General features: G+C 41.1%; 2 protein-coding genes across 2 annotated transcripts; one reads left to right on the plus strand and one right to left on the minus strand.

Annotated features, from left to right (window-relative positions):
• Positions 1-2285: 2285 nt before the first annotated feature.
• On the plus strand, positions 2286-71806 carry METTL24 (methyltransferase like 24). Its single transcript, XM_063124786.1, has 5 exons — positions 2286-2602; positions 32571-32669; positions 41253-41392; positions 44490-44718; positions 70573-71806. Exons 1-5 carry the CDS (start codon positions 2288-2290, stop codon positions 70885-70887), a joined length of 1098 nt encoding a protein of 365 aa, XP_062980856.1. The 5' UTR covers positions 2286-2287; the 3' UTR covers positions 70888-71806.
• Positions 71807-74233: 2427 nt separating this feature from the next.
• On the minus strand, positions 74234-117752 carry CDC40 (cell division cycle 40). Its single transcript, XM_063124785.1, has 15 exons — positions 117543-117752; positions 106395-106481; positions 103200-103329; positions 93471-93554; positions 92412-92551; positions 89970-90066; positions 88903-89042; positions 85954-86028; positions 85222-85267; positions 83740-83841; positions 82427-82542; positions 82055-82188; positions 77589-77665; positions 76325-76469; positions 74234-75749 (listed from the first exon to the last, which is right to left on the minus strand). The coding sequence occupies exons 1-15, from the start codon at positions 117738-117740 to the stop codon at positions 75572-75574; spliced, it is 1749 nt and encodes a 582-aa protein (XP_062980855.1). The 5' UTR covers positions 117741-117752; the 3' UTR covers positions 74234-75571.
• Between the last annotated feature and the right edge of the window lie 26427 nt (positions 117753-144179).

A 144179-nucleotide genomic window follows, 5' to 3' on the forward strand; every position in this document is an offset into this window, starting at 1 on the left:
AAAATAATTTTATTGAACTAATTTGGTGCTCCAGATGATGTGGATGACAATGTAGAGAAGTAGCCAGCTGGAGTCAAACATCTGTTCATTTGCATCTGTCTCACAAGGCATGCTTCACATAAAATAGTTTCATGTAGCTATAGGTTCCATCATACAATTGCATCATCATCATCATCACCCACTAAAAGTAGTACTTAAAGTATTTGTATGAAACTTTTTACTGTTCAAAATGCTTCACGTTTCTTACCCTGTAAGGTCAATTAGTAATATGATCACCATATTACACAGACAGAGTTCTGAGAACAGCCTGCTTAGGGCACAATCCTATGCATGTTTAAACAGAAAAAAAGTCCCACAACTCCAGTATTCCCCAGCCAGTGAAGTTGTAGGACTTTGTTTCTGTCTAAATATGCATAGTATTGCACCTTTGGTGAGCTCATGGCCAAGTGAGATTCAAACCAGGGATTTGTAGATTTGCAGCTTAAGCTGCCATTCTATCCCCACTTCTTTGGGAGTAGTCCTCATTGAACTTAGTGGGATTTACTTCTGTGTAGACATGGATAAGATTGTGTAGTTAATCCCTTAGCTACTACCATTATAACATTCTGATCTTCTGTTTAGCACTCCATCTCTGGAGAGGATTGTCCTTAAAGGGGCCTCTGCTGGCATTCCACAGCACAAAAGTGTCACTGCTATCCATGCCAGAGTCCCGGCACGCTAGCTTTCTTCTTCCTCGCTAATTCAGCACTTCCTCTAGTCCCCATACCAGTGCGGGAAGTGATTTGTGCAATCCTTTGGCGGGAGTTACACGCACATACCTTTGTGGAAACCAATGGGGGTCTATGCTGGTGCCTGCTTTTCATTAAGACAAAAGAACCCTGGTCTTGAGTATTCTGCTTGAACACTCCTCACAATCCTAAATTGGACAGGGACTTGAGAGTTAAAAACAAACAAACTCGAATGCAGTGTATGTGCTCCATTTCCGAATTAATTTTGTTTGTTCTGGTTCATTGGAATGGTTTTCAAAGGGCACTATTTTCATCCTTTACTAACTCATGCAGGGGAGAGAGTAATGTCATTTTCCCATAGAATTTACTTTTTCTCATAGGGTTTATTCTAAAAGTAATTATGTTTTCTTTGCCCTCTTCTTTGTGACCCTTCCTTTTTACCCTAGATTGGCTTTGTTCTCTTTTACTTCAGGATAAAGGAGCCTTTGTCTGAATGAATTTATTTAGCAACTCTAACTGTTCAAGCAAGTGTCGGCTGCCAAGCGAATATATGAGCCTGATATAGGAACATGGGAAACTTCCAATAGAAGTCAGACTATTGGCCCATCTAGCTCAGTATTTAAACCAGCCTTCCAGTGACCTTCAGATGTTTGGACTTTAACCCACCTCACTCCCAGCCAGCATGGCCAATCGTCAGGAATTCTGGGAGTTGTAGTCCAGAACATCGAGAGACCAAGTTGGGGAAGGCTAAGGCGACTGGAGTCCGCTGCCTGGAGAACCCACAGATGGAACCTGGGGCATTTTGCATGCAAAGCAGGTGCTCCACATGACAGGCAGGAATTCAACAGGCATATTTTACCCATCATCCCATCTTCATGAAGGGAAAAAAAGCTTCACCTTTCCAGCTGAGGAACGGGTGAGCCTCCAGATGTTGACTCCCAGTACTAGTGGCCAGGCTGGAAGACCACAGGTTCCCCAGCCCTGGCTTTAGCAAGCACCCCGCAACTAATAACAAAACAACGAACAACGAAACGGAGACGAACATCGAGTCAAAACTCCCCCAGCAGCGCGGAAGGAAAGTTTGGTCGCGGGGGGAGAAGCGTCTGTTCCCGTGAACTTTCGTTCCGTTCAGACGTTCGTCGGCGCTTCCAAGTCCGGTAGCAGGAGCGCTGGCGCGCCTCTCCAAAGCTGCGGAACTGGCAGGAGAGGCTCCGTTCCTCCTCGCCAGGAAACGGCTGTGCTTGAGCAGTTCTGCCTCCTGCGCAGCAGCTGCCCGAGTGCCCGCCCTGCCAAGGAGGGATCCGCACATCCCCGCGGCGCGTGCAGTCCTCCTCCAGGCGGCGGGAGCGGGAGCGGGAGAGGGGCGGGCCTCGCGGCTCCCAAACTTCCCCGACGTCTCTCCGGGACCTCCCAGAGCGCCTGCTCCGGCATGTGTCCTTCCGCGAGGCACGTGCACCGCCGCCAGCCAGGCGGGGACGAGACTCGCGGCCGCCGCAGCCGCAGCCTCCCACTGCTCGCCCGGCCCCCGCGCGGCCGCCCCCGCGTCCAGCGGCAGGAGGATGAGCGCGTGGCGCTGCGCGGCCCAGGACTGGCGGCGGGGCAAGGGCTTGGCTCTCCGCCTCTGCCTGCTGCTCTCGGCCACCCTCGTCCTGTGCCTCCGACTTGGGCTCAGGCGCTCTTGGGCGGGGGTCGATGCCAAGCCCGCGGTGACGGAGCGCGAGTCCGGACTCCCGCCGGCTGGCCGCAGGGTCCACGGGGCGAACGAGGCGTCCAGCGCCGGCAGGAGGCGGCAGGTCACCTACGTCAGGAGCGGCCGCCGGAGGAGCCCCGCAGAGCCCACCTGCTGCCTTCAGGGGGCGCCCCCGCGCAGGAAGGTAAGGCGCAGTGGGGCGGAGGAACAGGGTGTTCGCCCATATTGGTCTTAAGCCCGCTTCGTTTCAGTGGGTCTACCCTAATTTGGACTAACATTGGGTACAGCCCACAAACTGCTAGTTGGTGGCTTCCTTACTCAATTTGACACTGCCAAGGCTTCTTAATTTCGCTAATACGGATTTTTGGATTTTTCTTAGGGTCAACAGGTTTTTAATTTCACTTGAGACTCCGTTCAGGTTTGCACTGGGGCACGTGAGGCAGTGAGAGAGTATATATAAAGTTTTGGGGCCCTTGAGTTTGTTAATAAAACTAATTCTTAAACTGAGACTGTCCAGTTAACATCTTTGCTTAGCTTCCCTGTGGGGGATACTCTGAAAATAAGGGACATCAGTTCCATTCCACGGAGTTATGAAAGTTCTCACTTGTCCCAGATAAGATGATTTGAAATGGGAGACGTGCATCAGTCCAGTTTGTTTCTTAAATCCAGCCATGCACTGAGATTAGTAACAGGATTGCTAGAGCAAACTTTCTAAAGTGAGGGGCTCTGTCGTTCATATGGAGCATCCATAGGATCAAGACTTTCTGCAATAAGAGACACCCCTTAGATCAGCGCTAGACTGGTGCATTGTTTCAGGTTGTTACATCTACTGGTGAAATTGCCTACAAAAAATAAGGCTTGGGGAAGTGTACTTGTTTACTTATAACTTTGGAACTCAGACTTGCAGGGTTTGGGGCAAAACGATAATGAGAGGCAAATTGACCTACCGGGTGAGGGACAGAAAATGCCTTCCTCATTTGAGACAGTTCAGCAGAAGCAATGCAAGATCTGTGTGACTGTAATGAGGACAGAGTTCAGATTTGAACAAAGAAAGCTGGGCTCCCTGAGGCTGCATCAGTAAGGCTGCAGACCTAAGCAAACTAACTTGGAAGGAAATCTGCTTGAAAGCTGTGGGATTTACTTTTAAGTAAAGTTGGTTATGCTCAGGCTTCTAGGATATCACTTGGTAAACTGGATCTAAATGGCCACATACTTTAGGGAAATGTTGTTTTTAGAATCTGAGTTCTGTTCAGTCTTCTATGTGTCCTTCTAGACAGAGGGCTACTGTTGTAATGATCAAAAGGCACTATTCTGTCCTCTTTAATGATAGTGGTGGGAAAATATGGGAGGAATGCAAATCGATGATAACGATATCTAAACCTACCCCCATGAAACTCCATGAATGAACTAGAGTGATTGTACATTAAGAGTCTCATCTAGAAGCACCCTCCAAGTGTCCTTAACTAATCAGAAACGATAATTGGCGGCTGTCATTGAACTCTTTAAAATATGACAGACATTCTGAACCATGGTTCAGTGGAGAGAAGGTTGGGTGCTGCCCTCCATTGCTGATGGCACATTTTATAACCAATTTCCTTCATGTTAACCTGGTAAAATATATGAAGGGTGGGAACACACAGGAATGGTAACTGCATGTGTGAAGGCAAGGCAGGACATGCATTTTATGAACAGGGTTTACACAGCTTTTCTGCTTCTCCGTCTTCACTTGCATTGAAACACATATGAATGCTTGTGAATCAGGTTTTGCTACAACTTCTATGATCCTGCACCATTGGCTATGCTGATTAGGCCTGGTTGTGCTTTTTATATTGTATTTTGTATTTGTGTTTTAAATTCTTGTTGTTTTTATGCTCTTCATGGTTTTAATTTTTGTGAACCGCCCAGAGAGCTTCGACTATTGGGCAGTATAAAAATGCAATAAATAAATAAGTAAATAGGCCAAAACATCTGGATGGCCAAAAGTTGCCCAGCCCTGGTTTAAGAACATAGGATGCTGCCTTATAATATACCAGGTCAGACAATTGGTCCCTCTAGGTCAGTATTGTCTACACCAATCTTCTCCAACCTGCACCCTGCAGAGGTGCTGGACTACAAATCTCACCATTCTTAGCCAGCAAGGGGGAGGATGGGAATGGTAGTTCAACATATTTGGAAGGCACCAGGATGCAGAAGTGTGGTCTGCACTGACTGGCAGTGTCTATGCACAGTTCCAAGAAGCAGTCTTTACTTGGAGATGCCGGGGGCTGAATCCGGGACCTTTTGCAAACAAAATCCATTTGAAAGCTAAGAAAAATGTGAAGCTCTTATTGTTTCCTTGTATTTCTAGAAGGCTATTAGAATAGAAAGCAAGTTTCATAGACAAAGAAGGAAGACAGAACCTTTAACAGTGCATATCTATTCAGAAGTAAGCCCCATTACATTTAATGGAGGTTATTCCCATCGAACTCAATGGGGCCATTTTCCTGAGTAGCCCTGCATAAAACTGTGCTGTAAGTGCAAGCATTATCATCCCACTGTACCATTTAAAACAAGGGATGGTCGTCGTTGGGAAATCTAGTGCTTTGCTGGTTTGATGAAGTTCTGCAGTGTGTACGACATTGCTTTGCTTCTGTAAGCCAAGCGGCGGGCTATTTTCCAAACTACAGGAACTTGCAGAAGGTTCTGCAACTTGCACAAATTTCTGGCCAGTTTGCTCAAATTATGGCAGAATTTGTGCACTTTGAGGCTGAATTTGTGCAAATTATCCACATTTGGCCATAATTTGCATACATTAATCAGAAATATGCACAAATTGCAGATATCTTCCTTCCCCACAAAATGAGCAAAATTCCTGGGAAATCTGTGAACTGGCCTGATTCTTTACAGATTGAGTTGGTTGCCACAGCTGGAAGGGCCGAGAATAGGAAATCCTGGCGAACTCCACCCCCGCAAACAGGTTTCTATGACATCCCTAGTTAAACCAAATTACAAATAAATTTAAATGGTTGATATGGATCTCAATCACATATGTCTGAAATAATGCTCATTTATTTATTTATTTATTACATTTCTATACCACCCAATAGCCGGAGCTCTCTGGGCGGTTCACAAAAATTAAAAACATTCAAAGTATAAAACAACAGTATAAAACTATAATATAAAATACAATATAAAAGCTCAACCAGATAAAAACAGCAGCAATGCAAAATTACAAATTTAAAACACCAAGTTAAAATTTATTTATAGACTGTTAAAATGTTGGGAGAATAAAAAGGTCTTCACCTGGCGTCTAAAAGCATATAATGTAGGTGCCAAGCGAACCTCCTTAGGGAGCTCATTCCACAGCCGGGGTGCCACAGCAGAGAAGGCCCTCCTCCTGGTAGCCACCTGCCTCACTTCCTTTGGCAGGGGCTCATGGAGAAGGACCCCTGAGGATGACCTTAGGGTCCGGGCAGGTACATATGGGAGGAGGCGTTCCTTCAGATAACCTGGCCCCAAGCCGTTTAGGGCTTTAAATGTTAATACCAGCACTTTGAATCGGGCCTGGACCTGGACTGGCAGCCAATGAAGCTGGAAAAGGACTGGCGTAATGTGGTCTCGTCGGCCAGTCCCTGTTAGTAACCGTGCTGCCCTGTTTTGCACCAGTTGAAGTTTCCAGACCGTTTTCAAAGGCAGCCCCACGTATAACGCATTGCAGTAATCCAAACGAGAGGTTATGAGAGCATGGATAACTGTAGCTAGGCTATCTCTGTCCAGATAAGGGCGCAGCTGGTATATCAGCCTAAGCTGGTAAAAGGTGCTCTTTGCCACTGAGTTCACCTGTGCCTCAAGTGACAGTTCTGGATCCAAGAGCACCCCCAAACTACGGACCCGATCCTTTAGGGGGAGCGCAACCCCGTCCAGGACAGGGCAAACATCACCTCGCTGGACAGAAGAACCACCCGCTAACAGTACCTCCGTCTTGTCTGGATTGAGTTTCAGTTTATTAGCCCTCATCCAGTCCATTACCGTGCCCAGGCACTGGTTCAGAACAGCCACTGCCTCACCTGGGTTTGATGAAAAGGAAAGGTAGAGCTGGGTATCATCCACATATTGATGACACCTCAGTCCACATCTCCGGATAACCTCCCCCAGCAGCTTCATGTATATGTTAAACAGCATAGGGGATAAGATAGAGCCCTGTGGAACCCCATGGCTTAGGAGCCATGGCACAGAGCAATAATTCCCCAGCTCCACCTTCTGGAATCGGCCATCCAAGTAGGAGCGGAACCACTGCAACGCAGTACCTCCAACTCCCAGCTCAGACAACCTATCCAGAAGGATACCATGGTTGATGGTATCGAAGGCCACTGAGAGGTCTAGGAGAACCAACAGGGTCGCACTCCCCCTGTCTCTCTCCCGACAGAGGTCATCCCACAGGGCGACCAAGGCAGTTTCCGTTCCAAAACCAGGCCTGAAATCCGATTGAAATGGATCTAGATAATCCGTTTCATTCAAGAGTGCCTGGAGTTGTCCTGCAACCACCCGCTCAAGCACCTTGCCCAGGAAGGGGATATTAGCCACCGGCCTGTAGTTGTTAACATCTTCCGGGTCCAGGTTAGGCTTCTTCAGGAGTGGTCTAATTACCACCTCTTTTAAAGAGGCCGGCACCACTCCCTCTCTCAAGGAGGCATTTACAACCTCCTGGACCCAGCCGGCGATCCCCTCCTTATTTGATGTAATGAGCCATGAGGGTCAAGGGTCAAGCACAAAGGTGGTCGACCGGACTTGGCCAAGCACCTTGTCCACATCCTCGGGCCTCAATAACTGAAACTCATTTAATAAAACTGAACCAGACGGCGCTCTGAACACCTCTACTAGTGGAGCTGCATTAAGTGTGGTGTCCAATTCATGACGAATCTGAGCGACTTTATCTTCAAAGTGCCGTGCAAACTCGTCACAGCGTGCTACCGAGGGTTCAACTATCTCACGCCCTGGCCCAGAGTGTAACAGGCTGCGAACCACCCGGAAAAGCTCCGCTGGACGACACTGAGAAGATGCAATGCTGGTGGAAAAGAACTGTCTCTTTGCCACCCTCACCGCCACAGAGTAGGCTCGATAGTGAGCTCTAACCCGTGTTCGATCAGACCCAGCACGAGTTTTCCTCCACCTGCATTCTAGCCGTCTCCCCTCTTGCTTCATTGCCCTCAGCTCAGGTGTATACCAAGGAGCTGACCGGGCTCTGCTCAGAGGGAGAGGACGCTTGGGCGTGATCGTGTCAACCGCCCTAGTCATCTCTGCATTCCACAGAGCGACCTGGGCTTCGACAGGAGCACCAGCCATACCAGCAGGAAAATCCCCCAGAGTCCTCTGGAATCCATCAGAGTCCATTAGTCTCCAGGGGCGGACCATTTTAATAGGCCCCCCACCCTTGCAGAGGGGAAAGGCTGTCAAAAGTCTAAACCTCAATAGAAAGTGATCTGACCATGATAAGGGGGTAGATGTTAATTCCCCCACTTTCAGATCCCCATCCTCCTGCCCAGTTGAGAAAATCAAGTCGAGTGTGTGTCCCTTTGCATGTGTTGGGCTGATGACATGTTGAGACAGCCCCATGGTTGTCATGGCGGCCATGAAGTCCTGAGCCGCCCTGGATACAGGAGCCTCAGCATGGAAGTTGAGATCCCCCAGAACCATCATCCTGGGGGTCTTCAACACCTGATCCGAGACAACCTCCGTCAGCTCAGGCAGGGAGACTGTTGGGCAGCGGGGTGGACGGTACACCAGCACAATCCCTAATCTGTCTCGAGTACCCAACACACAGTACAGACACTCCAGACCAGCACTCGACTGAACAGGAAGCCTAGAGAGGGAGATTGTATTTCTATAGACCACGGCAACCGCCCCCTCCCCGGCCCTCAAGTCGATGCTGGTGCTGCACCGAGTACCCAGGAGGGCAAAGCTGGGTGAGAGTAACCCCTATGAAATAATGCTCATAGTATGAGCCTGAATAAACCACAAGGTTTAGTTAGTTCAGTTGTTTGGGGGAAACAAAATATAGGGAAAAGTTCAGTTTCCTTTTATCAACAAACACTGTAGCCATGTCTTTTGACCTACTTACCAGGGCTTTTGTGTTGATGAATTATGGGGAAAGAAAGAACCCCATAGGGACCATTCATAAAAGATGTTACATTTTTAGCTTTTTCTTTTAAAGCTCTGCTGCTCATTCATATGGGGGCCCTTAGTTATAGGCTACCTCTGTAACTGCAAGTAATTAATCACAGGGGTTCACTCACATTTTGAACTACGTTAAAGAACACATTTGAGAGTAGAAATCAGTCTTACGCTTCAAGCCACTATTATGCAATGTTACAACTGCATGTATATTTTTTCTGGTTTTAAGCGAAGTCCATGAGAAAACCAATTTTAAAAAAGGAAAGGTTGTTCTTTGCAACCCAACCATGTGATAGATCTGGTGAACACCAGAGCTACCAATATAACTTCCCTTAGGATCTGCCAAGAAGCCAGATGTTTCTGCACTTTCTAGTTTTAAGAAAACACATTCTTTAACTCGGTGTCTGCCATAGCCATCCAAAGAATAACCAGTGGAGAGAGGGATGATGCTATGGTTTGCAAAATGAAACTATGAAGCCATCTTTATATTTGTGATAGACTTTTCAAGTATGGCTCAAAATGTCCCAGTGGGAAAGGAGCGTATGATAAAGATTTCAAAGAAGCCCGCAGAACATCTTTCCGCCCCACGTATGTACACCTTTGTCCTTCGTGGCTGCTGGCAAATCTACGCATCCTGTTAACTGCAGCTAAGAGAAGAAAGAAGTCTGTTTTTCATATTTATTTATTCATTCTTTAGGTTTTTATCCTGTGCCTTGAGTTCATCTGTGCTCTCAGGGCAGTTCACAATAAAGGAATGAAAACAATACCATCGTTTATAAAAACCAACGAAAACATTAGAGTAAAACAGCAGGAAAAACATAATAAATAAAGCACGATGGATAAATATTTCCATGCTGGTTTTAAATGTTTTAAAAGCTTAGGAGAATAAAAGGGCCTTTACTGGAATTATATCAGCTGGGGCACCAGGAAGGTCTCCCTGGGGAGACATTCCGAAGGGCCATTGAGCAATATCTCTTTCCAGCTGCCACCTCGAAAGGAGGAGCATCTGGAGGAGACCTCGCATAGTGTGACCTCAGGGAATGGGTGGGCTGGAATGAGCAACATGCTCAGCCGTGTAGGTGTAGGGCAGCCTTCTCCAACGTGCTGTCCTCCAGATGTGTCAGACTGCAATTCCCATCATTCCCATGATCTGGAAGCCACCAGGTTGGGGAAGTCTGGTATGGAGCTTGAAAGGAAGGCGTCAGCACTTTTTGACTTACGCTCAGAAATGGATTGGGAGTTGATGGAGCTGTTTCAACACAACAGCCGAGCAGAGCCTTCCCCAGCTGGCTGCTCTCCAGATGCGTTGGACTACAATGGATGTGGATGATGGGATCTGTAGTCCAACACATCTGGAGAGTGGCGGGATGGGGAAGGCTGGCCAAGCAAACTTTGAGTTGACTTCATCCCCCTGAGCAGTAACTAAGTACTGACTATGGGAGAGGCCTCTGCACAGGGAGCAGTAATGCGTCTGATTCTGGGAACACTGATGTTAGTTAACATAGGTATTTTGGGATAGTTACAGGCCCATAACATTTAATGGGTTGGATATTCATTTCTTTTGTTAGGTGGGGTCTTTAATATCTCCCTTTTCAGCCCCCCCCCCATTCAGCATTTTAAAATTAGTTTTTCCCTTAGAGGATTTATATCCTGTCTTTCCCTTTAAACAAATTCACAAAATGAGCTTACAATTTGATATGATAAAAAAAAACAATAATTCATAATAAAATGCAAAATATATAATAATCTCAAAACACGCATGCATTAAAACAACTGAATCAGCATCATTGATCACTAAACATCTGAGCAAACGAAGCATCTCCTCGCCTCCTAAAACTTAACAAAATAAGCACCAAGAGGGTTTCTGCTGGGAGGTAGGGCCTTTTCTGTGGTAGTGCCCTTTCCCTGGCCACCACCTGCATATTCTCTAAATGCACTTAGAGCAGAAGATTCAACATGACACCTGTGGGTGCACTGGCATCTGCCAAGACCTGCTGACTGTGCCCACCAAGACACTCCACAGCTGATGGAGATCATTTAACTTTGGTGAAATGTTCCATAGAATTACCAGTCTGGTCTGCACCAATTTAAGTTTCTGAGTGAACTTCAAGAGGAGACCCACATACGCCTCACTGCCGTCTTTAAGTTGCCTCAAGACACTCTATTGTTTTAAAAATTGAAATCATGCACTCTAGGTGACTTTCATGCAGATTTATTTTTCTATATGAGAGGGAAATGTAGCATTTCAAACAACCATGCACTGAGTCCTTAAGGACACTTAACAATAACATTATTGCAACAATACAGTATATAGTAATAATGATATTTGCATCATCTTTCAAACTAGGAAATGCCACTCTGGAACAGATGGATCCAATAAATTATGTCTGACGCAGGGCCTGGATTGGATCCTTCAAAGGGAAAATATAACCATGACCATTTGTATTCATTCCTAGCGCTTGTTTACACGATCAGAGACACCAGACTTTTCAGATTCAGAGTGTTAATCCTGAATCAACATTCCATGTTTACTCAGGCAGGGAATCTCAAGTGCTGCACACACATGTACCTTCGTTCATTATCTTGGCTTTTAGTCCACTGTGCATTGACAGGGAATGCCGAATGCCATCCATCTCTGAAATAACAATTGTGTTACATTTACAGAATTTCAAATGTGGGTAGCCTCATTATGCTGTTTTGACCTTCTTAAATCCCTGATTAGCCTCTTGATTTGCAAACAAATCCCAGACGGTGGCTTGGGAGTGAACTCAACATAAACATACATGGATCACACTGCACAAATAGCAGATACAGTAAACAAAAGGGGGAAAGTTGTTTAAAGAGTTTGAGCATGGCCACATATTCCCTTGACCTTCCTGCTGTAGTTCTCCAAATTATGTACTTTTTGTTCATGAATATATGATAGCAGCATATCTTGCTGCTGAAATAAAGGCACATGAAAGGCATACTGGACTCAGTATGATCTGCCAAACATTATGCTGGGTCAGAATATGCAGGCTGCTGCACATGCAAGTGCCCTTGTTGCAGGGGTGAGCAATTTGTTGTCCTCTAGATATTATTGGACTGCAACTCCCATCAGTCCCAGCTCGTATAGCCAGTTGTGAGGGATCATGGGAGCTGCAGTCCAGCAACATCTGGAGGGCCACACGTTGCCCACCCCTGCCTTGCTGGATGCCTGTTTTCAGCAATTAGGTCTACACATGCCGTTCCTGACACCATCCTAGGAAATGAACAAGCAGTGCCTCACGCATGCTCAGCGCAGATCTGATGTGGATTCCCATCCACACTGCATATCTTAAATGCACTTTCCCACCACACCTTATGATGCAGAAGGGAAGACAGATCCCTTCTGCATACTTCCCTTATATGAGGCCACTGTGTGCAGTTCTTTCTCCCACATGCGACACCTTTTTGCATGCCACCGTCTCTGGGTTAGGGCGTTGATGGGCAGAGTGAAGGACTGCAGAAGAAGAGCCCTGCTGGATCAGACCAAAGGCACATGCTTCTGGGAAGCTCTCAAGCAGGCCATGAGTGCCTTCCCACTAGTGTTCCCCAGCATATCGCCTTCGGTACAAGAATCCCTGAGAAAAGGCAAGCATGAGCAAAGAGTTTCACAGTAAAGATATTTACCGTGCTTCAGTGCGGAAGGAGAAGACTTTGATGGTGGTTTATCTTTTTGCAAATGTGGGCTTTCTAAGAACTCGCTTGTTTCTCTTCTGCAGTGCTCAAAACCCATTTAGCCTGAGAGCTTTCACAGAATTACCATGCCAGGTACTGTGGCGTCAGGCCATAGGCACTTGCATAGATAACTATGGAAAACCTCAGGGAGGTGTTGTTCAAATATTGCCAGACTAAAAGAGCAGACTGAGAGAGATTGTCATGTTTGTAGTGAAAGGATGCCCTTTTATTGGTAGTTGTCTTCAACAGCAAATAATCAAGTCCCAGGTACAAAAGCAAGAGCATCTGCCCCCTAAAAAAAAAATAAGGGGGGGGGGAGAAAGAAAGGAAGAGAAAATACAGAAGTCCTAGAATTATTTTCAGAATAACTAGGCAAGGGGGGAAAAAGAACTGATCTTTTAATTAAATTTTAAAGCACTTTCATTTGCAGTTAATAGACCAGAAAGCTCTGATTATAACGCAGATCCTGACAGTGATGTCTCTTGCAAGCTTACGAGGTTAATGATCACACAGCATATCCTTGATCCTTGCATACTTACCTTAAGTTGAAAAAAAATTAGTCTTGCTTCATAAATGTTTGAGAAGCAGCTGGGGAATGCTCTCGTTCAGAAAGTCATTATAGCATGACATGCTTTAATTATAATCACCTCGCAAAATCTCATCAAAGTTGACGAGCTGCCGGTGGTGGGAGGATGAAAAGCTCCCACTCCCTCCCCCCAAAGAATGTCTCAGCTCCTTTCACCCCTTCCTGTTTCCCGTTCTCCATTACCTTTGCCTACTTCTTTGGTAGGGTGGCCACTATGAATCACCTCCCCACCCCAAAAGAGGAAATGCATCACTAAAAAAGAGGATGAAAGAGGAAACAATTTGCATAGGCTAATTTATATCTATAGATGCACATTTAAAAATAATTGTTTTAATTTTAATACAAATTGTAACCAGCTGACCGGCGTGCCTGCCTATTCAGTCTTCTGCCCAGATGCTAAGGTTTGATGGGCAATGGTTCTTGATGGTTCCTTGTTTTGAAACTGGAATTGAACAGGGCAGTCCTTTAAACCAGACAGTCCTCTGGCAGGCCTTCAAATAGGGGACAGCATGTGCTGTAAGAATGAAGTCCCTTGGTCAACTCTCAGGCAGGACTTCACTGAATAACTGTTAACAAACTTCTGAATAGTATTATAGTTGTTAAAGACATGCAGAGATACACCCATGTATTTTATAAAATATAATCTGTAATCTTCCCAGTGGTCTAAAACATAAAATAGATAATAAATATAACTAGAGCAATTTCTTAGTATGTAACAAGCTGGTTTGATTTATAATTTCTAGACAATATAGCCACATGCCTTTAGGGTCTTTGTAACATATTGATGCAGCTTGAAGTTATTTATGCTAGTCAGGTTTTGTTGGAGAGAATAAACTCAAGGTGACACGCTGGTCTTTTTAATGAGCCAGATAATTTATTAGAGCAATAGAATCCTGTATACAAATCTGCTGAAGGCCTTGAATAAAAACCAGTGAAATAAAAGCTATAATTCTGAATCTACACTTGTGGCAATAACTCGGCTGCATTTATAGAAGTGGTAGTTGAACAGTTACCAACTTTATTATCACACATTTTTAATGTACAATGAACATCCAGTGGCATTCATTTGGCTAACAGTATTTGGATCTTTTTTCCCTGTGCATAAGTATCACAGGGTGGTATACATTGGGTTATTACATATGCTACCTAGTCAGCCAGGTGAGGCTGAGAGATAGTGGTGTCCAAGGGAAGACCATCTGGGGAGCTTCATAGCTGAGTAGGGATTTGAACACAGCTTCACCCTGTCTGCATACTGGCTTTCTATGGCATCATCATCATCACATCATCAACATGCAGTAGTTGTATCCTGAGATAGAAAATAAAAATCAGTAACCCTAGCTTAATACCTATTTCCTAATGTTTTGCTTTTTATTAGAGTTTAGGGAAAACAAAGGTCTCAGTATGGATGTATCGAGAGTGTTTTGGGTGACTCTTACTATTTGGAATTGCCTAATTTTAATGCTGCAAAGTCCTCAAAAAGGATATTATAGAACTGAAAATGGTGCAGAAAAGGGCAACCAAAATGATCAGGGGCTAGAGCAACATCCATGCGAGGAAAGGTTACAGTATTTGGATTTTTTTGCTTTTAAAAAAAGGGGCGATAAGGGGATAAGGAAAAGGTTTTCTCTGCGTCTCATAATAGGGATGAAGCTCAATGGTGGGAAATGAAGGACAGACAAAAGGACGTACTTCTTCACACAGCACATATTTAAACTGAAGAATTTGCTGCTATGAGATGGGGAGATGGCCACCGTCATGCTTGGATGGCTTTAAGGGGGAGTAGATAAGGCTATCAATGGCTACTGATCAGGATTATATACATGTCCTACAACCAGAATGTGATTGGATGTAACTTCAAAAAATATTAACTATTCGTAGATGCAGGATTACCTGGAGAAATGATCAGTAAATTAACATTTCTAATAGTTACAATGAGTGTAAGAAGAACCCTATTGGATCAGAACAAAGGCCCATCTAGTCTGGGGTTCTGTTTCCCAACCAGATACCTATGCAGAAGCCCACAAACAGACCAACTTACTGAGTACACCTTCACCATTTAGAGTTGGCTTATACTAATCTATCAATCGGCAGGGCAATCCTTTCAGGCGAAAGACCCAAATCCAAAGCCATACTGGCCTCACGTTGGCAGGGGTAGGAATGCAGAGATTTTGTAGAATCTTTTCTGTCTGCATTTTGAGGATAGTCATATGCCTTTCATTCTATCATCCGATCGTTGACGGAATTGGATTTTCCCAATTTCCTGAATTTGAGCAAATTTGCAAATTACACTTGCAGAAACCTGCAGATCCCTCCAAAATGTGCAAATACCCCCCAAATGTGAATTTTCATGGTTTAGCCTATGGAAGAAATGCACATTTTTGGACAGTGTCTTTTATTTTATTTTATACATTTTTCTATAACCAAATTTGCATAACGTTCCTAATAATAGTAATGATGATGATGATGTCCGCAAGTCAATGGAATCCATGTGACTTGGAAAAAGGAGCCTGCTGTGGAATCTGCAGGGTGGATTCACAGAAAGCGAAACTCTTTCGATTCTGTTGTGTTTTTCTCCGCCATCCCTAGGCAGCGGGGAGGGCAGCCTTTTCCTGATTTTTCTTGTTTTCCTCTTTGCCTGGTTGGGTTTCCACTCGTCCCCCAGATATTCTGTCTCAATTAGGGATGTGGGAATAAGTGCGCCATACTTTCCCTTCTATTCTGGGGATGTGTTGAGTGAAGGCAGAGGCACTTTGGATCCAGCAGGCCTGATGAATTCCTGCCATGCCCCCTGATTCACCCCCCTTTTTTGCTGTTACTGCTGCTGGAGTGCCATTGGTGGAGCAGCAAGTGTGGCAGAGGTTTCCGTGGCTGCAATGGAGAGGTTTGCAAGGGCAGACCTCCTCCTCTGGCCATGGACGGACGTGCCTCTCCATGGGTGGAGAGGGAGATCCACCATATCCTAGGGCCCCTCCAAGGAACCATTGGATTTCAGCCTAAAGCTGTGTTGTGTTGCCTATTAAAATCCAATTACTGCCTGGAGCTCTACCCCCAGAATTATTTTCTTAAAATTCTTGCAAATGTCACTTCTTTGTTAGACTGAAAACCTTTCTGTTCCATACTTTTATAGAGCTTTTAAGAGGCTAGGAACACACTTTACATACTGTCAGCCATATAGAATCTGCATGACAAAACACTGAGATTAATGGGGCTTCTACATGCAGAGTTGCCAGATGTTCTGTGTCAGCTGGATCCACTCAAAAAGGTCTTTAATTTCAACAGCCCAGGGAAGTTTCCAAATGGCCAATTTCTAGAGTTCCAGCACCCTGGTGGGCCTCAAGATTTTAAAAACCGTTCTTATGCTTTCAAGCGCTTGAAAATGAGAGGAGTAGATTTGCAACATAGTATATAAATAATATGCCATTAGTAGTAGTGCTCTCCAGAGTCCTGAAAGGCTCCAAAGCAAAAGACTAAAATCTGGCAACTGAATGTAAGACATGCTTTTGGAGTTAGAGATCAAAATCTCCAAGCCCTTGATTTTACTGATTCATAATTAAAAGCATCTGGTTCATTTGGGTGAGTGACCCAAAAGCTGTTTTTCAGCTTATCGTCTGGGAAATGGTCTGTTTGAAGTCAAGCATCAACAATACAAAAGAAAAGAAAAAACAAACCAACCACCATGCTCTTTATGGGCAAATGTTTGTCTGGGTAAGACTGATATACAAGTTGGTTTGTTTGGCTTGTTAGCTCATCTGGCTTTGGTGGAATGCTCTGGTGGTTCGGACAACATAAGTGTTAAGAGATCAGAGAGATATAGGCTGAATGGTCAACAGTGATGGCCAATGATGGTTTTGACACCCTGGACCTGAAGCAGGAGTAGGATTGCCGAGTTCCAACCATCTTTCCTCTTTAAGAATTCGGCAGCAGCAAAAGAGGCTGCAGAGATAGTGATTCTGTTCAGATAACATGCTAAGCCACGGTGGTTAAGCATTTTGAGCTAAACATGGCTTAGCGTGCCTTGTGAACCATTCCTAACCATGGTGGCTTTATAACCGTGGTTTAAACATGCTCACTAACTATTTGCTGCAAAAGGGTTAGTGGCCTAATCATGGCTTAGCATGTTGTTTGAAGAGGCCCAGTTTCTTCCACCTTGCTTGACCCGCCATTTAATTAATTAATTAATTAATTTCTATATCACTTTCTGCCAAGGCACTCAAGGTGGTTTGCAATTTTTAAATAGTGAAACAAACATTACCATCCCAACTCCCCAAAGAAGCACCAGAATTTACGTATTTTTCTATGACAGGCCAATTAAAAGCTGACAGCATAAGCTTTATGGCCTGGGCATTTCCACTTCTGCCTTCCCTCCGGCACATAGGTCTTAGGAGATAAGGATTTCCCCCCTTGTTAGGGTGAGAGGCAGGCCTGGGGAGGGCACTCCTAAATTTAGTCTGCTTGCCCCTGAGACTTCCCTGCTTACTTTTGAGGCTTGTCTTGTATACTTCTGAGTAGTCATGCATAAGCTTGCCCTGCTTACCTGTGAGTAGATATTTTCCTTATGCTTGCTTCTAAGTATACAAGCAGAGACTTAGAATTTGGGATAATATTTGAAAGTGCTGCTGAGTGATTTAGGGTGCAATGCTAATGCATGTTTAGACAGAAAAAAGTTCTAAACCCCCAACATTTCCTAGCCAGCCATATCATCCTCTTCTGCTGAAAATGTTTTCCTATTTTTATACAGTCTCCTTCTGTTAGGATCACTGTACAATTCTGGTCACTGCTAAGTCTTAACAGCCACTGAAGAACATAAGTGTTGTGAGATGCACATTACTAACAGGTCATAAAGGGAGAAAAGGATAACTAAAGACACAATTCATGGCTGGCTGGGGAATGCTGAAAGTTGTAGCACTTTTTTTCTGTCTAAATATGGACAGGATTGTGCCTTTAGTCTTGGTTACTTGACAAGAACAACATTTTGGCCACATCCATTCTGTGCCCTACCCAAGGATGCAACACGGACTCTGAGACCTTTTCCAGATTGGAATTCAGCCCTTAGATTGAAAGAAGTGTCCCTGTCCTTGCCCTAGAAAGTAAATTTGCCTTTCAGCCCTGTTACTACTTACAGCTGGCTCCCAGTAGCCCTGTAAGATCTGGTTATGCTACTTGTTTTCAAGCCCCAAAGTCCCCTAATATCCATTGCTGGAGGCTGGAATGCAGCAAACAGAATGCCCTGCTCCGTTGACCAGGCAAATCTTTAAAGGTAAGATTCCTAGTATAAATGCTAGGAATGCTAAATATTAACTACATAATGCAATTGGATTACTGTTTATATAATGCTGTCAATATTCAGGCCTGATGAATCCACAGATTTCATATTGCTTGCCAACTGTGCACTCTGTAAATAATGAATGATTAAATCATAGTTGGGATTGCAAACTGTTTCCAAGGCCCATAATTCTTAGCACTTCTCACTTATTTATATGTGGATTTTTTAATCTTCCCTCTCTCAAAGGCTCATTGTAGATAATAACACTTAAAGCATTTCATAATGAAACACTGGAGTGTACAATATATTAAAATAAGAACAACAGCAACAAAAAGAACTGGTCCTTAAAAGACCGTCCTGTTTACTAATCCCCTACAACTAAATTATTTTCTGAATTAAAACAGCATTGCATTGCTTCCTGGGGATTTGAACTCTGATAATCTGTGCACATGCTATTATTATTTCTTTTTTTAATATTGTGCTTCAGAATTAATTGCTTTTATTAAAAAGTTACTCTCATATGAAAAAAATGAACTAACTGAGGAGCAAGAAACTTTTGTCCAGATTTAGAGAAGACATCTGCATAGAGAAACTGGCATCCACATGTGTTTCTCTTGCTGGATCAAGAGCCGTGCGAATAAATCTGATGCACATCTCATTGTGCATTCAAATACACATTGAAATGCCGATGTCATTTCACACATTGTGGAGCCCCATCCATAACCTTGAGCCGATCTACACCAAGCAGGATATAACACTTTTTAAAAAGTATGAAAACGGTATATGTAATGTGTCCTGGGCCTGAACAGTTGTCATAACTATTATAAACTGTTATAAGCAGTAGTGTAGATCCTGCCCTGGTAAACTAGTCATTTCCATGCACAATTAGAACTAGATTGAGGAATTTTTAAGTGAACAACCTTATGAATTAAAGTAAGATGTCCTGTACGAACAAATACTGCTAACGATGGAGTTCCAAAACAGAGGTGGGCAACACCTGGCTTGGGCTGCATGTGCCTCTCTCTGGCATGGCCCCCGCTGCCCCCTGAGACACCCTGAATAATCAATCTCTCTCTCTCTCTACACACACACACAGAGAGAATGGCACTCTGTAATGGCTATTGAATGCTAAAAGAGTCAAATTTAGCTTGCAAACAAGCTAAATTTAACACTTTCAGCATTCTAGACAAAAGAAGTTCCCTGCTGGATCAGACCAAGGGTCCATCTAGTCCAGTACTCTGATCGCACAGTGGCTAACCAGCCATTGACCAGGGATGAACAAGCAGGACATGGTGCAACAGCACCCTCCCGCCCATGTTCCGCAGCAACTGGTGCACACAGGCTTATTGCCTCGAATACTGCAAAGTGGTTTGCTGACAAATTTCCGCTGCAAACCAGTCATTTTAAAAAACAAAATGTACATATTTTTTTCTTCCCCATGTGTCCCGCGGGGGAGAATCTGGTGTGTGTGTGTGTGTGTGTGTGAAAATTGCCCCTGGACCTCCAGCAGTTGCCAAACTTTAGTTGTTCTAAAGTTAAACATTATGGTTTCCAAGGCAAAGCAATCTAGGTTAGCCCCCCTCTCTTTTTTTTTGTTAACAATTTCATCGCATTAGAGCTCCTTTAGTTTCAATATTTGGTCTAGAAATACTTGGATTCTCCCCTGAGCTACCCTTTGCATAGAAGCTAGTTTGCAATGCTGCAGGAAATGAGGGTTCAGTTGAAAGAATGTGCATCATAGCTAATTTTTGGTCCAAAGCCTTTGTGGCTCAGATTTGCATTTTGTGATAACATGCTATCGTGGCCCCGTTGTGCCTCTGTGGGATGGATTCCATATGTGGCCAGAGTGCTAAACTGCATGAAATCGAATACTAGTGGAGAGTGAGAGCATTGTTTTAAGAACTGGTACAAAGAAGGCATTGTACGTGTACACAGTGCTGATGCTGTCAAGGAATGCTTTTAAAATGCTGAGAGAAATGTCTTTGAAGTCTAAAAATAGAGCAAAAAGGCTGGAGAAGCCTTCCTCCTTTTTGCTTTCCACTTAACTGGATGGGAGTTTGACTTTTGGGCAATTACCTGCTGCTTCTGAGGAAGCAATCTCGGCTTCTCACACACACCCTGTGACATTCAGCCAGCCAACTCTCAGCCTCTTAGAAACTTTCTTTATAGCTATAAGGATGTCTTGTCTTTTTTTTTTTTTAACACGACATTACAAAAAGGTTTACACTACAGCCCTGAACATGTTTACTTAAAGCAGGCGGGTCTCATAGATTTCAGTGACACTTTATGCTAAACTTAGGCAAATTTTGAACATCCCGCTAAACACAGTTTAGTGTGACACAGGTAATTGCAGAGATACTAAGGCTCGCACACTCCCCCTTCCCCTGTCCTCTTTTGGAACGGTTGTGATAATCCTTCTATGTCATATCATCCAAGCTGTCAAACTGTAGTTAATGTTAACTATGGTTTCTTTGAAAGAAGCCAACTTGAAACCATGGTTGTGAAAACTTCTGAATTTGTGCATCATAGGAAGAGGGGAAGGCAGGAGCAAATGGGCCTGTAGCTTGTTCATAGTTTAATGTGATGTCTGAACTGGGTTTAATTTAAATGCATAAACTTAGCACATTCATAGCAAAATGCTGAGCTTAAAATGGATATAAAATGAAAGCAAAACATTCCAGAAGAGAGAAAAATACCAAGATTCTTAGTAAATTAAAGGTTGGTGATGAGAGCTGAGAAGTTTTTTGTTTCCATGGCTCACAAATATTTTTCTTTTTATTGGTGCTCTTTAACATGTGATGACTATGCTAATCTTGGCTGAAGCGCCAAAAAGTGATGAGAAAATTAACTGGCAGAGAATTAGCTCTGATTTGCTTTCTTATAAAATGGCCATGCAAGAATAGAGATTGTGCCTGTCATTCTTCTGTGCCCATCTGCCTTGAAAGCAGAGGACATGTTGGCGCACTCAGAGAAATGAGAATGTTTTGGATTATAGTTGCTAACTGATACTAAGTGGCGTTGCCAAAAAAGAAAATGACTCAAAGTGGGTAGGGGGATGGGTGGGTGGGGGTGGAATGGGGAAGGAATTATTCACATCTAGTAACATAGGATCATGGAATATGGCCCAAGTAAGTTACTTTAAAAACAGAGACACAGAAAGAAACCAAAGAAAACATCATTTAAAATTATTGTCCAGAAACTGTTTATGGCACAGAATATTCATTAAAACTAATATGGAAAAAGTCTTAAAATCAAGCAATCTTTTCCCCACAGAAGGTGCTGAAAGGTTTAGATCTGGGTGGTGGAATATTGCTATTCTGAATCCCCCCAACCCAATATTCTTTTATTCATGTACAAGTCCTAGGCTGTTTGATCTGGCTTAAGGCAAATGAGTGCAGAGGTTATTGAAGAGCTTAATAGAATTTGATTTGCCAACATATGAGTCTGGGCCCAGTGGGGTCAGACCCAAATGAACAGATTCAAGCAAATGAGTGGTCATGGTCCAGAGCAAGCAGACACAAATCCAGGACATGGGGTACAGGACGTGTGGCCACTTAGGTCCCAGAGCAAGCCGTAGAAGTCGGCTGCCATTTTGTGCATCGGGATATTATCGTCTTGTTGGCCATGCATGGGGTAAGGGAATCAAGCTAGAGTTTGTGCAGCTCCCACATGTGATTGCAGTTTGTGGGCTTTTTGCTATGCAGAATGAATTACAGTTGACGTGGCCCTATAAGACCCATTGATTTCAGGAGCATTTGCTTCCAAGTGAGTTTGCAGTCTTCTGAGTTCTGTTGTGCCTGTTTCAGTGCATTGAGACTGAACACAAAGTTTAAAGGACACTTTAAGTACCTTTTCCTTCACTCCAGGACCATGGCGACTTCCAAGGCTCAGAGGCTGAACAGTGTGTGCCTGTTTGCATGTCAAATTAAGCCGCTGTGGGTTAATTAATCTCCAGGATTTAGCAGTGTGTGTTGAATATTTTGAATATTCAAGCTGCCGCCATTTTGAATATTCAAGCCGCAACCACACTTGTCATGTCATCTGAACCTGACAAGGGTGGGTTGTTGGTTTGGTTAACAAACTACCCAGAACCCATGGGCTGTTTTAGGGTTATGGATCCTTTGTTAACTATGCTAACAACCCACCCTTGCTGAGTTAACATGACATGACAACTTACAGCCGGGACCTGAACAGGAAATTTGCGCCTTTGGGTGCTATGGCTCATTGTGGTTTAAATAAGCCACAATGAGTTGCGGTGCTCATGTAAACCCAGTCTGTATTTATGACATCAGAGTGAGCAATATGTTTCTGTGCCATACAGGATAGAACAAAACACCCCTGCTTTCAACCAGGAGTACCACAGGTAGGGTAGAGCCCACCAAGATCCTTGTAATCTTCCATCAGAGTGATATAATAGCTACTTGTAAACTTAGCCTTTGAATGCATTATTATTACTATTACTATAGTGCTATCATTTCAGAAGGACCCATGAGACCATATTAATTGCAGATTATTTAAAGGACACATATGCTGAAAGTGAAAATGGTTTCCAGGGGAACATCAACACAGATTACTGTCTAATTAGTCCAAAGACAGATTTTTTTATATAAAAATCTGACCTTCATATGATTCTATATCATTAAACAGATTCTCAAAACCATGCAATTGTCCCTTGGAAGAGAATGTCCTTTGGCAAATAGTTGTGTTATGGGTAAGGTTTTATTTTATTCAGCTGTCATTAAAGAGCTGTGAGAACACAAATGAAAATAATAAAGAGGGACATCTCATGACTGAAAATGCCTTGCTATATTAAGTAGGGCAGAGCGAAAGCTGTCACTCTTGCTCCATGGTGGTGTTTTTGTGAGTTTGTTTGTTTTGAGTGGTGAAAAGCATCTCTGTGTTTTGTGATGGGGCAGGGGAGGCGTGCCCCTGGTGCTGTTTCTCTTGCTGCCATTTTTCTTCTTTTTTGGTCTCACAGGCTTCAACCTTGTTTGTCCACTTTGCCTTTTAATTAGTGCAGTGCACTGCCTCAGGCTAAAGCCCTGAATCTGAGTCGAGCTGATTCAGCCTGCTTCAGCCCGAATCCAAGCTGGTACTGGTTGGTCCAAGGTACCCTGAGGCCAAAGCAGCTCAGTACCAAAGCCCTTTGGGGGCCTCAGGCCAATTCAGGGTGGTTGTGGTGCACTCCCCCTGCATGCTTGCCCTCACAAGAAAGCTGGTGCGAGGCCAGCCGTGAGTCCATTGAACTCACCGGATGTTCCTCCTTCCCCCTCACCACCCTCCTCTCTTCCTGGTCACCTTCCTCCACTGCAACAGCTGGAACTTATCTTGTCATACGTCCTCCTCCCTGAGAGTCAAGACGTGCTTTAAAGTTAAGGTCATGAGGGCTCTATATTTTCAATAGATCTATGGCTGCAGACTATGGTGATATAATAGACTTGAGGCTGTGGTTATAATAACAGAACACAATTAGGGTGCTTAGCACTTAACCACAGGAAGTCACATTTAAAGTGGAAAATAAATGATTTTTTTAATATATTTCTATTGTGGGTGAATCACACTGTGGGTGAATTACACAGAAGGATGCTGAAAAATATTGTAAACACAGATGTTCAATGAAATAATTTTGGGGTGATGGGGGACTCACCAGGGGTGAATTGGTGGGGACACCACCTTAAAATGTAAAATTTGCACTGGCTCTAAGGAGTTCTGCAAAGCATTATGCTGTCTTAGATGGAGACAACTGCAGTATTAAATGTCCTCTGTTTTTGGATATATGCAGGGCCAGCCCTACTATTAGGCAGACTGAAGCGCTCACCTCAGGCAGCAAATGCTGAGGGGTAGGGAATGGTGATGAGATGTTGGAGGACAGAGCTATGCATGGTACCTGACCTGCCTTGTGTCCCCGAACCTAGCTAGCTGCCTTCAGGCACAATGAAGGATGCTATCATATTGCCAGTGCTGAAGTAAGATTCAGCTGCCAATTGAGTCCAGTTGGCTTCTGTACATGGCATTGTGGGTGGGGCAGGGGGCGGTCATCTAGTGCTTTGCCTTAAGCAGCAAAATATCTTGTGCTGGTCTTCAATATACGTTAGCTGCCTTGAGAGCAATCCTGAAAAAGTTAAGCAGTCCCTGAAAACCCATGGCCCTTCAAAGTGATTTAAGTATACCTAATTGTCTTTTAATGACACTCATTTGCAAAAATGTAGGGGACTTGCAACAGATGTGCATAGGATTTTCTGTGTCTTCTGTTTAAAAAGGCTTTCTTTGACTCTGTCACTATGAATTTTTTAGCACAGCCCACTGACATTCTTGTGTGCAAGGGTTCATTTGTAAAAAGACAACTTGAGTGTTATGTATCCAACAGTGACTTTTATTGTGCCCTTTCCAAGACTGTAGTTAGCATAGACGAGACATTTATATGAGTACTGTATAAAACGAGAACATGTGAAATATAATGGGACAGGCATTACAAGCTTTTATGGGTGTCTTTTCTTCTTCTTCTGTAGCTTCTCAAGTGGTGTTACATTTTTATTCATCTGGCCTATATCTGAGGAAAGGAATGGAGAAGCTGTTTGTGCGTTAGAAAATCCTAATTGGCTCATTTCCTTAACTTTCAGAGGAATTTTGGATAAGGCCAATTTTTTAATTTGTTTTTTGTTTGAGTTCATACTCTACTACGGTTGTGTCACTGTCAAGTTCAAGGATCCACACATTTTGGCTCGGTTTACTCTCCATCCATCATTATTGGCAACTTCTGATCTCTTCTCTTGCCCTGAGTCCTCTGCAGAGGCTTTGGAAGAAGGGATGGATCTCTCTTATTTGCCAGTGCTTTACACTGCTTATGTCTGTTCTGGTGCCCAGTGTTTCATGAGAACCCCCTTGCTCCCCCTTTCATCCCCCTCTAAGGTTTTGTAGATGAAAGATAGGGACCTGCTTGTTTCCCAGTTGTCATACCAAGGGTCACTGCCCTCTCTTACCTTCCTCGCTATTACACACTGCTGATGGCCAAACATGTTGGCTGAAAAAAGTACTTGAAATATACAAAATATATTCCTCAATCCAAAACTTAATGACAAGAATCATGGAGACATGGGGAACGACAATACACTTAACAATAGACAAGAATCATATACAGATAGAAAAATTAAATATCAAACGTGGCATATTCAGCGCTCTACGGTTCTGCCTGCATCTCAATCCACTATGCAACACCCTTAACAACAACGACATCGACATAAAACACCAAAAACAAGCAAAGCACAGAATCAATCACCTCCTGTACATGGATGGCATCAAAATCTATGTCTCAACTCTGACACAGATAAAAGGCCTCCTGTGAATCACTGAAGAACTGATGACAGACATGAAAATGGTATTCGGGATAGGAAAATGCAAGACGCTACACATAGAAAGAGGAAAATGGAAAGAAGAAGAAACAGCAGAAACACTAAATAACGAAATACTTGATAACATGGAAGAAAATGAAACATACAAATACTTAGGATTCCAACAAAACACGAAAATCAATCACTCCACAGTAAAAACTCAACTAAGAATGCAATGCAAAACTTGCCTATCACAAATCCTAAAATCCAAACTCAACTCTAAAATCATGTTCAAAGTCAACAACACCTATGCAATACCCATCCTCACATACACTGGTCACACACTGAACTCGAAGAAATAAACAGACTCAATCACACCGAACTCTCAAAACACCACATGCTCTATCCCAACTCATGCATTGAAAGAATAACAATCAGCAGGAAAGGAGGAGGAAGAGGTCTGCTGGACATTAACACAATCCATGCTAAACAGATAAAATCACTCAGAGAATTCTTCCACACTAAAAACACCCCCATCCATAAATCCATAGTAAAAGCAGATAAAAACTACACCCCACTCAACCTAGCACTACAAAATGAGGACCAAACACAACCACTCTCACTCACAGAGAAAAATGGGCACAAAAAGCACTCCATAGGAAGCACTACACCGTAATACAGAACCCACAAATAAACAAAAAACAATCGTACAAATGGCTCAGGAAGGGTGAGCTATTTTCAGAAACAGAAGGATTCCTAATAGCTCTACAGGATCAAGTTACAGCAACCAAGAACTACTAAAAATACATTATAAAAGATAACAATGTAACAACAGGAAATGCCATCAATTCCAAGAAACAATAAATGATCTAACAGGAGGGTGGAAAATTATGGCAAGAATGGAGACACAATACAGCTGCAAAAATAATTCACCAACAACTGGCCAGCAAATTCAACCTTATCAAACAACCTACACCATACTATACATACTCACCTGAAACAATCTTGGAAAATGCAGATCCTAAAATATACTGGGACAGAACAATTCATACTGACAAAACAATACCTTGCAACTGACCAGACATAATTGTTAGATCAATGTTCTTTTCACCCAAGGACGAGATCCAAACAGCCCTTAAGCACGACTCCACCATTCCAGCGACAGAGGGTTCAAAAGCGCTTTATTGATTAGTAATCAAGGCCTGGTCTCTTCAAAGGGAGCAATCAGACAAAAGACATAGGGAATATGGTACAGTATTAAAGCTTTCAAGGGGCATTGACAAAAAAGAAAAAAACGCATACCTCATGGACATAGCAATACTGAATGACAAAAATGTTGTTGAAAAGGAAGAGGAAAAGAGAGAAAAATATACACCACTGGCCATGGAAGTCAAAGAACTATGGGAACAGGAAAAGGTCACTATTATTCCATTAGTCACATCAGTCACCGGCATCACATCAAAAAACTATACAGAAAACCTTCAGAAACTGGGCCTACCAAAATACATCCACACCAACATCCAGAAAGCAGTCATACTTAAAACATGCTCAATTGTTAGGAAATTCCTGAATCTGTAAAAGACAGCATGACTTGGCAATGCCTGTCATGTCGGTCTAGAAAAACCTTCCATGAGCGAGAAAGAGATTTATAATAATAATAACAACAACAATACAAGATGTTTCTATGACAGCCAAAATTCTTACAAACTCATAGGGAGAGAATTCATTAAAAGAACCAAACTGAGAGAAAAGGCTGAGATTTATACTGTTGAAAACATGATACAGCCCCTAGTAGCAATAATAACAGAAAATTATAGCAGGTGGTCCCCTCTGCAATCTACACCTAATTTCTTTAGAAAATTGTGGTGGATTTTTTGAGCTGCAGCAAACATTGCAACCATGATTGTAATCGCTTACAATCACAGATCGCAGATACTATTAGCAGTGGGTCAAACCGCTTTTGCTCTCAGGAGATCTCCCAGAAAATGATTCCTAATATTGTTATACAAGGAGCAGCATAACAAGTAAGGAACTACATCTTCCACCTCCCCTGCACCACAAATACATGTCCGCTGAGCATAGGGAACCCCTTTATACATCCCCTCCAGGTAAGCTGAAGGCATTGTTTGGAAACGGAGGGCAGTAAAAGCCTTTCTGAGAGCAAGGAAAGTCAGGTCTTGAAAATACTGTGGTAAGGATTGTTCTCTCTTAATATGGCTAAACCACGGGGAACAGGCCTGCAGCTGGCTAGCAAGTACGTTTTTGTAGAAATCTGCCTCAAAAATTCTATTTCTGATAAAAAAACAAATTATCCTTGTGGTCCAGCAGAATCTGAGCATCCTCTAAACAAGAATGTGAGAGTGCCAACCAATCGCAAGACCACCCACCTTTTGCAAGCTGTTCTGTGAAACACTGTTCCGCCAAATTGCTTTCCTCAAAATGCATCATTCTTTTCCCCTAAAGGAAAATTGTCTTGTGAATTCTTACTTTAATGGAAGGTAAGTCAACTTCCAATCTTAGTAAAGGGGAGGGTACCCCAGGCGGGGTTTTTATTGTTGTGGTTATCATGGCCTTTGTGCTATAGACAAATAAAATGATGTTAATAATAATAATAATAATAATAATAATAATAATAATAATAATAATAATAATAATGTCTTCATGGAGTGTTTCTGCTTTAGTGCTGCTTGACTTTGTGTCTGCTTCCTCTCTTCCCCTGCTCAGTCTGTATAATTATAAATAAACAAATATTACAAAACACCATTGGTCTCTTCCCTCAAGAAGAAACTGTATTAAATCTGTCATGAAACTAATTTCTGCCCACAAAGGCGGAGAATAAGAAAAAAACACTCCCCCACACACACCTATTAAAAAAATTAACATAGTGATTCTGCTTGTTGTAGATTTCCCCCCCCCTCCAAGTAATTTGGAAATAAATAAATAAATGTAGCTGAGGAGATATGCTGTACGTCTCTTTCTTTTGTGCACCACGTGAGTTGCCGCATAGAAATTTCTGAATTAACTGGCCACGTCTGTGGATGTGTCTTTGCTTTTTGCCTGGGAAAGTGTTGTCAGTTCTCATTCTAATCTCATCTCAGCCCTTCTGATCTGTCAGATTTCCAGCCTTCAAGTCCTCACAAATGCAGCCTGGCTGCAGGAAAGCTTTGAATGATTTTGAAAGACTCCAGGCTCCCAATGGGTCCTCCCAATTCAACAATATTGCTTAGAAATGAGATAGCTGTGATAGATCTTGCAAGCGGGAACTTTGGCTTTGGTTTTGAAGGGCATACAAGTTCATTCATTGACCAGTAATGGAAAATGACGAGCGTCCAAAGGGACAATTTCAGTGATGGAAAAACCTAGGTCTGCTTTCTGGCTGTGACTAAAGAAGTTTCTAAAATGCTCTTTTCATCATTTCTCTACAATTTAAAAGGGAAGGGGGGGGGGATCCACCCTCAATGAACAAAAAGGTTCATACAGATTTTCCGGCTCCCGGCAAGAATGTTTATTTAAGCTGCAAAAATATGACTCACGTTGTCTGTTCATGGCGGTGGATCTGTTCTGATTCCCACTGCCCTTTTGTCCCTGAACTTTGCCCTTTTCTCCTTATTACATCCTTCCCCCATGTGTCTACCTTCCATCTCGTCTTCTTCTTGGGAAACGTTGCTGCAATATCCACTAACATGTTTCCATGTTGGCACACCAGCGTAATTGCTCAATGGCAGATGTAAGAATATGGCCTCCATGAACTCAGTTGTATTTCATTTGGAGCTTGGTGCCCAGTTACTTTTGTTTCTTTTCATGCTGTAAAAGCCTCAATGAAACAAGGCATTTCTGTCACAGGTTCTGAGATTTGCATGAAACAAATATGGATGAGTATTGTGTTGTATTGTATTATATTGTATACTTTTAAATATTTGTGCTGTATTTTATATGTTTAACTCTTGGTATGGCATTTTAGCCATGAACAATTAGGAATTTCAGGCATTATGGCTGAATAGGGAATTTCAACTTATGTAAGGGACACAAGGTTGTGCCAGGCCCTGGCGTCCATGTCCACGTACATGGCACTTCTACGCTCACTACTCTGAACATTCCCACGTTGAGTTGGAATATCTTAAGGAAGCTTCTGTGCACCTTCAGCTAAACATGTGTAGAAATCCTCCCTGCTCAACTGGTGGATGTGCCCCTATTCATGTTGGGATTCCCTAAATGCCTGAACAGGGCTTTTGTTGTTCATATAATGGCCGCCTTGACCAAAAACAGCTGAGGGAGAAGAAGTGGCCAACCACAGCTGGTCTCTCATCTGAACCAATGGAGTGGGCCTTGCTATCTCATTTGTCTTTTTGCTGCAGCCAGGGACAGGGTTTTATAGTGGGGGGCGGGGAAGAGAGCTTTAGGGGAACATTATATTTTATGTATTTTTGAGGGGGAAAGCTGGCTATGTATACTTCTAACATAATGGCAGACAAAGATTGCACCAAGGGAAGGGATTGCTGGGGGCAGGGGGGCAGGATGCAATTCCCTTTGCTAATGCAAGCACATTTTCTCAAGTTCGTTCCTGTCCTATTTTATGTGTGAAATGTTGTTTGCTAAGCTGACAGGATCTCCAAGGTTTTCAGCTGACAGGCTTCACATAGATTACAGAAAGCATGAACTGAAACTAGCTTTCCCTGGAGATGAAAATGAGAGCGCACAATGCTGTGGGCGGCAAAACATTGGCACTTTCAGGACACCGAAGGACGGCATTGGGTGAGGGTGGAGATGGGTACAGAGTATGTGATTGTATTATATGGTTAGATTCCCTAAACCAGAGCCTTAATTCAGGGATTTCTGTTCAACAATAGGGGCATTCATTGGAGGCTGGTGGCTCCGATGTCAGTGGGGCAATGCATAGCTCCCTTAGGTTTCTCACTGGATTCACCGCCTCAGTGATATCGGAGCCATCCTCAAATACCCTTGGTTTACCACTTGCTTCACACTTTCAGCAGGATATTGCTTCAGACCGGAGGTGTAGGTCGAAGCACAAGGTCTTGTTGATCAGAGGGATGATGGTATCTTCTTCCACTCCCCGCTCAGACTTCCCCGTTCCTTCTTATTTGTGCTGCAATCTTCACAGTGGCCCGGTTTGCATGTCACGATAAGCCATGCTGAGAATAAACCACTTGGGGTTGGTTGTTCCCTTGCTAACCCACATTAGTACTGACAGATGATTGGGTGTTCTGTAGTTTACTGTGATTTCCCCCTTAGTCCTCCGGCTCGTTCCCTGCACATATCCCAGTGGCCTTTGCAGCACAACCCCTTTTATATACTCATTTCCTGGGGGCCCTCCTCACTCCAATCACAATTTTGCACAATTCTTCCATTCACACCACCCCAACCACCACCCCAGCCAGTGCTTCAAGAGTACACAAATGGGTAAATATTTTTTCCAGTGTTTCTGAATTGCCCAAATGGATTCTCTTCTTTTAAATTATTATTTATTGTTATCACAAAGCTGTCAAGGGAAGCACTGAAGTGGAGCAGGTAAATTACAAGGAAATTGACAAGGCAGCTGTACTGCTGCAGACTGCACATAGCAGACAGGCTATTCTGTGCACACTTGTGAAGGCCTGGGAGAAATAAAAGAAAATACGAACCCATTCACGCAATTCAGAAGCAAAGAAAAAAAGTGTGAGGGGAGGGTTGAGAACAAAGTATTTGCTCTGAAAAGGAATCATGATCAGGGTGGGGAGCCAATAACTGCCCTTCCTCAATTCAATTCTCTCGCTATTTATGTCTTGAACTGACACTTGTCAGTTTCCTCCCCCTTCAGTGCTTCCCTTAACATTGAACTACAAAAGTAGTGGCTGAACAGGAAGGAATGATTGTGGTGGGCGGGTGCACTTTCTGCAGGCATAGCAGCCTACTCTGCTAATGAGGACAAATTTACTCATTAGCAGAGCAGAGTTTATTTTGTAGATTTTACTTTTTCATCCTTGGGAAGATTTGTGCAAATTTAACTTAAAAAAAAACAGCTTTGGAGAGATTTGCCAAAATTCACTAAAGCACATTAACTATTATGCATAACTACTGACTAAAAAGATGTACATATTCAGGCTATAATCCAAATAACTGTATATAAAATATAACAGGTAAACTAGACCTAGGAAAGCAAAGCAGATATAATCCTGATTTGAAGGACAGTGTGGATCAAAACAGCTGACAAAATATGAAGTAAATATATTACTCCCAAAATCATAACTGGGAACTTTGGAAAAATAATAACTTTTAAAGAAATTCTGTTCTGTAGAAAGGATTTGTTTAAGCAATACCAATAAGAAATCAGAGAAATATGAGAGGCAAAATACAGGAACTTCAGAACAGATGACATGATAACCCTTAATGTGTTAAATAAACCCTACTGCAGACCGTGGGTTATTTCGGTCAAATAACCCATTGTGGGTTAAAATATTCCCAACAAACGACATGGTGACCCATCATGGGTTATTGTGTCATCCAAACCCATCTGTGTTTGTCTATCACTGCAAAGTGCCTGGAGGCACATCCAGGCAGTTTTAATTTTGCAGACCAAGAGCACAGGTTGACCGCATTCAGACAGCATGCTAAACCAAGCTACTTAACCACAAAATGGTTAATGGAATGCATGAGAGTTTGGGGAAGAGAGTTATACATGTGAAATTAGTAGAAGTTTTAAAATTTCCACATATATTAGAATATTGCTAAAGAAGTTTGGGCATTATTCAATTTAACCCCCCCTTTTGTCAATTAAGTTATAGCTTTTGGGTTAAAATCAGGTAATCAATGAATAGATGAATGGATTAAAAAAAGAAAAAAGAAAACATAATTATTTATCTCTCTTTATTTTCTATTCACATGCCAATTTATCTATCTCCAGCCCTCCAATGCAAGGATACTTTATATGGATGTAATTCTTATTTTTAATTCTTATTTAATAAAGAAGTAAATAGCCAAAGATCTTAGGAGTGTGACACTTGGTTTTTGGTAGTTGCTTTATCTCTATTTTCAGAAAATTTTGAAATTCATTGTATCGTGTTTTCAGAATGTCTTTTTTTTAAATATAGCTTTATTCTTACCTGGCTGATTTCTTTTCTTTCTTTTCCAGACTATACGCTGGCACATAGACTTGCAACCCTGGGCAAGTCCTACACCATCCCTGAGTGATGAAGCCTTCAGGCTCTTAAAGTATATCAGCACTGCCCAGGTTGGTTTTCATCTTGAAACTGATTTAGGAAATCACAGCCATAGGCCTTATGGTTTAGTTGTCAGTAAAATTATGTTTCATAATCATACTGCAAGTGGCATAACGAGTAAGGTATCCCATTCCTTAATAGATACTAGATACTGCTTCAGATTAAAAATAATAGTCAGAACAAAAGCTCTTTAAAAGATGCTGTTCCTTTAAGCAGTTAATCACAAATTCTATAAGTACCAAAAAGACTGGGGAGCTTCATCAGGAGCTGCATTGTGTGTGCCTTATGCACATAAACCCTGCTGTATGTTTTACTTCTGAGTTTTTGTTTCTTTATTATATTTCTATTCCACCCCTCCTTTATGGAGCTCCAGGTGGTGCAGCTTCACAGCAGCCCCGTGAGGTAGGTTAGACTGAGAAAATTATGATTGGTTGAAGGTCACCCAGTAATCTCCATGGCTGAGTGGGCATTTGAACCTGGGTTTTCTCAGTCCAAATCCAGCCATGTATCCATTGCATTACATTGACTCTCAGGGAGAGAGCTCTATGCCTGAACAAAGTCCTCCAATTCAAATTCTGATGAACTACTGGTCTGTGCAGGCAAGAAACATTATGCTGTGCCCATCAGATGTCCTTGGGGGTGTGGAGGTGGGCAGGGGGAGCATGCCTAGATCCACCACCTACCACCCCCAAAAAACAATAAAAGTTGAGGACAATAGATATTTCTCATGCGGTTTCTTCAGTGCTTATAGTGGTTTAATCATCACCCCAAAATGCTTGCACCTCAACTACTGCAGGGAAGGTTGATTTGGCAGTTGGTCAGAAATTGGTGGGCACTGATATGTGGAATATAAACTTGGCTACAGCTTTATCTATTAATCACCTTCATTAAATGCCCAATTGGGAATAGTGCAGGGTTGGCTCAAGGCATTTTGCTACCTGAGGTGGAGAACAAGATGGCACCCTCTCCCATTCCATGTACAAAAGCCAACTGGATGACAGTTGAATCTTATTTGAATACTAGGATGGGACAGCATCCTCCACTGCACCTGAAGGCAGGAGGCAAGCGTAGGGGTTGCAGGGCAGGCTGTGTGGCACACAGCTGTCTCCTCCTACACCTTTCTGCTTTCTTCCAACATCTTTCACTTGAGACAACAGCCTCATTCTGCCTAATGGTAGGGCTGGTCCTGGAATAGTGTGCATGGGGGAGGGGAATGGGGACGCCTCCCTCTCTATTTGACTTTACTGAAAAGTTTGGTCTAGCTGTCCAATCATGATTGTCCCTCAGGTGCCATGGCTCAAGCTGAGATGAATTATTATTATTATTATTATTATTATTATTATTATTATTATTATTTTTGCATCTGTTTTTTTTCAATACTGGGACTCAAGGTGGCATTACAAATTAAAACATGTATAGTTAAAGCAGATAGAAATATACAAAAATTAAAAATATAATTAAACATACTACAATGTTAAAATATTTAAAATATAAATATTTTTTTAAAAAAATCTAGTATATACATAACACATAAACAGTGGTCCAGCGTATTCCCCAAAGGCCTGCTGAAACAAAAAAGTTTTAGCCTGCCTCTGGAAGCACACCAGAGAGGGAGCCAGTCTAACTTCCCTGGGAAGGGAGTTCCAGAGCACCGGAGCAGCCACTGAGAAGGCCTTCTCCCACGTTCCCACCAGGCATGCCTGTAATGGTGGTGGGAGTGAGAGAAGGGCCTCCCCTTAGGATCTCAGGGCATGGGCAGGCTTTTAAGAGAGAATACGGACTTTCAAATAACCTGGACAATGGTGAAACCTTATGCCTAGCCATATGGTTAGAAGAAGAGCAGGTCCCATCCCAGCAGGTATTCAAAATATTCAACATTAGTCCCAGATCCCTGCAGAAAAGAGCACATCAGCGGTGACTTTTATAGGAGTACGTCACTGAAAAAGTATAGTGAAGGATATCTGTATTTCGGCGAGGTCCGTTTTTCAGGCCTGCTTTCTATATTTTGATTTTATTAACTGATTTGCTCCTGCAAATCAGTGCTGTGATCGGAATTCCAATATGTGATGCTTGGTGAGCATGTCTTACTAATGAGTAAAAAAATATGTATCCCAAGTCTTAGCTTACTTGTGCATGAACCTTGCATTACAATTTGTCAGCGCAATACTGTGCATGTTTACTCAGAAGTAAATCTCAGTTCAATTGATCTAACTCACAAATATGTGTTCACAGCATTTCACCAATGTGACTTATGGAATCACAGATGGGAAAGAACTACACATTAGTATCTGCATCTAATAGTAGATTAAAGCTGTTTCACTAAGTTTTTCTTAGCATTATTATTATTTTGCTTCTAGAAATACCAATAAAGGCTTGCATGTGGATGTTTGCATAGCTGAAGTTCATTCCCTTAAGAAAAAAATTCCTTATTAAATGCTCTCAAGCATGAACACAAGAACTTTGTCTTAGGCATGTGCCAATCATCCTCAGCAAAAGGGATTTGAGCATGTATATATATAATGGATACTTCCAAACTGGTGTAAACGTTATGGTGAAAAGTGCCTTAAGCCTGCAACAACCAATAAATAATCTATGCCAGATTGCACCCTGACTCGTTTCCATTATGACATTTTTATGTGGTTTGGCTGGGCGTTGTTTTTAGATAGAGTGACCATATGAAAAGGAAAACAGGGCTCCTGTATCTTTAACAGTTGTATTGAAAAGGGAATTTCAGCAGGTGTCATTTGAATATATGAGGAACCTGGTGAAATTCCCTCTTCATCACAACAGTTAAAGCTGCAGGAGCTATACTAGAGCAACCAGATTTAAAAGAGGGCAGGGCACCTGCAGCTTTAACTGTTGTGATGAAGAGGAAATTTCACTTGGTTCCCCACATATACAAATGACACCTGCTGAAATTCAACTCTACTCTGAGCTACAGGATTTTTAGAGTAGCTAAGACCTGGCATACCTGAAGTGGTAGTGATGGTGGTATCGTATTGTTCCATGTTGTGTTTCTGCTGAGGTGGGTTGTGTGTGTGTGTGTTGAGGTGGAAAATATGTTGTATATGTCCTTATGCTTCCTGCCTCTTAAGGCTGTGTAGGAGAATCTCCAAGTTGGAAAGAGTGTGTGACCCATAACGTATCACTCTGGGGATTATGCCCCATAAATATTATATTTTCAAAGCATATATGCCTGAATTGAAAAAGATAATTGTGTGCCTCTGTTCATAAACTGAAAGGTGCAGCCTTCTTCCAAAACTGAGGCTATTCATGTGGGGCAGTGGGGAGGGGGAACAGCACAAAAAGTGGCACCCAGTTTAAAAACAACACACACACACTTACTTGAAAATCAAATAGCCTTAGGGTGACCATATGAAAAGGAGGACAGGGCTCCTGTATCTTTAACAGTTGCATAGAAAAGGAAATTTCAGCAGGTGTCATTTGTATATATGGAGAACCTGGTGAAATTTCCTCTTTACCACAGCAGTTAAAGCTGCAGGTGCCCTGCCCTCTTTTAAAATGGTCACTCTAGTATAGCTCCTGCACTTTAACCATTGTGAAGAACAGGGAATTTCACCAGGTTCTCCATATATACAAATATACCTCCATATATACCTGCTGAAATTCCCTTTTCTATGCAACTGTTAAAGATACAGGAGCCCTGTCCTCCTTTTCATATGGTCACCCTACAAATAGCTGCATTTGGGGGGGGGGGACAGCAATGAAATTACATCTGTGAGGTCTTGATGATGTGCAAATACTTCATAGGTTTCAGTTACAAAGACTTAAAGTGAAGTATCCTTACAGCGCAGAGAACCTGCCCTTTCCTTCAAGAATGTAATAACGTGTGGCAGATTCTTCCAGGCTTCACTAGTTGGGTCAAAACCTACAAGGGCATCAATTTGTAGAGGGTTTAAAGTTGCTGACATAGCAATCAGGAGTTTATGCTTTGGGAATGACTGCTCCCACTACCCCGGGCAGGCATAAATTTAATTGAGGAGGAGTATGAGGAGCCCTCATTTCCCTCCTGCCAGATGCTGTTGAACTCTTGAGTAACAATAATAGCATGGAGTGAACGCTAAAGGGTGCATAATTCTGTTTAGTAATTTGGGCATCTGGTCCTTTCTCGATTTTTTTTCTGGCCTGTGCCTAATGTACCATGCGCTTATTACTTTGTGAGCCCCTGGGACCTGAATTTTGATGCAAAGAGCAGAAAATCTGCAGCTTGTTCATCATCTGTATTTGTCATCTTCTATATTTTTTGAATTAATTCTGTTATGAAATGGGATAGGATGACTCCACGGGACCCCTTCCAACTCTGTGATTCTTGAACTTTAAGAGCTTTGTAAGTAGAACTGTCAGTCTGGGATGCTCTGAGGTAATCCCTTTTAAGACCTGATGAAGAGACTGTGGATAGCTGGTAACTTTTCAGGTGATGTGTCTCAAAGGGAGCTAAGAGAGCCCAAAAAGGCACAGGTGAGTGGTGCCTCATCCTTATTCCCCCCCCACTAAACACACAGAGGGGTGAGTCAGGACTGTGAATAACCAGAGGACAAAGCTGGTAATTCTGGGCAAAATTGAATGAGTTACAGAGAAAGCAGAGTTGCTCTCTGTCAGCATCTTATGGTGCTGGTGATTCCCCTAGAAATCAATGAGGAAGCAGTGTCTTTTCAAGTGAATTTAAACTGTGAGCCTCTATTTATGTTCAGCCTGTGTAAGTAGACCATATATCACAACCTCTATAAGTCTCAATTGACCTCATTCCAAGCAAGCGGGACCCTGAGTACATGCTTGCACCTCTAGAGTTCTCACTGCTTGGGCAATTGGGGATGGGAGGGTGTATCACCCCATTTTTGTTTGCAGTGTGCCATAGTGCCCCATGATGTTGGGGACTTAAGGCCTTGGCTATTTTAAGACGTCTTTCTTACGTTAAAGAGTTTATAGCCTGTGGCCCTAATATGCCTGGGGCTGTACACTGACATTGGCCATTAAGGACGTTCTTAATCTCCATGGGTTGACCACCATCTTTAAAGGTCAGAAATCCTGGCAGGAGGATCATCATGTTTTGTGACTAGTAGGAGGGATATAAATCATGTTTTTTTCTAGATAATCATAACACTTACTCAACGTATGGGAGACATTAGGAGGAAGAGGGAAGTGAGTGTAGGCATCATGCCTAAAAACCTTACTCAGTCAATCACTGGGAATCCAGCTATGTAGAGCTAGTAAAATGAACAGTTAAATTCTGACCTTTTCAACTGCTTGTAATGATGAGGCATCCAGTAGCCAGCAATCAGTGGCAGTGGTGGTGGGATCCTTGCTCTTACCAGAAACCACCCGAAAGCAGGACTGACAGTAGGGCCACCTCAATCGGTATTGTGTAAGCATCGTGGCTGCTGACTTGCTAGCTGCCCTTGCCGATATTGGCTGGCCATGCTATGGGGAAGCAGCTAATCACACCTGCATGGCTCTGTCTCAAGGTGCCCCCTACCCCCAACACCTTGAGCATCATCAGACAAGCATTTTATTGCATGCTTGTTACTGGGCACTCACAGATTTTTGCGGGTCCTATTCATGACAGTGTCTGTGTTCCACGCACCTCCCGCCCCTTCTAGCCTTCTTCATGCGACAAAAAAGACCGTGGTAAATTCGAATTATTTTTGAGATGGAACTTGCTGCCATCTCCTGCTGTGTCGGGAGAAGCAGTGTGATCAAAACAGCTCACTGAATGGCCCACATGCATTTTGTTTACTTCTTGTTTCAAAAGAGGAAGTAATGAGGGACAAAAGCGTGGGTGGAGAAGCAACAGTAAGGAAACACGATTCTCCCCCCCCCCGCCCCCATGTGATGATGGTCCTTCTCTCACAATAGTTTCTGATAAGGATTCGGATTCCCCAGGCCCTTCATCACCCTGGCGAGGGAGCCAGCAGTTCCTGTTTGCAGACTACTTCACCAGCTGCCACTGCTAGCAATGGGCAGTATCCAGTGTTAGTCCTCCGTGGAGTAGAGCCATTGAAATGAATGGAAGTTAGTTGCAGCATTGCTAGCAGGATCTGTTACAGGGTCTGTAAAAATCTGGGAGAAGAACAAGCAAAACCAACTCCTGTTTTCATAACAGTGTGAGTAACAATAGCCTGCATCCCTTGCAATGGGATTTCTCCCAATATAATGCATTCATAAAGCTTAATCTTCATTAATAATGTTTGTTCAGTTTTCTCATTAGAAAGGATTAGGTAGCGCCTGCCTTAGCTAAGGCTGATTTCTGATTTTCATTTTAGCTTCTTTACCCATTTCACATGGGTAGCATTTTTGTAGATTTCCTGGTCTTGGAAGGTCCGGTGGGAATTTCCTGCAATAAGGACTGTGTGTTCTGTGTGGCTTAGATGATGCCTTGCAAGCACGAGAATGCCCTTTTCTTTTCTTAGCAAGATTACAGCTTCCTTATCTGTGGAAGTAAAAGTCGAGGTGGTCAATAGCCTTTCAGAGAGTTGAGAGTGGTTTGAGAAAGGCCTCGCTTTCCCATTGTTGCTTCTGATCAGTGGTCAAATTAGATTTGTAGGTCTTTCATACAATGCACAAGTCTGCTAAACCTGTTTGGTAAACAGGTTTTGCAGGTTTTTTTTTTTTACTTTATTAAAAAGAGGTGAAAGTGGGGAAGTATGTCTCCAATATAAGCAGCAGTCACTTATTCAAGCTACTTTCTATTCTCGGCATAATCTCTGGTTGCCTCTGGCTTAAGCCTGAATAAGTGAAGTCCGTGTGCTGTGAAATTTCAGAAGCCAGCCATGTGGGCTGCCCTGAGCAGAACTTTCAAGTGTCAGGGTGTGGGACGTGTATTCTGTGTATAAGATTCCTCGTTCTTTTAAGAATGTAAATGATAGAAAAGTGGGATATAAATATATTGAAATATATCAAATAAATGAAAAAGGAGATGGGGAAATGATGGGATCATAATGCAGAAATTATTCGGACTTCAGAATTTGTCTTTGCGTGCTGCAGAACCTAGAGTACTCTGGTGCTGACCTTGGGCTGTCTGGACTATGAGCAAACTAGAGAGATGACAGTGAATATCAGGATCTTCACCTGTTTGAGTTTGGATTCCAGATTCCCTTCTGGATTTTCCCCCCTTGTGGAATTTTTGGGCAAGATTGCTTTTGTCTATCTCAACAATTGTTCAGGTTACAGTTTGGCTCCTTCAGTGAAGAATAATCCTGTTGTGAGTTCTAGACAGGATTATTACATTGCAGGTTTACTCAATTTAAAATGTGTTCAGCAAAGAGCTTAAACATATGCTTAATTTTCTCTCCCTTCCCCCCAGTGGGATTTATTTAAGCACATCCATTGAAAATGAATGAATGGATTTCACCATACATATGAGTACTTAAATGAGCTTGAATTTAAATTCCACCGGAGGGGAGGGGTTGATGGGGAGGGGGAGGAGAGAGCGAGATAAATATTACCTGACTATTACTTTGCATGCCTGTGGAACTGCATGTATTTAATTTTTAATTTTTTAATATTATTTGTAAAAAATATATGCATATCTCACCATTCAGAAGATTGTTTTTAGAGTGTCTTTACCACACAAAAACAAATATAACAAATAAGAGTACAACCCTGTCAAAGCTAAGAAAGGGAAAATAACACATAAAAGCAGCAGAGAGCAAATTCCATTAGGGACTAAAATCATTAAAAGGCCTGAGAGAATAAAGATAATTTCACCTGACACCCAAAAGGTAACTATGTAGGTGCCAGGCAAATCTCCCTGGCAAGGGTATTCCATAGTGGAGGTGTCACCACTGAGAAGGCTCTCCCTTTCACTGGTATAGTCATCTCACCTTAAATGGCGGGCGCACCCATAGCAGGGCAGGGCCTCCAAAGAAGATCTGAACCGATGAGCTGGTTGATGCCAGTCCTTCTGGGACTGCAGTCCAAGCACTAGCACTTTGAATTGTGCTTGTAAGTGGGCGGGGGGCCAGTACCACTGTCTAAGACTCGGTGTGATCCCAGCACTACAGTAACATAACCTGGATATTATATTATATCACAGCATGGATTATTGTTGCCAGGCTATCTCCGTCCAGGAGAGGTTGCAGCTGGCTTACGAGCCTCAACTCAACTGCATATCATGTGGGCCTCCACTGACAAGACTGGATCTATAATAGATATGAACCTCAAACCTGTAGTCCAAGTAATTGGGAGACAAATTATTATTATTCTTTAAATATTGCCAAAGGCAGAATCCAATCCAAGGCTCAAAAGAAAGAAAAAAAGGACTTTTGCAGTCTAGGGAGCTGGGAAAAATTCATTCAGTGCATAATGGTGACTGTAGTTCAATTATTTGTCTTTAATGTTTGCACTGCTCTTCGGTCTGATTTCTTTCAATCCAGCACATCCTTTCTTTTGCAAAGCAAACAAACACAACATAAACCCAGCAACCTTTCTTTCCCCTCGCCCCCATTTGTCGGCCATGTAACAGCTAAACCATTTCCTTTGTTTCCTCATCCTCCCTTCTCCTTGCTCAAACAAAACGTGAGATGCATTTGAAAGAGTACAACACAGAGTAAAATAAACATTCATTATTTTAACAGATTTCATGCAATCGTATGAACATGAAGGACCTCCCAAGAAACCTTGACAGCCTAAAGAGGCCATGGTCAGTCTGCTTGGATGATAGATTTAATTTAGTTCATCAAATCAAAAGCAAGCAGTGCCGTCTGTATTCACTGGGGTAAGTGTCTCCTCTGAAGCAGCAGAAAATGTTTTCAAATGCAACAATCTGGAATGGTCTGTTCTTAACACAAATCCATTAACAATGTTTTATGCTATCTTCGTCCAGGAGAATTTTTTTTTAAAGAATGTCATTCATTGGAATAGCCTACATTTTGCAAAATAAGCACTCTTGTAGATGTGTATTCAGTGCTATTTGCACTCCCTCCCCACTCCAAATTGGTGAACATTGTACAACAACAAGCTTCCAGGTTTTGACTATGCACCTCCAATTTTTGAGCATGGTGGGTCTTTCAAAATCTTCCATCTGAAAGTCTTCTGGCCAGTGTTCAAATATAGGATGTAAATTGTGAAGCTGACACATTTGCATACATATGCTTAAAACAATCCCCCAAACAGTGATTTTCTTTTGGGTGCTGCCCTGCTGTGATTAAGGGAGTCCCTGCAGTCTCATATAACTGGATGCGCTTGTACCGAGGTTCACATGCGACTTTCTCTGCACATGGTAGGCAGGCACTTGCCTGAGGATGTTCTAGTGAAAGTGTGAAATGGCCCTAAGTGAATGTTCTGCCAGCTGGCAAAACTGAGCTAGCTGTGGAAAGACTTTGTTTATATATCTGTAATCTGGGAGGAACCCACTGAAGAGCCAGTAAATTGAAAGAAGTGTAGGAAAAGAGAGTGCGGTGACCATGTAACATTTAGCTGGGATTTCTCTGGCATATGTGGCACATACTTGACTAAACATGTGGTTTTACAGTGCCTTTGGGAGGTGTGTGTGTGGGGGGGCGTGCATCACATTGAAACTGGACGAATATATTTTTGCCAGAATTTTTTTCAGGAAAGCAGAGCTATATTTTAAGGCACATTTGCTCTTTCCACAGGAATCAGGGCATTGCAGGGGAACGTATGCCAAATTTCTGGGTTATTCTATTATGGCATTACTGAAAAACAAAAACAGGCCATTACCCTGACTTACAGTTCAGTCTTGTTCTGGCCCATTGGTGTCATTCAGTGAAGTGAGTAGCGGTAGGATCAGATCAGGCAAAAGGAAGTCTGAAAGGGATTCACTACTCCAAGATGCAGTGATGGCCATTAATCTGGATGGCTCAACCAATTTTTGAAGGACAGACTACCAATGGCTTTAAGCCTTGATACCTAAATGCAGCGTGCCCCCCACCCCACTCAAAGGCAGTATAACATTGGGTATCAGATGCTGGGGACAGTCATCCAGGGAGAGTTGGTGCCTTCATGCCCTGCAGGCCAGCCACTGTTGGAAACAGAATACTGAAGGAGATAGACCTTGTACATCTAGCAGGGTAGTTCTTACGGCTGTATCAATGATGACCTTTTAAAAAAACTACTTTTGTTGGACAGTAAAACAGCTTCCTTTTGAGGTTTGATTTGACATGTCATCTAAAATAATAATTAAATTGACAAAGACACATTTAAATTTCATTCTGTCACCTCGCTTCTAAGTAAGCTTGTATGTTTTTGTGGTTTTAAATTGTAAGTGTTTTTATCCTATGTAATCCACCCAGAATTACATGGGGTGGTATACAAATTTTAATCATCATTATCATCATCATCATCTTCAGAAGAGGCCTACTGATTCAGTATCTTCCACGAACAATCCCTTCTGCTAGCACTGAAGGTTTATTTTATAAAAAAAGAGCACAAAGAAAATAAGTAACAATTTCCAGCTAAGGTTCAGAAAAAGTAAGTCTGTATGTGGCATGTGTGTGTGTGTTTGTAATTCTTGAGGCATTACATAGCAATCAGTTCTAATTCCTTGTGACTCCAATCCAATTACAATCTTTCAGTAACATTGGCACTTCATTCTGCTCTTTGGTGTATGATTGCACAGAGAAGCAACCCTGTTTGGAGTAAGACAAGATCTCCTTGAAATATACTTCTTATTTAATGTATTTTTATTTATATAAAATGAAATGAAGACCAGCTGGGTTCTTCCCAGAGAACGGCTGCAGAAGGTACAAATATTTTGGAGTAAAAAAAGGCCCTGCAATATATCTGTATTGCATTAAACTTTGAAAGGAATGTAGTTCTGCATTTATGAGGACTAAAATGAAAAGCAAAAAACATTGTATAGGATCATGACAGGGCAGAACTCAAAATCTCCGGAGGCCGTGCCATCCATAAGGATGCATATGACACTCTGTGATTTACAGAGGATGGTGTTATTGGCCTGCTGGGAGATTGCAAAATGCATCAATGAATCTAAATGATCATTTGAAAAATTGGTTTAGGATTTAAGAAAACAAATCAAAATGTGTGCTGTGTACTTATAAAAGAGCTTGTTGCTCCAACTGCGACAGAGACAGGATGACAAAATGGTTTCAGCAGGCTTCAGAATTCTGAAATTTGAAAATCTGGATTCCCACTGTGCACGCAATAGTGATGCTTTACGAATTGTATAGTGGATAATAAATATAGGGCAGTTTGTACGTTCCTTTTCTCTCTACACCCAGAAAACTCCTGGAAAACAGAACTCTCAACTTTTTTCTAGATCACCCGCAACTTAGTCCCACCCCAAATCAAAACAGCATAGTTATCAGTATTTGAACTAACAATTCAAGTTATGTTTACTGGCCCATCACTTGAGGAACTTTGTGACAGCGCCATAGTCAGTGTGGTTGACTTGTTAGATGGGCACCTGGTGAAGTAGTCGCACCGCTGTTCTACCATGTGCCTTTCTAGACAGGAGTAACCCACACTCTCAGCATGCTAATGCTTCTCCCCAAGACGGCGCTCACCAGTATTTGAGATCAGAATCAGGATTTGTTCCTATATCAAGTGTGTTCCTTATTGTTGTTCTTTTTGTTGTTGCTGCTGTCTTCGTAGAAATCAGTGGAAACCATTTACGTTTTGGGAGAGAAAATAAAAACAATGTCATAACACATTATCTAATGATCGTAAAGCAAATGCTGCCCATTATATCGATGGGCGCTTTGTTGTTTTAGATTTTTTACCTCAAACCCTTTGGAGATAGGTTGACTGATTGTTGATGATGGTGATGATGATAATTTCTTCAGGTTTGTTTGTTTGAAAGTAACAAGACTTGTCCCATTTGCTTTGAAAAGATTGGGCAGTGATGACAACCAGTTTGAGATCAGCATGGCTGACAGTGGATGTGAGGTGCATCGCTTTGACCCTAGTATCAAATTGGCGCACGTTCAGGAAGGGCAGCACCTCTGGTACCATCGCCTGTCCATAGACTGGCGGGATCCCAACCCAATGATTGCTGCTCATAAGCTTCACACCAACACCAAGAAGCTTGGTACCATATTGAATGACTTTGGGCATCACAAGGTAAGAATTCACCTGCTCTTCATATAGCTTTGTGGGGCGCTGGTGGTGGTGGGAGCAGCCATTATCTTCATAATCCTTGGTCCCCAAAGGTGATTTTCTAGCCGCAGAGTGCAGTTAAACACCATTTATCTAAGTAACCCCGAGAATACCCATAATATCAGGATACTTGGTAAAGCTTGTCTACACTTACGTGCTATGTGTCACGTATAAGTCTTCAGCAAGGCCAAAGGCCTTGTTGAATGTAGATAGATTTATTAGGAATAGTTTTGAAATGTCTGTGCAAGTGGGTCTGTATCAGAAGTTCCCATGGGAGTAGATTCTCACCAAAGGCTTCTTCAGAACCAGCCTCCTTGAAGTTAAAGCATTCTGGGAAAAGGCTTTCCCTTTTTCTTGAAAGGACAAGCTGTGGTGTTTCCCAAAACCTCCTGCCTTATTGCAAGACAATAAAGAAGTCTGCCACATAATCCACAAAGCTTTATTCAGGTAATAAACATCTCTTCCCATCTGAAGAGAGTCTAACCTCTAGGAACTTTCCTCTAGGCAAAACTATGCAAACTAGGCGAGACAAGGAGTGAGCAAGCTACTCCCGTGGGAATTTCTGACAGATACCTGCTTGCACAGACATTCCAAAACGATTCCTAATAAATCTACTTACGTTCAACAAGGCCTCTGGCCTTGTTGAAGACTTATACCTGACACTATGTATTTGGATAGGTGTGAAATGGATAACCAAGGTTCAACTGTTTGAAAGTAACAAGACTTGTCCCATTTGCTTTGAAAAGATTGAAGAGTGAACCTCCCAGAGAGCTTCGGCTATTGGGCGGTATAAAAATGTAATAAACAAATAAACAAACAAACTGGGGCTTCTTAAGGTTCTTGGGAGAGACACAAAAAGGCAACTAATACTGATTTAAAACTAATTTCTAAATACCCCCTTGGTTTTTAAATCACTAGCAACTTCATTAAGGGTGCAATCCTATGTTTAGACAAGTCCTTACGTTCTTCAGTGGCTGTTAAGACTTGGCAGTGACCAGAATTGTACAGCGATCCTTAGTGAAGGAGAATGTATAAAGTGAAGAAAACATTTTCCACAGAAGAGGATAATAAGGGGCTTGTTTATGTTCATAGGGCTACTGTTTTTCTCTCGTTCAGTGACACCAGTAGCAAAAACATCCTGCTTGAAATGGGTAGTAAAGGTTTTTTTCTGGGCTTGCCCTAACCTCCTTTTAGGGAATTGCAAATGCAGTAGAAGGTTTCCACTAACTTTTTGCCAATGCATACTTCAAAAAGTTCATGACATTCCAAGCTAGCGTACTTTCAAGTTACTGCTGCCCTTGAGAGTGCACAGGGATGAATTTAATTGCTAATATATCTTGATGCCTGCAGGTATCACTACATGGTTTTTTAAATTCCTTTTAAAGACATGGACAGACTTGGCTAAGAAGACTCCCTCCAGGGCTTACGAAGCAAAGCTGTAAAATATAAGATGTCATTTTAAAGCAGAATGTGCTATTTTCTGGGGTATTAACACTTAGTTCAACCATCTTGACTGTTTTGAAATGACTGAAAGTAGAAAATGCAGCCCCCTTTCCCCCTTTACACAGCTGAATCCATTATGAATCTGTCATGGAATCAAAAATATATGTCTACAGAGAGAAATGGCAGCTAGCTTTCGGTAACACTTGCGTTTAGTGGGCAGGTGTATTTCAGATGGCTGATAATTGAGCTTTTTAATGACTTTCCAGTGATACATGTTTATATTTCGGAGTGTATGTATGTCACTTGAGCTTTTCCAGAAAGTTGGGATATCAGGTTTTTTAGAAGATGCATAAATAAATGTCATTCCATATATCAGGGATGCAGAACTGTTGGTCCTCCAGGAGTCTCATTTTCGCCCCCCCAGGTTTCCCAAGAAGGCTCCACCTCTTTCCCATAGCTCCACCCCTTATCCCCAACCACCAGTCATTTGCTGGGTTCCTGGCTCTTGTGCAGTTTTCCCTCCATTCTAGAAGCTTGAAATGCCTCTCCCATGGCTTAGTTACTGGCAATAAGAGCATTAAGCTAGAATATGCTGGTATTTTGGCCCTGCCCGCTTTTGCCTTGAGCCCTAAATGCGGTCCCTGAAAGCTTTTACAAACTGGTTCTGTATTGCTGTCATATACATTTCTGAACGTTGCTTCATTTCTAAGGGAATTTCTAGACACTGATGCTATGGTAGAGTGACCAGATACAAAAGAGGGCAGGGCTCCTGCAGTTTTAACTGTTGTGATGAAGAGGGAATTTCACCAGGTGCTGCATGCATAAAAAAGACACCTGCTTAAATTCCCTGTTCTATGCAACTGTTAAAGATACAGGATCCCTGCCCTCCTTTTCATATGGTCACCCTATTCATTGGAAAGGATTATCGGCATGTACATCTGTAAGTGCAGAGAGCATGGCAGTAAGCAGAGCTAGCTCACATGGCCACACAACTCCCGTTTGTGTATTCACTCAGGGGCTGCATTCACACAACACCCTGATCCACACTCTGTGGTTGATTGTGGGCTGTTGTTGAACTGTGTTGATTGAATGCAGTGCATTTTCGGCAGTGTGGCTTGTTAACTACCCTGAACAACCCAACGACAAATCATGGGTTCTCAAGGTGGCTTGTTCGAGAAAAATAAGCCACATGCATCATGGCAGAAAACACACTACATTCAAACAACCCATGGTACAACAACGAACCACAGTTCAACAACAACCCAAATTTAACAAGTGTAATTTAGCATGTAGTGTGAACCCAGATCATGCATGTTCCCATGTAAACCTGCAGACCTTACTACCAGCTCCTGGTTATTTCTAGAAACTCAATTTTCTCTCTGGACTGCTTCTATTTCAGTTCTGACAATTTGAGATTATTTGTCTCCCGAGTGTTCTCCTTCTGGAAAATTAATTTTGACTCCAAATCTGTGTGGCTGATTGGAGAAAAAAGAGAGAGAACGAGCACTTCAGTTGCCCAGTGCTGTGGAAGTGAACATTTCTGTTGGGTGTATGTATTACATTTGTGCATTCAGGCAGCTCTCTCCAGTTGTAGCTCACGCTGCCTTCTTCTCCAGCGATGTGCCTGTGACTGGCATTTCTAATGATCCAGCAGCATCTAAGAAATTGTCAGTCATAATAGCAATTTGCAACACAGTAAATCCCTTTGCGTCCCTGGGCCGAGGCATTGGAGAAGTAGCATGAGATCACAAGATCGTGAAGGCACATCTAACTGGAACCCCTCTATAATGAATTATTATCCTTTTAAGAAAGCTTTTTTCCCCTCTCATGGCTGTAATACGTTTTGTAGCCTATTGAGTATCCCTGTGGTACTAGCTTTGGCGTGTGTGTAAATTTCTTTGGCATAAGAGTTGTTGCTGGGGTACAGCCAATTTACACATTAAGTTAAGTCTCCCCCCGCCCCACAAAAAAAACCTTTTAGAAAACAAAATGTTGCCATCCATAACTCTTTCCCTTCCAGCCGTTTTTCTGTTTAAAATCATTCAAAGCTCCTTTTATTTTGATAGGCATCCATATCATTTCCCCAATGGTTGAAAAACCATCTTGGGGGATATTTAATAGGAAATTGGTGAGGGGGAAATGTCGAAAAGCCTCTACTTCCCACATGAAACTTCCACTTCAGACTGCAACTCCTGTGCCTCAGTTTTCTTTTTTCTTTTTTAAAGTGTTGGGGAGCAGGAAGCAAAAACTACATGCAACTCAGTGGTGTATGAAACTTGGCTGTTATAATACAATCCTATGCATGTCTTCTCAGAAGTAAGCTCCATTGAGTTCAATGAGACTTACTCCTGGGAAAGCATGTTTAGTATTGGAGTATTATTAACTGAGAATAAAAGGATGTATGGATGCTAAAAAAGAAATTGTATTTCTGAGCCAAGGCAATAGAAAATGAACACCAAGAAAAGCTGAATTTTGCAGTCAGTATTAGTTATTCTGCTTCTGCTAATCATGGACTAGGCCCTGAGAACTTGCTCTCTGACTGCTAGAAATCCCATATGTATACACATGTGCTCTCTCTCTCTCTCACACACGCACGCACACACACACACACACACACACACACACACACACACGCTTCCGAGGCTCCACCAGATCTTGCCCACACTTTCTGTGCCCATCTTCTAAGCCATTAAGACTAGGCTCTGGAGAGCTCCTGCCAGTCAGAGCAGACAATATTGGCATAATCGAAAGCAGGTGCTTATATTCTCATGGGTTCTGTACATTCATGTTTTAATGAAAGCTGAGAGCCTCTTGTCACAACCACAACGCTGTATGATAGCTGTTGTTCTTGGTGACAGCAAGACATTGCTACTAAGAGCAGAGATGGTTGTGCCAAGGACAAGAGTGTGCCTGCAACTGTCTATGCACAGATCTCTAGCACACCCATACAAAGAGGCTACTCTTCTAGGTCATTTATTAAATATTTATTTAGAATATTTATATACCGCTGCCTATCCCAAGATTTCAGGGTAATGAGATTCTCATTATGCTGGATCCTAACAGCAATTTTGCAGAGCGACTGCAGGATGATGACATACATAGAGTAGTTTTGAGTGAGAAATACAAAATAAACCTGGTTTCTGTTTTATAGGATTAGCTTCCGAAAGTAGAAATGTTTTCAATTCATGCAGAACTCTTCATCAGGCAGAATTCATTAAAGCTTTTGAGTTCATGGATAAAGAAAGATGGATGATTATGGACTTTGAGATTTGCATAAAATGTGTATATGCTGATTTATGTATCACTTTAGAAATAATGGCTTGAATTTAAATAGAAACAGAATACCTATCACAACAGTGGAGAAGACTGTGACCAAGTGTTGATGGGCAATTTCATGGTCTCTCCCTTCTTAGGCTCTTTCTCTTTAAACTGGAATTGAGCAGGACATTCCTTCAAATAGAGGACACCTTCAAGTAGAAAACCTCACTCTCTAAAGGGGGACATATGGTCAGCCTGTGTTTGTTTGTTTAAATAATAATGATGATGATGATGATGTATATTTATTTATTTCTTACCCGCCTTTCCCTTTGGATCTATTTGTTGTTTCAACCATCATGGTCATATCAACTTGCAAATGCATACATCAAAAATACATGAATCCATATAACCATACAAAAACTCTGTAATTGGTCAGCCTATGATGACAGGGACATCCAGAAGAGAGCATATAGGTAGGCTGTTAAAGGAATAGGGTACCTATGGGTTCCTTTAGGTATCTATCATAGCTCCAGGAAGCCATGATAAGTAGAAAAATGCTAAAGACAGATTTATTTAAATAAGCCTTTCCTGAGTAAAAGACTGGCCACTGTTTTATTGGTATAATTTGATTTTCAATTTTTTTCCTTTGTGTGTGTGTTCACTGTGTGTTCAGGAATCTTTTATAGAGGTAGAGTGGTTTACAGTTTTGCTAAATAAATAAATAACTGTAAAACATGCACATTTATCTTCCGACAGTTAGAAAGCTTGCTCAGGCCTATTCCAGGCTTCTGAAATTGCCTACATATTTTCAGTATTATTTTGTTGTCATCACCATAATGACAAGATTTTTTTAAAAAAACAAACAAAACAAAACAGCAGCAATGTGACGGTTTTTCAAAGGTTTGCTGTTTTTTTTTTAAAAGGAATATAATTCTTTGGTTCCCAGTTAAAAGAAATTAAAGTAGCTTTTGAATTACAGAGGGTTATTGTAAGGCTAATTGGTGCTGTCTTCTTCATGAAAGGTGCTTTGTATGACAAATTTGCTAACGTGTCAGCTCTGTTTTAGAAAGCATGCTAGGTTTTAAAGCTTAGTAAGCAAAAAGCTGAATTTTAACCCCGTTTTTAAATATCTGACCCAATAGCTGAATAACATAGCCCTATAATATTTACAGCTCAGTGCCATCCTGGACAAGTAACTTTACTATTCACCTTCTTATTTTCAAGGAGTTAATGCAAAGCTTAAAGCATGTTATTCATTTGGTTTGGAGAAAAGTGGCAATGGTGTTATTTTTATGTCTTACCGTATTATGCAAATAAAAGGTGACAGCTAGAAAATGAATTCTCCCTTTTTAAAGATGCTTGGATCTTCTTTTTCAAATAGCGATTCTCCCCCTATTTCTCGATAGTTACGTTTATTGTACTTCTCTTATTGTACTGTGTCTATTGCAACTTCAGTAGAGATTAAATTACTGTTACTGCTCTTTGCTCTGCATTCCAAACTGTGAGGAAAAGGTACATAAAGCTAGCCCTATTATGAAGCAGAGTGAGGCGGCTGTCTCACAGTTGGGAGATTTGGCTTGGCAGCAGTACATGTGAAAAGGGCTTTGGTGTCTTTATAAGCCAGCAGTGTGATGCAGCAGCCGAGAAAGCCAATGCAATATTATGCAGCTGCATAGTATCCGGATCACAGACAGTAATAGCTTTGCGCAGATGTTTGCCTGCTCGCGTGTAGGACTAAAATGTATAGGGTGTGTGTGTTCAATGCAAGCCTCACTTCCAGGATTCCAGTGTGCTTGGTACCCAGTTAGATTTTCGCATGTTGAAGGTGAAGGTCTGAAGAGGACTCTGTAAGTGCATTCAGCTGAATATGCTTACAGAATTCCCATAAGCCAAAACCCTGATAAGGCAGGCTTTGCAACAGCAGGAATTCTGTAGTGTTCAGCTGAATGCACCTCAAGAGTTCTCGTCAGATCTTTGCACTCTGCACAAGAACATCTAACTAGATAAAAGGTGTTTGGGGGATGCTGGAAGCAGGGATACGTGCAGGCCCATAAGCCTCTCCACACTTTAGCCCTCTATGCTAGCAGGCAAACACCTGCACAGGACTGTTGGGATTTATCCTGACCCTCGAGGCCCTTTAGCCTCTGAACCAAATTGTGCTGCAAGGTCCAGTATAGCTGTGGGAAGTTAGCATCAAAGGGAGTCTTCGCTGCCCAATTTCTCAACTAATTACTGTAGAAAGGAGGGGTGAACTTCAGAAGAGTAGGCTGCCTTATCGGAACAGCTGTGGGCTCTGACTTTGAGCTGGGTTCTGATTATTACCTGAGAAAACTTCTATGGGAACTGAGGGAAGGAAGGCAGTTTTGTGGGGGTGTCTGTTAAATCTGTTAAAATTTGTTCTGTTAAATCCTTCTGTGCGATATAATGCTGGTCTTCTTATAGACCGTGGATTGTTTGCCATGAGCTGAGTACCTTCATCTGTATTTGCCCAGAATGCCTTCTGGTCTAGACTATTGGTGACTTTGAAGACTGTTGTTTTGCCTTACATTAGGGATTTCCAATGAAGACAGTGTGGTTGGACCTGACCTCTGCAGTGTGCATTTATTTCTAGCCTTGTCTGATTTTAGGTCTGTCTCCTGGACCAGCTTCTGCCAGGGGCCCTTTTCAGTAGAGGCCCTGAGGGGAAACTTCTCTGCTGCTTAGGACACCTTTAGCCAGGTCTTCTTGACTGCAATGCTTGGAGCCCCAACTTGCCTATTCTTGATATCCTGAACCTGAGTCAGTTCAATGGCCCTTGTGTGCAGAGATCCTGCATCTAGGAATGTCCCTATTTGGCCAGAAGGCTTACTGGCCTGGTTATTTCATTAATCTCCCACTTAGTTCAGCTTGGACCCCTGCCATGTAGTGACTATGTTAGTAAGAGTGGGGACTCTTCCTAGCTGCCTCAGTTTTTGACCCTTAACTCGAGTCATCTTCTGACCATGGAGATCCTACTTTTGGGAATGTCTCTATTTTGCTTGGGGCTCTGCGATTTCTCTTGAAACATGAACTATAGCCTGTTGTTGAATCTTGTATCATGAACCTGGATGTCTGAGTGCTTAAAACCCCTAATGTTGTTCTAAGAGTTAAGTCTCTGACTATGATGATGTATCTGCTTCTGGACTGTTCCTTAATCTAAGCCATGTGGCATTAGCTATCAAGTTAACTGATTTATAACTTCTAATCTTAAGTGTCATGACTTCTGTGTTACCTGATTCACCTTCAAATAAAACAAAGACAATGAATCTGTGTCTCTGTCATCCAGCCCTACAAGCTAGGCCCCCTGATGAGGACTAGTGTTCCACTGTATTCTGCATTAGGCAGGCCACATTTGGAGTACTGTGTCCATTTCCGGGTGTCCTGTTTTAAAAGTGCATTGACAAGTGGAGCACATCCAAAGAAGAGCATCCAGGATGGTGAGGAGTCTAGAAACCAAGGCCTATGAGGAACAGTAGAAAGAGCTGGGTATGCTTAGCCTGGAGAAGAAAAGATTAAGGAGAGACATGATAGTGATGTTCAAATACCTGAATACACAGAAGATAGAGCAGACTTGTTATCTGTTGTTCTCAAGGGAAGGACTAGAACCATTGGGTGGAAATTGCAGAGAAGCAGATTTTGGCTTAACATTAGGAGAAATTTCCTAACAGGCATAGTTGTTCAGCAGTGGAGAGTCTGCTTTGAAAGGTGGTGGGTTCTCCTTTGCTGGAGGTATTTAAGCAGAGGTTGGGTGGCCATCTGTCAGGGGTGCTGTAGCTGCATCCTGTAGGACAGAACTTGCATTGAGAAAGGTGTTGGACTAGATGATTTCCAAGGTCCCTTTCAACTCTATGATTTGGGGTAACATGAAAGGTTAGCAAATCCTTAGGAGTGTGTGTGTGTGTGTGTGTGTGTAGGAGGGGGAGAGTTGTTTGTAGGTTTTTCTTCCTCAGGTACCAAAATATCTTGGCTAGTCTTGGGTACTGTGGGCCTTTATTTGGGGGTGGGGGACAGCTATTTGCTGCTCCACTTTAGGCAGCAAAATGTTTTGGACCAGCCCTGGATCTTTGCACTCTTTGCACTGGCCGCTGCTTTGAAAAGTGTATTCCAATCACCTATTCCTGCCCTGGAAAAAAAGAGCCAGGTCAATCACCCTCTGTCCCGAAGTATCTCCAGTGGTCTCTTTTGCCCATCTCAGGGGAAATAGCTTTCCTTTACTAATGGATCATATAGCAGTAATTTAGCATTATATTTGGTCAAGACAATCCAGGACATGTGCCTAAAGGAGAAGAAAGTCTGTTCTTAAGTTTCAAAGCAATGAACTGAGAACTATTTTACCTATTTAATATTTGAAAACATTGTCTGCTCTGTAAAATTGATAGAAATGCTGTGAAAAATTACATAAAGTTTTTGCTTCCAGCTTTACTAATAATCCTCCTTTTTCCCTCTTAGGCATGACTGGAAATGAAATATTCAAGGCTTAATGCTTTTTTCTTTTCTTTTGTTTTCTTTTGGTCCATGAAGGGGTCCATGTGAAAAATGTTCCACTGGAAGGCAAAGCATCTGGATTGTGAATTCAGATGTCAAGTTTTTTGTTTGCAATCCTCAGTGGTTGAAAATCGTCATGGTGGAATTGGCCGTGATTGCTGTGCCTCTGGCAGGATCAACAGCTAGGATAGTAGGGGGTGGCAGGCAGGCTTCCTCAGTCTCAAATAAATTAAAGTCCTGAGTGACAAAGCAAAAAGGAAACTCCCTGACTCCATTTCTAAGCCTTCTAACACAAGCCTACCCAACATGATATTATAGGACAACTTAATTATTTTAAAATCATTTTTGTACACTGATAGCGGAAGAGCAAGCTTGAAAACTCACCTTGATTCAGCAATTTCTTATGGATCTGGGCTTTCTAATGTAGATTGGTTCTTCTTCCCCATAAAGGCTCCTCCATCAGTTTTAGTGGGAAAGTCTGTTATGTTAACCTAAAGAAGTGAACTTGTGGGTGAACACTCCATTTCTGAAAAAGAATTGGAAGCGCACAAGAGATCCATGTGTGCATTTGAGTTCATGCAGGTCTTTGGATCAGAGTATCTGTCAGTTTCCCTAGCACAATGGAAGCATTCTAGATTAGTGCTGGTTTAAATATCATAACAGGAACGAGCAACAACAAGCCTCAGGCTTATGAACTCCCCCCTCCCACTTGTCCTCCACAAAATGGAGGTCAGAAGCTTCGATTTTTTTCTTAACTGTAGCTTTGTCATGCCATTGAAACCCAACAAACTGTGGATAACTTTATAGTTTGGTTGAAACAAGCAAACGTCAAACCCTGGGTTATGAACCTGCCTTGTTTCAACAAACTATAGTTAGAATTAACCATGGTTTAGGGTTCAGATGTAATTCTAAACTGCCAAAACTTCCAATCTCCTTGCAACCACTCTGGAGGAGAAGGGGGGGAGTAAATGAGCCTGAGGTTTACTGCTACTCATTCCCGTCATGATAAATTATGGTTTCTTGTGATGTCCAAACTAACCCTTACTTTTCAGTGGTCTAGGTTATGTCAATGTGACTGTGCTTTCATCAGTCTTTTGAAACTAACAGCCAATGTTAAATCCTCCTATTACTCCTATCAATAGAAAGGCTTGTGGGATTTTAAATAGAAATTCAACACATGGATCCTCTCTCATTTCACACTATTGCCCCACTCGTGCTCTTCGCTCCTCTAATGCCATGTTTCTCACCTGCCCAAGGGTCTCTACTTCCCTTGCTCGGCTTCATCCATTTTCTTCCACTGCCCCTTACGCCTGGAACGCTCTTCCAGAACATTTGCGAACTACAAGTTCAATTGCAGCTTTTAAAGCTCAGCTAAAAACGTTTCTTTTTTCTAAAGCTTTTAAAACTTGATTTTGATCTGACTTTTATACTGTTAGTTTTACTCTACCCTGTGCCTGTTTGGTGCATTCTCTTCCCCTTCTTATTGTTTTATTATGATTCTATTAGAATGTAAGCCTATGCAGCAGGGTTTTGCTATTTTATTGTTTTACTCTTTACAGCACCATGTACACTGATGGTGCTATATAAATAAATAAATAATAATACTACAATAACACACAACATTTCCTTTTGAATTAATATTTCCAAACATCATTATCAGAGATTAACATGATAGGAATATTGAATTATCAAAAATAAAGTAGGATCATTTTCCTGTGATATAATTCTATTAAGGAATATTAACTTTTACTTCCAAACAGAAAAGAACTTCCAACACTTTATCTCCCTATTCATGTTAAAATAATTCTATTATGAAAGTATGGTACAGTAAAATCTAGAGGCCAGATTTTCTTATTGCCATATAGCAAAAATATACTTTTTTAAAAAAAAAATCCAACTGTATTGGATTATCCCAGCAACCTGGTGCAGCTTTGTAACACTTATTGATAAGCCTGACATATGCAGAGATGTATAAGATGTCCAAACAGGAATGGAAGATGGAAAATGGCAGGATCAGAAAGGAGAAAGGGTTGTTAATGTAGGGTCTTGGGAAAACAGCTATCTGTAAAATGTAAAGCCCTTTAAAAATTGCCACGTTAAAAGTGATAAATCCCAAACTATTAGAGCATATGATTCAACAAGCAACATCTGTTTTCAGCTCTATAATTGAATTATGGGCTTATGCAAGATTCATGGCCCATGATACAAGTTCAGTTCCTTTGGGATCATGCTTGTACAAGCAGGGCGAAGTTGAACCTTGGTGTAAGCCCAGGAATGGCACGATGGTTACTGTGGCTTAATTTTGTGCATTAACTGTAACCATGTGTGAGCGTTCTTTCTGATGTATCAACCCACTAGCAAATGTTATTTCTACAGCAAACTGTTTTGATTAATTGGTGGCCAAGTTGATGCAGGTGTTTCTAGTTAATGTTTTAAAATGAATGTATATTGAGGCTTCTTGATCTTCATCATTTAAACTTACATCATGGAGCAGGTGGGGAAGGAATTTTTATGGCCTTTTGGCTATCATATTATAAAGTAACAGAGAAATGTTTGGTCTTTTCACAAGTGATAATTTTTTTTAATCTAAAATGTGTTACTTGTGAATGCTGCTAGTGTGAGTTAGAAAAAGGACTGTTTTTAGGATCTGATGTACATTATCACCAGTATTGCTCTCTCTTCTCCCCTCCCCCTGCCATTGCAGAGCTGGAAAATTGGAAAACATCACTTGTGAAAACCACTATGTATTTAAACTTGGCTTTTTAGGACCCTGCTTTTATCTGTGAATATCTTCTAAAAGGGCTGTGGGGGGCAATGACAGTGAAGACTTGCAGAAAGTTAGAGGCCATGAATCTCCAGAGATCCTGGGTGTGAATTTCTGTTGGGTGATGTTCATTTAAAGGAAGAGATTAAATTGTGTGGAAGAGGAATGCTTGAAAGTGGAAACTGGCTCAAATAACTGATGCTCCTCTGTACCCTGTTCTGGAAATGAATTATCTCACCCCTAAATTCCTAAGATATTGTTGTGACTCTTGCTTGCATTCTCCCTTTCTCTTCCTCCCTTCTGTGTGACTTAGTTCTTGATAGATTACAGCTGACAGTCATTAGGTTGTTCATTTTGCAAAGGCACTGTTGGATGTAAAATATTCCTCCTCCATATTTCCATTAAACTTTTCCTAAGTGCTTGAAGTATTTCACATGTTATCACGGTTCACCTTAAGAACGTAAGAAGAACCCAGCTGGATCAGACCAAGGGTCTGTCTATCCAGCATTCTGTTCACTCAGTGGCCAACCTGATGCCTTTGAGAAACCTACAAGTAGGACATGAGTGCAATAGTGCCTCCTGCTCCTGCTCCCAGCAACTGGTATACAGAGACATGCTGCCTCTGATGTTGGAGGTAGCATGCAGCATGATCACCTTTCCGGGCTTTGGGCGGGGGGGGATGACCTGCGGCCCCATGAGCCAATTTGGCCAAAGGGCTGGAGGTTACCCATCTCTGCTTTAGAATAGCCTTCCTCAATCTGGGTCCCAGATTCCCATAATTCCCAACCAACTTACTGGGAATGGTGGGACTTGCAGTCCAACAGCCTTCCCCAATCCTTGGATGGCACCAGGCTAGAGAAGGCTGCCTTAGAACCTGGTTTCTTTAACTTTGAGGTAGGACCTCCTGGGTCAGGGCTCAAAACACTTGTATGGAGATAATAAATATTGGGGCTGCTGTTCTTGGAAGATAAGCCGTGAGTGGGGTGCTCCCCCTCCCAAAAACCCTCAAGAGGGAACTGTGTGAGTGGTAGCAAGAGGAAAGAATTGCTCTCTTCCTGGAGCCATCTGGTGAGTCCAGTTGCTAGGCCAGAGGCGAGGCGGAGGGTAGCATAAGGGAAACTGAATGCAAGAGCAACATCATGTTCATGCACTAAGGAGATGGTTGGTGCTATGCCCTGCTGCTCATAACACAAGTGTAGAAGTGGGGCTTGAGTTGAAACGGTTTGAGAAAGCTTTAGAATAGCTATGATGGATCAGCCATTAGTATTACCTCCATATCAGAGATGGGAGGCCTGAGGCTGAGAGATGTATTTATTTCTTTTAAAAAATTATATCCCTCAATTTCCATTGCAAATTGAAATACTCCCCAAAACACAGATCAAACAATTAAAAACACACACCCCAAAAATTTTACTGTTTTACTCTGTACAGCACCATGTACATTGATGGTGCTATATAAATAAATAAATAAATAATAATAATAAAACAATAAAATACACCAACAAGAACAGCAGATAAAATCAGTTAAGATGAAAGAATATCAAAATTAATAATTTCAGCAACTGATCAGGTCAAAGTCCAACTGGAATATGCACCAAAAACAAACAAACAAAAATCAGCCAAGAAGTATCCATCCAGATAGATTTCTTGGGGCAGGAAATTTCACAGTTTGGGTGCCACAGCAGAGAAGGTCCTTTCACAAGTCCCCATTAACTGCATCTCGGAGGCAGCATGTGCAGAAGAGATTCTTCTACAGACTAACTGGGTTGGCAAGATCCTACGGGGGAAAATGATCCCTGAAGTACGCTGACCCCAAGTCATTTTACAGCTTTAAAGGTAATACGCAGAACTTTGAATTGATGTTGGAAATGGACTGACAGCCAGTAAATATGGTATAAAAGAGAAGTCACATGTCTAAACAAACAAACCTCCAGTTTGTGCCAGCTGAAGAGAACTTGCTGTCTGAAGCAAAGGACAAAATGGCACCCCCACCTATTCCACCTATAGAAACTGACTGGCAGTTGAATCTTACCTTAACACTAGCAACAGGAGAACATTTACCATCACATATGAAGGCAGCACGCCACCTTAGGGTGTGCACGACTGACTGTCCTCAAGGCAGGGGAATGGCTGGGGGGCTTAGGAGGAATGCCACTGCTACCTCAGCATCTGCCGCCTGAGATGATTGCCTCATTTTGCCTAATAGTAGGGCCAGTTCTTTTAGGTTTGCCTTCCCCTGAAATGGATGCAGCTGGTGCACCAGCTTAAGATGGTACTGGGCAAAAGTATTCCAACAGTCTTCATTGGAGACTCCAGGGCTGAGGCTGGATCAGGAACATTCCCAAACAGCTCCTAAACAAGGAACGTGGAGTTTCAAAGGGAACACAACTCCATCCAAAAATAGGCCGAGTCTATATTAGTAGCCCTACTGACCAACAGCACGCAAGTCTTGTTGGGATAAAGTTTGGTAGCCCACATCCAGACATGGATTCAGAATCTCCACGGCTTCCTTAGAAATGAGATGGAAAGAAGAGCAAGATTGTTGGGTATCATTTCATTGAACTCTGATCCCCAGATTATCTTCCCCATTGTTTTCATGTACATTTTAAGCAGCATGAGAGAAGGAGGGACAATGTGAGGCAGAGGGCGGCATGGAATCAAGCAGACATAGCTCAGCACTGTCTTTTGGAACCTATGCCTGCCCCCCCCCCCAGGAACAGAACCACCATAAAACAATGCCCACCATACCCCATCCTGGCCTGACAGTGAGGAAGGATATGTTGATGGTATTGGGAGTGGCTGTGAGGTCCAGCAGGGCCAACAGAGCTAAAATCTCTTTTTTCAGCTCCTGGTGTGGAGCATTGACTAGACAGCCAAGGTCATCTCAGTCCCCAAACCAGGGTAGAAATCAGATGCAAATGGGTCTAGATAAGCCTTCCCCAACTTGGTGCCCTCTAGATTTTTTGGACTACAGTTCCCAGGTTTCCTGGCTATTGGCTATACTGGCTGGGTTTAATGGGATTTTCAGTCCAGAAAATCTGGAACGTACCAGGTTAGGGAAGACTGTTCTAGATCCACAGTATCATCCAGTAATACCTGCAGCTGGGTTGTCAGTGACAGAGATACTGTCTTGTCTGGAGGAGACAGCTTGCTGACTTCGACGTGTTTTGGGCTTCAATTCTTATAACCCCCAACCAGCACAGCCAGTAGTCAAGGATTTGAGGAGCTATGTTCAAAATAGCTAGAAGGCATGTGGTTGCCTATTTTCTGAACTTGCTGGTGGCCAGTTGAAGATCTTCCAGTTTGAGTACTCTGTGGCTCATGCTTTTCACCACCACGATCCACCAGCTGTTGCAGCCAAGGTGGCCACTCTTCTTTCAGTTTCATAGGAGTGCTGAATTTATTTGGGAAACTGGGCAAGAAGAGCGAAAGCAAGCAGCTGGGGGCTGGCTGGCTGGCTCAGTTGCCAGGAGATGCTCGAAGAGGCAGCAGGTTTAGGAGCATGGATTGATGTTGTTATGATGATCCCTGTCTGTGTCATTTTGCTTCTGGAATGCCTGCTGAGTCTATCCAGTTGTAAATAAGTAGTGCAAATAGAGCAACAGCACAAGTTTCTAGTCCTCTTTCCTCTTGACGGAAACTGACCTTGTCAAAGCTGTCTTGAAGTTTTCTTTGCTCAGTGAAGGGGGTACAGGGAGAGAATGAAACCATTTAATGCCAGTTATAATACGGTTTACTGTACATTTTGCTTCTTTTAAAATCTATTTTAAAGTGTTTATTCTGTTTTATTTTATTTTATCCTGTACACTGCTCCAAAATTTTCAATGGGGAGCAGTATATAAATATTGTAAATAAATAAATAATACTGGATACTGAACTGCAATACAATACCAGCTGATTGCAACCTTTTACATACTTTTTAGTGTGCTAAGAAATAAATAAACACCCCATGCACATTAGCTCCAGGCAAACCATTTCAAATATCCTATAATGTTAACTTAGCTTTAGGTTAAAAAGAGAGAGCGAGAGAGAGAGAGAATGAGAACCTACTTGAGTTTTGTTACACAGTGCGAATGTACCATATTACTTAAAACCAGAACAGCATAAACAAGCTGCAAATATTTGTTCTTCTGCAACAAGGAGGAACAAGGGCTCACTGTAAATCATTGATGCTTTTATGTAAACATCCGGTATACTGAGGAATCCAGCTGTGTCTGCCATATAATTTCAAAAGAGCAGATATTTTTTCTTCTCCATTACAGACGTTAGCAGAACATTCATTAGATTAAATTAAGTCCTGTCACACAGTGTTGGCTCTAAGTGGACAGATAGACATATTAGGGTGATTTTTGTGCTGTGTAAAATCAACTGCCCTCTGCAACACAGGTTCATTTTGGTACTATTTTAATTTTATTTGTTTATTTATTTCAAGGGTATTGCACTTTGCAATCAATTCTGATATTCAAGTTGGTGAATAGCATTCTCATTAGAGGCTGAAGTAAATCAGGATCCAACCCTTTGTCAATCACACTAAGAAGACCCCATTTCTGGGCTTGTTTTAACTTGTAGCCTTAAACTAAATGGCTTGGGACCAACGTACCTGAAAGACTGCCTTCACTTTCTCTAACCTTAAGATCTTCTTCCAGGGTCTGCTGTGAGTGCCTCTGCCGAATGAAGTGAAGCAGGTGACCACTAGGGAGAGGGCCTTTTTGGTGGAGGCACCCTGTCTATGGAAGAGCCTTCCTAGAAAATATCACCTGGAACTATCTTTACGGTCTTTTCACCACTAGATGAAGACTCTTTTAATCACTCAGGCCTTTTAAATAACTTGTCTTTTAGCATGGGCCTCTTAGATTAAAATGTTACCCCAAAAAAAACACACACAGAGAGACAGGAGACCTTGCTGAATGGGGTGAGCTGTGGGGAGAAATAGGAGTATCATAAAAAACTGGGTAAATGGACCTTTTACAAGCAGAGTCCTGCTTCTCATGGAAGGCAGATTCTGCATCCAAACTCTGATATTTCAGAGGGCTACTTGCAGCATTCCTGACTGTTGGCCAGGCTGTCTGGGGCTGATGGGAGTTGAAGTCTAAAACATCCGTACACCCCACATTGGGGAGGGCTGCACTAGTTTGATATCTTTCTGTTTATGCTACTACATTGCTAAAGTGTGTGTGTGTGAGAGAGAGAGAGAGAGAAAGATTTTTTTTATTGGATTCATAGGAGTTTCAAATGCTCAGCCATTAGAGAGACTGGAAATGATCCAGAAAATGTAAAGCACTTTAAGGCTGTAATTTTATACCTTCTTACCTGAAAGTAAGCCCCATTAAACACAATAGGACTTCATTCCAACTGCAGAGTCCATGCATAGGTCTTAAGTGAGAGAATAAGCACATGCTCAGCTCTCTCCTATTGGAAATCAATGCCTTCCTTTGGGCTGGATTGTGCGTATTTTTAGCAGAAATATTTTCTCCAGCTTTATGGACTGCTTTGATAAAACCCCATGGGACAGGTAAATGCATTGGGCAAGCTTTATTAATGAGTGATTGCAGAGGCAGTTACAGGTTTTAGCTTTTAAAGAGAGGGGGGAAACACTTCAATTTTTATAGCATGTGAACTTTAGTTCATGTGGCAGAGTATGAATAGGCTGTCTTTCGTGCAATAATAGTCATAGTAAGACTGAAATATAAATAAGAAAAGCGTAATAATTACTACAAAGGCTTTTGGAGTCCACAGGGTTTCTAGAATTTATCTTTCTTCAACTCGTGCCCCTCCAGATGTTGATGGTCTAGAGCTCCTATCATCCCTGACTATGGCCATGTCCGGATTTAGGAAGGCTGATCTTTAGTACCCCCCCATGCCTGCACCCCGCATCAACACCACCAGAAAGCTTTTGGAATGATGTAGATTTTAGAACAGGGAAGTTTCCAAGGTGTCAGGTAGAGTGTGAGGACATACACACAGTATGATTCGATTTTGTGAAAGACTACATCTGTACAGAAGCTTCTTAAGTGGGGCAAATGGCTATGGTGATGGGGAAAGATGGGAGTTGTAGTCCAACACACCTGGAGGGCACCAGGTTGGGGAAGGCTGTCTCTTTGGATCCAAATGCTGGAGGTACGACCTCTTGTAAGTGCAGAGGTGGAGGAAACCTGAGGTGTGTGGTGAATTGCTGTTCCTTCCTGGGTGGCTGCGTAAGTGGTGGAATAACCCTGACAAATAGCTCCTCTCAGATACTCGCTCTCGACTGATTGTTCTCTGTAGGGAACTTTAAATGGCTCTCAGGTCAACAACGCCAGATATATCAAAAAGATTCCATTAACCTTGCAGTTGCATCTTCTCCCTTTACTATGGGGCCAGTTGTCACATTGTGTTTCATTCTGTACTTCTATAAATGCACTCAGGGTATAATTTATTTTTATAATGGGAAAAAATTGGATATGGATTATCACTGGTGCTTCAGAAGACTCTGTGTGGCGAGTCGGTTCCGGCTCTGGCTCCTTCCTTTTAGCTTTTGTAGCAAGGAGTAGCACCAGTGTCCACCACTATGGGTGGAACAGTGGGGAGATGCTGTCACTTTCCCTTCCAGTTGTTATCCAGCTCACAATTTAATGCAAGTTTCCTTCGCATTTCTCTCTCTCTCTCTTTTGTCTCCCAAACCCAGCATCAGTGTGCGAAAGAATGACAACATAGCACCAGGCAGACAGGTTATGCATGTAGCAGAATTCTGGCAAATGGCAGAGAATCATTAAAACAACATTCTTTTCTTTCCCTGGAGGGGTAATTGGCAGCAGTAACATACATTATATTTCAGATAGTTACAGTGTCCTGCTGTTAAGCATTCTACCTTCTCAGAGCTTAAGGCATAGAACCAGCACATTCTTATTTGGCAGGGGTGGGAAAACATTTCGCTATGAAGACACATTGATCCATCGGAAATATACATTGGGGGCCAGAGACAATGATGGGCAGAGCCAGAACCAAGGGCCGGCAGAACTTTTCTTGCTTTTCTTTTCTTTCTCCTTCTCTTTCTGCCACCATTTTTTGGGGGGGGCAGTTTACAGTTGCAGCTGTGGATTTCTTCTCTTTCGTTTCTTGTATCTCCATCCCTGCTTCCCCACACTGAATGCCAGGGATTCGGGGCAAAGTGGATGTGTCGTGGTGTGAGTGGGTATAAGGGGAGGAGTAGGAGGCAGCAGTGCCAGGTCACTGAGTTTGGGGTGGAGAGGGGGACAGAGGAGAAAAGACGCGGATCTAATTGGCCACAACCACCACTCCTGTTAGAAATTGCAGGGCTTAAATCAGCGTGTACCACCTGGATCCTTTTTTCTTTTCTTTTCTTTTTTGCAAGTGGGTGGTCTGAACATTTAGAGAAGCGACATGCAACTGCAATTGGATACTGAACGTTCCAAGTAACTGCTTGGTGCCTGGGTTCAAGTTGCTCTGTTGGGCATTCTGGGTGCAGTTATGGGCTAGAGAGCCAGAATGGGCTGGGTTTCGCCTTGGGTTGGATGAAATTTAGTTGCATCCTGAATCTGGCCTACGGGCCATAAGATCCCCATCCCATTCCTATGACCTGCTCGTTTTTTCCAGGTTGTATGATAGACCCTGACATGAACTGCAGATGTGCCTTGCCTAAAATATGCACATGCTAATTTATATGTGTAGATGCAAATCTAGAAATCAAGATGCTGTTGATGGCATTTTCAAGCCCGCCTTTCCCCACTCTCCCTTGTTAAGGTTCTTTTCTTTCAACTGGAATTGGACTGCACAGTCATTCAAATAGAAGATCCTTTCAGATAGAGGACTGTCCTTTGTAGAGTAGGACACATAGCCACCCTACATGCCAGTCATTTGTTTGGGCTTTAGCTGCAGCAGCATGAGCCACTTTCTGTGCTGCTGTAGCTAATGTCAATCTATTGGGTGGCCCCCTCATCCTTATTTTAAGCGTGTTGAGCATGTGAACAGTACACAGAGTGGCACATTTTGAGTTGGTTACTCACTGCCATCTCTTAGTAACGTTGTCTTTCTTATGAAAACTTTCTGGTATGTAATGAACAGAAGCATGGTTGATTGTTTTTCATTTCTTCTTCCTACTAATGCTGTGAATGTCACACATAATGTGTGAATTGCCTACTGTTCATCCACATGACTGCAGAGCCATTAACTCTTTTTGGCTTTCACTTGAGAGTGCAGGAGGAAACACCAAAGGCAGGATACAACAGCCTAAGAGTGGAAAGGGAGGAAAGCCAAGTGGTATTTCCCCCCCTGGAAAGACATTTTCATAAATGCGTTATTAATCTGTTTATAGTCCTCTAGCAGTGCAGTCTCATGCATGATGTGGGGAATGTGGATAGGGAGACATTTTTCTCTTGCTGCCATGATACTAGAACCCAGGGTCATCCCATGAATCTGTTTGGTGGGGGATTCAGGACAAATAAAAGAAAGTACTTCTTCACACAGCGCATAGTTACACTCTGGAATACACTACCCCAAGATGTGGTGATGGCCACCAACTTGGATGGCTTTAAAAGGGGATTGAATAAATTCCTGGAGGAGGAGGCTATCAATGGCTATGTGCAGTAAGCCTATATGCACCAGTTGCTGTGGAACATGGGTGGGAGGATACTGTTGCACTGTGTCCTGCTTGTTGATCCTTGGCCAACAGCTGGTTGGCCACTGTGTGAACAGAGTGCTGGACTAGATGGATCCTTGGTCTGATCCAGCAGGGCTCTTCTTATGTTCTCTCAATGGTCAGTCCCACTTTTGTCAGTGGGTTTTACTCCTTTATAAGTGCAGTTATGAGCCTCGTGTGGCGCAGAGCGGTAAAGCAGCAGTTTCTGCAGCTGAAACTCTCCCCACGGCCTGAGTTCAATCCCAGTGGAAGCTGGTTTCAGGCAGCCGGCTCGGGTCAACTCAGCCTTCCATCCTCCCGAGGTCGGTAAAATGAGTACCCAGCTAGCTGGGGGAAAAGTAATCACGGCTGGGGAAGGCAACGGCAAACCACCCCGCTATAAGGCCTGCCAAGAAAACGTCAGCGAAAGCTGGTGTCCCTCCAAGAGTCAGTAATGACTCAGTGCTTGCATGAGAGGTTTCTTTCCTTTATGAGCCTGGTAAAGCAGCAGTTTCTGCAGCTGAAACTCTCCCCACGGCCTGAGTTCAATCCCAGCGGAAGCTGGTTTCAGGCAGCCGGCTCGGGTCAACTCAGCCTTCCATCCTCCCGAGGTCGGTAAAATGAGTACCCAGCTAGCTGGGGGGAAAGTAATCACGGCCGGGGAAGGCAATGGCAAACCACCCCGCTATAAGGCCTGCCAAGAAAATGTCAGTGAAAGCTGGTATCCCTCCAAGAGTCAGTAATGACTCAGTGCTTGCACGAGAGGTTCCTTTCCTTTTTTCCAAGTGCAGTTAGAATTGTAGTGTTCTGCTATTCATGGGGAACATTGTGTTCTGCAAGAAAATGATATACCTCTCATTTCTGAGATTTCACTGGGCAGCTTCAAGCGTAATCAGCTTCAAAATCATAAGATAAACATTTTTTAAAAAACACACGAGTCAGAACAGATATCCCAAACAAGCTGAATTTTGCAACTGATTCTCCCCCACCCCCACTTGCTTTACATTGCAGTATATACATAGTTCTGGTTAGTGTGACATGAGAAATGATACTTTAAATCCACTCAATAATGGTTAGAAATGTGGGTATTTAATTCAGACAGCAGGGTGGGTCTGTGTTCTTCAGTTCCTTTGAAAAGTTTTTAAGATGTGCAACATATCAAATGGGATTCCTTCCCTCAGGTCACATACATTAGAAAATAGTTAAGGAGCACACAAGAATATTAGCATTTGAAAGTGCAGAGTGTGGGTTGGGTCACTGCACTAACACAGTAACAATTTAAGTGGAGTCTCTGATGCTCATAACATTTCACCAAGCATAATGCAAGATTACTGTAAATGAGTTTCCATATCCTCCTCTCTCTCTGTAGACCTGTATCATTCTGCCTAGCAGCTGTTAGCATCAGATGCAGCTGTTTCTCCAGCAAATGAAAACTGTGATGCAATTTCTCTTGGAATTCTAATTGTAGGGCTGGTTCATCCCAGACCCTGGCTGTACGTCCTTTATGTGGTGGATCATGAAAGTGAGTCTTAGGCCTTGCTCGCTGTATCTCCTCTCCTTCCCTCTGCTAATTGTGTGAATGAAGGCTTACAAACATTTATACACAGGCCCTGCCTCCTGTGATCCACCCAGCCCTTTTCACATGAGTAGATGGATCATGTGAATGAGGCCTACCTGTGTATGAAAATATATGTACGTTAGCACAGTACTCAAAATGTCCTACTTATTACTGAGAGAGGGGAGGACATATGGCTTGCTCCTGTATCATGCTGCATGTTGGATGTACAGGGCCTTATGTGATTTGGAGAGTAGCTCTGATGATGATGATGTTGATGATGATGATGATGATACTGATACTGTACAGATGCCATATAGTGGCCATTTTAAATTCTGTCAAAATGTGGCTATTGCGATGGAGCACACCACATGCCTTTGCTCACAGCATGGATTGACCATTTTTCTTTCTGCATCCAGTCATTTCTACCCTGCCATTCTAATGCATGCACATCACTTACGGCAATCAGGATCACAATGTCATAAAACCCAGGTCTTAAACAAAATACAGTGGAGGTAGAAAGAATGGATAATAGACAGAACTGATAAAAAATAACAGGCAGCATCCAAGTTCACACTAGCGCAAACATAAATTACGCTGTGCGAGTGGAAGCGACCTCTAGCACAATGCTATTAGTCTTAGCTGTGGCAGTTAATGCTATGGGTGTTGTGCTAGAGTACGGGTGGAAACTTTGGGAGGTCAAGGGGCAGTTTTTGCCTCTACAAGATTGTCTTCCCGTCCTCCCATCTCTCAAAAAGGAATTTACAGAGCACTGAAAAAGTCAAATTTTGGGGGTGTTTTTTTAAAAAAAACAAAATGTTTTTTGGAGGGCTGGGGGCAGTGGGGTGGCTGCATGTAACCTGCAGCCTCGTTGCCAGCCCTGCGCTAGAATGTATTTCCAGATATGAGTTGGGCCACTGAGAACGCCCTAAATCTTGTCCTAGCCCTCCATGCTTTCACCATAGGTGGGGCACATAGGTGGGACTCCAGAGGGTCTTCAGGCACAAGCAGGCTGGTATGGGAGGAGGTGGACCTAAGACATTTAAGGAGTGCCCTGGAGAAAACAGATCCACTGAGTGGGTTGCTGTGCAGAAATAGTTCACTGCTTGGGGACGTTGGGTCTGTGGCGCAATTTCAAGCATCCTCCCCAAGGAGGTGGCCGTGCCGGCACTGGCCTCATTGTTGTAGGGAGACTTAATAGATGCTGAGGAATTATTGTTGAAGCAAAATCACGCACATAGATTAAGCACAGCAACATTGAGAGGGCAGTCTGAGTGATCACAATACGGAGGCTTGTGATGAGTGCGTGCTTTTCTTTGTCGTCCAAAATGGGCCTTCCCCCTCCCTTTTCGGAAGACATAAAAAGACAGCTGTGGATTTGGGTGAAGGCAGCAAACGTCTGACAAGAATACACGCAAGCGTTCCCAATCCCCCTTCATGCACAATAAGGAAATTCCTATAAAAACATGTCTGGGAAAGCAGCAGCATTAATAGTTCCCATCACACACAACCCCGGAATTTTTTTTGTGTGTGAGATGAATCTGCAGTAGTTGTCCTGCAGTAATTAACCTACTCAGCAAACATCTGTGCAACATACACTCTCCTAAATTATGTTTGTATTTCTTCCTTAGAAGAGATTGCATGTCATTCAGTTCTTCGACAGACAGTCCCCAGGGACTGTTTCAGCACCGTTTTAAATGGTAATCTATAATCATATTAGCCCTTTTAAGTATCCTTGCATGATCTCAGGATTTATTTATTTATTTATTACATTTTTATACTGCCCAATAGCCGAAGCTCTCTGGGCGGTTCACAAAAATTAAAACCATGAAGAGCATAATAAAACAACCAACATAAGCAAAATGTGCCATACTGGAATATTTAATAGCAGTTCAGTAGGCTGGAGGATTATCACCACTACCATGGTGAGGTATTCCTTAGTCATTACTTGCTTGTCACTTCTCTGCTGACTGTGTTTCTGCAAGGTCATGTTCCAGCCAAAGTTAAAGGCACTTGATTTCACTTAAGAGATGGCTCACTGCATGCTTGGCTCCGCTGTTGAAACAAGCAAGACTAAAAATTGCTTCATTCCGCTACTTATTCCTGTGCTGTTTATTGTACTAGGCCTGAAATATATTGAGGGTAAAGGAAATGTGGCTTGTGGGGGGGAGCAGTAGCCAGAGGAATAACTCCAGCCACCATGCTTGAAATCCTTTTCATTGCAAATGTGGATGTGATCTGAAATTTGCTTTTCGGGTCCCACTTTATTAAGCCTTATTTTTTGGTTTGTGACAATGGCATTTGCTTTCATCAGGTGGGACAATGAAAAGGCAGAGGTTCATCATGAAGAACAATATTCCCTTTCTTAAAACTATCCATGGGCGTTAAGCACCAGGTTGCTTACAACCTCTGGAATTGTCACTGGTGTATGTGAATTTGGGAACTAATTTAGTGCCCATGAAAATGACAGATAGCACTTTGCTCAGTCAAGCCATAGAGAGAAGAACCACTGAAACATACGGGAAATCTCTCTTGACAAGGTGTTGGCCAGTGCATCAGCCGTCTTTCTCACATCTATTCTTATGGCAGCTCCACTATTATGATCACTGTGGGAAATACCACTTATTGGACTGGTATTCCCTACTGTAAACACACAAGTGTGGACATCTTCCAAGAGTTTTATCAGATCTGAGTTGTGCAATTGGCCATCACTGAATTTAGAAGCAGTGAGTTCCGCAGATCAAATATGCACTGTATGGTGGTGGCTGTGAACCTTAAAACAAATCTGCATGCTGTTCATTGTTTTATAGTGTTTGCATTATATGAAAGGGGACTCTGTGCATTCCAGTGGCTGTTGAATATTTGTGGGATATAGGTTCAAGTTCTGACATGCAAATGGGCTTTCAGAATTGCCAAGGCAAGTTAGCCTCTTGATGTTCTCCATGTTTAAAATGAGAATACAATGGTTTGCATTACAGTATTGTTATGATGGTGAATAAGTGAGAATAGATCTAAGCAGAACTTTGCAACATATATGTGTGTGTGTGTGTGTGTGTGTGTGTGTATATATATATATATATATATATATATATATATATATATATATGTTGCAATGTGAAATTATCATATTCAGGGTCCCTTCCAGCCAGCCATGCCCTCTTCTAGGCTATTCCATTCCACGCCCCCTTCCACTGGTTTTGTCCTGCTGCTCACTCCAACTAATGTTAAAGTAATATTCTGTGGTACCTGACCATGCTCAGTCCTCATTGAGTTGTTTTTGGGTCCCCCAACCCCATTTTTCTTTGAAATTATTTTGTAATTTTGTAAATTTTGGGATTCCCCTATGCCTGCTGATACTTCCCTGTTGTGCATGGATGAGGCCATTTTGGCTACACAAGGAATATGAGTTTGGAGTAGGAGTTTGCTATGGGTATATAGAATAATATATGCAGGTCTCATTTTCCAATCTAGTCATTCGATTGCTCATTATTTTATATATCTCCTCTGCAATCTCTTCACCCTGAAGAGCCATAAATCCTCTTAGTCTCTCATCACATGGAAATTGCCTTTCTATTTTTCCGATGATCCATAATAACTTAAGTGCACAGTTCTGACACATGAGAGTTAATTTACATTGTAGCCAGCTGAACTTTCACACGGTCCTGTCATTATTTGTCGCAGATAGATGTCCTTAAAGCAGACATGGAAAGTGCAGAGTGGAAAATTTTGGAAAACCTGATCCTGGAGGACACTGTGGAACAAATAGGACAACTGGTCTTTGAAATCCACGTTCATTGGCCTGGGTTTGAGGTCAGTGGCAACGACAGTACTGTGGTTCGGTACTGGTACAGCCTTCTCAAAGAATTAGAACTGAAGGACTTCAGGCTTTTTCATACTTACAAAGACTTATCGAAACCACAGATGTTTCTAAAAAGGGAAGCCTTCAATGCAAGCAGCTGTTATAGACTGAGCTGGGTGAATACAAGATGGAAATAGAGGGCATCTGTGAGCCTACAGAATAGAACTGTGAATCATCCCCTTCAGCGGTATCATTGAATGTGACTTTGGAGACGCTGACAGAAATTAGCAAATGTGCAAATACAGAAGCCGTAATATCTAACATCCATAAAAGGAAGATTTCAACACACACACACAGCATTATCCCCCAAAATGCAAAGGCACATCTTCCATCTCCTAGAACAAGGGAAAAGCCTGAATTTAAAATATATTGTTTGCTTCATTTATGCAGAGTTGTGGATCATGCCCTTTGTCCTGTTGTTTTGATTAAAATCACAAAATGTATGAATAGAAGTGGTTGCTTCATGGCTGAACAGAAAAGATTTTAGCACAAACTAGTTTAAAATACAGAGTGTTTCTTCTGGAGCCATGGGTGGGGCTGAGACTTACTGGATTTTCTCCTACAAAGGATACCAACATTTACTCTTTTCAGTATGTCCCTCCCACCCCTTTAACTTTCCGTATTATTTTCTTTCCATCTTTGCTTCCTGGCTTATGGATGATTATTTCCTTACACTATTCCGCCTTTGCCTTTATGTCTTTTTTGCTTCTCATTGCAGGTGACAGCCCTTTCTCAACATGTGTCTTTCTTTTCTGTTGCACCATCCTCCTCGTGCCGCTTCTGCTTACCGTTGATGAGTGTCGCCCCTTGTATTGTGTGTAAAGTGGCTGATGCAGACATGTCTGCATCAGTTCACCCTGCTCCTTCCACAATTCTCTTTAGCAAATACAGTGAACGCTAACATCGCCCCCTTTTTTGCCTTCCAGTAGCAAAGTGGGTTGCTCTCCTCCCAGTCTCTCTTTTCTGCAATTCACCATTCAGAAGGTAAGGCTACTGCAGCAATTCTGCTTGCTTTTCACAACTCTTACAGCTTTCTATGTGAGGTAAGGAAAGAAATGTAGACTTTTAATTGTTATAGAGAAATGTTTCAGTATTGAAAAAAATATTCCATATTCAAAAATAGTCTTGGGTAATTCTAAAATTCAACATGGCGCATTTAACATGAAAATTATTCAATGTTTTTCTGGTCTTGAATAATTTTCAGTTTCAATATTTGTTAATTTAATCTTCTTAGTTATGAGCCAAACTCTGGAAATCCAAGCATCTAGGTCTAAATCCCCCAATGTATTTTAAATACCAAGAAGATTGATCTAAGAGTCATACAAAACAAATCAAAGCTAACCATATTATCTACTGTATTCAAGGTACATGAACATCTTATCTGATGTACATCATTATGGGAAATATAGGAATGGACATGCTAATGGAATGAATACTGGGCACTCTATTAGCTCTTTTGAATTTTATCAGGAACCCAAGAGAACAAAATTATGCCCAGGGTAGAATTAAATTTTAGAGTACTTAGGGCTGCTCCTGAAAAATTCTGCCCTGTAGCTATTTCCCATCTCTTCGTCCATATTAGCTAGTCAGGGATGGCCAACTTGGGGCCCTCCGGCTGTTACTGGATTGCAAATCCCATCATCCCTGGCCATTGACTATGCTTTTGGGAGTTGCAGTCCAACATCAACCGGAAGGCCACAAGCTGTCTACCCCAATCTAAACCAACTTATTCTGTCTCCTCATGTCATTACAGTGTGCATTGTCTCACATTAATATCACATTTGTTGTGATATTATCACAAAACACATGTTAAAATGACTTGGTAAAGAACTAGGTACAATAGTTGGTACTATTATTACTAGAAGGGACCAAATGTTGTCTACTACTTTCCACACTTGACCCCCCCCCCATTAAATGCATAAAGTAGCAGCAAGTATATGTCATTTTTGACATATGCAAAACAATACTTACAACCAACCAGGTTACCTGGTACATGCAAGTACATTAGACAGAAATCCAAGCCTTTATCTCTCTGTTTTAAATCAGGAGCAGCTTTGGAAGAGATAAAACAGAGGAAGAGGGTACTTAACACTTTTGCTTCACATTACTTCGCTACTCCAAATAACACCTCTGCCCAAACACACTGGCCACATTTGGGTGACACAATAGTCAACCCTGTGCTAATAGTCAACTCTCCACGGATGACTATTAGCATGTCATCTTGGTTACCGCCCCCTTCCCACCACTTAAATTGTCATCTGTGGAGTTGACTATAAGCACAGGGTTGACTATTGCCCACCCTGCAATAGCTTTAAAAAGTTGTTTCATTATAGTTAGCAACAGACTCATTTTAAAGCTTGTTGATAGAAAGTACCAATTCACCTTGGTGAATTCTTTTAAAAAGCATGAGTAGCTTGGATCCTAATATTTTTCTTCATGAATGGAACAAGCTTCTGTTCATGGAGAGTTGCACTTATGGAAGAATACTTTCTTGTGAGTACAAATCACGTTCCATGAACTGAAGTGTGTTCCGTTCACAGAGCAAAAAGTTAGCATTTAAGCCCACGTGTTCTGTAATGCAAATGTAGGAGAGGGGTTTGCGTGTATTTTACTAACTGCTACTCCTGGTCATTTTTATAAATGAGCTGGATTGGGATAAATAATGTTTTCCTCTTGTTTCAGCCTTTTAAAAGATATTGCTCCCAAGCTGTACTTGGGAGTGGGAGGGAAAGTCTAGTTATGGCAAATGTATAAGAAGATGAGAGTGGTTTAAAATGTTTTAGGTTAAGATTTTGAACTCTAAAGCAAATCAGCACTGCTTCGCAGCTGTTTTCCCCTCAACGTGTGAAAAGGTATCTGAACATTGCACATGCTGTGTTTAAGAACAGCTATACCTAATGTTTTCTACAAATATGTATGTATGCAGCAGACAAGGCATTTGGGGGTTTACATAGCGCCTGCCCACCATTTTCTGCACATGTGGGGTATGTGTAAAGTTCAGAATGTGGCCACAGCACTACAGGGGAAGGGGTTCACCCTTTCGCCCATGTTGTTCTTATTTAAATCCCCTCCCTAAAAAAGCACATAGGTAGTTGTATGCCTGGGGAAGGATTTAGAACTGGGCATGTGGTGAAGACAGACAGGTTAAACTTCTCCTCCTTCCACCCTGCACTATAAATTTACTACAAAGTTCCCTATGGCTGCTTCTAGATGTAAGGAAACCATGAGCGATTATGTGTATTGTTGCTCTTAGAAGAAGCATAAATAATACTGGGTGGTTGGATGCATGAGTTTCTTTTCTTCTATCGAAACACGTACAAGAAAGCAGTAACTTCTTTATGCATATATTCAGCATGGGAGAGCAGTTGGATGGCTCTTCATATACAAAGTATTTTCTCAATGTAATTATTCATGTCTGGGAAAATAAAGTGTGAAGCAACTCCAGCTTGCTAGAAACACTCCAGATATGTCCACTTCCAAGAGTTCTTCCATTATATTTTAATACTATAAATTCAAGAAAAGAATTTCACACTTCGGCATTGTGGAGAACTAGGTTGTTACAACTTCTATACCAAATAAATATTTTAAAAAGCAGACTTTGGACAATGCTAGAGAAGTTGCGCCAAGTTGAAACCTGTCTTTTCATAAAAACATTTATTAAAAATAAGTTCTGTAAAAAAGGATTGAGACATATGTACAGCAGTTTAGCACAAAAAACACAATCCCATAAAATAAAAATAGATATTAAAGTGCCCATTTACAAGACTTGAGTGGTGAAGTGATAATGCGCCTGCAGTTTGCTTCCAATTATACCTTCTTTGAGGTATATTTAGAAAGGCAGAAATTCAAACTTATTGCTGCCCCTGCACAAGCCCAATTGGCTGAATGTGGTTTCTACTGAAACAGTATTTGGTGAATTACTTGTTAGATGTTTTATAAACATACACTATGTTCTTTGGATTCATTTTTTATAATAAGCAAATCTAGAATAAGAATGGGAACCAGAGTTGTGATCTGAAAGGTAAAAAAAAAAAGCAGACATGATAAAAAGGCAGATAAAAATGAACCTGTACTCCCAATACTATTGGGTTGTTTTCTTCCTCCATTTCCAAGAGAGGGAATAATGGGCGAGGGGCTGTCCGGGCACAGCAACAGATGGACCCCCTCTATCGATCACTTCCTCAGAGTCCTCTCCATACCTTCAAGAACGGGTGATGATGGATTTTCCCCACACAGAAAATTGAACTTGGGCTACGAACTGCAGTTGTGCACAGCGTTTTTGCGTAGGTATGTATTTCAATATGGCTAACAATTTCTATTAAATAAAAGACAATTCCGAGTAGCAATGGCTATTATATAAATATACACACATAATCCCAACAATATCCTATGTACTTGGAAATTGGAGAATGCTTCCAAATAGTTTTTATAACAGGTGCATCACCACATTATACCAAAATGAAAACACTTTTTTTCCTTCCCAATTATGCACTTGCAGAGTGAAGCTTGTGATGTCTCTGCTTCACTTTCATAAACACAAAGCTTTATGAATCTCTCCAGTTCAATCCATTTAATTTTTAAAGTAATTAACAGGCTTATGAAAGAACTCTTAACTTTCGGTCACCTCATGAGTCGTTTTCAGCTCCTCATAACTTGAGGTTAGAAACCTGCAGACCAAGTCTTTTGAATTTCCAATATGGTATTGTGCACTGTAATACTGAAAACAGCCATAGTAATGTTCATCTTTGATGCAGAATATGTGTGCTGAAATCTTGGATATTCATCAACTCATCGGAGATTTAGAATCCAGTAGTAGAACCTTCAGTCCCACAGTTTAATGAGACCATCCCATCCACATGTGATCACCTTGGATGTTTCATGTGGGTGCCACACTGCACCTATACATACTTTGTCATGGGCTTTTAATCTACTATAGAGCTTTGTTGTTTTCCAGTCCCAGATATTCAGTTTTCCATCTGCATCACCGGATATCACATAGCTGTTTAAAAAATAAATTTAAAGTTGTTTCCATACACTGAAGTGATTGTTTGAAAAGTTAAAACATTTCAATACAGAATACTGAAAATATAGCCTACTTCCCATTTTACACAGTCTACTGCACAAGTTACATAATGAATCACAAACACCTTGATGCATACAGTAGTGGGCTATCTGTAGGCATTAGCTGCCCAACTGGTTGTGATCATATTTGGCAGTACCAATCAGCTACTCAATAGGGTTAATACAAGATCTCCCCTGCTATATGATTCCATGAGGAGGAAGGGGAATACCGATACGTAGGAGATGATCTGTTCTGTCAAAAAATAGCAGTACCCAAACTTCTGTTTAGCACTGCATGCATGATTCCAATTTAGGATTGGGAACCACCTATGTAGCCACTGGACACAGATGCTTGCTACAGTGTTTATAACTCCCTCACTAATCAGTGTATGTGTGTGTGTGTATAATTATTTAATATAGTTTTCTATCATGCTAGAGTCTAAAATCAAGATATCTGAACAAGCTTGAAAATTTCACGGGAGTGAAAATCTATGATTAGCTGATGAAACATACCTCATGTCAGGTGAAAAATCTACTTGACAAGCATAACCTGCTACCATATGACCCTTGAAGATTTTCTTTTTATTTAGTCTGAATCTGTTTTGAGCTCCAAAGATCAATATTTGATTGTCCATTGATTGACAAGCCAGCCATTTTCCTGTTAAGGTAAAAATATTAAAGTACACGTCAGTCTCCTTAAAATAAATTCCTGCACTTAAATTTGCACAACTCTGACTCTTGTTCTTGAGAATTTCCACACCATGCTGAAGAACTGGATACAGAACCTAAATATTTTAGAAATTATTTGCACACAGTGAAAGGTTTGAACTCAACTGATCTGATCCAACATTACTTATACATTAGTTTCTCCTGTACTACTGGTTTAACATTTACCATAAAACAGAGGACGCAGCTTAAAAGATTGAAAGCAATTCTATTACAGCAAAGTTGGTTAAGACTGAGAATGTAGAAAAAATTGTCAAGGCTGGCATGGAGCAAATAGCCAGTAATCGAGAGGGTAGGTAACGGAAAAGCTAGTTTGGAGGAGACTAAGGTTGATCATGAGTGGAATTACTTGTATTATGCAAAAGAAATGAGGGAAGCTAGCATAGACGCTAGCTATGGATGCCTCTGATGAGCCTGGCCTGGCAAAGGAGACATAGAGGAAGGTGCCCCAGGGAGTCTACTCACTGGACAATGCAAGTGTCTTGAGAAGTTCTATTCAAAATACACTTCTTCGCTTTTGTCAATTATACATTGGGCCCGTTCAGAATATACCTTAAACCATGGCTTTAAACACAGTGGTTAAAGCCAGAAACCTAGGCTGTGTTTAGAAGACACCTTAAACCATGGCTTTAACCACTGCGAATAAGGCTTTTTGCTTTATTCACCATGGTTAAAGCCGTGGTTTAAGGTGTCTTCTGAACGGGTTCATTGTTATACATTATAACAGTTACACACCTCCAAGTATTAATTTCCTACTAAAGATGCTGTTTTAACTATGAAAAGGGGAAAAAAAACAGATGGTGGTTTATAAACCCAAGAAAGCTCCAATTATGCATACTATAAAGAAAACACAATCTGAGGAAGGGGAGGTCCTATATAAATTATTTAGTACTGCAATAGGATAGCAATGAAGTACATGAATCTGGTAATGCATTAGTACTCAGTCCAGCTATTCTGCTATATTTAAATTCAATATAGAGCCCCAAACACTAAAATCTAAAGCATTAAAGCTTTCAATTATATGACTAGGAAGATAAAAGTATTAAATTACCATTTGGAGACAAAGTCACTGCAGGCATTGAGTGCATACTTGGCTCTGCTATGTACTTGAAATCGACAGGAATGTCCCTACAAAAAAAGAAAAGTATAGGGATGAGGAATATTGCAAACACCAGTGTTTTGGTTTTAAAAAATAGCCCATAACATTTTATACAATCCTCATGGGGAAAGAAATAGGGTAACGGGTGATGTGTGCCATAAGATTATACCCTACCTGTGCAATATAAGGAGGGGAGGACATCTTTTTCCTTTCTCATTCTCCAGAACACCCCCACCCCCCAATGTATAACAATACAAAGGACTTAGTTTTGGGACTGGAAGCCAATTCTGAACCTCAGCCGTTTAGCATGATATAGTACAAGGGGAAGTTTTCCGGAGGGTCAAAGGAAAAAGTGTTCCTTTTCTTCTCCCCTCAAAAAAGCCTTACCCCTTGCATGCCCCAAATATTGTTACAAGGCGCCTAAAAAGGCTTGGGGATGCACTGCAACATATTGTTGTAGTCCCCCACTTGTATATTTTGAATGATGAATTAGACAGTCTTGAAAATCGCTGCCTATTACTGCCATACTACTATTCAGTTAGCCCTCAAACTTGAACAGTCATATGAAATAAACACAGCAATATTTGATATTGGGCAGTATCCAATGCTGCCCATGTGCCAACGGGACCCACTGCTAGCAGAATAGGGAGCCAGCAGTTCTTAAAGCAACTGGAAACTAGTGGAAACACTCGTTTCCAGAATGGGGTAGGTCAGCAGAGCTTGCAGAAGGGAGCTCTGCTGACCACTTCTGATCAAGAAATTAGCAATTCCACTCCTTTCTGGGTTGCTTTAGACAGTGCTAACACCCTGTTAAACTGCTGAACAAGCAAGCAGAAGTGCAGTGGCAGTACTGGATACTGCCCAATCACTTTAAATATTATTTGAAGTAATTGAAGAAAGTGCTTTGTTTCAGGTATAAAGGCAGAATCAACTCAAACCAAAGCTATTAAAATGTCTCACTCTCCTGCTGTTTTGATCAGATCGAGCCTTTATTAAGACGCTTCCACTGCCTTCCATTTTCTACACTGAGCAGAGGCTTCAACCTAGCATGCAAAGCTATCCGCAGCTCTTGCTCCAATCAATCATTTGGGCTCTTGCAGAACTCTTTCCTTGGACTGTTGCTTGTGTATAATCACCACTCTTAAGGGTATTCTATAAATGGCAAATAATTTGCATAGTAATATGTACTAATATTTTCAGATAGGAAAAGGTAGCATTCAACATGGTCACCTTGATGTTTCTTGACATTCCAGTAGCTGGAATTCATTCCATACAACCCAAATTCAGCCCCCTTTCCAACAAAAATTCTCAACCCAGGATTATGTCTTCAGTGCACAACCCTTCCACACTTTGGGGGGAGAAATTAAGGACTGGCACAGCCTAGATATCTGTACACATCATGTCCCTGAACAACAACCATCCTTGCCAGAAAGAGATTTAGTGGTCAGTGAGACACTCCGCTCAAGTTAATAAGTTAATATGAGAAAGCCTGGTTCACTCATGACTTTCTTGCCACGACAATGGGTAAGGTGTAGTGAACACACACACACACACACACACACACACACACACACACACACACACACACAGAGCCCAGACCTGTCCTGGATTGAAATTTCTTCCAGGCAAGGGCTTCAGTCTTAGGATGCAATAGAAGATACTGTCTTAAAATACCAGTCAGAAGGAGGATGCTTTTGTATTAATTATATGATAAACCGTAAAGCTAGAAATCTAAAGCTTCATTCAGAGATCATTCCCCTTACTTATGTGTGTTGTGAGATATGGAGCAGTCATCGAGCTCCTGGGCTTCTTTTCCTGCTTCCTTTGCTCTTTGTAGATGTTAATGTCTGAACCAGGAAGAGTCCACAAATTTTCCTTATCCTGGGTACTGGTTAAATATCAAAAGATTAAGGGAGATCCTGCACTCAAACAGACATGAGGTCTCCTGGAACAACTGTTACCTTCTATCCATGGGAAGGAGGAACATCCAAATCGACCCTAAACCAGCTTCTAGTGTACAAATGTCGGAACAACTATATTAATAAAACCCTTTTTGGCCCATGGGACCACATCCATGGTCTGCTGGGGGGCAGTGGCTACACTAGCAGGTGGGGAACCTTTTCTACCCCGAAGTACACAGGACTGAATCACTCTGCAGGACTTTCAAATATCATTCCAATCACCAAGCCTCTTAGCATGAGCAGCATGTCTACACATAAGTAAGCAAGGCAAACCTTTGCAGAACAAGTCTCAAATAACCAATGATTTATCAGCTTCCTCCTCAGGCCCTGATACTTCTTCTTCGCAAAGAAAAGCTCTCACCTCTGATCAGCAGCTGACTGGAGATAAGAGCTTTTCTTTGCTGGGACAGGGGGCAAAGCTCTGGGAAGAAGCTGGTGAGTTGATCAGCTGGGAGGTGGGGAAAAGGGGCAGGCTGCTACTGGCTTATGTACTCTAATATAAACCCTAATGTACTCTAATATAATATTACTGTCAAGCAATTGTTTTATTCATGTTTATAAAGTGCAACATCTACCAATTCTTTATATCATGGTTGGCTTTATGATAACTAGAGGCCTGAATATATGAAGATCTGCTTCCAGTGTAAGAGATGTAAAAGATTTCTGCACATTTGGATTGCTCTGTACAAAGAATAAAATATTTCCTACTAGAATTTTGTCTCATCTCTTGTTTCTCCTCTAATTGTTTAACTAGATGTTCTTTGGAAACTCTTGAGAATTGCTACTGCTGGCACAGATCTCACCAGCTTCTGTGGATGCCAATGAAGACTTAACAATGCAGAAAACACTCATTACGCAGCTACATTAACCTTCATAATATTTTCATACATCACATTAGATGGAGTGTAAATGTTCTCATGAAGGTTAAGTGGTGTTTAATTTTGTTCATATAACCATGTGATCATAAAAGTTCAAGGTAATCAAATTCTACCTCCAGCACTTTTGGTCTAATGTAAGACCAGAATGCTTTTTAAACATTCACTGCCACTTTTAAGAAACCAAACCAAACAATATGCAAACCCATTTGCTTATTACGGTAAATTCAGTTTTTGATTTTCATTTTCTTACTTCAAATCCAGCACATCATTGGGACCATTCAGAAGACACCTTAAACCATGGCTTTAACCATAGTGAATAAGGCTTTTTGCTTTATTCACCATGGTTAAAGCCATGGTTTAAGGTGTCTTCTGAACACAGCCTGACTTTCTGGCTTAACCACCATGGTTAAAGCCATGGTTTAAGGTGTCTTCTGAATGGGGCCATTAATAGAATCCTACCCCTTTCAAAAAAAGCAGGCATGGCTTTATTCTACAGGCTGGCCCCGTTCAGACAACACGCTAAACCATGCTGCTTAACCACAAAATGGTTAATGGAATTCTGTTAACCATTTTGTGGTTAAGCAGCATGGTTTAGCGTGTTGTCTGAACAGGGCTACTATGTCATAAGAAAATAAGGCCCCCAAAGATATGCACCTGCAGGATACGAGGTGCTCAACTGAACTCTTGTGCCCTGTACCAAACATTCTGCTATTTTGAAGGATAAAGCATCTGACATTTATAATCACTAGTCAAAATGTTTAATTCAAACTTGCCCACCACTGCAACTTCCATACTACACTACATCTTAATACATCTATGCATTCCTCTTGTTACAGCAAGAGCTCACATGTTAAAGACTGGCCTTTAAGTATCATAAATGGTACAGAAGAACCAGTAGGTGGTGCTCTTTCCTCAAAGTCAATAGCCAACTAACACCCAACCAGCAATTTTACTGCAATGGGTCTGAAATTTTACCAGTTTTTACCAATTTTACCTAAAGTTTGTCTTTGTTGTGATTATTCCAGTCTCCGATCTGGATGTGAAAGCCCCTTGGCACTCCTTATTGACTGATTCACCATTTGGAAATCAGGGAACCAATATGATAATGGAAAATTGACTCCCCCCACCCCCTTTGCCATATATCTCCATTGCTTTCTTCTGCAATGTTCCCTTTTATTTTGAATAAACTGTGGTCCTGCTAGATTTCATCTTAGGACCTCTACAGACACACCAGCCAACCAAGTTTGACTAAGTAAGCCATGAGACTATACACTTCCTCAATTAATCCCTTCCTCTTCTACCCAGGGTGGTTTTCACCAACTCTGGTTAAGGGAAAGCGGGAGGCTGATCCTGAAGCCTGCTCCCTAAACCTTTGAGGCACACCTGCACCAGCTCTAAGCTGCAAAACAAGTTCAAGAAATTACATATTGGGGGTGCCAAACTCATAGGAGAGCAGTTTAAATAAACTAGCTAGCATCATGACTATTTTGATAGGGAAAGAATAGAAAGAACAATACATTCCACTACTTCAATTTAAACCAATCACTGTCAAACACAATCAAACTTTCACTTCACTTACCATTCCCAGACTCTTAAACTCTTGTCATCGGATGTACTCACAAATCTTCGATTCTCATCTACAAACACAATGGTGTTGACAGCCCCCAAATGTCTATCATATTCCTGAACAATTTCTCCACTTCGAATATCCCACTGCAAGATAAGGGAAGTTTGAATAATTCCTTTAAAAACATGAAGAAAATAAAATACAGCATTTTGCAAATTTTCTGGAATAGCAAAGCAAGTATTCTAGCATGCATTTCTAAACTTAAAAAAACAAGGCTAAAGGAAATAACATCATTATTCCAACTGTAAGGAAGGTATGTAGTTAAATGGAAAATTAAGTTTCATCGAGTTTTTTTATCTTAAAAAAATGAAATGTCTAGTGTACCTGTACAATTTTTTTATCTGACATTCCTGCTACAAAAAGATTCTGCTTATCTTCATCGGGATTGAATTTGACACAGTAAGGAACTTTTCTGTTGGTGAATCTTGAAATACACTGCCCTAGAGAGAAAAAGGCAAAAAATTGAAGCGAAGAAAATCACACGTTGGGTTTCCCCCCCCCCAGTTTTACAAACCTGTTTTTCTATGCTAGATGGTTATTGGGGTGAAACCTAAAGGTTCTGTGGAATCACACTACAGGACAAATTTATGTTAAATAAATAAGCCTCAATTTAAAAGGCACTTCAGGCATTGTAAATGTGTACAGATCTAAAATGTTAATTTATACAATATTTGGGAAGGAATGCAAGAATGTTTCCTACGAATAAATAATTGTATGTGGCAACACTAATACTTATTGGTATATAGCCATAATAATCAGAGACCAACTCATCAGTTTTAAGAGTTTGGTGTGTCATATAACATGATGTCATAGAGAAAAAAGACAACACCTCCAAAATGTTTAGAATATATATTATTAAAACAATTGGGACAGAGGGAATAGATAAAAAGCATAGCCATTGTGGGCAGGAGTTGAAACATCTCTGCCAGATATAAATATAGTTACTGAAATGGTTAAAAGTATTAGTCTACATTTCTGTAGCATGTGCAGTTGTCCTATTCCAGTTACCACCTCCAGGCTGTTCAAGGTCATTTCATGGAATATACAGCAACAGACACAGCTTTACCAACCAGTGGGATAAAATGGGACTTCCACTTGTTCTTTCCCCTCCTCTGCAGCCCCTAAGTCTGCTCTGGAGAGTCCCTAAACATCCAGAGCAGATTTGGTGGAGGGGGGGATCAAGAAGGAGAGGAAATCTGTTCTGCCAGCAGTTCCCAGTTTGTATCCACCGCTGGATACAAACCAGTGTATTCTCCAGGGGAAGCTACAATAGCAATATAGGAAATGGCCTTATACTGACACAGACCATTAATCTATCCCGCTTAGTATTGTCCATTCTGACTGGCAGTGGATTCTCCGTGGTTTAGACTTCACCTGGAGACTTACTGAATGCAAAGCCTGTGGTCTACCATGGAGCTGTGGCCACTTCCCATTTTCAATGAATATGCCTGCGGCTGATGACTTTCACTCTTGAACCCAACATGTTTCTGAACCAATTTAATATATCCAAAAAGTAAAGTTGTGTTAACTATAAGATGATAATGTATCAGGAATCATACTACTGTACCAACTTCAACAGTTATATTTTTCATTTACAAACGCCAATACCAGGTTAGATAAGATATGTACATATCTACCTGTTTCAGTGTCCCAGAGTTTAAGATACCGGTCATAGGCAGCACTGAGAAACTGGCTCCCAGCGTTGTTAAAGCATATATCTCGAACAGCTTTACTGTGCCCTACAAGATGAAAATATATTATTAGTAGGAAAGGGAACCAGAATTTTATCTTTTAGGTACTCCGTGGCTACAATATAGCCCCCAGCACACTTTATCTAAAAGGGGAAATGGGGGAAGGGGAATTCAGTCTCCATGCCACCCTCCCCTGCCCGGATAAGTGATATATTCTGTCAAAGTGAAGTATATTAGCTAGCTGTACAGTGCTATGAATGCAGTTCCCAACCCTGAAATATTGAAAAGTGCACACACATCGCCCTTTCACATATGCACTTCTCAGTTCAGCAGCATGGAGGCATGGATCCCTATGAGCACTGCCCTCATTAGATCAGAGAGACCAAAGAGACTCATGAACCAGAGTTCTAAAAATACAACTGCAAAGAAATGCAATGAAAGTTCTATTTTGAACAGCAGTTTATCCGTTCTGCCGTTTCTTCATGTCCCAGAAACCTGAGGTGAAAGGCCACTTCCACATTTGCTTGAAGTGGATTCATTTAGCCTACATTTAAAGAATGGCTTCCACTTCCTTTTGAAGCATTACTGTTTGGAGAATGTATCAAAGACAGCAAAGTAGTTCACATATCTAAAAATCTCTCCCCAACTTCTTTAATTATAGGTCTTTATTGTAGGGGAGAAAAATTGACTTTTTTAAAATATAAAAATCTCTTTTACAAAGAGATTTTTCAATAAAAGAAATTCAGCTCAAGTTAAGATGAGACCTAGTTATTTAGTATTTAGGATGCTGGCAATTGTGTCTTGCGACACATTTTCTTTAGCTCAGGAAACATTTAACAGAAAAAAAGAAAGAAATAAGAAGTAGTGGGGGTAGGGTTATGAAACACCCTCCTAGACCGAAGTCATGACACTGCCTATGGAAGGCACGTTTACATACTATTGTTTTTCCTAACATATAAGTGTGTTTATGTTCAATAATGGAATAAACTTTTTATTCACTCAGTATTTTAACACTTAATTTTAACTTAAATTTAAATTTTACTGTTTTAACTCTGTATTTTAATCTTATATCAACTTTGCTGTGTGGTTTTATCCTGGTTGCGCTTTTTATACTGTATTTCGTAATTGTGTTTTTAACCTGTTGGGTGTTTTATTGTGGTTTTAATTTTTGTGAACCGCCCAGAGAGCTTCGGCTATTGGGTGGTAAAAAAATGTAATAAATAATATTGCACCAAATCTGAATGAATTTCACTGGTAAGGGGTTTTGCACTTCCATGCTGATAAGTCGATGTATCCATGATGTTTAATGATGAACCATTTCAGAAATGTATTAATATTTGGTCTATCGCTAAATAAAGCACCTAACTGGCATCCAAAGCAATGAACATATTTTATAAATTAAATATTAGAATTTTAAAGAAATATTACCAATGAAAGTTCGCAAGCATCTTCGTTCACCATATACCTCCCAGAGCTGGGGTGGGAAGGGGTGGAGAAAATAAATGTTACAATATGGTTTCATTGAAAGTAAAATTGCATCAAGTTGTCTGTGCAAATAATGCATAGTTAATGTAGTATTTTGCCACATAGTTTCTAGATTAATCTCAATAGCATTACAAGCTAACAAAGCACCAAATCCTCATACCAAAATGTTTGAAGCCCACATACAGAAGTATAGAAACTCAAGTAGCATTTTTGCTTTGTTAAAAAGAAAACCTTAAAACACTTGCTGAATGAAAAATTATGTTCATCTAGAGTGATTCTGAAAGAAGACATAATTTACATACTGTAAAAAAAAACCTTTAGAGTACACAATGACCCAGTCTGCACATTGCCAACGACCCACGGTTAATACAGCAGATGCTTGCTTAATGCTGGAAATGCAGCGGGAGTCAGTGTGTCTGCCCATCTGCTTCCGCTGCAATAAACAACCCAGCGATGTCCAAACTAGGTAAAAGCCAGGAATCAGAAAACGGTGAACCCCCTTTCCAGTTCTTACAACAAGCTGATAGCTTTCATTGACATTCTTATCTTTGGGACTGCCATTGCTGTACCAAATATAAAAACACCACCAAATATGTGACTAGGTAAGGACTTAGCACATTTTGCTGTGAATCTAACGTGCAAACTGCAACAGTGTATTTTTTTGAAGCAACTCACCTTAATTTTACAGTCCATGGAGGAAGACAACAGCAGGTGGCCAGAAAGAGGAAACAGCCTGACAGCGCTGACGCCCTTCAAATAAAAACGTAACTATGAAACGTAACTGAATTACTAGAATATTTTTTCACTTTCCAGCATGCTTATATCAAGGTCTGCAGAAGAATTTCATTGCTAATATGTGGCTGCCAATGCCATTAATAACTTAGCCTCTCAGGCACAGCAACAATTCCATTTCCTGAATCAACTGGCAGCTACTCTGACATTATTGTACCACAAGCTGCACTGGTGCCTGCCAAATCTCTTGCATGGAAACACATACAGTGGGTCTGGAGTGACTGCATCATCATTCTTTTGACAAAGCTGAACTTCCTTCTCTAGCAAATATTGATTTTTATTCTGATCTCTGAAGAACCACTCTGCTTTTTAAGAGCGTCTTCTTATCACCAGGGTATAACTCGAGCATACTTTGCCTCATACAATATCTAGAAGACTGTGGGGATACTACTAAGCAGATAGTCCAAATTTAATTGATCCAAAGGTAATTTCAAGGCTCTGCAACTTGCCTTTGGGTTAGTTTTGTCTTCTAATGGATTTTGAGGTAAATATTTTATATGAACACACATCTCTAAACGACAACTATGACCCTGTTCAGATGATACGCTAAGCTACAGAGCTAAACATGGCTTATCGTGTTGTGTGAACCATACTTAATCATGGTGGCTACATAACCATGGTTTAAACATGCTCACTAACCATTTGCTGCAAAATGGTTAGCAGCCTAATCATGGTTTAGCATGTTGTCTGAACAGGCCCTATAATAACATCTGCTAACTGGGGTAGGCAACCTGGTGCCCTCCAGATCTTTTGGGCCACAACTCCCACAAACCTCAGATAGCATGGCTGGATGGCACCATGTTGCCTATACGAAGGTTTGAGGAATATTGCTCCTTGAAAAAGCTCTATGCTATGACACTTTCTTGGTGCTGGTGGGAGAGGGCCACTGCACAGTGGCAGAGCACATGCTTTCTACAAAAAATGCCCCACATCCAATTCCTGGCATCCCTAGGTAGGGCTGGGAAAGCCCTCCCCATCTGAAGCCCAGGAGAGCCACTGCCAGTCAGTGTAGACAGACCAATAGTTCAACTTGGTATAAGGCAGCTTCATATATTCCTATGAATTTTTGGAAGTCTCTTGAGAAAGTTTCAGAGATCTGCAGCAACTTGCAGTGCGAGAACACCCCTTGTAATTCAATAAACTATACAGAAAAATACTAAAGCAGAAAAATATATAAATGACCTGTACATGAATAACGAAACACTTGACTCGAAGCCAGTGAAGTTCATTAACAGGGACCTATGACAGTGAATTTTCATAGCTAGGAGACTAGATAGCTGAGAATTTCATATCAGGGAACTGAAATGGTTGTGTCAGGAGTAGAAGTCTGGTCAAAAAAAAGAAAAGGACCACAGAACCCAAATTCCCAAGAGGACCATTTTACATTTTAATTTAATGAGGGTCATGCTTAATGGGGAAAAGAATGATGACTTATATAGGTTGTGAAATAAAATATTCAGAGTTCTGAATATAGAAAAAGGTTTTTACACATCATTAGCAGAGTAACATGAATATGTGGCTAATGATATCAGAACTCTAAACCATAGGAGAAAGCTGGGATAATGCAGAGTCCATTTATGCCTCTACTGTAGAGAACCTTTTCCAGTGGCAAAAGAAAGAGTTTTGCTAGTACAACAAACTGATAAGCCAACACACAGGCTTGGTTCTAATGTCATGTGAGCAGAGGTCCACTAATGCAACAAGACTTTTGCTTATGCAACAGGACTTCCCTGTCCTCTCCTCCTCCCTGCAACACTCCCATGCACCCCAGATCTGCTCCCGAGGGGCCCTCAGCCCCTCCTAAGCAGATGTGGAAGGTACCTAAGGGTGGGGGAATTCCGTTCCGCCAGCAGTTTTCCTTCTGCTGGCAGTATACCACAATTAGATCCATCCCATAGTTTTGAATTGAAAGATTTTAGAAACTTAGCTATATACATATATGTACATTATTTGGGGGCTTCTCCACTCCTTGAAAAACAGGCCACTAGCGAGCCCAGACTGAGTGCAAAAACAAAAGGATTCTCAAGCACCTGTTGAGCTGCAATGTCTGTCCAAGCATAAATTAAGGCAAGGTAGGGCATTTTAGGCCCAAGGGCCAAATCAGGACCTCCAAGGAGTAACAATAGAGCTTTCTGGGGTTCACCTGACGGCTCCATCTTTCCGCCCATCCTAAAAGGTTGAAATGCCTCTCCTAAGGCTTAGTTACTAACACGTAAGCTACAATATGCTGGGTGTTGTTTTTTTGTATTTTTGGTTCCACTCCCTTTGCCATCAGCCTATCCCCCTCTGCCTTTAGACCCGCCCACCACTGGAATGCAGTCCTCAAGAGCTTCTTCAAAATTTAATTTGGCCCTCAGTCTTAAAGAGTTTCCCCTGCCCCTGGATTACGGGAATATACCTTGAAATTTGCTTTGAATTCTTCCAGGCCCTTACAAAGACATAGGGAAAATAGAATTGTGTACAGGAAAGTCTTCAAATACTGTAGAAATCTTTGAGATCATGGAAAATCTGAACAGATTACCACAGGGTTCCATACATGAGTTGCCCTCCTCTTTGACCAAGGCCAATGGCTTTAAGAGCTGCTTACATGGAATAGTATTTAGACCTACTGTAGGGATGGGCTAGAAATGTGAGGTAAAACAGTCTCAACATACCTGAATTAATGGAAGCAGACATATGCAATGCTACTTGTGCAAGGACAGTTTCTGAAACTTTTGGAAAAATTTGGGAGAGGCTGGGTCCATATTTATAATAAAACAAAGGATTAATTAACAGCAAAGTACACAACATGTGAAGCAGGGAAGGGAACCTGAACTTGTAACTGTTCCTTACCTTTGTATGACCAGACCATGCATGGATCTGTTTCTTAGGAAGATAACATTTCTCAGGAGGTACTGCTGAACGGAGGTTAACTCCAACATCCTGAGGAACATGAAGGTAGGATCTCCCTTGATAGTCATACATCTCTTTGACTGAGGAAGAAGACATACAAAAATAGAAAATGCAGATTTTAAATCTCTGTCAAATATGTAATGGAGGCATTCAGTGTTAAGACAATTGAGATTAAAATGAAGAATATACCAAGTACAACAGGTTGAAAACCTGGGAGTGTATCTGGAAGGAAGTCACCCAAAGTTTCAAGTACATTAAATGGATCCACTACATTCAACTTCAGATTTCAGTTGATTGGCAGCACTGCATTTTGAGTGTAGGGAAGAGGGTTTTGTGAAAAAAGAGTCAGAAGAACAAGAGCCCCATTACATGTATGAACCAGAGGACAAACACTGAAGTAGTAGCAGGAAGAGGGGAGGGAGAGATGAAGTAACCAAACTTATGATGATGGGATACGAAACTGCAAAGCCTTTTTTCCATGATCTCTATGAACTGGTTTCACAGCAGTATTGAAACTTTAAAATGACTACCACTGCAAGTCATTATAGGCAACAATGCAGGCTATAAGCCTTTAACTTTTAAAATGAAGTGAATTTAATCAATACGTAGATCTATACATTGACAGAAGTAAAAATACAAATAATAAAGGAGCCTGCCAAATTAAATCCCAGGAATTGACATTTGTGATGAATATACAGGCAAATGACATTTGCACAGTGTTCCTAATCTGCCTACAATCTAAATTTAACTGCAACTTGAAATTCTTTCCTGGGTTTCCAGAGGCAACAAAGCTGGTCTGTTTCTAAGTATCTTTCTTACTAAACTCTCTGCCATCCCATGTTTCTGGCACTGTGTTTTCTTTTAGAGATTCTGTTTCTTCCTACATGGGATGCTGTAAGAATTATTGGCACAGCAAATAAATCACAACATTCTACACTATCTTTGATGATCTAATGTTTGAAATCAGATGCAGGAAATGCAAATGGATTTCTAAAGACAGCACTTACCATGCAAAATAGTCTTTTCTTCTCCAGGTTTATCATCTTCATGCTTGCCTTTCTTTTGCCTCTTTGCTGTTATTTCATCCAGTTCCCTTTGCTCTTCCTAAGTAATCAAATAGTATGAATTATTATTATTGCGACAAAAAATCTAGAGGAGTTCATTTTTACTGAATCCGCACACATATGACAAGCAGTCATATTTTTTCTCTTAAAAAAAAGGGTTCCTCACAAAATGAATTTTAAATAAAACTCGTGAAAACTATATTGTCAAATATAGATTTCCACAAAATTAATTCCACACATCATATCACTAACAGCCATCACAATTCTCCAAGTACCAGTCCTTATATAGCCCAAACACCATCATCCACACACAAACGGGTGGCATCAAAAGGCTTGGGGGAATCACAAGGTTTGTAGACGTACGAAAATCTTTAGGAAAAAACGCACCAGTGGGACCTCCCAAAGAGAACTGAACATCCGGACTGATTGGGTGCATGTATAGGGGAGTGGTGGGTAGAACTGAACAATATAGAGGAAGGGGAGTTGTAACAGAGTATCCTGGAACAGAGCATGGCTGATCAGGAGCACTGCACACCACAATGTTTTTGCAGGTTCCACTTATTCACAGGAATGGCTAAATTAGTTCACATATAAAGAAAGAACTAATTTCTTTATAACTTCTTTGATTGTAGTGCCAATCCACAGAACAAACTAACTTCAAAAAGTGTTCTACTTCCATCCTTCAGGATCAGGTCTCAATAGGCTATGCATGAAGATCTGCACATGTATACCCACCCAAGAGAGAGTCAACGCATTTAGCACTGACAGAGACCATGGGCCGATTTTGTTTGGGGCTCACTTTCCCAACAGGGTGATTAGTGATACCTAACTGGCCTTTGAATGTGACAATTCAATACAGCACTACAAACATCTTGCTGCACAATGTGGGAGAATTACTCACTACACCACAATTTGCTTTTGCTTGGCTGAGATAGGGGCACAGGAATTAAAACTAGCAGTATCTGTCAAAAGAATTGCAAGATTTCCTCCCTGAATGTGGTTTCAATTAAAGCATAGAAGCTCCTACTACCTACGGTGCTGATTCTAGGGTAGTGGCGAAGAGTGTGAACTGGGTCTTCAATCTCACCTGAGCTACAATGTCATTACCTGGGCCTTGGGCAAACCGCCGCTTGAACTAAGGGATAATATTGAACTATCCTATAGAGTTGTTGCAAGATTATGAGGTTGTGTATAGAGTGTGCTTTGAGCACTCAAAAGTGCTCCATAAATGTTAAGGCCAGTATCCAAAGTGCAATATGTGGAATAAAGGGCATAATGGAGCTTTATGACAGAGCGCTGAATTCTACTCTATGGTTTTTCCATTAATCTGTTTTATATTTATTTTATTTTATTTATATTTATTTATTACATTTATATACCGCCCCACAGCCGAAGCTCTCTGGGCGGTTTACAACAATTAAAAATAGTAAACATTAAAAGTATACAAAAATTAAAAAAACATAAAAACTGTATAAAAACAACAGTATCCATTTAAAAAACAACAATTCTGGGGTCCATTAAAAACAAACTTAATGTTGTTAAATGCTGTTAAAATGCCTGGGAGAAGAAAAAAGTCTTGACCTGGCGCCGAAAAGATAACAACGTTGGCGCCAGGCGAGCCTAATTGGGAAGATCATTCCACAGTCGGGGGGCCACCACTGAAAAGACCCTCTCCCTTGTTGCCATCCTCCGAGCTTCCCTCGGAGTAGGCACTCGGAGGAGGACCTTAGACGTTGAGCGCAGTGTACAGGTAGGTTCATGTCGGGAGAGGCGTTCCATCAGGTATTGCGGTCCCAAGCCATATAGGTTTTAAAAGGATTAGATTATTTTTGGCTAAAGCCCAACTAAAAACTAGATTTAATGGATTGGATTCTGAACTTTCACAAACAGAAGAACTCTTTCTGTCTGCAGAAGGGAGTTCAATCCAACAGAGGCTTCCCCGCTGGAGGAACGGGGGAAGGTGATACCCACTGATTTCCCCTCTCCTCTGCAACCCTCTGTGCCACTTGGCACAGTGGTCCAGATTTTATAAATGTCATTTTAGGGATTTAACATTTTAAAAATGTTTTATGAGTTAAGCTTTATAAGATGGTTTTATGGTTCAAGTGTACTATATTGTGTCATGACATTTGGTTTAGACAAATAAACCAGTTGTGTTTCTGAAAATGGAGCTTTTCAAGACCCCTCCTACTGCAAGCCCTTGTGCCTCACCCCCAAACATGCCTGAAGACCGGAGAATGCTCCAGAGCTGCATTCAATGCAACAGAAAGAACTGCAGCTGGAAGGAAAAACTAGCAACCCTGTTACAGCATGAGTGAGGAGGTGCCTAAGTCTTATGGATTATTAGTATAATTACACTTGGAATGAAAAACAAGAGATGCTCACTTCTGAAGGTTTTGCAACATCCTTTTCATCAACATATTTTGCCCATGGTCCCAAGAAGCCATCAATATTGGATGCATCATTTTCTTTGAATTTTTTCCTTTTTTCCATTTTCTTTTGTCCTGTTTCAAACACAGTGAGACCTGTGGGCAGGAGCAGAAGATTATGTCTCAATTTACAGGCAGTATTTCACTTTAAGAATGACAATGTATCCTTCTGCCTGCTGAACTGCTTCAGCCTGCCAGTGCTGTCAGAAAATAGCAACACAGAAAATATTCTGCTGAGTTAGGGAACCAAAATTGAAAAGTTTGCGTGTACTTTTCATATTGGACAGACATCTTCAAATGCCCTACTGAATAACGAACAAGCACCTCATGCAAGTGAATGGTAACTGTGAACTCACCAGGCAACAGACCACTTAGGTCTCTGTGCACAATGCTATAATATGCATTATACTCCTGTTCGGCCATGAAAACTCCACAGTTTTTGCAGAAGGAAAAGGAAAGGAACCTCTCGTGCAAGCAATTGAGTCATTGCTGACTCCTAGAGGGACGCCTGCTTTCGCTGATGTTTTCTTGGTAGACTTTGTAGCGGGGTGGTTACCTTTTCCCCAGCTAACTGGGTACTCATTTTACCGACCTCGGAAGGATGAGTCGACCTGAGCTGGCTGCCTGAGAACCAGCTTCCGCTGGGATCGAACTCAGGCCATGGAGAGAGTTTCAGCTGCAGTAACTGCAGCTTACCACTCTGCGCCACATGAGGCTATTTCACAGAACTTATGCTTATATTATCGCATGTACTGCTATACAATACTACCACTATGCACTACTATTACTGCATTCCTGTAGCAGTCTCTCTCTATACCCAAGCATTAGTTGCTTAAAAGCACCTAATTCTTTAAACATATGAAGATCCTTTTACATCCACTAGAAAGATACATTTCATTTATTAAAAATAATAATAATGCAATACTTATCTAAGTGCACAAATGCAAAATTCACTACTCATTAAGAATGAACAAAGAACAGATTATAATTTTTTAAATATTTTCTTTTTCTTTACCTTGGTTCTTTTCAGCTTCTTCAACAGATCCAATATATTTAGTAGGAACCTCATAATTATCAATTGATGGATCCAATGCATATCCTGCAGAAGGACAAAATCACATTTTAAAGATTATTCCCTTACATAATATTGTATTGACATATCCTCAATTTAAGCCACCAAGTCTCAGGCGACCTTTGTGCCTCTGACACATCCATCATTTCTATGTTTTTTAAAAGATCATCTTGGTGTTCATATGACAAGGATAGACTTTTAGATGATCAGTGCTTTGTTCATCACATGTACTGTGATCTCAAGGATATTTCCATGGTGACTGGATGATTGAATGGAAATTGTAAGCACATGAACCTACAATCCAATCCCTTAACAATAGTTAAGGGCTTAGCTAGTGGTACAACTGAACAGGCTACAACAGATGACGTATAAGTTTTAAAAAATCAGCATTTATGTAAAAATCAAAAACAAAAACCAAAAACAAAGAAAAAACACTTGAGTAATGATGAAATAATTACTTTGCAAAAAATAAATAAATCAGGAGGAGATTTGAATATTTCTTAGATCTGGAAAAAAAATGTAGGGCCTTCTGTTAAATCACTTGTTGTGAAGTCCAGAGTTTAGTTTCATCCCTTAATCCCACAGTCTTCTTCCTATTATTATTATTATTATTATTATTATTATTATTATTATTATTATATTTATTTGTATCCCGCCTTTTGCCCAATGCTGGGCCTCAAGGTGGCCTTACAAAGTTTAAAACGTACATTGTGTGTGTGTGTGGGGGGGGGGGGAAACAAAACCATAAACGTTTAAAATACACAACAAAATTATAAGACATTAAAACATAGATGGAAGGCCAGATTATTCTCTAAAGGCCTGCTGGAACAAAAAAGTTTTAGCCTGCTTCCGAAAGCCCATCAAGGGGGGAGCCAGCCTAGCTTCCTCGGGAAGAGAGTTCCAGAGCACTGGAGCAGCCACCGAGAAGGCCCTCTCCCATGTTCCCACCAAGCGTGCCTGTGAAGATGGCGGGACTGAAAGAAGGGCTTCTCCAGAAGATCTCAAAGCACGGGCAGGCTCATAAGGGAGAATATGTTTCATCTCTAAATGCCTATATATATATATATTTATCACGGCCTTGGTATTTTCAGGCCTTCGTGAGGTTAGAATCTATTAATATGCACATATTATACATGATTAGCCAGTTGTTGTCCATTTATGAAAATGTAGTATTCATCTACATTTCTATGTTATGTATACACATATAGATACAATTTTCATTGTGCCTCTCAAGTCAGGACTTTTTCCAAGTGATCAAAAATCTGGTTCTTACCACCAGACATGCAACAGTAGTGCTGAAATGTAAATTATTAAAGATTTTTTTAACAAGATTAACAATAGTAATAAACAGTGTCACCAGAAATGAATTCTGAGATAGGCCAAATGTACTGCAATCTCTTGAATATATACTGTTAACAGATATGCTGTAAGATAGTCTTTCAGTTATCTCTATATAAAACCTTCTTTGGATTTTTTTTTCATTCTCAAATAACAGAAGGATCAAATATTTGATATAAAGAGAATTTTCATGGAACAAACACTAATTACTAACACTAAATAGAAACGCCTATATCCTAGTGTATAAATACAAACAGTATTATCTAATATACTGTGAAGCTATCTTAATCCACATAACAAAGGCAAACCTACAATTGCTTTGATAATATTAATAATATTTTCATTTTGATGGGGCAAGCTATAAGTTATGAAAACCAAAACAATCAATTACTGGGTGCCAGTATATTAATGTCACCTACTAGACACAGACCATCTCCACTTGGATTATCAGCTAGAGGATGCTATCTGACTTTGCTTTCAGCAAGCGTGACTTGTTTTAACAGCATTCCCAGTTTGTTTGTTGTAAAGCTGAAACTAGCAGACTGTTCTTGAATCTGCTATAGCTGATGTAAGATAATGTTTCCTTGTTCATAAATTCGTTTCACAGCCTGAATTTATAGTACTCTGACTCAAAGCAAGAGAGATGAACAACCTTATTGACTAAGTCAAAAGGCACGGTACAAATATAATAACTCAATAAAGACAGTAAAGTCACCAATTTAACATACCTACAGTGCATAATAGTGTAACTGACCCTTCCCTGTAGATCTTTGCCAAAATCTAGCTGGGCAGGTGGGCTTTTATTTTGCAACAATCAGCTTTTCAATGTCATGGGATTATGTGAAGGTTCATTCGAAGAGGATTCTGCAGAAGTAAGCTGAGCATTATGGAACTTAGATTTACTCTATGTAAGGTCTTTGCATGGTGTAACTGAGCCAATTTTCCAGTGGATTCAACTTCAGAGTTCCTCTTTAAGTAAGGCAGAAATGCTAATTTGGATGTATGTCAGAATCAATACAGCAGCTTATTTGTCCTCCCACTGTATTGATGTTGTCTCTGGGACTCTATTTGTTTAGCTGTTGCTCGCTCAAACCAAGTGATCATGAATGGAGCCACTGGGTGAGATTTAATCTTCAGCAGGAGCTGTGTTTTCTATAGCCAAACTGCATTTTGTTCAGCATCTTTTCCTTATGAAAAGGACTTTGAACAATTCTTACTTTATACTGAGAATGTGAAAGAGATTCCTATCTTTCTTTTTGACAGAGACTTCCAAATGCAGCTGTAAGGGAAAAACCTGTTTCATAACAGACCTCTTTTTATGTGATTAATTCCAACTTAATTCCCACCCCCCCAACAATTGCAAATGAACAGCTCCAACATAAATAAGAAATGCTGCAGTTCATCTACCACATCCATTGAATTGTGGACTTAAATAAAATTAAAGATGAATCCTGAATTTAGTATTTTAAGTTATGTCCACATTTGGGAACTTCAGTGCCCTTTCCATGCTATAACAGAACTTCCTCAGCTGTAGCAAGGACACAAATATTAAATTGCCTTTGAGAGGTATACAAGCAAAGGGCAAGTCCTCTAAAACTTTAATTCAAACACACAAAAGACTAAACAAGCGGGTTACTTTCCTTTGACATAAAATACAGTAAAAGTGATGTGATCAACACATACATGTGGCTGCTAATAAACAAAATTCTTTTCAGTGACATCTGGTCTATAAATGTTACCATTGCAATTTGAAATCATTGCAGCAGCACTAGACAGCATGACACTGATAGTGGCAGCTGAATGGTTCCCTTCCAAATGAAACTACAGAGGTCTATTCAAACAAACGTCAAGCCCACTGTAGAACAACCCACTGCCTGCATGAAACTGGCTCCAGTCATTCAGGTAGCTGAGAAATGTTCTATAATTGGGCAAACTATGGAAAGAGAATAATGCTCTCCCCCTGGCTTCCAAGTATTGCTCTTTTTCCACAATGTCTCTGACATTAAGACATTCCTCTACCTCCTATCAGCAGAGATCTTACCAACTGAATGACTTCCTAAACAGAAAGGACTTTAGCAGCTTTGACACAGCAAGTATAACAAGAGGGCATTACCATCCTTCAACAGGTTAGAATAAGTGCTAACTGTGTGAATGATCTCAAAGCATGCTGTGATGCGCTTTCTGGATTGAGAAATAGCGTACATGCTCAAAAATAATGAACCACAAGAATGAGGAAAAGATGGAGGTTTTGCTCTCTTTTGCTTCTCCAACTATATTTGATGATATTTTATGTTAGCATCAGGGCTAAAACCAGCTATTACACTATAATAGTGCTCTACAAAGCTGGGTCTGGAAGACAGCCTAGGATCTAGATGAACTACATTTTTTAGTTCCTGCTGTCTGTTGCTGCCAACATCCTAGTTTATTTTATTAGTCTGATGTAACTGAACAATGATGCCTTTGTCTTATGCTAGCAACATTTTATGCACGGTGCATTCCTGTGCAGAGAAGCTTGCATTCTTGGAGACAGGCAAGATGCCCTCTCTAAAAACAAGTGTTTGGAAAATTTTGTTATTGTGGGTGTGCAGGGAGAAATCCCTTGCTTTGTCCCACTCTGCATTCTTGTCAAGAATTGGGAAAAAGTAACCATAAACCCTACCAAAATTAAGTTTTTTCCCCAGGACAATATGCAAGGTAGGTTATTTCTTCCAAAGAAATATATGGATGTTGATGCATATGTTTCAGCATGTTTTAGAACAGTATATGCAGATTGAAGATATAAACGTTCTGCACAAATTGCAATTCCATTCCCTCTATGATTATTTACAACCGTTTCAGCCATCACGTTGGAATAGATGCTAGAAATAAGCAAATTCCACGAGCTTTGTTTTATTTCTGAAGTTTATATCCCTTCAAAAAGAATTGCCTTCAGAACTTGTCAGGAACATAGGAAGCTTGCCTTATAACAAGTCAAACCATCAGTCCATCTAGTTCAGTCCCTCCCCCTCCCAATCCCCCATCCTTTTGTGTCATTTTTTTTTTAGATTGTAAGCCTATGGGCAGAGACTGTCTTAAGAAATGATTTTTGTAAGCTGCCTTGAGAGCCTTTTTGGCTAAAGGGCGGGATAAAAATGCTAAAATAAAAAATAAATTAAAAAATACTCTAATTGGCAACACGTCCCCAGGGTTTCAGTCAGGAGTATTTCCCTGCCCTTCCTGGAAGTGCTGGGGCTTAAATCTTCTGCATGCAAAACATGAGCTCTACCCTTCTGCCAAAGAATAAAGGATAATGTCTCAATTCAGAGAACACGTTAGTCAATGCAGTGTGAAAACTCCACTCGATGGTTGAGTTTTTAGGAGGTCGTCCCCTCACAACATGTTCTAACTCCACCACTGTGTGACTGTGGGCTACTGTGGAGTTAAGTAAAATCCATTTTGATGTTTGATTGACAGTTCCTCTGCCTTCTTTCCTCCCCGGGTCCTTCTGATGGTATCCCATCAGCTATTGCTGCAAAATCCTAGTGGCTCCCCTTGGGCAGCATTTGCTCCTTTTGCCGCTCTTGCCAGGGAACTCTGTAGCCAGTTGGAAAAGTCAATGCATTGGAAAACTCCACGGAGTCCTCCACATAACACGCAACACAATGGTTGTGCAGGAACTCTCCTGTGCACAGCATGGATATTCAGTGTGGAGCATTTTCCCAAAAAAACTCCACTTCACAGTGGATTTTTCCCGCCAGACAACACATTGCTCAACTGTGGAGTTCTAAAATCACCGTTGAGAAATGTGTTGTCTGAACTGAGCCAATATCTTCATTTTCTATGTTGCTGTTTTCTTGGCTAATAATAATAATAATAATAATAATAATAATAATAATAATAATAATAATAATATATTTATTACCTGCCTCTCCCTTTGGATTGAGGCAGGGAACAACATTAGAACAGGAATCAATACATCTTTAAAAATCTTTAAAAATTCTTGATTTAACATTGATCTGGATAGGCCTGCCGGAAAAGGCTAGTTTTTAAAGCTGCCTTAAAATCACACAGAGAGTTAATTTTACGAATCTCCTCCGGCAGGCCATTCCACAATCTGGGGGCGACAGAAGAAAATGTCCTCTGGGAAACTGATGTCAGTCTAGTTTTAGCTGACTGAAGAAAGTTCACCCCAGAGGATCTGAGTGTGCAGGGCGGACTGTATGGGAGAAGGCGATTCCGCAGGTAACCTGGACCCAAACCATTTAGGGTTTTAAAGGTAATGACCAACATTTTGTACTTCGCCTGGAAACTAATTGGCAGCCAGTGGAGTGATTTTAATGTTGGGGTAATATGCTCACCCCTAGATGTACTGGTGACTAACCTGGCTGCCATATTTTGAACTTGTTGAAGTTTCCGAACTAGGTACAATGGCAGCCCTATGTAAAGCGCATTGCAGAAGTCAAGCCTTGAGGTTATCAGCACATGCACTACTGTCTTTAAGTCTTCTGACTCTAAGAAGGGGTGCAGCTGGCATATCAGCTGAAGCTGATAGTAGGCACTCCTGGCCGTCGCATCTATCTGGGCTGTCATTTGGAGCAACGGATCCAGGAGCAACCCCAAACTGAGAACACAGTCTTTCAGGGGGAGTGTAGCCCCATCCAGAACTGGCTGACACACCTCCAAACCAAGGTCAGAGCCCTTGACAGCAAGCACCTCTGTTTTGTCTGGATTCAGCTTCAGTTTGTTTTTCCTCATCCAGCCCATTACCGCCTCCAAGCATTCATTCAGAGGAGACACACTATCCTTAGCTGATGCTGTTATTGAAGGCATAGAGAAATATAGTTAAGTGCCATCAGCATACTAACAGCACCCTGCCCCATGCCTCCGGATGATCTCTCCCAGCGGTTTCATGTAGATGTTAAACAGCATTGGGGATAGGACGGCACCTTGTGGTACGCCATACAACAGCTCCTTTTTTGAGGAGCAACTATCCCCCAGCATCACCATCTGGAATCTACCTGAGAGGTAGGACCGGAAACAATGAAGCACAGTGCCCCCAATTCCCAAACCCCTCAGGCGTTCCAGAAGGATACCATGGTCGATGATATCGAAAGCCGCTGAAAGGTCCAAAAGTACCAGCAGGGACACACTCCCCCTGTTAATACTCATGCGGAGATCATCCACTAAGGCGACCATAGCAGTCTCAACTCCATATCCTGCCCTAAAGCCGGTTTGAAATGGGTCTAGAAAATCTGTATCATCCAAGACTGCTTGGAGTTGGAAGGCAACTGCCCTCTCAATCACCTTGCCCAAAAATGGAAGATTTGATACCGGTCTGTAATTATTAAGGTCCAGGGAGGGCTTTTTTAGAAGCGGCCGTACCACTTGAGCACCTCTTACAGACATTTGGCCCCTCTACTTGCTGTAATCAATTAACTGCCTACCATATACAATTGCTTAAGCAGCAAAATAAGGCTCACGAAATGGATACAAAATCATTTCAGATATCAATCTTTTCCCAAAATGTTAAGATGTACTTCCTAGAAAAGGTGTTCCTATGTTTGTTAGTTCCCTTGATGTGAAAATCCTATTCACTGACCTTCTTACACAGGACACCTACAGAATAAACTCAGGAGCTATTAAAACATGAAATACTATGATTGCGACTTTCATCAAACTACTCTTATATGCAAGCTTCATGTTTTAAGAAAGTGTTTATGGATGTCAGGAATGAAATTATAATACAAAGGTGAGAAAATATAACTAAAAGTATAGCACTCTTCAGGCTATATCTATCCACTTGAATTAACAACAGTTCTACTTCACTTTCACTAATAATACTTCACAATTAGAATAGATCAGGTAATTCTTCTCCTATATAACCTAAGGACCATACTGATAGTTCTAAGACTCAAAGCAACATCTCCTGAAGAAATAGAATTGGGCAGAACAAATGTCCTATGCTCACTACTTATTTATTTATTGTACCAAAGCAAACAAGAGCCACAACACTTGTCCCGCAATGATGCATGCACTGAATAATAGTTCAATCTCAGTTGTACCCTGAGCCCAATTACTTTCAAGTTATACTGAATGTTGGATAGAAATAAGGTATAGTACCTTTGTTTAAGATAAACAGAAACATTCACACACATCTAGAATGAATCAATTAAAAATAAGGGATGCTTCAGTTGTGTTGTGAGGCTGTATACATTTGCTAGCAGTATTGCATGCTGACGTATTGCAATTCCTACCTTGCCTCAGTCTTCTCCCAAAAGCGGGTCTATGACCCCCCTGGAAAAAGTGAAGCAGAAGTTGAGGGGGCAGGATTGCAGTTTGAGATTGATAAAAAATGGTCAAAGAACACCTAATTTCCTTGAATGAGTTCAAATCTCCAGGGCCCGACGAACTGCATCCTAGAGTAATGAAGGAGCTAGCGGAAGAACTCTCAGAACCTTTGTCTATTATCTTTGCAAAATCATGGAAGACGGGTGAGGTGCCGGATGACTGGAGGAGGGCCAACGTTGTCCCTATCTTCAAAAAGGGCAAAAAGGAGGAACCTGGGAACTACAGACCAGTCAGTCTGACATCCATCCCTGGGAAAATTCTGGAGCAGATTATGAAGAAGTCAGTCTGTAAACACCTTGAAATCAATGCAGTGATTACTAGAAGCCAACATGGATTTGTCAGGAACAAATCCTGTCAGACTAATTTGATCTCATTTTTTGATAGGATAACCTCCCTTGTGGACTGTGGGAATGCTGTGGACGTCATATATCTTGACTTCAGCAAAGCTTTTGACAAAGTACCACATGACATTCTGATTAACAAACTAGCTAAAAGTGGGCTAGATGGAACAACTATTAGGTGGATTCACAGTTGGCTACAGAATCGGACTCAAAGAGTACTTATCAATGGAACCTTCTCAAACTGGGGAGAGGCAACGAGTGGGGTACCGCAGGGCTCAGTCGTGGGCCCAGTGCTCTTCAACATTTTTATTAATGATTTGGACGAGGAGGTGCAGGGAACGCTGATCAAATTTGCAGATGACACAAAATTGGGTGGGATAGCTAATACCCTGGAAGACAGAAACAAACTTCAAAGTGATCTTGATAGGCTGGAGTGCTGGGCTGAAAACAACAGAATGAAATTTAATAGGGATAAATGCCAAGTTCTACATCTAGGAAATAGAAACTAATTGCACAGTTACAAGATGGGGGATACTTGGCTCAGCAATACTACAAACGAGAAGGATCTTGGAATTGTTGTAGATCACAAGCTGAATATGAGCCAACAGTGCAATATGGCTGCAAGAAAGGCAAATGCTATTTTGGGCTGCATTAATAGAAGTCTAGCTTCCAAATCACGTGAGGTACTGGTTCCTCTCTATTCGGCCCTGGTTAGGCCTCATCTAGAGTATTGCGTCCAGTTCTGGGCTCCACAATTCAAGAAGGACGCAGACAAGCTGGAGCGTGTTCAGAGGAGAGCAATCAGGATGATCAGGGGTCTGGAAACAAAGCCCTATGAAGAGAGACTGAAAGAACTGGGCATGTTTAGCCTGGAGAAGAGAAGATTGAAGGGAGACATGATAGCACCCTTAAAATACTTAAAAGGTTGTCACACAGAGGAGGGCCAGGATCTCTTCTCGATCCTCCCAGAGTGCAGGACACGGAATAACGGGCTCAAGTTAAAGGAAGCCAGCATCAGGAAAAATTTCCTGACTGTTAGAGCAGTACGACAACGGAATCAGTTACCTAGGGAGGTTGTGGGCTCTCCCACACTAGAGGCCTTCAAGAGGCAGCTGGACAACCATCTGTCAGGGATGCTTTAGGGTGGATTCCTGCATTGAGCAGGGGGTTGGACTCGATGGCCTTATAGACCCCTTCCAACTCTGCTATTCTATGATTCTATGAATAAACTTCCACCTCCCGGAATTCAAGCCATTAAAATCCTCACTGCAAAACTTTAGCAAGTAAAAGGGTGACCAAAACATGAGAGCTACCTGGAGACATGGTAATTTAAAGCTGCATACTTTTGTGTTTTTTGACCATATTGATGTTATATGTATTTGGCATGTGCTGTCTCTAGATCTTCTAACTGAAAAAACAAGGGCTCCAAGTGGCAATTGACTGTGTACTCACCCACGCATAAAAACTGATGGCCCGGCATGTAAGTATGATACTCCTAATCCAATTCCTTTTCTAATCTTGCTAGTTAATGTTTAGGACAAATATGGGGGCACAGAAGATTTGACGGTACTGAAGGAATAGGAACTATATCAGAGCATGTCAACCAGAAACAAAAGAAGTGATCTGAAGACAGGAAAGATGAAATGCAAAGAAAAGTATACCTTACCATAGGTTGCAAATGTTCTTCTTTGTTGTTCAAACATGAAATCATTAATATGTGCTGGTTCTGTATATCCAGAAAGCATATTCCTGGGTGCAGCCATCTGCTGAGTCCTAAATGGATTCACTGGCCCAAACTGCATTAAAATAATATAATAATTACAAAGATATCCATTGCATAGTCATTACAGGCCCTTTCACACAACATTTCACTTAAACAGATACAGGTTTTCATGCATTTATTACGTTTTTATCCTACCCTTCCTCCAAGGAGTTCGGGGCAGCAAACATAGATCTCCCCCTACCCAGAACAACCCCTTATTGTACATTAGACAGCAAAAGTGACTGGCCCAAGGTTACCCAGTGAGCCTCATGAATAAGTGGTATTTGAACCTGGGAGTCAACACTTCTAGCCCAACATTGTAACTACTATCACACACATATATGATCCACTCTAGATTAGAGGAGAGGAACCTGTAGTCTTCTAGATGTTGTTGGGACTCCCAACTTCCATTAGTCTGCCAGTGGCCAGAGGACCAGAGGTTGCCTAACCCTGCTAGTTCTTTACCGCTTTATGTACCTTACAAAAGTGAAATTTGTAATGGTTTCTGAATTTCTGCACAATCATCAAAATGGACATGAGTGATTTTTCCCCACAGAATGATAATAAACATTCCCCCTGCACTTATGTAAGTAACACATCATGTATGAAGCAATGTGCTAGATAACTATTTGCCAAATAATCTGCAACTGAAAGAGAATTCCTTTCGAGGAAGAATTTGCTCTACTTTCAGCATTTCCTGTGTACAGTGATACATTTGCAGATGGCTCAGAAATATATTAATGGACTATAGTGCAACAATAATCATTTTTGTCCAAAGGAAGCAGCACCAAGAAAGCTTACCTAGAAAAACCAATGGACTGGTGCAGACGTTTTCCATTCTCTTAAACATGGTTAAGAGACTGGAAATGAACCATAGGCCCAGAAATGCTCCCTCTTCCTTACTGTCAACTACAGTATCACATTACATCTGCACCACAATTAAAGCTAACTTTGGTTAGCTTCAAATCTGGGTTGAAGTTGGTTTTGTAAATCCCAACAGCCCCCAGTGTCACCTCCAACCATGTTTGGACAGGTCCCCATATCCTCTATAGTCTATACCATGCTTTCAGGGATGTTGAGGGAGAGGGGTAATCAGCAAAAATCATCTCCCCGCTGCCCTGTCCATCTGTGAGAGAATCTAGCCTGGGCAACTCTGGTTCCAACCCTATATTTCCATTAGATTTCAAAGTTTTGACTAAAAGTTTTAACTAATTGTAGTTTTAGAATTAGAAATGTCTCCAAGTCTGGACTTATCTAATATGTCCTCCTAAAGCTGCATAAAATGTCAAGGGAGACACAAAGACTGCGAATTCACATGGGAAACAATATGACACTAGACTGCCAAGGTACTGATCTGATGAAAGTAGTATGCTCCTCATATATTAACTACTGGCATAGGTACGAGATAGCCACATGTACCAGTATAACTCCAGAGAGACTAAAGTTAACAGCACTAAATAAAGTCCATAAGCAACTGTCAGAAAAGTAATGCTGTGCCAGAACTGCTATTCTTAATGAGATTTCGTTCATGCATTGTTTCCTCCTGCCAATTCTCAAGAGACATCAGAAACTCAATCTTGTATTTTTGTTTATTGAAGCATTCCCTTATTCTCTTTTACTTTTAATACGAGATGAAACTTCATGAGCAATATTAATATAACTAACATGTGACTGAATTTTATAATTAAAAAACAAGCAAATTTGCATGCACTTTATAATTACTATATTCTTGCTTCAGATTAGGTTTACCATAGGGAATGAAGACCACTATTACTGATTGGCTATTCTTAGAAAGCTGCCTCAAGCTTACAAAAATAACTTTCAGCTTTGGACAGCGCCAATTTTAAGGTTTTGACAGCTCCCTGTATTAAATCTAACTATATTGTATAGTTATACTGGTTGCTTGTTCCCGGAGGTGTTTTTCCATAATGAATATTCAATTTTAAGATTAAATGTTTTATAGGCCGGGGAAATACTTATCTGACAGGTTTTGTATAGTAGAGATTAACGTTCAACTTTTTTTTTACTAGGCAATCTGCCTTAAAGCTTCTATCTTTTTAGGATCTGTGATACTACTTTCTCTATTCTCAGATGCTGCTGATATGACATTAAATATTGCTAATGTAGAAAATAAGAGTATATTCACATTATAATTGTGCAATTTTGCAAAATGAGGACAAAAATCATGCAGAAGGATAATACATAGATATTACATGCAGCCAGTTCAATGTTCTTCAAAATTTTAGTAAACATAAGGTGGCAGTGGTCTGTATATTATGTACGCTTTGGGATATGGAGATGCACATTAACCCTGTCTACAGTTGGTTAAGCTATGAATCCCTCAGAATTATACTTTGGCCTCAAGCTTACAGATCTGACATTTCATTGGAAGAAAGTAAAAAGGCAGTCTGTAGTATACCCACTAACTGTGTAATTTCATAAATGCAAGAGAAAAATGGAAATATAACCCCTGGCTATGAGATTGTAACACTATGTATAATGTATGATTCTCTGATTTATCTTGTCTACTATTTCCCAGGCCAAAAATTAAATAATCCAGAGAATTCTGATCAGACCTGGAGATATATTTTGAGTGCACCAGTTCCATGATTTATGTCTGATGTATACCTAGATGTTCACCAGAATATTCTACTGATTATTATTTGAGATTATCATTTTTATTATAAAGATCCACAGCCTTGCCCTTTGTGTGTGCATGCACATACAAATTATTGATCATTGCAAGGATTTTCAGTTCCATAATTCAAGTACTTTAGTTTGCTGAACCTCAGATCACAATTTATGGAGTTATTTGAAGAATTTACAATGCAATCCTCTATCTACTCAGAAATAAGGCCTGTTGAGTTAAATTGGACTTATTGCCAGGTAAATAAATATATGTAGGATTGCAGACTTAGTTTAATTCATATTTAAATACAATAGGTGTCATTTTTTTAAAAGACCCCTTTCATGCAAGTTTTAAGTATTTACAGGATATTCCAGGATATTCCAGAAGTCTCATTGTATTAATGTTAGCTGATGTTGTTCAAACTATACCAAGATTCATTTATTTATTTTTCAAAAAATCAGTTTGCTTACCTCAGGTGCAAACATTGTGTCATAGGTTGGGTTATATTGAACTTCCTTGGTAGTTGGATCAAGGTGAAGTCCCGTTTCCACATCTTCCTGGAAAATTCAAAAGAATTTTAATGGAAATACTCCTCTGATGTTACATCTTAGATATTAAGCTAATTAGAGAAGTTGAAAAATTTGCAGCTTTAAATTCCATATTCTGCTTTTAGCTCTAAGACAGTAAGTACTAATTACTATATTTCTTTTTGATGTGATGTGCTTACACTAAGAATGTTTCCTGTGGACAAACATTATATGAACAGTAACATAACATATATGAAATTGGTTCCAAGAAAATGTTTGAAAACTTGGCTAAATAAAACATTAAGAGAAATCTTATGCTATTTTCAGATGGAGGATTTTTTAAAAAAAATTTTTTGCATGTCAGGAGTAGTATTTATCCCTACTACTTTCTACCTTTGGGGGCAACATAGCTTCCCCCAGCTACTGTTTAGTTCCTTAGTCTTTTAAAAGCTGGTCATCTAGACTAGGGATGTTGCGGGTGCCTGACTGGATCCAGGAATCTAACAGACTCCCCCCGCGTCCTTCCCCTGGACCCAGCTTGCTGTCTGTGGCTGTGCACAAGGGAGGTTCCAGAAATTGCATATTTCCCTCATTGCGTAAATGGTGGCTGTTCACACCTTTAATCTTACATAAATAGGGCCTTCAGTTACTATATATACAATGAGGGAAATTCGCAATTTCTGGAGCCTCCATCGTTGTGTACACTGGAGGATCCGGGTGAGGGCAGATGGACCCACAACATCATTGGATGCTCGCCGAGCCTCAAAGAAGCTTGCACTGTTCCGCAAGTGAGGGCAGATGGCAGGATGAGCATCAGACAAGTTAGAGTCCATCCATCCCTACCCTGGACAAGCTTTTAAGCTAGCCCAATTTGGAATAAGCAAGGAATGTACAGAGATGAATGCCTGCGACCAAAGGGATATTAACAATGACATTTCATTAATATAGATAACTCCTCTGGACTTATATAGATAACTCCTCTAGTTATTACCATTGCTACACCACTGATTGCACAATCCCTCCAGCATCAGTAAGCTCCTCCAAAAGCCAAATGGACCTTCGACAAAGAGTTACTTTCCCATTCACAAAGCAACAAGACTACTTTGTTACCAATTGATAAAGTTTCCTTTGAGGGTTATATGTTCTCAGAGCTAAACTAATCAAGATTCTGCACCAAGGAAAGCTGAATTCCACCAACTATCTATGTATTACGTAAATTCACATTGCATTTCTTTAGCTTGCATAATTTCTACTACTTTAGCCAACCACAGGGAAAGACAGTCAATCAGACAATGATTAATCATGATTTAGGTATTGAGAATGAACACCTATGTTACCTATGTTCACCGCTCTGGAATCTGTGTTAGATAATTAAGTGGCATATAAATAATGTAAATAAATAATAAATAAACTAAACACAACACAGTTAAGGAAAATAAACCATATTTAAACATTGTGTTTAGCCCTATGCAAAGACAGGTACTCCATAGTTCTAAATGTAGGTCAATATCTTTTGTACAGTACATGTCTCTTTAATTATAGGAGTCAATTGTTACTTTTTAAACACAGATAATCACACATTCTATATTTATTGAAAACTGTAGCTGAAACAAGTAGTGTCCAAAGGACCGCTCCTACTAATTTAATAACAATCTGATAAAGAATTTGCTTACAAACCTGAAGCCTTACAAATGTTTGAAAACAAGCATTCTCTACAGCTGAGAATGGATAGGGACAGCCTCTTGTTTATAAGAACGTTTAGAATACTGTATGGGTAAGGAAAGCTGCCTATATTCTTCAGTTTACTCCTACTGTTTAAAAAAGCAGAGTTCAAATGTGTGCCCTGCCTTGATCCTTTAATAAAAGGATTACAAGGGATAGGAGACATCAGCAATTCAGTGAGCTACTTTGCATAATACACCATCTAATCTGGGACTTGCAATCCAAAACGATAAGTGTGTCTCAGTAGCTTTGCCTATTAAAAATAATGTACACACAACATTCCATGGTTTGTGCTTCAATAGTGTTGTAGACTCACTGTCTGACCCCATTCTTTTCAAAGCAAGACCTTCCCAATTCATTAATCTAAAATGACAACAGCTACTGGGATATTCACAAACCTTCACTCCACATCCCCGCTCTTAAACTGGAAAGTTATACAAACAGAAATTAATCTATTCACCAGGCCACATAAAATTGTACAAAGAGCAGCACAATTATCTGACATGCTATTCTTCACATTATGATGGAATCTGACACCACCCACCACTACAAATTTCAATGCTCTTAATCAATTCTAGACTACTTCCCTAAAATATATGAAAATTTATTTTGATGGCTCAAAGATTCTATTAGATGAAATACATTGTCTTGCAGAATAGTAAGGATAGTTTATGCAATTAATGAAATAACTACTATGCAACTATTCCCGTTGTCAGTAACTGATGTAGCTTTGTAAGTAGCAAGCATCTTCATATTTAATTAGTTAAACATACAAAGGTCTATTCTTCCTGAAATGTCATAAATCCATTATTTTATCTCCTTCCTCTTTCCTGTTAGAAGTATTTTATTCATCTAGTAGCATGCAATGGAGAACAGGCACTGACATGAACAATCCTCATGAGGATAATCATAGCTATTCTGGTTCTATTGTATTGTTAGTTCAACTTCTGAATAATTTCAAAACCATGGGTTCACTATTCTCTCTTGCAGCCTTTGAATTAAAGCACAAGCTGTATTAATTCTGCTTTCACTTACAAGGACCCTGCATTCAACATTTTCATCAAGCAAATCATTTTTTGTCCAAATGATTTCCTGATAATCTTGCTTCAACAAGTATATCTGGATTTTCTCAGTAAAAAATATGTTCAGAACTTTTCTGTTTCAACCCCTTTGATATTGCACGGGAAAAGGTGAAATATGAAAGACCATACCAAAAGATGGCCACATCACCATATATGATTCTGGTACAATACATTGTAAAATTTTGAACAGCTTGTTTGGCACTTGGCAATAGACTTTTTAAAAATCCAAGAAAATCAGCACAAACTTGGAAGTCTGCCAGTATATTATAGTTTATAAGCTCCCCCCCCCCTTAAATAGCAGTGTATGACTAACATGTAACTAGGATAACACCTCCTAGGACTTATCATATTAAGGATTGCGTTTGCATATGCTTCAGTTCCTTGCTGTTCAAATTCTACCCATTTTTGTATTATACATTAACTGGTCATTCATTTTTAAAAACTAACAACAACAACACACCAAACAGGCTGACAAAATAATTCAGAATATATTGTAGCAGCTTAATTCAATAGTAACAAAAACAAATGAATGAAGCAGTCTATTGGATTTGTCTTCTTTAAATTACATATAAGTCTCAAAAATAAATACAACTCCTAATCTTGAAGGCATTGTTCAGGTTTTAGTCAAGAGAAAACAACTGCATGGGAAACAGTCCTACATGGGGCTGCCTTTAAAGGTGTTTCAGAAGCTGTAGCAAGTGCATAATTATGCAGTTTGTCACTGGGAGCATATTACTCCTAACCTAGCACACTTGCAGTGTTTGCCTCTTTTCTTCCAGGCCTATTTCGAAGAGCTGGTGGTGACCGTTAAAGCTATAAATGGTCTAGGTCAGCCTTCCTCAACATAGTGCCCGCCATATTTTTTTGGACTACAACTCTCAACAACCCCAGCCAACATAGTCAATCGTTAGGGATTATGAGAGTTGTATCCAAAACATCTGGAGAGCATCAGGTTAAGGAAGTCTGGTCTAGATTCTGTGCACCTTGAAAAGGTTTTGTGTACCTTTTACATATGTACCTCCCCAGGTTTTACATCTACGAGAGAAGGCCCTATCTGTGTTCAACACCCTTTACGGATGTGAGGACTGAAAAGGCACAGGCTTTCTCCATAGTGGTACCTATACTATTGACTGGGTTCGAACGACACAATAGATAATTGACGTTAATTTTGATTATGTATTTAGATAAGATATTATGTATTCAATGTTTCAATATTATGTAGTATGTTGTTGTTGTTTTTCTTTATGTAAGGATGTAATGTGTATGTTTAAGTATTGTAGAAAAATAAAATTATATTTTAAAAAAAAATATGACACCATCCAACATGGTTTAATTATTAAAAGATATGCATTAGCTAAAGTCTCGTAAAAACTCTTATATGCATCTCTTAAGATGCTTTTGTGTTCATGTAGGCCTGGTGCAGACATACCATTGCCCAATTCACCAAACATTTTAGAGGACCATACACTACTAAATCCATAATTAACATAGGCCCTATTCACATGATCACAGAAGGAGGGTGGGGAGGGAAACTATGGTGCAGAAAGGGGTATGGGAACCACACTACACCCCCCACACAACCGCATAACCACCCATAGCAGTGTGGTTCTCTTATCCACCCCCACAGCATGGTTCACTTCTCAACCTCCCGCTACGACCGTGCATCCTGGCAGCCACTACAGTGTGAAAAGGGTCATGCCAGTTGTTATAGCTGACACTAGGTGATCTCTATCATAAAGATCTCCCATGCTGGCTGTCACCAGAAGTTCCAGATGCTCTAGGTGGCCATCTCAGTGGTCGCTGAGATTTCTCCATGGAGGTACTGCCACACAACATGATAAAGCCACAGGCCCCTCACTGTAGAGGGTGGGTAGTTTACTGATAGTGGGCAGTGGGAAATGCCCCTCACGTGACATGCTAATTCATTGTGGGACGCTCCCAGATGCAACCCATGGTGGGTTAGAATTATGTGTGAACCCAGCCATAGAGTTAGGCTATGAAGTTCTTATAGTGCAATCCTATAAATGTCTACTCAGAAATAAGCCCCATTGAGTTCAATGGGGCTTACCTCTAGGTAAGTGTGTATAAAATTGCAGCCTTAGGGCCTGTTCAGACGTCACACTAAGCCACCATGGATAGCTCAAAAACATAATCCATGGTATCTTAGCACATTGTATGGCAGGAATTCTCCACTCCCCACAGTGGCTATGCCTGCTACTCACATGCTGCAGTGAGATTAGTGGGCTTTCATGGTGGTTTCTGTGTCATTTGAAGAGAAATCTGTGGATATTTTCCATCATTCTGGTGGGAAAAAATGGTGGTGACAAGAGCATGCTGGCAAGAGCAACCACCACTTCCAGTGATGATCTAATTGCTGCAGACGTTCTCTATGGCCACATGGCCATTTTTCAGTTTTTTGCAACAGAACAACTGCTGGGAGCCCCTTCATGCTGCGGAGGATGCCAGTATGCATGGTCAAACCATGCAGAGGTATGTCCAGTAACTATAGAGGGGTGGGGTGGATAGCAGAACTATGTCACACCACGTGGTTCCAAGTCGTGCGGTGTGCCTGCTTGCAGTGGTTCCGTTGCACCTCTCCATAGTTACTGTAACCACCCTCACATGTGTGAACAGGGTCTTAGTCTACATTTCCAAACAATTCCAGATATTGTGCCTTTGTAGAAACGAACTCCTATCTATTGACAACTATGAGTACAGAAAGAACCTTACATACTTTTAAACCACATTAAAAGTAAACAAGCCAACCAAAGAAAACAGACACAATCTTGAGAAACATAATTACCACATCATATTTCCTTCAATACTGTACAACAGAACAGATTTATTCTGCACCACTTTCCATTAGCTACTTTTATGGTTCTAATCAATCTTAAAATGAGAAGTGTTCTTCCCTATATATTATAATGATGAAGTATATTAATAAAGGTTAAGACAAACTTGTATTAATTAGGATCATACAACCTAAAGAACTGGATCACTGCTCATAATAAATCTCCCTTACCATAAATTAATCATTGCAAATTATTTTTTAGCCATTACGTTCTCACATGATTTGAAAGCAAATGTAAATCTGAGGACTGCCCATTTCCTAAAAAAATTATGCCAATTTGTACTTTCTTATTAAGAACACAGCTGTAAAAGCAGGACAGTTTACAATATAAACATATAATATAATAATAAACTACAAAAGAGCACTCACTGCAAAATATTAATATTAATATCAATAAGACATGCTGCGTTTTAATCATAAATATCAAAATGCTTAAAACTAAAAGACAGACATCAAGCAACAGCAGAAAGATCATCAACACTATATCAGTTAAAACACCTGAATACAGCTTGTCTATAATTAAGCAATGAGATGTATGAGAGGCCTACTTAGGAAGACTGATAAACAACAGTAATGATCAATCAAGAAAGCCCTGATCTGAATACTACTGTATCTTTCTTTTTTTCTTTTTTGGTTAAAAGAAACATAAGTGGAACATGGCCTTCCAGACAATACTGAAGAGCATGTCACCAGTACAACACAGATCTAAGGCAACCAACCTCTATGAAAGGGGTAAGCAAACCTTTGCCCCCAAGGCCTTCATGTGGCAGTGGGTGGTGTGTCAGGGGCCACATGCCGGCAGCGGACAGGGCCTAAGTTGTTGTTCTCTCTCTCTCTCACACACACACACACAGCTTTTCTCCCAACTTGCAGTCTCAGGCACACACTTCTACTCTCATTCACTGTGGCTGGGTTCAGACGCAACACTAAGCCACTGTGGATTGTGTCAGAGAACAATCCATGGTGGCTTAGCACGCTGTGGGATGTGTGAGCATCTTTGTTAAATCCAGCCACCCTGTGGAAAAAGTATCCACTGTGGTGGGCACCTGGAGTGGCTGGAATTTTCAGCAATGCTCTAAGCAGCGTAGCTGGACTCCATGGTTATGGCTGCATAGCGACGGATGGAGCCGCCAGTACGATGTAATTCCTGCCGTGTTGGCTGTTGGGATAAGCTGTGGCTGGAGGACAGGAATTTACCTATGGAGCACAGAGGGGTAAGTAACCACAGGGTGATGTGTGGTTGCCGGTCAAGTGAGGGACGCATACATTGTGGTTTTCCCATCCCTCCTCACTCCATAGTTCCCCTATTCTTCACCCCTTGATTGTGTGATTAGGGCCTGTCTCTCTTACACTTTCTTACACTAGAGTCCCCCCTTTACCTTTTTTAAAGGTCAAACCTGCTCTCCTCCCACAATTCCTCCTACCTGGGCAGTTAAGAGGAGAGGGTGCCATTCTTGTCTTCCTTACTTCTGGTTTTTGTCACAGATTATTGAAATAGAAACCACAGAGCACAGATGGCTAGAGCATCTTTTGCCACTATAGCCCATAGTGTGGGTATTCCATGGTTTCTTTCTCAAGAAAAAGGCCCTAGAGTGTAAAACCATGGAATTCAGCAAAAAAAAGGGCCTGTTCAGACGACACGCTAACCCATCATGGATCGCTCAAAAATGCGATCTGCAGTATGTTAGTGTGTCGTAATAATTCCCTCACAATGGTGGGTTAAGTACCCATGCCCACTAACCATCTTCTGCTAAACGGTTAGTGTGCATCCACAGTGTTTTCCATGTCGTGTGCCAGTATCATATTGCCTTTATACAAATCTACAGTGCAACCACACGTAGAATACTGTGTGCAGTTCTGGTCACCACACCTAAAGAAAGATATTATAGAGCTGGAAAAAATACAGAAAAGAGCAACTAAAATGATCAATGAGGGAAGGTTACTATTATTATTATATTTATATCCCGCCTTTTTCCCAGTACTGGGACTCAAGGCGGTTTACAAGATTAAAACATGTACAATCAAAACATATAAATATAAATTACAAAAGTTAAAATAACTTTAAATAAAAGTTACAACAGCTGGGATTGTTTAGCTTGGGGAAAAAGGAGGCTAAGGGGAGACAGGATGGAGGTGTACAAAATTATGCATGGTGTGGAGAATGTAGAATCATAGAATAGCAGAGTTGGAAGGGGCCTACAAGGCCATCGAGTCCAACCCCCTGATCAATGCAGGAATCCACCTTAAAGCATGCCTGACAGATGGTTGTCCAGCTGCCTCTTGAATGCCTCTAGTGTGGGAGAGCCCACAACCTCCCTAGGTAACTGATTCCATTGTCGTACTGCTCTAACAGTCTAACATGTAAATAGGGAGACATTTTTCTCCTTCTCCCATAATACTAGAACCCGGGGTCATCCCATGAAGCTGACTGGTGGGAGATTCAGGACAGATAAAAGGAAGAACCTCTTTACACAGCACATAGTTAAACTATGGAATTCACCACCACAAGATGCGGTAATGGCCACCAATTTGGATGGTTTTAACAGGGGGTGGGGTGGATAAATTTCTGGAGAAGGCTATCAATGGCTATGTGCTACCTCCAGTATCTGAGGCATAAGCCTATATGCACCAGTTGCTGGGGAACATGAGTTGCACCGTGTCCTGCTTTGTAGGTCCCTGGCCAACATCTGGCTGGCCACTGTGCGAACAGAGTGCTGGATTAGATGGATACAGCATGGCACTTATGCTCTTGTGTGTGATGGCATCCCTGTGAGTTTTCAGTGTCATTTCAGAGAATGAATAAATAAATAAATAAATAAATAGCAGTGACTATAGAGTCCGCAGGCAAGAGCAACTGCTACTTCTAGTGACACTCTTGCTGCTGTAGCCATTTTCTGTGGTCATATGGACTTTTTGGTGGCTTGGGATATGTGGGTGGCACATCAGCCACATATTTATCCAAGGAGCAGTGAAGGGTAAATAAACCATGGTGCAAAAAGTACAGAAACAAAGAGAAGGAAGTAAATATGAGGACTGAAGACGGAGGCATGACAGCACTCATCGCCCATTATACGAATTAACACTTAGGTAGTATAGGATTGAACTGCCTATGTGCAATTCTTGGCTGTACACTGCATTTTGGTAATGAAATTGCACAGCACACTTCTAAAAGATAAACTATTATGACTATGTAAGACCACAGCTACTACCAAATGGCTGAATGCTGGAAGAAAAGATATCACCAAAGTAACATCAAAGTGTTTGGCATGCTAGAAGGAGCTGGAACAGTGGGCAGACTACAGTGAAGGCAAGGGCAGGGAAAGAGATAACCAAGCCGAAGAGAATAAAAGCAGCCCTTATTCCCCACAACCAAAAACACCCTCATAATTTCAGTAGTAATTACCTATGCATAGATATAAGACTCCGATGTGTCACAGACATACTGAGGAATGACAAATATGTATTATGTAGATAGATGGTGGGCTATGTACAAGGGTAAGTTTGGGCAACTGGTTCTCCAGGCCTGCTTCTAGCTCTGCTAAGATTGCCAACTTCCCTCAAAAGCAGTGACTGTTGAATCCCAGAGGGAAAGCACAGCCATGGCTGAGCAAGGGAAGCCAGGAAACAGTTGGGTTTCCTTCCTTCTGTTCTTACACTAGTAGAACTGCTTGAGAGCTGCTAAGGAAGACAGGCAAGAAAAAGCATAGCTACTGGGGAGGAGAGGGATATGTGTGAGGAACTGCCTGTTTCTCACAAGGGGATAGAGAGAGCAGATTATCAATACAGGCCCTGCAATGTACTTAACTTTATTGCACATCCTATCCTTGCCCTTCTCAACAAACACTGCACTACGGCTATTTCAATATTATTTCCTATGCTCTAACAGGAAAAAACAATCCTAAATAGTATAACAAACAGAGAATATCTATTTACCTGCTCCTCAAAAGCCCTGAAGTTGTTCCTGGACAAAGATTGAGTTGAAATAATATCCCATGAATCTCAGTCAGCAGCCATTCATAATTGAACACTTCAGAATATTTTAATGGGGTATTTAATCATCTAAAACAGCAGATTGGTATAATTAGAGTAAAATAGTTAGAAGGCACTCAAAGATGCCTTGTCTTGCTGCAGCACAGCTTTCCTGGTGTCTTCAGGATGTGTTGAGCAGCCAGCTGGGGATTGTGGGAAGTTGCAGTCCAACATACCTGGAAAGAATCAGGTCAGGGAAGGCTACTACAGCACAAGAAAACAGGCTAAAAGTTTCTGCTGCTCACCACATACAGTAGTATGGAGATAGGAGAAAGGGAGGCTGAATGGATTTTGGTCGGGTGGGAGAAATGCTGTACAGAAGTGATTAAACTCCCCTTAAGTAGAAAGAGCTGAACCAAACCCAACATCGGGCTCTGGTTAAACCAGGATACCACAAGAAGCAGTTTTATTTCTTAAAACCAAGCAAAACAACTATTAGCTTGGGACCCAATCAAGAAAAAGTACAAATAATGTGTCCTTTCCAAGTCAGCTCCAGTATTTATTGCACTTTTATCCCATTTTTTCCCCTCCAAGGAACCCAAGGTGGCCTCTCAATTTTATCCTCACAACAATCCTGTGAGGTAGGTTGGGCTGAGCATCTGTGACTGGTCCAAAGTCATCTAGTGAGCTTCAGTGGCCAAGCGGGGATTAAAACCCAGATCTCCCACTCACTGTCCAACACTCTAGCCACTACACCACACCAGCTCTCTGGGCCACAGTTACTAGACACCATACCCCAATAGTAGTTTCTCTCTCAAACTTTTAGAGGTGATGAAGTCACAGAAACAAAACAGCACAATTGTTCCAAGCCAAATTTTGAAATCTAACTTACCTCCAAGTGCAAAGGTGTTTGCCCAACCTTTTGAAATCATTTACTAATGATGATGTCAGAAAGGTTTCAAAGGGGCATCTTGATTATTCCACTTCAGCCAAAAGTTACTCCACATATTTTGAGCCTCGGCGATCCCCATCCCTGACTGAATTTACCTCCTTTCCCATCCTCCACTTTTCCAGTTCTTCTGCACCTTTAAAACGACAGGTAACCTTTCAACAGGCGAACCCGTCTCAACGCCATGATGGGAGAAACTTCACCTGTTGACTTTCTGCCTGCCGCTAGCTAAAAGTTACAAGAACCCTTCCAGAAAAAAATAGGCGCTAACGCTCGCCCGCTATTCAGACATTTCCACAGAATGGCTTCCCGAGAGTAGAAGTTATAAGGCAACTAGCAGGCTGAGACTCTCACAACTCCACACCGCAGGCCTGGGGAGAGAGAACGCCCCAGCAGAGACTACCCGTTTCGCCCGGTTGACAAAACCAAAGCACACAGTTCCCCTCAGACCAGAGGCGAGCGGAGAGGCAGCGCTCTTCCCAGAAGAAACTCGGTCGGGTCCACGCAGCTCTTCTTACCTTCACAGCCACTGAGGGTGCCGAGTCCACCACCGGCAACATCACTTGCTGGGCAGCGGCAGACGAGGCGAGGTGCAGCACCGCATCCCCGCTGGCAACCTGCGCTGAACGGCTGGGCCTGCCCTCAGCTTCCGAGCCCGAGTCGGAGTCTGAATCGGAGCCGCCGTACGACGCGAGCGCAGCGATGGCGGCCGACATCTTGGCAAAACGGAAGTGGGACGCCAGCAGGCGGGAGGGGGCCCGAGGAGCGCCCGCCTCGTCCTGGCAGCTCTGTAAAACCGGCTTCTTTCCCTTTCGAATAATTTACTCGCTCGTTTAGGTTGACTAATTTTATATAATAAAAATGCTTGAACGTATATTATATTTATTTTCAGGAGCCGATTGAAATGCCTCCACGATAGACATAATCCATTCTCTCGTTGGTTTTAAGATTAAACTTTGTAGGACTTTCAACAAGTATACAAATCCCAGCATGCAACTGCCTACCTGACCCCCAAGCCAACCTAGGACTGTTTGATCCCTGGAATGGGCACAGCAATGTAAGGCTGTAATCCTATGTACACTTAGTTGAGAGTAAGCTCTCTTGAATTTAGTAGGGCTAACTTCCGAGTAAACATGTACTAGAGGGGCTGTAAGTACAAAAGAAAAGAAAAATCGTTATGAGCTGTTATAAACCGGCTGAAGAGAAACAGTTTTCTACTACCCACCCCACTCCCGAGTAAATCGCATTCAATTCCGTGGGATTTACTTCCGAACTAAACATGCATAGTATTGCGTTGTCAATAGTTTTTAAAACGCTATAACAGTTCGTTGTTTAACTTGCTATGTGTTTACCACGTTACTATCAAGGACAGTATGACAGAACTGCAACAAGGAACATGGAAAGTCGAGTAGGCACCCCATGTCCTCTTGCAATGCGTTTCTTTAATAGTTTTACGCTACTATTAAAGAAACTAGACTCTGCACAGTATAGTAACTGTAGAGGCGTGGTACCTAGTGAAACATCCGCCGTTTCCGCAACAAATCTCAAAACTGGTGTATGTGAACTGGTGTATGTAACCCGAGACATGCTAAAACGAATGACAAATGGCCATGGGAATGCACTAATTCATTCCGTTCAGGAAGAACCAATGGATGGATACCAATAGCCATTCGGTGTCACTCATTTTAATAGGTTCAGTTGTTGTGAAGTCAATAGCGCTTACTGCGGATAAGACACTTTGCACTGGTAAGTGTATTATAGCCCAATCCGACGCATGTTTACTCAGAAATAAACCTTATTAATTTCAATAACTACTTAATCATTTACTATCTTACTAGAGAGCAAGTTTAGACCGACTTAGAATCAACACCCTGTAGTTCAATCCTATTTGCGTTTACTCGGAATTGTGTTGGATACGTCTTGCTGCCAAATGAAGTAGTAGGACTGCAGCCTAGCTTCTTTTTAGCGATCTAGATTAGGTGTGTGTATGTGTGTATCCTATGAACTTTAACAGGACTTTAGTGACACTATTCCAGAGCCCGCGGCACTTGATCTACAGGTTCTTGAGCTTTTCGTCTCCTTTCTTTTCTAAGCAAGCATTTCTCAAAAGGAAAATGGAGGGAGACACTAACGAATGTACGAAATACCCGTACAAAGTATTTGCCCTTTCAAAGTAGGACTGATATTGAATTGGTATAAGAAATAAATACATTTCGCGGCGGCATCCACCACTCTCGTCTCTTCAGAACAGTCCCAACTCCACCTCCTCTCATTCCGATTGGCTGCGAGAAGCCGGCTTGAGTAAACGCCGCAATAGTTCTGGCGCCACCTCCATTGCTCTCACCGCTGCGAAGAACAAAACTAGCCTGTACCACCCGACGCCGTGCGGTGGGGGGAAGAGGGAAGCTGTGGAAGATGGTGTGGAGAGAGTCTCCCGACTCCTTTATAATGTGTGTCAAGAGAGATGTAAGGGACGCCGGTCAGGTGGTTACGTGAACGGCACCTCCGCCCTCCTCCCCTTTTACCAACCTCACCACCCCCGTTCCAGGAAAGAGTCCTGGAGCCGAAGGAGAAGCCCCGCCTTCGGCACACTCACACATACACACACGCGCGCGCGCGCCGCTCTGTGTCTATTGTGAAGCTTTGTGCGGGGGAAGGTCCGCGTTTTCTCTCTTCTTTCCACCCTCCCCCCCCGCCTCCCCCACCGAATTCTCACAAGCGCCTGCCCGCGAGTGGGGCCATTGAAAGAAAGCGTCCGAACTTCAAACCCAAACGGACCCGGTTGGCACGAGCCCAACAGACACAGAAAGGGGAGGGGCAGAGCGGCGCGCGGCGGCTGTATGAAGATGTGAAAAGGAGGCGGACGGGGCTAGTTATTGCTGCAAGAGCGGAGAGAGACGGTGAGTGCCCTGCTGCGGCCCCACAATCACCGCAGTCCCCCCCCCCCCCCAATCCTCCTTCCCGCCGTCACCGCTTCCCCTTGCAATTTTCCATATTCCCTCTTCTTCCCGCTCGGCAAAGTGAGGGAGAAAGCAAGAAAGAATTCCCCTCAATAATAAATAATTCCACGGGGGGGAGGAGGGAGAGGAGGAAGCCTCCCACCTATCATGCCTGCAGTCTCCTGTGTGAGGCTAACGAGGAGAGGAAAGACGAGTGGGTCGGTATCAGTGGCTTGTCTCCTCTTCCGCCTGCCCCCTACCACGGCCTCAGGTTGGGGCATGTAGGTGCTTCTGTTTATTTTCTCTCTCCACCCCCTCGCCCCTGCAATAAGATACTGAAGTCGTGGTCTCTGGAAAGAGAGAGAGAGAAAGCGAGGCTGCGGCCAAGAGGCTACTTTTTAAATCCTCCTGAAAGAGATTGTAGATGAGGTTGGTTACTCGCCATTCCTCTGTTTTGAGTTTTTCCTCCTTTCTATTCTGTACATCTATATCCTCCTGCAATAAAGGGACCGTTTAAAATCTGGCAATCCTTCCTCGCTCCTACTCCTTCCATCTATCCAGGTTTCATCTCCTATCACATGCTTCTCAGGGTCGCTTAAATGCTTGTTTAAAGCGTGACCGCCTTATTCCCCGGCGACGCGAACTTGTTACCACCGCGAACCCCACCCCCACCCCACTTTGTGACTAAGGAGGGGTTAGAAGCGTGGGTGCCCCTCTCCCTCACGGATTCAATGCATGCTTGAGTGTGAAGTGGAAATTTTAATCTGCTTTACCGATTGTGAATACAAAAACAGGTGATGGTATTTAACTTCGCTTCATTAGTACGGAATAAATGCATACAAGTCTTGTGAATTTCAGCGAAGAGAGGGAGGGGGCAGAGAAATATGTGAATGTGTTGCTCTTTGTATTGGCCAGAATGCTGTTATAAAATGCAGTGAAATCAAATGACGGGGAGTACTATATTCACTCTCTATAAAAGAAGCGGTCTAAAATATGATGGACTGTTGTAATGCTTCTCATCTGGACACGCAGTAGTAAGGCTCGGGTCCCTATTGGCCAATTGCCTTCCTGTGTATGTAAATATGTTCAGTAAGGGTCAAAACTGCCATGAGACCAAAAATATTTTTGAAACTAAATTGGTTTCCTTCTATATGTCTTACTGTGGCTTGAGAGACTGCTGTCCTGGAGACTTTAACTACCTAGTAGCAGTCAAGATGCACATATGCTTTCCAAATGTATAAAATCTATTGTAACCAAAGCTCTTCTGATGTCTTGAAAGCGGCAATATCTAAAATGGTTTTAACTCCTTTTTTTTTTAATGGATAGAACACCCCCCCTGAAATTTTACTTGTGGCTGCAATAATTATATGCTAATATATTTAAATCACTTTCAGCTTTACTTGCCTTTATGCTGAGTATTTCACATAATTTTGTGTTAGATGATAAAGCAAATATGGTGCAGATATTAGGTGTTGCAATCTGAAATTTATTTTGAGTATTCTTAAATACAGGATTTCTTTTAGACTGCAGTTCACATCATAAACTTTGGAAAGCCATTGCTGGATAAGCAGGTGGTAGAAGGATATTTTGTACATTCTTAAATCTCTAAACTTGGTGGGTTTAGAGCCTAAAGGATAAAATATTTTTTTGAAGACAGCCTCCTAGAATTACATTTCCAGGCTTTTAATTTTGTCTTGCAGAATCTGAGTACTGTACATATGATGCTTTTATTTTAAAGAATTAAAATGTGATCTACCAATATTTATTTGAATTGCATGATTTATTTGAATTGCAATGAGTTACTACTTATGAGGTAGGTTTCAGTTTTTGAAACTTTGCCTAGAAGTTGGTGTTTCAAGCTGTATGATTCAATTGATGGAATGATCAAATATTTCTCAAAGCTTCTTTGTGATATAATTCATTGATTTTTTTTCCTTTGGCGCATTGTACTGCACATGTTTCATCCTAGCAATTTTTTTTAAAAAAAAAATCTAAGGCATTCTGTAATGCTATAGAAACCTGATATTGGGTATGGCAAGTTCATAATAGCAAAACAACAACATGTTCATCAGTGCACTTTCAACCATGGCATGTTGTTTGGTTAAAAGTTTGAGTTACTTTTCCCTCAACAACCCAGAGTTCCAGGTTTGCACATCACGACAACATCCCAGGAGCGAGGTGTCCCCGAGTTGTTTAGCAAAATGGAAATGAGCGGTCAGGAGCCAGCTCGGTGGTCACTCCTGCCAAACAACCCACGGCTAATAAACTGTGAGTTGTTCATTGTGTGTGAATTCAGTCTTGTCTTCAAAAAGAATGGTCAGATACCCATTCATAAAGTTCTGTTTTATAGGAAAATCTATTTCTTTTATTTAGTAGCATTTGGGATCAAGGTACATATCTGAACTGGACTGTGTGAATACAGTAATATGTATTTGCTGTAGAGACTTTCAAATATCTGTTGCTAGTTGCATCAGTAAAGTGTAGTATGTGTCTGCCTTTTCTGTGATGTTGTGAGTAACTTAAGTAGTGTTTCTATAGAACTGAGTGAGATGGACACCTATGGGGACATTCGTGTCTGATTTGGAATAAGATATTACAAGAGGAATGTATAGAATAGTTCGGTTTTAAAATCTGCTTTTAAAATTGTGGTCTAAAGAAGAGCTATTTTCTGGGGACAAACAAATGTTTAGAATTTTAGCAGTCTTCCTGAATAAGTTTTATAACCATCTGATACTAAAGCAGGATTGGACAACTTGTGCCCTAGAAAACAACTCCCAGCATCTCTCACCATTGGCTATGCTGGCAATGGCATAGTAATTTGATTTTAATATTGAGTAGCATGTATCAGTATGTATTCCCAAAGGTTGTTCTTTAGTTGGTCTTTATATGACTAATGTAATTGTCAGTTCTTGGCCACTAGGACTTATAATCACAACAATTGTATAAGTTGGTGATATGTTTGTGCTTCCCTCTTTCTTACAGTCCAGTGGGAGGAGAAATGGACATGTTGTGATACACGTTTTATGCATTAGGCAGCGATACTGTGATATAAGCTGGTTGTTCAGCTTTTGGAAGAACAGTTTGGCATATTAATGCCAAGCAAATAGAATGGAGATAGGAAGGACATATGTCTTTCCCTTGTGATCTCTTTCCTTTGAGTTGTATCCAATGTTAGTCCTATTTAGAATAGACCTATTAAAATGAATGAGACTTAAGTCCCATTCGTTTCAATTGGCCTACTCTAAGTAGGACTAATATTGGATACAACCCTTCATGTATGGCAGAACAGAGGTAGATTGTGGAGATGCCTTGCTAAGTACACTTCTGAATTAACTTTATGCATTCTGTTTCATGCCTCTCCTACTTCTCTTACGCATCTATCCTACATACTCTTATTCAATGCCAGAATTAACATTTTTTCTATATATTTAATCTGACCAGCCTATTGATGATTTGAGATTACTTGCAGGTATACTGAACTTAAAATATGAAGCTCCCCTGACTGTGGAGAATCTTCAGGTGAGAAACCTCCTGTTTCATTGCTGGTTGTTTGAGGGGAAATTACAAAATGCCTAAGGTAGCTGGAGTCCCTGGGTTAAATTCTACTTTGAGTAAACCCATTGAAATGAATGGAATTTAAGTCTCATTCATTTCAATAGGTCTACTCTAAGCAGGACTTACGTTAGTTTTTGCCCCATTAACGTCTCAAAATAGAGTAGGATTAAGGTCTTAGCATTTTGCCTGTATCATATGCCACATTATTATGTGGTTATATCTTTTCAAGAGCAGTGGAATAGATCTTTTGTATTTCTGTAAATAAAAAAATGTATATTTGTGTGTACAAACATCTTTGAGGAAAAAACGTAGTAATGTACAAGTTGCTTGCTATATATATTATAGTATCAGTCCATGTTTCTGATGCATTTTCAGAGGCTGTCACAGTAACAGTACTAGGCTTACTTTAAGAGGGTTTCCAGGAGTCTTGTCCAAATCCATGAACAGATTGCATTTGTACAAGAGAATTTTATTGCCTAGATTGTATGCAAGTGCGATAAATCCAAGAACTCCTTAAAATTAGCATGTTTAATCAGCAAATCTTTCCAAGGTATATTTCTTGCTTACTGTTGCTTATATGGTAAAGCTGGTACATGCAGTTCCAAACCTATGGTTATAATTTCATTGTGCCACACTACAGTTCTTAGTAAACGAATATCACTGTTATATAGAATGGGTGTGTTCATGATGGCCTTTCCGTATGCCAACATATTGGATGACTTGCAACAATATTCCCAGTGTTCTTGTCTCCCAAGTTTGTTTTTCCTCAACTTGAGATACAACTTGACCCATAGTAAAGATGCTCTTGATAAATTCTTCCAGGACTTCTGTCTCATTACCAATCTGAGCCTGGAGCAGTGCATACCATGGTTTCAATTTCTGGTCAACAGAGTACAGCTATTTGATAGCCAATTGAAATACAATTGTATACCTGTAACCAACTGACCACCGCAATTGCTTAAATGCTTTTCATTTGCTCTAGTACTTTGGACAGGGGAAAACGTCTACGGAATTTATGTTGAAGGTTTCAAAGATTAATATACTTAGGAAAATAGACTGAAACACCACTAGCCATTACCTAAAGCTTTCAGTTGAAGGTTTCCCAATAGATAATTTAAGAATCTTCAGCCTATCCTGAAATATTATCTTTTATTTTCACAAAATTGGGGTGAAGGCTTGTTCCCACTTGCAGACAGTTCCTCCCACCCTGCTCCCTGAGGCAGCTGCTTAACAAGCAGCAATGGACCAACCAATAAAAATATATACCTAGGAATATATTCACCCTGTCATGGTTTTTCTCTTTAACCATATTTAGGTTGTATGTATTAAAGAGGCTACTGTATTAAATACATCAGAGATTAATGTATTAAAGAGAAAAGCACACTTCAAATCTCAATTGTAGCATAAGAGTAATATAAATCAAATGATAAACCTTTTATCATAAAGGATTAATTAAACTCTATTCAAAATAACCGGAGATAAAGTCAACTAAAGATGTCCAATTCTGAGATAATTAAAATGGAAGAAAATCTCTTGAAGCCATGGGCAAGGGAGGTGCCAATTAATTCTTGATTTACTTAATGTGGCTTCAAATGTAATGACCTTTATATGTAGATTTGCATGTTTTTTCCTAATGCAAGTAATAATAGTTCTGTATTTGAAGTTCTTGCTTTGGGAGATGGCAAGTGCATATCTTAAAATTCTTCAAATAAACATGCACTGTATATATATAGTTTAGAGTCTGGCTTACCATAATGTTGGAATTCACTGTACATAGGATTTGTAATTCTATTTTTGAGCTCTTAATTGCTAAAGTAGCCTTGTAAAAGGAGTAGCTGAACTAAGGGTGAATTAGAGAGTATAGTGAGCCATATGTAATGGTAGCAGACAAGTATGCTAGAACACAGATTGCCACCAAATTCATATAGGGCAATTTGTATTTGTATTGAGTCCTTCCCTTACCAGGTGCATTTCATTCTCACCCCCATCACTTCCATGCTTTTTCCCCAATGGAACTTTGGGTCTAGAATAAGACTTGTCATTAGAAAATGAGCTGAGGGAAGGGAGTTGCAAGCAACAGGCAGTGGAAGTGGTCTGCACTACTTGCTGCTTCTCTGCTTTAAATCCCCTCCTGCGGTGTATGAAGTTTGGCCTGACCTAATGCATAGATTGTGCTGTTGTCCGTTGTAGCTAGCCATGCTTCTTCTTTTTTTGGAGAAAATAAAAGTATGATGGCTACTACTAGCTTTTGGGAACTCTGAGATTTGGAGAGAAGAACTGCTGTTGCTTCCAGTTCCTGTGGCTGACCTATTTAAACCTTATGGAGCTGTGGACTGACTGACAGTGATTATTGGGCTATCAGATCAATTGTTTGATCACTTGCATCTTAAAGTCCAATTCAGGAGTAGGCAACTTTTTTAGGTCCAGGGGCACAGCTGGCAATTTGAGAAACTGTTCTGGGCACCACCAATAATGGCTGTTATGGGAGGTTCATAACACATAACATTCACTTCATTATGACTAGTCACAAATGACAAGTAACCTGCCTGAAAGACTGGGGCTCAAATCCAACACACTAAGCAACTGTTTTAAACTCCGTGTTTGGTGCCAACAGAACCTTTTTTTCACAGAGGGCAAGCACACCCACACCAGCCAGGCAGCTCATTCTCCCCCTTCCTTTTTTTCTTTCACACTAGATCACCACCCATAAACATGTGTACACTCCCACCCACGCACATCGTCTCATCCATCTATCCAGTCTCCATCTACGTGCATGTCCGCCATGTATTGTGCATGCATGCACACCCCTCCCTTCTCCTTTTCAGTGCAAGCACAAGACAAACCATACTTGCTCATTTTCCGAATCCCTCCCAAATCTTCTAAACCCTTTCTGCTCTTCCTCACGCACATGAGAAACCCCATCCATTTAGACATACCACACAACTTTCCCTAACTCCCCAGGTTGCTCGTAGCTGGCTCCCCAGTCCCTGCTGGTTTCTTGCAGCTCTCCCTACCTCCTCAACTGGCTTCTCTGACTCCATCTCACCAGCTGGTTTGCTGTTGCCCTTCCTAGCTCCCTCCCATTAGTCTCCCTATGCTCTGTTGCTCTTTTTAGCACATCCCTGCTTGGCAGACAAAAGTGATAGCAATCCCACCCCATTTTAGTTGGTGGCTAAAATGCTGAAGAGGAAAGCATTGGCCTGCAACCACCAAACATCTTCATTTCCTAAGAATGCCTCTAATCACTACATGTAGCCTAGAGGTGGCTACACTACATGAAGGTGGCAGCTGCTGAAGATCTTTATTTTGGTTTGAAGCATTTTATTAAAGTGGGAAGGCAAGTGCCAAAGAAGGCATGGGGGGGCACACAAGTACCCACAGGCATCACATTGCCTGCCCTGGGTCTAATTGTAGGGTCACCTCTTTTTTAAAAAATACTGGTACCTGGCTTTTTAGTAATTTCTAATGCATTCTGATTTGTTCAGCCGTTTAGGGTATTTTGTTAATGGATACTATGATTTCTTAATTAGAGAACTCTTAACATTAATTTTTCATTTTAGGATGGGTGGGGCATGAAAGCTGAAGTTATGCAATCCCGTTCAGGAGCTATAATTTAGTTGCATAAAGTATTGAGTGGAATTACTTATTAGAAACTCAGATGTATTTTAGATAAAAGAATATAGGATTAGGGGAAGCCATTATTACAATTACTGAGCAAATGGAAAAATTAGAAAAGGTTATAATAATTTTAATTATATGTAAAATATCTGATGGGGTTGCAAGGAATGCAACTGCTCACTTATACTGAAAATTGGATTCCCTTTTAGGACTGAGTGATGCAGAAGGCAGAATACAATTTATGTTTTTGTTTGTATCAGATAAGTCTGCTCTGATAAAACATGGTTAAATGGACTTTAATGGTTCACCAGATTTGATTTTGGCTAACCTATCACTAGAAATCCTTAGCAAATATAGACTTCTGGGATCTTGACATCTTAGTTTCAGCAGAGAAATATTAATTACAAATGGGAGTTAAGCTTTCTTTCTGTAAACCACCCAGAGAGCTTCGGCTATGGGATGGTATATAAATGTAATTAAATAAATAATGATGATGATGATGATATTACTTACAAGTCCACTTCAGAGGAAGGATACTTATTTTTTGCAACTATTTCAATGCTTGGTATCTTGTGAGTTGTCTTAATACTGGAATGGGTTAATATTTATATTATTGGAATTCTCTTTTGGAGACTAAAGATCCTTAGCTCCGCCAACAGTGCTTGCCTGAAGCACAGCAACATCCGACTTAGTGGGCTTTAAGATTTTCTAAGTCTTCTGGTGATATTTTCAGCACGATGGCACCTACCCTTTCCTTCTTATGTTCCCTCTGGAATTGCTACTCCCACACCCAGAAAACAATCACCATCCATAGGCTTTCTCCTGTCCTGCCTTGTTCAATTGCTTACCCTCACTGAAACATGGCTTCCCCACTCTGACACTGTTGTTGACTTCTTAAAGGGTCTCTTATTCTCTCACACAACTTATCCCAAAGGTTATGTTATTGGCATTTCCCCCAATTCTTTTCTTTCCCGCCATCTCTCACTTGATAAATTGACTAGCCAGTTGTCCCTGTCTAACCTATCTACATGCCACTTGCTTGTATTCCCTCCTAAATTCCATATTATCAGTCTTACTTTCCTCCCACTCCGTCTCCTTTTGCATTAAAATATGCCCCACCAATCACCACCAAAAATATGCCCCACCAATTCATCCTCCCTCCAACTATCCTTTATCTCCAAACATGCTGCATATTCCCACCCTCAAATTCCTCTGTAGTCTGGCAAAAATAAGGTTGGTTAATTGGAAAAGAAATTATTTCGAGAGAACAATCATACTAGCATAAGAAAGAGCATGCTAAAAGCTGCAGTGTCCAATTTGATGCTAATGGTTTTCTATGGAGTAAAATGAGTCCTGTTTTAAAATTAGTTTTTCAAACATATAAACATTTAAAAGGGTCATTTGTGTCTCTTATCAGGGCAATAATCCTGAAACACAAACTCTAGTACATTTAAAGCCTATTTTTGTAAATTTCCTTTACTATATCTGCATTAACACCCATTGATGTTAACAACCTAGCTCTCATAATTTCCTGACATAAAAATTGCATCCTACCCAACACTTCGTCTCAGTTCAAGATGCTGTCAAGCATACCCCCATACCAATAATAGCCAGTGAGAGGTAGAAATGAATAAGGAACTGCATCTGTTCACTCCACAATAAGCTGCAGGCCATCCCAAGTGTTTAACAGTATCTTGTGCACAAAAAATATGATTCAATTCTGTGTCTTCTCTTACAGGACACTGAAAGTATGGTTGTCTACATACTGTGACTATTATTGATATGGGGCTGCCATGCTTAAGAGTGTCAGTGGGTCACTTCCTCTTTATTTGGAGCATGGCCATTCTCCATCTTGGATTCTGGGAAGAGGCCTCAACCAAATGGGGCCTTTGAATATCCCACAGAAGGATACCCTGCTGTCCTCTGAATGGTTACCCCTTTCCACCCTGTTACAATGCCAGCCTGACAACTGGAGATGAAAAAAAAAGTGTTTAGTATACCCCAGAACTTTCTCCCTTGATCTAATCCCACACCTCCAAGTGCCTCTCCAGTATTTTTATTTGGATGCTTCATGACTTCACATCCATGACCTAAACACATTATTTTTCCTCCCAGGCCACTCTCATGTTGTTCATTTTCTTAACCATTCACAATGTTTAACAGACATGAATCCTTAATTTTGTCTTTGACTCCTCTCTTTTCTACCCTACCCATGCTTGACTTGTAGTGTTCCACGCACAGTGTTACCACACTTGCTCATGTCCTTTCACTCAAAACTCCACTGCTAAACAGTGGCTGATGCCCTTCTTTTCTGGCGTAGGTGAAAATTGCATTTTTATCTCGCCTTTTTCCTCCAAGGAACTCAAAAGTGGCATACATAATCCTCTCCATTTCAATCCTCTCTATTTCTGTCCTCACAACAACCCTGTGAGGTATCTTGGGCTGAGAGTCTGTGAAGTCATCCAGTGAGCTTCCATGGCTGAGTGGGGACTAGAACCCGGATCTCCCAACTCCAAGTCTTAATACTCTAACCACTACACCATCAAGTGGGGATTCGAAGCAAGACATCCCCAAGGGTTGGAACAATACTTAAAACCCTGGGAATCACCCTGCTAAAGGGGTGATCTGCACCCCTTTTCCCCACATGTCAACTTAAAGACTGTAAAATTAGCTTATATATAGTCTCCTCTTGTCAATTACCGTGTATGTTTTGGACAGTCAGAGTTGTGCATCTGTGCAACGTCAAAGATCCAACAAAATAATAAGAAAAATAAATAAATGGACATTTGCGCACATGAGCGGAGCCAAGAACATTTTAAAAATATCATTTTCCGCCTCAATTTGTGCAAAGGTTGGGAGAGAAAAATAAAAAAGAGGTCAGTGAATGACTAACAGCCCTTCCAAAGTGCTTCTTGGGCACTGTTGGAGGGGCTGTCACAGGCAAGACTGCTCGGCAAAAGCAGCAGGGTTTCTGCTATTCTTGCCAAGCAGCTCACCAACCAATGATTGCAACCCACAATGAGTTGGCAGTGTTGGGTTCAGATGACATACTGAGCCATTGTGGTTTGAACAACCCAAAGAACAAATAATTGGTTATTAGGATTGCTTGTTGCCCATGCACAAGCCACCCTGTTGGAATTGATCCAGGTTCTCATGATACAACAACATACTATGACTTGTCACGCAAGATGGGTTGTCATGTTGTGCAAACCCACGCAAAGTCCGGGTTCAGACAACCTATGGGGAAACATACCGTTGATTGTTTCATCCTTGTGTGTTGGTCGCACAACCAGGATTACCTTAATTTCCTGCACCACAGTTTCCTGTGTTGTCTGAACCTGGCACACGGCACAGGTGTGATGACTTTTTGCCCAGCCTACACCCATGGTTTGTGGTAGGGGTTGTAGGGTGGATGAAAAGTCACCATGGCTGTGCTGGACAATCGGGTTTGGACAACACGACAACCCACAACACCACACAGGTGATTAGGGTAAGCCAACACTGCGTTGTTTCGCCTGCTGATCATCTGAACAACCACAATCTGTCAGATGTCATTCAGAGAAGATTGGAAGGTGACTGGTGTGATAATGAAATATTGCCTGGGGAAAGCTGATGAGTTTGTATTTAGTGGGAGTATCAGAATATGGACTCTGAGATACATTTTAATTGTTGCAGTGAGAAAATGTTTCAAATGGTTTGAAGTTTTGAGGTTTTCTGTAATTGCCCTTTTTTCCAGATTTATATTCTGGTTGTGCTTTTTATATTGTATTTTGTATTTGTGCTTTTAACCTGTTGGTTGTCTTACTATGGTTTTAATTTTTGTGAACCACCCAGAGAGCTTCGGCTATTGGGCGGTATAGAAATGTAATAAATAAATAAATAAATATTCAATGGCATATATTGTCAGAGAGCCCCCCCCCCTTGAAATGATCTCCAAATCCCCTATCTCTCTCATATTATAAGTTTGGTAATATATGGTTGGAGCCAATACTGTTTTACTGTTGGTAGTAGTTCCATCAGTTGAACCCTTAGGGGCTGATCCCCACCCCCCACCCCATGCATCCTCAAAGTTTTCTCTGTATGACTGGGAAACCCTCTGGAGCAGAGTTTAGGGTGCCCTTTAGTCTGCAGGGGGGGGTCTCATTGCTTTACTGTACTTTTGCTAGGGTGATGTTCAATTTAAATCATAACTGTTTTTTGAAAGGGTTGTGGACCTGACATTTGCCCCCTTCAAAATTAATGGATATCTTCCCATTTCTAATGGTAGATGGGACAGCTTCATTCTCTTAGCTTTTGTAGAAAATGGTGAACATTGAGATCTCTTTCATGCAGAGAAAGAAGCAGCTATTTATATATCTAGAAGTAATTACTTTGGAGTATAAGATGGCTCAGAGGATTATCAGTAGGATACAAGACTAGTACTGGTTGAAGTCTTGTACCTCAATGTATCTATCAATCTAAAAGCTGTCAGAAAATCACTATATTCTAGTGATGTTTGCATGAAATGTATTGATAGTCTTGTTCCCAGTGGGAACATGTTGACATTATAATTTACACTAATTGTGCTTGTTGACAATCATTTAAAGAAATGTCCAAGATTAAATAGTTCTAAATTAACCTTTTGCTTCTAGGTGTGACCCTTTCCAGGCCAGATATGAGACACAGTAATGATTGCGGTATATGCTTTCCTGATAATGTAGCAGCATCTGTCTATACATAGAAAACTAGTTTGAGTGAGCAAAATCCAACACCCTCCAGGAATACTACTGGTACTGAAAGAAGACATCTGAACAACAAAAGGTAAGTTAGGCTAATACCACAGACTCTATTTTTTGAACTTACACATTGGATTGTATTCAAACTTAGCTGTACTTGGAGTAGACCTAGTTAACTTATTGTGACTAATTTAAGTCCTGTTATTTCAATGGGGCTACTCTAAGTATGGCTAAGTCTGGATCAAATCCATTGGCTATGATCCAGTATATTGGATCTGATTACATGGCAGGGCTTTCATGTTTTCCACTGTAGAGGGAACACTATATAGTCTCCTATACCCAGCAATAGTAATTTCTCATATGTTGGCTCCTGGGCATAAGGTGGAGGAAAATCCATTTATTTCAGTAGAACATTGCATGTAGTATTTAGTATCAGAATTTCAGCTTCTTTTTCAGAAAAAGTTGCTTAATCTAAGTGCAATTCCACTATTATCTTGCACATGTTATTCCTTCTTACTAGTGAAAGTTTATTTTAAAGTTTATTAATGTTAAACAATACAAAATCAATGAATTTGACATTTATCTTTTTCATAAATGTGATTTTCCTGAAAAATGTCTCATCCTCCTCTGCTTAGCTCCCTTGTTTTTCAGCATCAGTTTCTTTAAAAGAAGTAAGTGATGTCTGTGGTTCTTAAAAACAAAAAAGTAGTTAGAGGCTGGTGTGCCTTGCAGTATTTGCCAATGATTTCTGAAGCAGTTGATCAGAAGCAGTTATGATTTCTCCAGCCAGATAGGAATGATTTCTCATGTTCTTAGCAGAACTGATGTTAGAAATCATAAAGGGATTATTTCTTATTACAGGGATGTGCAACTCCTCATTCTTTGGGCTACTTTTAGATTTCTTATTAGAATTTTGTTATAAATATAAGCATTTTCCCTCTAAACTATTTCTGATTCCCATTTCCTCTCTGCAGTTCTTTCTGTGCACTAACTGTAAGTTTCTCTGAACCCCACTCTTTTCCATGCACCCCATAAAATACATAGGTGCTATGTCTCTTTGCAACAACGTCTCTTACTTTCTTCTCTTTCTGTTTCCCTACCTGAAAAGGTCTCTGTATCCTTTTCAGCTGTTCTCTTTTCTTAAAAGCTATGTTTTAAAAGATTTTAAATTGTTGTTGTCCACCTTGTAAGCTTGTATGCTGAAAGGATATAAATCTTTATTTTCTGGACCCGTGGTCAGCTTCCTCTCCTTTACCTCTGACAGGTGTCTGCAGCCCTCATTAATTTCTCCCCCACCTCTGGTTTCTGTAGGTTTCCTGTCCCCATTTCTGATCAACTTGCTAAGTTTAGAACCCATACAATGCTTTTACTCTCCCTGAAGTTTCCGCCAGTAAATGAGTTTCAAATGCAGATGTCCCATGCCTTAAGGTTAACTGGTTGCACCAGGCTGGAAAAACTGCTTCCAAATCTAGCCTGTTTCTCTGAATCCAGGGAGATAAGGAACAGTGCAGATTCAGGCATTCTTCCATCCCCAGCTCTACTTCTGTTGGACTTGGGCAGGCCTTAGATCTTTCTTGAAAAATGTGGGATAGGAGTGCAAGCAATGGGTATTTGGAATTCCCCGAAGGGATCGTAGATAGGCAGGGTGGAGTTTGCAGTCAGTTGAACAGGCCTGACCTACTATCTCAGATCAGACTTCAAAGGCCAAGCAACTGTTCTGGCACCATTGACTGCCTGAAGGAACTAGTTTGAAGAATTTATTTTATACTGTTTTTGGTTGACTGGGGCTGGATACTAAAAATATTTTAGCTCAAGAGGTCAAGCTTTACCATCCCCTGTTATAAATTATTATTATTATTATTATTATTATTATTATATTTATTTGTATCCTGCCTTTTGCCCAATACTGGGCCTCAAGGCGGTCTTACAAAGTTTAAAACATACATTGTAAAACCTAGGAAAAGAAAATGTAAAAAAAAAACGTTTAAAATACTCAACAAAATTATAAGTCATTAACATAGATGGAGGACCAAATTACTCTCCAAAAGCCTGCCGGAACAAAGAAGAGCCTGCTTCCAAAAGCCCATCGAGGAGGGAGCCAGTCTAGCTTCCCCAGGAAGAGAGTTCCAAAGCAACTAGTTAAGATTTGGACTTAAGAGAATCCATTGAACAAATCCATTGTGGATTATTTAGCCACATGGTACTCATGTGTTCCAATTAATGTATTAAAGAGCTTCTAGTAGCCACTGATTTTTATATTTTCAAATGGTGGGTCTCCATTGCTTCCCTTTCCCAGCATGCCTTTGTAATCCAAGATTTGTTTGTGCAGTTAGTATACAAGCAGTTTTTGCTACCATCTTAAGGCACTGAAAACAGAGTTCAAGACTGTGCCCTTGAAACACTTTATCATTCACCAAAAACTTGAAACCTTCTGCAATTGGTACTAATTGATTGGTACTAATTCTGCTATTGTGTGTTCCTGGTTAGATTCAAATGTATAAGGAAATCTTGGAATGCCCAATTGCTGCTTTTGATTTTTTAGTGTGTGTGTATGTGTGTGTGTGTGTGCAAAACCACACACACACACACACACGGTAACATACATACACTTTCTCACTCAACGAGGGTATTATTCTTTAAACAAATAAGTAATCATGAACTAAGTGGAACTTAATTTTGAGTAATCAAGGATAATATGGGCTTGCATGACTTATATCTATTACTACAGAAAGGTCTGCTTCAATATGGGTCTTAAGATATGGTTTATTGTTGTCTGTATTACTGAAAGAACCCTAAGAGGGGTTATGGTGGTCGCCTCTTGGGGTTCTTTTAGTTCATACTATTTCCACCACTGCCTTGCGTTTATTTGTCTATATTACTGATCCTGAACTTGATAAATGAAGGCTTAGGAAGTAAGAGCTGCTATTTAAGCCTTGTCCAAAAAAAACCCCCAAGAAAGTTCTGGTAAAAGATCTAGTATGAGTTAAATTGCCTTAACATGGTTGTCCGTTTCCATTGATTTCATAGTTACTCTGTCAGACCCAAGAAAGAACCAAACTCCTTCCTTGATGTATCAAGGAGAATTGATGATGGTTTGAGAACACTCTGCTGAAGACTGGGGTCTTGCCCTCTGTGGCTTCTTACATAATTTCATATAATTGATACACCTATTAAAATCTGTGCTTCTCTGGATATTGTTGCTCTGAATGCAGCTCTTCTGTTCTGCTACTGTATTTTCAGCCGTTGGAGCAGCAAGCAAATAATGCATTCAAATATGAAATACATAAAACCGTATTTGATTTGTTGCTTAGCAGCCAGAGCAAATTATGGAAATTGAAATTTGAGACAGATTGAACATTATGATAGCAAAATGGATTCTCTTCTGTTGGCACGTTCATATTAAATGAAATAGATTCAGTGCAGTGTGCTTTTTCTTCACTTCAGCAAAGTTCTGCAGATGCTTCCAAAATATCCTAGAATGGAAGTATATTATAAAACTCTGCTGAACAGGTGCACATTAATTACATAAAAATCCTGACCATAGTGACTTGTAGAAATCCCTCGATGCTCATTTAATTTACAGTTTCTTTCACCATATACCTTTGTTATATAATTTTCACATACATTCTGCATGACTCTCACATAAGACTGAGTATCACCATAATATAAGAGGATGGATGTTTTTGTATGCATATTGCATTGGGAAGAAACCCCCATTGGTACTAAGGGATTTTCTTCAGGACAACAGCATGGGAGGAAAGGGTATAAATTCCATTCTCCATGTCTGCTGAGCAGCCCCCTAGCTCATGATATTTCCATTTGCTCATTATATTTGCATTTCTAAAAAATCTTCATGTTAAATGCAAGTATGCACTTTAGTTTGCTTGTAGTTTGGCTGTGAGATTCACATGCTCAGAGGCAGCTGATTCTATAAAAAGTAGAAAATGTGCAAAACCTCAGCAATTGCATAAGCACAAAATGAAGTCATGGCTGGCTCATAAAGTGACAAACTTATGCAGGCCCTAACACGGGAAGGAGACCTGAGGGCCAGGGCAAAATCCGGCCCTTCTGGGGGCCCAGACCAGCCTTCTGAGATTCCACTGGACCCAAAACCTATCTCCTAACCACTAATCATTTGATGGTTTCCTGGCTTCTGTGCAGTTTTCCCCCTCTACTCTAAAAGGTAGTAAGAGCATTAAGTTACCATATGATTGGTTTGGGGGGGGGGGTAATTTTGGCCCCACCTACCACTGGAATGTAGTTCTCAACAGCTTCTCTAAAATAGAATTTGGCCCTCAGGCTGAAGAGGGTACCTGGCTCGCTAATAGACCACAAAAAGGAAATGCTACTACTGTATGGGCCAAACCTACAAAGAGTGCATGCTCACACAACTGATTCCACAGTATCCCGAGGCTTTCAAGGGACTTGGAGCATGTTACAGTCAGCATGACATATTCACAGAAGGTGCAGTCATGGCTGGAAGGCAGTAATGGAGAGACATAAAATTTTTAGTAGTGGACATTCTTAAAGGCTCGCTGCAGCTTTTAAAAACCCCCAAAGAGGTTATAGCCAATTTGACTGAGCCTACTCATTTAAAAAATGCTAATGGCAAGCTACAGATTTTCTTGCATCCCAGAGCACACCACAAAAACATCCTATGGCAACATTGTTTAATCCCAAGACCAGCAAATGTCCAATGTCAATAGGCTGGTAAAAGCTGCTTCAATGTACTGGATAACAGAGGCAGTATTGACAAGTAAAAATGTGTGAGAATGCTGTTAAACTACATATTTTCAACACACCATGGGGCCAGAAACAATTTTTTTCGCTTATCTTTTGGAAGACTTTTTCAATGCAAGAATAATGAGATGCTTGGAAACATCATGGAGGCCATATAATAGCTGATGGCAAGATTATAGCAACGTCCACACAGGAGCAATGTGATCTGATCTCCTGAGAAATGTGATGGAATGTACCTTTGCAGAGAAGATTAAATTCAATCCTGACAGACAGTAGCACAAAATACTATACAAGCAGCTTCATCCTGGACCAGCTGTAGTTTCCAAATGGTCTTCAAAGGCAATCCCAGATAAAGCATGTTATATTAATTAATTTATATTGCCCAGAGTGCTTCGGTCATTGGGCAGTATACTATTGCATAAGTGGTGAAGGTTACTTTTTGGAGAGGATATAGGTGCCATACCAAATGGAGTTATAAAAAGGCCTGCCTTATATCCACCACCTGACTTCCATGCAGCAATGGCAGGTCAAGGAATGCCTCCCAAGATGCTTCTTCATGGGCTCGGTGACCCTATCCAGGACAAGTTATTCACTTGCTTCAAAGTGATTGCTTTCAAAATCTCAATTCCAGCTGTTTAGTGCCTCTCTTCGGGTAGCATCAAAGTTAATCCTATGTAAAGTAGACCCATTGAAATGAATGAGACTTAAGTTAGTCACAGCTAATGTCCCTTTCATTTCAGTGGTTCTGTTCTATGTAGGGTTAACATTGGATTTTACCCATTGAGTTAATTCCCAACTAATGTCATTCCTTTGGACATTGATATGCTAATGACACTGAATTACAAAATTGTGCATGACCTCTTCCAGTGGCTTCCTATAGATGATAAATGACTTGAGAGATGGAATGTAACTTTATAGCATCTCAGAGGTTAAGTATCATGAGGTGGGGCAGCAGGCCACCATAACCAACACCAGATGTAATTTACATAACTACATTAAGCCTGGAAAGGTATCCGGTGGAGAATTAATAATTTAAATATATGATCTAAATCAGCCTTCCCCAACATGGTGATCTTCAGATGTATTGGTCTTCAACTCCCATCAGCTCTAGTCATGATAGAAAAGGTCAGAAATTCTCATAATTGTAGTCCAAAACATTTGGAAGGTACCAGTTAGTGAAGGCTGGTCTAATTGTTGTGTAAGTGTTGAATGAAGGCCAAAATGTCCAAAGACAATTGGTAGGAGGGATTTGTATGGCACTTGAACAGCTCTCTGCTTGTCACCTTTCCCTAATTTTTATTTTTTTAGAGTAATACTTACCCTGCCTTTTCTTTCCACTTGTCTACAATTGCCATACAGGTTTGTCCTTGCCATCTAAAATTTTAATTACCAAATCCACATTCTCTAAAAACATAAATTGTGGGAATCAAGAGTATATTATGCTAATTATTGCCTAATTTAGTCTGATTCCAAAATGTGTATGTGTGTGATGCAGGAGTTAAAGGCATAGCGTTCATGTAGGGTGTAGCAGTGGAACGTATTGTACATGGTCTACATGCAGCTTTTTGTAAATATTTGTTTGCAACCATAGATTTTGGTTCAGTCTTTCCCATAAGATCATACTTGCATGCAAACATACTGCATTTCAAATAGATTTTTGTTACATCACTTGCTTCTGGAGTGCAATCAGTAGATCCAGAATTAATTATTGCATATGTTGAACAATACATGTAAATTGCTGCCATGTTTCTATGAAGTTAAGTTACATTTATGAATACTTGAAATGGATCTGCATTTGACAACCATGTGATCATTCATTTTAAAGTGTTTTAATACACATTGAATTGACAGTGGTGGGGTCTATTAATACTGGAATAAATGAAGCAACCAACTTGTAGTTAAACTACAGCATGAAGTATACAAGAAATGAGAAACATATAAGCTTTCTGTATTAAAATGGACACACTAGTATATTTTAGCTGTGCATAGTCGTTTGGCCTCAAACTAGCGTTGTATGACTTTCAATGTGTGTTTCCTCCATTTTGGTTTTGTTTTATGCAAAATTGTTTTAGGCCAGTCTTACCCAACTTGGAGCTCTCCAGATGCTTTGGATGACAGCTCCTATAAACTTTGGCCATTGGCCATGCTGGCTGGACTGTTGGGAGTCTAAGAATGGCTCCTTAATCCTTTCTCCTATTTGTTTTTCTGCTCAAAACCCTCTAAGCTGCTCCTTTCCTTAGCTCAAGGAAGCTGGTTTTTTTTAAACTGAAAGGGTTAAGTGGCCCTTCCTGCACCCTGATTCACTATCTGCTTAGGTTGATTTTGCTTTAAGAAACAAAGGCAGGGGTGTTGGGAGCTGGGACTTGTTGTAATATGTAGTTTGAACCTTAAGATGCAAATCATGTGGGGTGACATACTCTATCCTGATCTAGTGCTAAAAGGCTTAGCATCTGTTTATATAGAACTGTAGCAGTTCTTAATTCCTAATCCATTCTGACTAGACTGCTGTCAGCAAAACTTTCACTTAATTATTCAGTAGCTCTGAATGTTTGCCATTTTGTTAGAACCTAAGTGAACATGATATAAAGTGTTGCTAAATGATTGTTTGAAATCTGCAGTGTGGAGAGAGAACAGTTTTCTGGTTGCAGATTACACTGTATGTATCACATGTAAAATATATTTTGCAGGAAGTACATGATGAATAGGAATACTAAAACACTTCAAGTTTTCTCATCAATGGAAGCTAAAAGGCTAGAGGGAAAAGCTGCAGTTAAACCTAGTATAAAGAACTACTTTTTGTGTTCATATATGTCTAGTCTATAAAGGAAGTATTGAAGTGGACTGTAATGCTTAGCTTTTCAATTAAGCATATAATTGATGGAATCTCCGTTAATAAACCTTTTCCCCCATTCCTTCCCTGCTGCAAGATTTAAATGAGTTCCAAGCTGCATGACTAGCAAGCTTATATGAAGCATCTATTACTGGACTGTACATTTTGAACTGCAGGTGGAAGATTGAACGTTTGAATATTCCCAAACACAAGAGCTAGCATTTCAGAGAGACAGCTAGGGTTAGAATCCATATCCCTTCCATGCATTTCTGTTTATATGAAAAATGTGTTATGTGGAAACATTCAAATATGTTCTCCCATTGCATTTGAAATGGTGTAGCAGATCCATCACAATAGCCATATAACCCTCTGTTTCAATTCTAAGCAGAAATAAAGGCGGACTGAATTGTCATGAAAACTCTTGTTATGCAAGGGCTATGAGATTATGGCTAAGGTAATCATGGAAGCAAAAAATAAATAGTAGTTTGAGCTTCGTTGAAAATAAAAGGATGGGGTACACAGCTATCTAACTGCACTAATAAGATACGAACAAGTTGACATGGAATTAACACAGCCACCAGGAAGCATCAGGCAACTCTTCCTGTGCAACTAGTATCTCCCTGAGGTGGCCTGCTTCTTCATCTGAATGTTACTAGTCTCTTAAATCCATGCAATGTTATTCAACCATGCTACCATATTCAACTTACATAAAAATATGGTTGCATAAGGCTTATTACTTAAGATTTGCTAGACCGATTTTGCTAATTTTTGTTTTTAAATTAAGCTTGAGCAGTGCAGAAAATATTGAAAGTTTGAAAAAGTTCAAAGCTTGCGCTTTAATAGCAATTAACCCTTAACCTCCTATTACCAGACTCTGTTACTGGCATGTATTCTAGTCCTGAGAGCTGGCTAACACCAGGTTAAAGCACCCCCGAGTCATTCCTGAATATATAGATATACATGTGAGTGCACACACACTCGCACCAGATGTGATGATGAATAGTAGCATGGTTTTAAATGTGGATTAGACAAATTCATAGAAGATCGGTCTAGCAATGAATATTAGTCATGATGGCTGTATAGAATATCTAGGTTGAGAGACAATAGCCTGGTTCACATCATGGTGGGGGAAATAAGCCACAATGACTTATTTCCCATGCTATTAATGCCAGGAAGAGTTGCATAATTACCTTCACTGGCACAGCTTGCTATGTCATGCAGAATTATTATTATTTATTGTATTTGTATACTGCCCCATAGCCGAAGCTCTCTGGGCAGTTTACATAAGAAAAAAACACTTAAAAACAATATACTAAAATTAAAAACCACAAAAACATGCAAAATGCACATACATTTTAAACCACCATAACAACTTTACAAACAATGAGCCAAAAACAGACCCAGGCTCATTGCATATTGCTAAATGCCTGGGAGAAGACAAAAGTCTTGACCTGGCGCCAAAAAGATGTCAATGTTGGTGCCAGGCATGTCTCGTCGGAGATTGTTCTACAGTTGGGGGCCACCACAGAGAAGGCCCCCTCTCTTGTGAGGGTGATTTGTTGCTGTGGTTAATAAGCCACTCTAATGGCTTCTGGGTGGCTTTTTAACTATCCTCTCCAGGTTTGCATGATGCAGTAAGACGTGCTGGTGAGTGTAATTACGTAAATCCCCCTGGAATGTAACTGCGCACATACAGTTGGGGAAATAAGCCACTGTGGCTTATTCCCCCTGCCGAGATTGTGCAAACTGGGAAAATGATTGAGTTCATACGTCACAACAAGCCACTGTATGTCTTGTGGCCATGGCGGTTGTGTGCTGGCTGCAGTTTTAAATATGCAAACCCCAGCTGGCGATTGCTGTGGCTGGTGTGAACTCAGGTAGCAGAGGTTGTGTGAGGGTTAATGAACTCTCAGATAACCCATTGGCTGTTCTAGGGTTATGTGAGATTTGTATAACCCATGCCCAGTTTTGCATAACACGATAAGCCATAGTAACTTCTGGCCGGGGCAAACATATTCATTATGGTGGCTGGCACACACCACAGCATCTTGAGGGTTAATTAACCCATGATGGGATGTTGTGATGTACAAACAGGCCCAGTGTGTCATTGCATATCAGATGCTAGAGAGCAAATGCAGGAATTGACTATTACTTTCAGGCTTTTCCAAGACTTGTCTGGTTGGCTACAGTAGGAAACATGATGAGAGATGTGATGAACCTTATGTACACCAGGATTTGAACAAGCATTACTTATTTTACCAAAAATATTTGTAATAAACAAGCAATTAAATACTCCAGACACCAATAATTTTAACATATTTCATCATATTAAGAGTTCTGATCCAACGGGCAAATATATTGTGTAATGGATTCCAAGCTATTTCAGCCTAAAATGTCTCTCCAAAGTTCATCATGGGAAGCTGGCGTGTGTGAGGAAACTGTATTCATATTTGCTGATTTAATAAATGACTGCCAGAATACATAAAACGAGTTTTGAGATTGTTCAACCGCTTTGTAACGTCAGTTGTTTTGTGATTCCTGCCCCCCTCCATAATAGCAAGTCTCATATCGTTTTGCTGTTATTTCTAGCCTGGCTGCAGTTCAAATGAAGGCTAACTGTGCTTTATGTTTTAATTTTGCATTTGCTTCAAGGTATAACAGACTTGTCCTTGGGGGAGCGAGGGGTGGCAACGGCCGACAGAAAGCTCTGGCGTGGGCTGGTCCGTGAAGTCACGAAGAGTCGGAAGCGACTGAACGAATAAACAGCAAAAAACAATTATATTAGTTTATTAGGTGCAAAGAGTTCTATGCTTTGCTGAGTCACGTTTCTAGCATCGTTGAATATTTGTCCCTAAAACCTTCATACGGGGTTGGGTGGGGAATTCCACCACATGTGTTTATACCCTGTTTCTTCGATTCTAAGATGCACTTTTTCCCCCATATAAACATCTCTAAAAATGGGGTGCGTCTTAGAATCGCGGGTGTGTCTTAGGGTTTTTTTCCTGTTGGTGGTACTGATATTAGTGTGCGTCTTACAATCGAAGAAATACGGTAGATTTCCTTGACTTTATTATGCCTGCAACAATGAGGGCTGAAGGTATGATTAATATAGCTTAACTTCAGTGGTATGACATAGCATCTATGTTTAGGGATGTCATGCGTGTCCAGTTGGCCCAGCAAGAAGTCACTGGCTTGGCCCACTAGGCTTCAGTCAGCAGACCCCACCGCTTGCCCAATTCAGCGTGTGCCGAGTTGGGTAAGCGCGCAAGCACCTGCCCACTCCCTTGGCCAGCCGCCATAATGGTAGCTCGTTCTAGACTGTAAAGGTACCATTTCCATAAATGGCAGGGTTAAAGGGGTGATGTAGGCAACATTAAAGGCATTCATGCCAAGGACCTGTGGTCTGCCCAGTGGTCCGCTCAGCCCCACTCATCAGGGTCGGGTAAGTGGCGGGGTTTCAGTGAGCGGTGCGTGGGGCTAGGGTGGGGTACTCCATCCATCCCCATCATCATTAGAACATTTTCCCATACCCTATAAGAAAATGACTTCATAAGTGCTTTATTGCATAATGACATTTATTGCTGCACTAATGGCAGTTTTTAAGTTCCTTTCCCATGCCATTTTAGCTCCTTCATTTTGACTTAGACTAATTGAGTTTAGTAGTTTATAAAGATTGGAGGACAAACCTTTTACTTCAGAAGTTTCAGTGATGTTAATTTTTCAAATTCATTAAATGGGTGGACCACCTGTGCACACACCATCACATTGGACAAGAACTGGAGAATTTGATGTATGTTGAACCATGACACCACTGTTTCTTTTAGTTGCTCTGAGCTGATTTAGATTGTAATTGAAACTGGGAAAGGTTTCAAGAGGGTGAGAAAGACAAGAGATTTTTTTTCCTTCACCCCTCCTTTTCCAGCTAGCTAGAATCCTGAACAGGAATATGTGTAGGGGCTCGGATTACACTCAGGGCCAGCCATAGGGATTAGCAAAATGGACGCTCACCTTGGGCACCGAGCTGAAGGGGGAGCCAAGCTGAGCTGGGTGACAGTGTGGTTTTTTTTTAGTTACTATCTGCAGTGAGCTAAGCTAACAGAAAGCAGTAAGTGTCAGCAATTAGCTTTAAAGGTTTTCTTTTCATTTTCTAGTTCGTGGACATCCATTTGAGGTAACATTACCAAGCTCTGTAAGCAGCACAAATACTGTAAACTATTTATCCTATCTCCGGCCCTGGTTACACTTCACCATTTTGTTGTGAGTCTCCGCTTGTGTGTTCTGAACTTCCATTGCAGAATAGAAGCCACACTTATTCAGGTGATTACAGTGTTGTTACAGTAGTCATAGAATAGTAACTGAATGACTGGGCCACTCATTATAATGTCAGAGTGATAACTATGGGGCTTATTGTTATGACAGTAGTGCCACATAATATTAGTGTTTTGAGTCAAAAACAAGCAAATTTTAACCTAATGTGATGTTATATAATACATGGCTATTTGGGAACACTTTCTCAGTGCCTTAGGCTTCAGAAGTACTGTACAGAAATTTTATCATAAAATGGGACTCTCAAAAGAACAATTACTTTATTTAGTTTTAAAAGCTCATGTTGTATAAATTAGATAACCTCTCATTATATTCTGAAATTTAATAATCATCAATGCTGTACGGAAAGATGTACCATGACTACAAACATGATGTCAGGTAGTAATATTTCTCAACAATGGAGCTCAATATTATAAATCGATAAAACAATGG

The sequence above is a fragment of the Elgaria multicarinata genome, chromosome 4 (genome assembly GCF_023053635.1).
Source record: "Elgaria multicarinata webbii isolate HBS135686 ecotype San Diego chromosome 4, rElgMul1.1.pri, whole genome shotgun sequence".
Classification (NCBI taxonomy): Eukaryota; Metazoa; Chordata; class Lepidosauria; order Squamata; family Anguidae; genus Elgaria; species Elgaria multicarinata.

Coding starts and splice junctions, on each gene's coding strand:
- METTL24 (XM_063124786.1), top strand. CDS start 2,288: ATGAGCGCGTGGCGCTGCGCGGCCCAGGACTGGCGGCGGGGCAAGGGC. Junction 2,603..32,570: donor GGGCGCCCCCGCGCAGGAAG/GTAAGGCGCAGT, acceptor TTTCTTTTCCAG/ACTATACGCTGGCACATAGA. Junction 41,393..44,489: donor TGCCGTCTGTATTCACTGGG/GTAAGTGTCTCC, acceptor TGCTTTGAAAAG/ATTGGGCAGTGATGACAACC.
- CDC40 (XM_063124785.1), bottom strand. CDS start 117,740: ATGTCGGCCGCCATCGCTGCGCTCGCGTCGTACGGCGGCTCCGATTCA. Junction 83,842..85,221: donor ATGCTTGCGAACTTTCATTG/GTAATATTTCTT, acceptor TTCATCTTGTAG/GGCACAGTAAAGCTGTTCGA. Junction 75,750..76,324: donor GATTTTTCACCTGACATGAG/GTATGTTTCATC, acceptor TTTTTTAAACAG/CTATGTGATATCCGGTGATG.